The sequence below is a fragment of the Urocitellus parryii genome, chromosome 4 (genome assembly GCF_045843805.1).
Source record: "Urocitellus parryii isolate mUroPar1 chromosome 4, mUroPar1.hap1, whole genome shotgun sequence".
Taxonomy (NCBI): domain Eukaryota; kingdom Metazoa; phylum Chordata; class Mammalia; order Rodentia; family Sciuridae; genus Urocitellus; species Urocitellus parryii.
Window position 1 is genome coordinate 177,545,389 of NC_135534.1, and position 116,699 is coordinate 177,662,087.

The window sequence follows — 116,699 nt, forward strand, 5'->3', positions numbered from 1 at the left end:
TGACCAGCATCGTGCTGTGGTCCTCAATGATGGGCACAAAGCAGAAAGAATAAGATGATTACAATAAATAATAAAAGTGAATGGCTGGGAGGGAACATCTGACGGACAGACTAAGGTTTAATGTCCTTCGAGGCTGAGAGCTCATTGGAGTTTGTAACAAAAACATCAATACCTCAATATGCAAATGAGGAAAAGGTACAGACAATTCATTCCAGGGTAAGACAAATAGTGCCCACAAGGAAAGATGTGTTTTTCTTTTTAAATCAATCGTGAAAGACATCACATTAAAACAACCTGAAGATGTCTTTTATTCCCACAAAACAGGAAAAAATATTACAAAGAGAATACCTGGTGCAGGACATGTTTCTAATGGAAGCAAAATACCCTGGTAGTGGGGAGGCAGCTGCCTGGCATGGACATTTTCTAAGGCTAGCTAACAGCTTGTACCAAGACTCGAATCAAGGTAAGTGGGCCAGGCAGCTCACTATTGTGAATTTCTCCCAAGGAAAAGGCAAATGAACAAAGATGCCGTGAAGACATTTGAAAAACAGGGTAAGCCAAGTGTGATGGTGCAGGCCTGTCACCCCCGCAGCTTGGGAGGCTGAGGCAGGAGGATTGCAAGGTCAAGGTCAAGGGCAGACTCAGCAACTTAGTGAGGCCCTAGGCAATTTAGTGAGACCCTGTCTCAAAATAAAAAGTAAAATGGGCTGGGGATGTGCCCAGTGGTTAAGTGGTCTGGGTTCAGTCCCTGATACCAATAAATAAATAAAATTAAATAAAATTAAAATAAAAAGCATGTACCATCCATTAGTGGTGGGTGGTAAAGTGGTCATGGGGCTTCTACCTGAAATACTCCTGAACCACTTGGAGGGGCACACCACATGGAATCAGACTTATGGAATTTTTTGTTTTTTTTATTTAAAAAGAGAGAACAAAGGCTATTTATAACATGGTGGAGGCTGCCTGCCCGTGTGCCTTGTGTGAGACAAGGAGGGCGTCCATGCAAAGAGGAGACACGGGGAGCAGCAGAGTGCTCTGCACAGAGGGAGGCTCCCTGGAGCATGAGATTTCTGCCTCTTGGTCCCAAAAGGTCATCACAGAGCAGAAGCCCACGGCCTTCGAAGGACCCTGAAATGTGGGCCTAGGGTGTGGGGGAAACTCATCTCAGAGAAGCTTCTTCTTGTGCTCAGAGCCTTCAGGCCGTGGCAGGGCTGGCTGGTGAGGTAGTGAGCTCCCAGGGTCTGGGGGTAGGCAAGCACAGGCTGGAGTGGAACGTGGCTGGGCAGTGGGAATAGATGTCACCTAAGATGGCAAGGTGACCCTGGTCGCAGGCCTACTCACATCAGCCCCTCTAGGCAAACATCCCCCAAAGAGAAACAAGGCAAGTCTATTTATTCATGAAATTCAGAGAAAGAAAGAAGGAGGCAGAAGAGAAAGAAGGAAGGGGAGGTCAGGAAGTAGAGGATGGAAGGAGGAGGAGGGAGGAGGAAGAGAGTGGCTGGAGAGGGAGAGGGGCAGCAGGGCCTGTCACTGCTGAGCAGGGACCTAATCCCTCCGTCAACACTGGCAGGAACTTCTCTTCCTAATTGAAAAGCCCATGTGGGCTGATTAATCCAGTCCATGTTAATGAGACCAAAACACATTAAAGCAGGTATCGACTCAAGTCGTCCCTGCGCCAGGGCTGGGGACACCAGGGGGAGGTATTGACGGGAGTGCGGCTGGGGTCGATCCTGGCCCGTGGCTGGCATCTGGCTGCTCATGGGCTCAAACCCTTCCGTCCCAGTCCCAGCCACTCAGCGGGGTCTGCAGGAGTTTCATGGGGGACAGTGCACCCTCTGTCACTCCCAAGGCCAGGACCAAAGCAAGTGTGGCTGAGATCGAGTCACGCATGTTCCTTTTGCCTGTTTGATCACTTTGAGGAAATCACGACCAAACCCAAGCTGGGCCTTTTGCGGGGACAGGGGCCAGGTGCCAGGCGATGCCCAACCAATTCTTGTCTCCTGCTTGTGACTCGTAACCCCTCCTACCAAAGGGAGAGCCTCTCATCCTCAGCCTTGCTCTTGACAGAAAGTCCCTGGTCACACAAGCCACGGAGGCCCCAGAGTCACACAGACCTTGTTGGGGCCTTACTGTCGTCACTCACCTGGAGACCTCACCTGGTGCCTCAGTTTCTCTGCCCCCAGTATCACGGTGCCTCCTCGTGGGCTTCCAGATATTCCTTCTCTTTTCTTTTTTTCTTTCTTTGTTTTTGTTGAGGGGTGTACCTGGGATTGAACGCAGGGCACTGGACCACTGATCCACATCCCCAGCCCTATTTTGTGTTTTATTTAGAGACAGGGTCTATGAGACCCTGCTTCGAGCCTTGCTGTTGCTGAGGCTGGCTTTGAACTCGTGATCCTCCTGCCTCAGCCTCCCGAGCCGCTGGGATTACAGAATATTCTTTCTAATATTCAGTCCTGGTCTGGTGAAAGAGCGGAGGCCCACGTGGCCCTCCTCTGCTCTCACGGAAGAGATTTGCAGTGAGTTTGCTTTCAAGCCAGACACCTCTCCATGGCATGTTTTCAGGAGGCTGAAGGGGTGGAAATGTCTGTTTTCCCCAAGGCCAGTTGAAAGAGCCGGCCTCTGACAAGGTAGTAATACATCTGTGTTTACAAGAGAGATAAGGGGGATCTGGCAGCTCTGGGCCTCTGTGGCTGCCTCTCAAAGGTGTCACCTCCAAAGATGGTCAGAGGTGGAGTCTCAGAGGCCAGCAGCCTGCACCTGGCCACGGCCCCGGGTGCTGGGCTCTTCAGGATTCCATCTCTTGGGCCCCGACCTTGGCGTGTGTCACAGACTCTGGAAGGAGGCCTGGCCTGTTGAATGGTTGCTTCATGGATGAATCTCATTTCCTCTGGGCCTTTCTATGACGCTCAGCTGTCACAGAGACAGGACGTTTAACATGGACTTGCTGTTTCCATGTCCTGAATGACCATGTGGCCCTCCTCCTCCTCCTCCTCCTCTTCCTCCCCCTCCTCCTCCTCCTCCTCCTCCTCCTCCTCCTCTTCTTTGAGACCTTTCCCTAGGCCCAACTTGCTAGTTTCATGTGTCCTGTTCCCACCCTCCTGCATTCCATGCAGATCCCAGATCAAAGTTCCTGTTGTTCCCAAACAACAGGCTTCTTTGCTCTGAGCCTTTCCCTAGAATGTTCCTTTGGCAGAACGTCCCTCCCTGACCTCCCTGCTTGTCCTGTAAGATCCTGCCTCTTCCCTCTCTAGGCAGACAGAACTGGCACCTCCTCTCTGAGCAGCCTTTGAGGCCAGCACTTGATGCCAACGTCTTTGTACATTGGTTTGCCCTCTCGGGCTCTAAGGGCCCTGAGATGGGGCAGGGGCTCAGCCTGGTGCCCTTTGGGAGGGATGGTCAGGGAATGCTGGGTAGATCTCCAAGTCCGGCAGGGGGGAGACTTGATTCTCGCTTGCCGACGGTACAGAGGGAGAAGACAAAGCTGTCATTCTCCTGAGCGTGTCCCTTTTCCACACCACCTCCCATGCTCTCGGGTGACACCAGCCATGAGCCGTGTGGAGAGGCTCTGGCACGCAGCTGTCAGGGTGGGTTTGGAGGCCCTGTTCCCACAGTGTCATCAGCAAAGGTCCGGGGCTTGGTCCCCAGATGGCTTGTTCCAGGGCCCTGTGTGGATAAGAAGATGGGAAGGAAGGAAGAATACCAGCAGGAATCCCCAAGGCCCTGGGTTTTTATGGAAGTGGAAAAACACGGAAGGGCTCACGAGGGATTTCTTAGTCTGGATCTGTCTGTGGTTTACAGTTGGGCTCTGGGATGGCTGGTCCAGCCCCGTCCCCAGGTCTTTGGGCAGCAGGGACCCAACTCAGCCCGACATGCTGATCCCACCCCTTCCACCACCTTCCTCCAGCCCTGCTTGGGCTGCTTCTTCTGGAGGTAGGAAAGGCTGTCCACCCACACCACCTGCTGTGCAGCCATGCAGAGGGGCAGGAGAGGACATGGGGGACAGCACTTTATAAGACAAAGCCCAGAGTTTCAGGGAAGGAGTGGGCTCAGATTTAATTAAGATTGATACAGACCCTGAGGGACGACCGGGCACTTCCACAGAGCTTTTCCTTTCAGAGATGATGAAGATTTCATGAGAAAACTGAAGAACCCAAGAAGTCTGTCTCTGACGATGCCATTCTCTTCGTCCGACTGTCTCCTGAGGAGACACAAATCCAGACCAAAGCCAAACTGAACCACCTGCAACAGGAAGCTGAAAATAGAGGGGAGATGAATTTGGAATCTAACCCTTATCCCTGGATGCATCCTCCACCATAATATGGGCCGGAAAGAAGGATGCTCTGTGCCCTGTGAAACTGTCCAGTCTCAGGACTCAGGTGCCATCTCCCCATTTAGAGGATCAGGAAAGCAAGGCTCAGAGAGTTGAAGTCACCTGCCCAAGGTCACACAGCCAGTGGCTGAATTGGGATTTAAATTAAGTCCATCTGGCTGATCACTGTGCTATTCAATCTCCGGCTGGCACTGGTCTGCTTGTAAGCATGTCCCCTGTAGTGGAGTCCCCCTTTCAGGGCAAGAGCTAGGAGGACTCGGCTCTGTGGCCGAGCTCAGGCACAGGGCAGAAGCTCAGGAAATGGTGGTGGGATGGAATTAACTGCATTTCCACCAGAGCCCACACGACTCTTGAAGTTGATGGACAGGTGATCCCCATTTGGGCCCTGGTGTGTATCATCTCAGCGGTGGCTCTTGGGGAGTTGGGCAGACAGGCAGTGTTTCAGTCCCAGCAGGAGGCACCAGGGCAGACTCTTAGAAGGAATTAATAATATCCAAGGAATTCCGCTGGAACAGTGGGGGGGAATAAAGGTTCTTCAAAGAGGGCCTAATAGCAAATTTTCTGGATTTTCCAGCTAATTTGAAGGTACCTACTTGGAACATTTTCTTGTCAAAAAAGATTTTAAAATACATTCATTCAGTGTGACATGATAATTGGGCCTGGCTGCCTGATGAATGCCTTTTATCTATTCCTGAGCTATTGTTCCCTGGGATCGAGCTGATGGGCTGGAACGGGCACTTTGTTAAATGCACAAATAGAGTCACTTGCAATGATTCCGGTCACAGGAGACAGTGGGGTCTCGGAGGTGCAGCGGAGGGGTGGTGATGATGAAGTGTCAGGGAAGGAAGGAACCTGGGAGGTCAGCAAAGGCAAGTTCCTCATTGTCCACCTGGGGAGACCCAGGTCCAAGGAGGAGCGGGAACCTGCCCAGTGTCGCTGAACATGGAGGTGACAGAGGCGGGACTTGGACCTGCATGTCCTGAGTGGGCTCCATTCCTGTCCCCCGCCTCCTGAGGATTGTGAAGAGAGAGAGAGAGAGGACAGTGTAGTCCACACAAAGCCACCCACGCTCACAGGATCCTCCCGCGCCCTCTCCTCTGCTTCCTGGCAGGGCTTGGCTGGCAGACCAGGCTGCATTTCTGACATCTGACTTTTCCCAGCGATGCCGTGCTGCTATCAAATCAGCTCTTTTCATAGGCCCTTTTCTCTCTCTCTCTCTCTCTCTCTCTCTCTCTCTCTCTCTCGCCCCATTTTTTAATGTTTTCCTTTATTTTAATGCTTTTGTCTTATCAAAGGCAAATTTCCAGGGCTGGCCATCTGATAGTCATTTGCAAAGGCTCCGTCTTGCTTTATCTCCCTCTGAGAAGCAAGGACTTGTTTGGATTTATTATTCTTCAACTTTACATGATTTTTTTTTGGCTTATCTTGATTTTTCTATTGAAATTGCATCAGATTTTTTTTTTTTTAACAGATCTCTTTTAGAGTGGCTGGGAGCCTTCCATATGTTAATGAGGTGTTTGCAAAACTGTAGCTTAGGTTTTCTGCTTTGTCGGTGCAGGGCTACTGTTTTTCTCTTAAGAGACCCCGTGTATTATCTGAAATGCCGTTCATTAACATTTAACCGAATAAAACAGTTCCGTGGAGATTAAGAAGTTGACATTTCCATTGTTTTTCTTAGAAAACAACACAATGTTAATCATCCCTTCAGGGACTGCCTTTCCCACAAAAAGTGAGACAACAAAGGCCCAGGCTAGGACAACATGTACGTGCACGTGTGTCAGTTGTTATGATGTGTCTGTCTATCTTTTCACGCTTAGGTCTCTGTGTCTGAATGGGTATTTATGACACTGTACACGTGGCTGTGATCGTCTGCCAACGTGTAACTGGCCATATGCATGTCTGAGCGAATGGTCTGAGTGTGTGTGTGTGTGTGTGTGTGTGTGTGTGTGTGTGAATCTGTGTGGATCTGTGTGTGCCTCTGAAGGAATCTACTGCATATGGCCATGTGACTGTGTTCATGAGTATGTTTGCCCACATGCTAGTGTGTGTATACACAGATACACAGATGTATGTGGGTGTACATGCTATGTGGGTGATTTGTGAGTTTGTGCTTGCCCCTGTGTCTGGATGTCAGCACCGAGTGTGGCTGTGTCTTTGTCCCTGTTTCTCTGCTTGTTTGCTGGCTCTGAAGATGCTCAGGTGTCAGCAGGCAAAGCCTCCTTCATAAACATGTACACAGCACCCTCCAGTGGACATTGGTGGAAAGACTGGGGCAAACAAAACCAAACAAAAGCAGCGGGGCTCTACGTGGCATGGGGGTGAAATTCTCAGGTGGAGCAAGCAGGGAAGGGCCTCGCTTCTGCAGTCAGGCCCACGCTCACAGAGAGCTCCAGCGGCAAGCAGTTGCCTCCTCTGGTTTGGAGACAGAATCCCTGGGTTTCCACACAGCCAGGAAGGGGAGCTGCACACAATCAGACTACAGACAGGAGCCACCCCACTCAGCGCCGCGTTTCTGGGCCCCTAATTTCTCTATTGCCTCTGTTCTGTCCCATGCCCTTGTACCACACCAAGATCCCCTGGTCTGAGAACCAGGGCCCCTTCACCTGAGAAGTGGTGTTGGTCTCCTGTTCCTCTTGTAGCACAGACTGCCCTGACCTTAGTGGAAGTCTGACATCTCAAGTAGGTCTGCAGGGCTGGTGCCTCCGGAGGCTGTTTCCTGTTTCCCTCATCATTCCAACCTCTGCTGTCCCCTCACACCTCCTCCGACCCTCCTGATTCCCCCGTTCTCTTATAAGAACCCTCAGAATTATATCCGGCTCACCTGGACCATCCAGGATGATGTCCCCATCTCAAAATCCTTCCTTTGCTCCATCTGCAGCCTCTCTTGCCTTGGAGGGTAACCTGCACGGGGCTGGTTACTATGACTATATAATAAGTGAGACCAGTGCTAGAGTTTGGATCTCGAGTGTCTCCAAAGGCCCATGTGTTAAAGGTGTGGTTCCCAGCCCCTGGCACTTTGGGAGGTGGTGGGGCCTGGTGGAAGGAAGTTAGGTCATTGAGAGTGTGCCCTTAAGAGGAACATTGGGACCCTGGTCCCTTCCTTTCACTCTGTTTTGCATCTCAGTTGGCAAACAGGCCTCCTCTGCCATGTGCTCCCACCCTGATGTAGGATGCTGCCACAGACCCAAAGCAACAGTCAACTTTTCCTCCTTTTAAGTTGATTATCTCAGATATTCTGTCACAGTGACAGAAAGCTAGCCCAGCCAGTAAGGTTAAATCATGTGCCCAAATCACGCAGCTGGGAAGTGGAAAAGACAGACTTTTAACTCAGAATTTACAAACTTTGAAAACATATTCTTCTCCCCTAGAGGATATTTTTACAAGGACCAAATCCCCACTTTACAAATGGGAAAACTGAAACCTAGAGGCAGAACACTTGATGATAATTTGATATACATCCATCAATGTCTTGGGAAAAATGTGGACTTAGGAAGAACCAAGTAGTCATGGGTGATCCAGGTTATAAAAAGGTTTTAAAAGTCAGGTGTGTTGAGGTTTTCCACACCATAAAATGGGTGCCCAGTTCTGTGGCTGCCGCTACAGTTAGGAAACGGCATGTTTCCATCAGCTCCAATGCTACCTCCAGACTCTTCAAACTCCTTCCTCCACCTCCCACCTCTGCAATCTAGGCACATTTTATTCTTTTTAGTTTTGCTTTTCCTAGAATGTCAAAAATGGAAGCCTAGATGGCCTTTTAGTTCTTTTTTAATGGAGACATGATTTACATAAAATAAAACAGCCATCATTTACATATAATATTCACATATAATACGTGTGTGATAAATACATGCTTTGGGAGGGTAGAGTTCTGAGAGTCTTCACACACGATCATGTAACCTCACCAAAATCAAGACACAGAACGATCCTCGTTTTTGGGGGGTGAGTGTGGGTACTGGGGATTGAACCCAGGAGAGCTTTACCACTGACCTACATCTTCAACCCTTTTTTTGGTTTTATTTTTTGAGACAGGGTCTCACTAAGTATCTCAGGGTCTTGCTAAGGTGCCCAGGCTGGGCTTGAACTTGTGACCCTCCTGCTTCCTGAGTCACTGGAATTACAGAGATGCACCTGGATTTTTTGAATTTTTTTATTGGTCCATAATAATTACACACAAAAGTGGGATACATTGTGCCGTGTTTGTACACGGACATAAGACCCGGGACTATTCTATCGCCACAAGAAATTCTCTCTTACAGTGTTGCTCTGGGCACCCTTCTCATCCTGGCAAGCAAATGATCTGTTTTCTGTTCCTATAATTGCATCTTCCCAGGAGGCCACCTAGATAAGATCACACAGTCAGTCCCTTTTTGAGTCTGCCTTCTCTCACTCTCCATAATGTATCTGAGACTTCTCCATGTCTTTGCCTCTCTATGGGTCATTCCTTTCTCTCCCAGAACAGTGTCCCATCACTTGAAAGCCCTGCAGTTTGTGTGTCTGCTTGAAAGACTGACTACTTCCCAATGTGGCAATTATGAGCTATCTGCTGTATGCAGTGCTTTGATAATATTTTGCTAAGGATTTTTTTTTTTTGCATCTATATTCATGAGGAATTTTAGTAGTTTCCCCCTTTTTTTTCCTCTTTTGATATCAAGGAAGTATTGGGCTTCGAAAATGATTGAGAATTGTTTCCGCCTCTTCTATTTTCTGTAAAAGTTTGTGTGGAATTGGTATTATTTCTTCCTTAAATAACTTGGTATTTGAATTCACAATGCAGCCGTCAAAGTCTGGGGTTTCCTTTGTTGGAGGGTTTTCGGTTTGGAATTCAATTTATTTAACATGTATAGGGCGATTCTTGTTATTGACTTCTTGAGTGAAGCTTTGGTAGTTTGTGTCTTCCAAAGAATTTTTCTGTTTCATCTAAGCTATTAAATTCATGCTAACATTGAGGAGAAATCAGGGCTGGATTAACCAAACACATGAGTGAACAGCTCACCTAAGGAGATCACAGAGAACAAAGAACAGAAATCCTGGGTTAGAAATGGTCAAAATGTCATGCAAAACCTTACGTTTTTTTGAAAAGGTAGACCAAAAGATAGACCATAATTGAAAAGTACAATTATGCATGAAGATGTAAGGCAAATTCTTAATATAAAATATTGGAAATCACACAAATGATCAAGTAAATGCGGTATATTCACTTGATAGGATACCTATTATTTAAACAGTATAAAAATACGCATAGCAAAATCTAGGAAGAAATACAACAATAGTATAATAGTTATTTTTTGAGGCTTGAGTCTATCATATGGAGTCCTTTTCTTTTCACAATCCTTTAGCTTTCCTGTATAATATTTTTTAAAATATTTATTTATTTAGGTGTAGATGGACACAACCCAATGCCTTTATTTTTTTTATGTGGTGCTGAGGATTGAACCTGGGTCCCACCCATGCTAGGGTCTCGCTCCACCACTGAGCCGCAATCCCAGCCCCTCCTGTGTAATATTTTCAATGGGGAAAATCTATTAGGAAAAAACAGCAATTTCTTCCACCTCTAATGGGACACATTAGAGTCCCTCTAAAAAAGAAGCAATGGCCAGGCACGGTGGCACACGACTGGAATCCCAGTGACTCGGGACTCAGTATCACCTCTGGCCATTGACACTCTGCACCTTTGGTCTTTTCTGGGGCTCCAACACCCCTCCCCACAGGCCACCATGAGCACTACCACCCACAGCTCCCTTCTTCTTGGAGACACCCCCCATGGGCATCCCCCTCCTATGGATGTCAACCCCTGGAAGGAAGGCTCTGTGACACTGCATCGTCCTCACCGGTGCCACCTCTAGGACTCAGGGCCTCTCTGGGTCACTAGATTAGACCCCTGGAGCTGGAACCTTGGCCAGGCCCTGACTGATCAGTGTGAATCAAGAGGGAGGAGGGGTGTGGGGGAGGGGATAGAGGGAGGGGAAGGGAAGAGGAAGGAGAGGAAGAGGAGAAGGGATGGGAGAGGAAGGAGAGGAAGAGAAGGAGGGGAAGAGGAAGGGGAGATGAGGAAGAAAGGGAGGCGGACAGAGGAGAGAAAGAGACTAGTGGGAAGAGGAAGAGGGAGGCGGGAGAAAGGAGGTAAGGGACAGGAATGGTCCCTAGAGAGTTAGGTGACGGGGCTCCTGTCCTTTCCCTGGGGCTGCAGGAGGCCCATCCACAGGAGATGTCAGGGCCTGGACTTCCTCCTAGGATTATCCTTCCTCCAAGTGTGATGGCTGTGTCTCCAGAATCAGGCCCAGGACAGTTACATGCTCCTGAGCTCAAGTGTTCTCAGTGCCATAAAGACAGTGCTGTCTCCAGCTGAGCCTGGCCCTGCACAGCAGTGGACACGGACTGGGCTTTACCATGACCTTGCTGCCTCACCTTTCATCCCGGGACAGAGTCACTGAAAAAGGCTCCTTGTCCTTTTACCTGGGCTATTTTTGCTAGAGGCTGTTCCCCGTAGTGTGGAAACCAGAGGGTCTTGCTCACGGGGTGTCTCCTAATCCCCTGGCCTGGGCAGGGAGACCCCAACTCTGCATTCCCTGCTCCACGCTCTCCTGCTCCAGGGCCCCAGGAGAGTTGGTTATATAATTTGCAGCGTCCTGTGCAAAATGAAAATGTGGCATCCCTCATGGAAAAAGTAGGAAAAAAAATAGTTAAAGAAGCATTAAAAGCACTTTAAAAAGAGTGGAAAAGCACTATTGAAAAAGTACTAAAGTATAAAGTTTTCCTTTTAAAATATTTTATTTTGCTGGGCTGGGGTTGTGACTCAGTGGCAGAGCACTTGCCTAGCACTTGTGTGAGGCACTGGGTTCAATTCTCAGCACTGCATATAAATAAATGAATAAAGGTCCAAAAACAACTAAAAAATTTTAAAAATATTTTTAATGTGATCTTTAAATGCAACCTATATGTAGAGTGAATATAAGTATTTAAATTAAAGATGTAATTTATTTTGCATATCATAGTTATGTGTAATATTTAATTTACAATCTCCATAGAGAGAGCAGGTGTGAATAATTGTTGGATGGGTGGATTGGTAGAAAGTCGGTTTATTTTTTTGTCAGTGGTACCAGGGATTGAACCCAGGGGCACTCTACCCACTGAATTTCATCCCCAACCCTTTTTACTTTTTATTTTGAGACAGGGCCTCGCACTAAGTTGCTGAGTTTGGCCACAAACTTGTGATCCTCTTGCCTCAGTTTCCCAAGTCCCTGGGATGATTGGCATGCAACACTGCTCCACTGCCCCCTTCTAACTTGTTAATGTCCATTGGTCACCTTGAGGATGTCCTTTAGAATGCTTACCACCTTTATACCAGTGTGTGTGCTCTCTGACAACTGGGAGAACAGGGACCAACCCTATCCGTCTTGCTCACTAACCAGATCCCAGCATTTGGCACAGAGCATGGGGGACAGTAGCCCATAGCAGATATGGGTAGAGGAATTCGTAAATGAATGAATGAGTCAAATGAACCAATGCACTCCAGGCAGAGAGAAGGCTGGGCTGTCACACCTCCAGGCAGCCTCTGAGCCTCTCCTCACCCAGATGCAGCTTCCCACATTTCCCAGCAGCTGTCAGGCCATCAAAACAGACTCCAGTTTTGAAATAAGAGCAGGAAGTTGAATGTTGAAACTAAACAAAGCAGCAGTCTGAGCCAAACCTGTCTGGAGGCAAGCTGCTCTGCCCTGCCATCAGCCTGGTCCCTCAGAACCTGCAGCCAGGTCTGTCCCACAGCCAGCCTTCAGCTTCCAGAACTCACACCCAGCCAGGGGCTTCTGGACACTCACCATCCCCCTGACCCACATGGCTAGGGCAGACCACTCCACTAACACACTTGATCCTGGTCCTGAGAGTGGAGGTGGAGAGAGGTCTGCATTCAGCAGTGGAGTGAGAGGAGGGAGGAAAGGAGACCCTGCCCTAGGGGCATCCATCAGGAGTCCAGGAGCATGGCTTAGTGCCACAGCACCTTACATGTGTCATCTTCCTTACAATTTACTAGAAATCTCAGAGGAGCCAGGCACTGTGGCTCATGCCTATAATCCTAGTGTCTCAGGAGGCTGAGGCAGGAGGATCGTGAGTTCAAAGCCAGCCTCAACATCTTAGCAAGGCTCTAAGCAACTCAGTAAGACCCCTGTCTCTAAATAAAATAGAAAAAGGGGCTGGGGATGTGGCTCAGTGGTTAAGTGCCCCTGAGCTCAATCCCAGTACAGAGAGAGAGAGAGACAGAGAGAGAGGGTAAGGGTCACTATTCCTTTCTATAGGTATGGAAAGTGAGGCTCAGAGAGGTTATTAACTTGTCACAAATGTGGCCTGTGGCAGAGCTGATTTGAACCTAGCCCTGTCTGATTTCAGAGCAGAAGCCTTACCTCAAGCTGTGGAAAAGAGTCTTTCGGTCCCAACTCATCTCCCTCACATATGAGAAAAGTTCTCTCTTCTTCTTCGGTGCCCAGAGGATGCCACCAGGACAATTCACCCATTTTTTGTTTACTTGTATCTGTAAGGGTAGCATCAGTATCCAGGGAGCAGTGATGAGTTACTAGCTGTCTGCTCCTGGTGTGAACTGCTCCAGGCAGTGGGCTCCCCCTCTGCAGTTGGGCTGGCCTGCCTACAGCAGGTGGGGAGAGTGGTCATGTGGGATTCAGGGTCACTTCAGAGGCTTCCCTGAGTCACTGTGTTACTGAGCCATATCCTTAGCTCTTTTTTTGAATTAATTTAGAGACAGGATCTCCCTAAATTGCTTAGCACCTTGCTTTGAAGCTGAGGCTGGCTTTGAACTTGTGGTCCTGCCTCAGCCTCCCCAGCTCTGTTAAATACAGAGTCCTTACTGCTCAGCTTTGCTTGTGCGGATGGGGAAACTGAGTTCAAGAGCCAGAAGGGGAATGTCCAGGAGCCAGTTAGGAACGTAGCCAGAGTAACATCCGGCTTTAGGAACAAATGTGGTTCCCAGCACCACTTCGAGCACGTCTCACCAAGGTCCCCTGTGAAGTGAAGGTTAGGGCAAAGGGGAAGGCCGTGGGGGTGAGAGAGGCAGGTTTTAGAAGGAGCGGATCTTGCTAAAAGGCGCCATGGGCCACCCTGGATACAACTGACTGTCCTCATAAAGGAGGCCCCACACGCCCTTACGTCCCCAGCACCCACCCACTATCTGGAGACCCTGCTGTAAGGAGTGTGGGCAATCTGACCCTACAGCAGGTGGCAGCCTTGTGCCTTCGATAGTTCATGTGCTCTCCCTGGTTCCAACCCTTGCTCTGCCACTGAGCTTGTGGACTTGTGAGTCCTCTTTTGAAAAATGGTGGTTTCTTTGTAGAGTTCATGACTATAATGCCTGCAGTACACCTAGACACAGCTCGTGCTCATGAAAGAAGAGCCTTTGATCAGGACTGGAAATGGGCTTCTTGGTGCTCACTCCAGCCACCTCCCAGGGCTGGCTGAACTTGCCTCTGATTGGTCTGCACAGCAGAACACCCCCCAGGTGGTTCTAAAACCCAGATCTAGAACCCAGGAAACCTGGGTCAATTCCAGGTCTGTCTGACATGGGGCCCTCCAAAGAGTCTCTCCTGGAGGACCTCGGGGCAGAAGGGAGGAGGCTCATGGTGGGCACGGTGAGCCCCGGGGAGGCTTGCCAGTCTGTGACAGATTTGGGAAGGCACAGGACTGGGAAACCAAGGCGGTGGGGTGGGGGGCATGCCTCCTGACCTAGGTCCCTGCCAGGAGTGGACTAGGGGGTTGGAAGGCCCAAGGAAGGCTGCTGAAGCAATGACAGAGGGGTCCCTTTGTGAGACTGCAGGTTCTGTGGGCACAGAAGTGAGCCTTGGGCTGAAGTTGGAAGGCCTGGTTTGGATCCCTAGCTCTGTCTGGCGGGCACGGTGACCAGGGCAGATTCCTTTCTGTCTTTGGGTCTCCGTTTCCTCTTTGTAGACTGAGAGCAGATCTCGGAACTCCTCCAGGCTCTTCCCTGGGCCTGCAGCCTCCAGAGGTGGCCCATCCCACAGCAGGAGCCTGTGAAGTGCTTACAGAAAAAGAGTGAAGCCACAGCTGGAGGGTGGGGATTAGGGCCAGGCAGGGGGTCGGCTTAATGGAGTCACGCCCTGGGATCTAATGCTGATTAGGCTCCTGATTATCGTGTATTTACAGCCCTGTTTCTCTTCACTAGCAATTTGCAGACATTTATGAGTCAATCCTCCTGGTGTTCTAGGGAGGTAAATAAGGAGGGTGAGGCCTGTTTTACAAGCTTTGGGGGTGGGTATGTGGTGGGAGTGGAAACCCACAGACTGCAGTCGTCCGCCTGAGCCAATCCTGTGCTCTCCAGCCAGAGAGATGTCGAGAGTGCTCTGGGCTCATGGGCTGCTGGGTCATCTGAACTCTGTCCACTAGAGAGACTGGAAATGGATGGCCACAGAGAAACACTAAGGCCTGCAAAAGATGTTTAAAATTTTGTAGTTAATATTTAAACATGGAACAATTGGGAACAGTGAACTCGCACACAGCTTTGGGGGTGTAATGGATACACCCACCCCTGAAAGGGGTAGAAAAAGGCGAAGGAATGCTGTCCAGCACTGGGCACATCAGCCACCCATGAAAGAATCCCCCATGATGCCGAGTAAAAGATTCAAGAAACAATGCCCTGTGACTCCTGGTTGTAGACTCCCATTTATGCAAAGTGCAAAACTAGGCTTATCTAGTTCAAAGGCAGTCATAGAGCTGGGCGCTTGCTGCGCATGCCTGTAATCCCAGCACTTGGGAGGCTGAGGCAGGAGGATCGTGAGTTCAAAGCCAGACTCAGAAATTTAGTGAGGCCCTAAGTGACTTAGTGAGACTCTGTCTAAAAATAAAATACATAAAATAAAGTTAAAACGGCAGCAATGGTTGCCCTAGGTGTGTGTGAGTGGGGGAGAGGGTGACCGGAAGGGCCCTTGGGACAAACAGGGGCTTCTGGCTTCTCCATTCTGTCTCTGGACCTGGATGCTGGTCTCACTAGCGTGTTCATCGCAGAAAAATCCTTGAGCTACAGCTTATGATGCACTTTTCTCTATGTTCATTTCACTTCAATGAGAAATTTTTAAACAGCATGAGTGCTTATGGAGATACCTCAGAAAACTTGGAATGGAACCACCATTTGACCCAGCTATCCCACTCCTTGGTTTATACCCAAAGGACTTAAAAGAAATCAGCATACTACAGTGATGCAACCACATCAATGTTTATAGCAGCTCAATTCACAATACCTAAACTATTAAACCAACCTAGATGCCCTTCACAGAGGAATGGATAACAGAAATGTGATAAATGTACACAATGGAGTATTTCTCAGCCTTAAAGAAGAATGAAATGATTAGATTTGCAGGTAAATGGAGGGAACTAGAGAATATCATGCTAAGTGAAATAAGCCAATCCCCAAAACCCAAAAGCGAAATGTTTTCTCTGATAAGTGGATGCTGATCCATAATGGGGCAGGGGGACAGGGAAGAATGAATGAAATTTGGTTCGAGGGGAGTCAGAGGAGGGGTAGGGTTTTGGGATGGGAAGGAGGGTAGAAAGAGACAGACATTATTACCCTATATACATGTATGATTACACTAGTGGAGTGACTCTGATCCATGTTCAGCCAGAGGAATGAGAGGTTATGCTCCATTTGTGTACAATGTGTCAAGTGCCTTCTACTGCAAAATAAATAAATAAATAAATAGCCCTGATTTCTAACAACCCAGATGTCCTGCGTCTCTGGAGAGTAGGGAGTGCTGCCCACACTGGCCTGGCTGTCTGCAGGAAGCATTCTTCCCTCTGAGAGGTCTGTGAGCTGTCTGCCAGCACCGTCCTTGCCCCTCCTCCCCTCCTGTCACTAGGCTGGGGCTGGTGCTGTTGATCCTCCCTGTAGCACTGTTTTTCTCAGAGACGTATATCTCTGCACCATCACATCTCTCAAAAACAGGAGGAAGGGCTGGGGTGTACTTAGTGGTAGAACCCTTGCCTTGCACATGTGAGGCCCTGGTTTCCATCCTCAGCATGAAGGAAAAATAGGCCAAGAGGGCCACATTCCCCAAGAAACAACGAGAAAGATGATTCTCTTTTTTACCAGCTGGACTAGGTATCATCAACAAATAGAAGTTGTATATATCCAGGTATTGGATCCAACATGTGATGTTTTGATATATGTATGTGTTGTGGAATGATCATCTCACTTCCCTTCCTCACATTGTTGCCCCTCCCCCCCAAAAAACACTTAAGATCTCCCCTCTTAGCAAATCCCTCCCTTTGTTTTTTTTTTCCCTCCCTCCCTCCCTTCCTTTCTCCCTTCCTTTGCTTTTTGCAGTGTTAAGGATTAAACCCAGGGCCTTGTGCTTGCCATATAACACTCTACCACTGATCTACCTCCCAGACCTGTTCTTTTTAATTTTGCTAAGTTGTCCAGGCTGGACTTGACCTTGAGATCTTCCTACCTCAGCTTCCAGAGCTGCTACGATTACAGGTCTGTGCCACGGCACCTGGCTGTAGTTTCAAATATATAATACATTATTGTTAACTGCAGTCAGCTTGCTGTGCATCAGGTCTCCAGAACCTACTTATCTTTTTTGTGTGTGTGTGTGTGTGGGGGGGAGTTTGAACTCAGGGACACTTGACCACTATGCCACATCCCTACCCCTATTTTGTATTTTATTTAGAGACAGGGTCTCACTGAGTTGCTTAGCGCCTTGCTTTTGCTGAGGCTGGCTTTGAACTCATGATCCTCCTGCCTCAGCCTCCTGAGCCACTGGGATTATGGGCATGCACCACTAAGCCTGGCCAGAATTTATTCATTTTGTAACTTCAAGTTTGGACCCTTTGACCAGTATCTCCCCACTTCTCCCACCCCATCCCCTGCTAACCACCCTTCTACTCTGTTTCTGTGAGTTCAACTTTTTCCACATAGAAGGGAAATAACGCAGCATTTTTCTTTCTGTGTGATAGTGGATGAATAAAAATTGTGGGTATATATAAACACTGAAATATTATTTAGTTTTCAGGGAATTCTGGCATTTGGGACAACAGGGATGAACCAGGAGGACATTATGCCAAGTGAATTAAGCTGGAGAGAAGATCCTTATTTGCAGATGTCAAGAACAGCCCCCTGATACACAAGCCCGTGTCACGACCAGCTCACCAGCCAGCCTCTGAACACACTTTGGTTTGCAACCTCTGTTCTACAGTATCCCTGCAGATGGTTTGTCCAGCTTTATTTGCATGCTCCGAAGCCTGGGAGCTCATTCCCTCCCAAGGCAGTGTCTTCCCTCCAGGATAATTCTGCTGGTTACAAATTACTTTCTCAAGCAGATTTGAAACTGAGGGATTCCTAGATGGTCAAAGACGGACGGGGCCTGAGAGACTTCCAAGCCCAGAAGTCTCACCCTGTTTATCCCCAGAGGCGCCTGTCATTACCCATTCCTGGAGCTCCTTTCTGGAATTGATTTTGACTCTTAGGTTACATTTATTTCCTTCTCACCTGAGAGGACATATTTCGAAGTGACCGGATCTTCCAAAATGTCTCAACGGAGAACCATTGGTCTAGTCTAGTCCCCTGGCTTTAGCTGACATCTAGGGAGGAGAAGCTACACGTCCAAGGTCATATAGCAATTGTTTGGGGAAAAGCAGGTCTAGGCTGTATGAGAACCTGCAGCTGAAGGTCAAAGGTGGCAGGAGACTCAAGAAGGAGGCTGACAGACCCAGGATTGCACAAAGCACAATTTCTTGGGGACTTAAAGAGAGAACAAGTCTTAGATGGTAGCACTCCAAGGCAGGGGTTTGTGTGCTACGTTAGACAAAGGTGGGCTGCAGCCAATCAGAATATACCTAGCCTTTCTAAAAACTGTTAATAATCCATGTCAGTTAAGAAATGTTTAGTACAGTGTTCAGTACAACCCACTCAGCTGACTGTCTTAATGATTTTGTCCCACAGGGCTTGGTAGGTGCGTCAAGGCCACCCGGTGGGCACCATGACTGCTATGACCAAGATGGCTTCAGTCATGTCAAGTTAGATCCTCACAGTGACAAAACCTTAGCAGGTATGAGCCCTCTGACTGGCACATCTGACAATTCCCCTCCTCGTTTGTCTCAGGTTGTTCTCATGTCACCTAAAGTAGCTAATCACTCTTCTCTGCCTAAACCCCTCTTCCCGCCATCCCCTTCTCACCTCCAGGTCTTTTCTCCACTGTTCCTCAGGCTGCTGTTCTGTCTGCCCCACCCCCCACTGCCCCAATTCTTCTGCTACTCCTCCCATGTATCATCAGGGAACACATTCTAAGGGGGTCTGTAACCTGTAACGTGCTGGTCACTTTTTAAAGCCGGGACCTTTTCGTACTTATCATATCTCCCAAATTGACTCTTTTTATCCATGATTTGCAGACAAGGAAATGAAGGCTCAGAAAAAGTTTTAATAGATTTCAATTTTTTAAGATCACAAAATACGGTGAAGAAATGAGCCTCAGACCCCAAGTCATCAGGCTTTAAGTTCAAGGTTCTTTCAAATACACTTCAAGATCCTGCTTTTCTTTTGAAAAAAAAAAAAAATATTCCCAACCAGAGGACCTCGTATATTTGCAAGGAAAGCATAGCTGTAGGGAAAATGCACCCAAATAGGAAACCGTGGTTACCGTTGCATAATTTTTATTTTCCTCTTCACTGTAATTTTTTTTCAGTGTAATCTAATTTTTCTACAACAAGCATGAATTACTTCTATAATTAAAGTATGCAGAATACCTCATTGAAAGAACTAAAAATTACAAATACTAGAAAAAATCAGGCTGAGAATATTAATTATATTTAATCATCTGTTGCTGCATAACAAATGATTCCAACTTAGCCCCTTTAAGTAGCAGTCTCTGAGGTCAGGAATCTAGGAGTGGTTTGTCTGGGCAGAGCTGGCTGCCCCCTGGGGTTGTGAGCAAGCTGTTGGTCAATACTGTAGCCACCTGAAGTCTCACCTGGGCTGGAGGATGCACTTCTGAGTTCACGGGAATGTCAGCAGCCTGGAAGGAGGTTTCAGCTTCTTGCCATGTGCCCCTCCAAAGTTCACATGGTATCCCTCATGTAATCTCAGATAGGACATGCCCCAACACCATGAGGGACAGAGGTGCTGTTAGTCTATTGCAACTGAACTCTTCTCAGAGCAGTCTCTGATCTCTTGTAAGCTTTTCCCAATAAATCATCTCTCTCTGGTACTGTCTTCAGGCACTTTCTTTGGCTTATCTGCAACCTACTCCACTGCTCTGGCACAACTGGGCTATGGACATGACACAAGTGTCCTTATAAAAAGATGCAGAGGAGGAGTTGATGCAGGTAAAGAAAGCAATGCTAAAATCCAGCAAGACCCTGGGCTGCTGGCTTTGAAGATGGAGGAGGGAGCCAAAAGCAAAGGGATGCAAGAAAAGCAGCTCTAGACACTGAAAAAGGCAAGGAAACAGATCCTCCCCCAAGCCCTGGGAAGGGGCAAGGTCCTGCCCACACCGTGATTTTGGCCCAATGGAAACTATTTGAGGCTTCTGACTTGCAGACTATAAGGTAATAGATGTGTGTTGTTTTAAACCACAATCTGTGGTGATTTGCTACACTGGCGATTGCAACAGGATTGCAAATGAATACATTGTTGCATCTACTTGGTACCATCAGCAAAATTTAAAGCAGGAAATAAATATCTCTGGTTCCAGAGTTGGACCTGCTAGAGATTTGGGGCTTCGTAAGTTTGTTTTGGTACTGAGGATTAAAACAGTAAGCTACTTCCCAATTCTTTTTATTTTATTTTTTATTTTGAGACAGGATCTGGCCAAGTTGCTGAGGCTGGCCTTGAACTTGGATCCTCCTGTCTCAGCCTCCTGAGATGCTGGGATTACAGGCATGTACCATCATATCCAACAGAGCCCATGTTATTAAGGGAGAAAGTACGTAACAGCAGAGCTCCGGTTCTCTTGGGAGCATGATGAATTACACTGTTTCCAGTATGTTCAAGTGAGATCCAGTGGAGTTAGACCTCCTGGGGCAGAACCCACCACTTATTTGTGGTCTGAAGTGGAGCAAATTATGCAACCCCATCTTAACTCTGGCATACATCAGAATCACTGGGGCACTTTACATCATACCCACAGCCAGGTCCCAGACATTGCATTCACCACATCTGGATGGGACTTGGGGATCACTTCCCTCAGGTGATTCTAAAGTGCAGCTGGGAGAGCATCATCTGCACCTGTCTGAATCTGTTTCCTCCTCTAAGCTGAACTGCTTGGGAGGTCCACTACCCATGGGTGCAATAAGCCTTAAAAGAGGTGATCTGTACAAGCCCTTAACCCACAGTAAACCCTCAATAAACATGCATTACCGTTACATTTTAATCTGGACAAATGGATCATCTTTTCAGCAACCTCTGCTGTATGTTTTCTTAAGTTTCTCAGAATGAGTCAGATGGTTCAGTAGGTCATTGACATGGTGACATTTTCAGGCACACTGAAATCAAGCATTTCAAACCCCAGGGGAACACAAGGCAGGGTCTAGTCAAGAGTCTGTATCCCCCACAATTGACATTGTGGTTCCAGAGCCAGACTCGAAGCACAGTGCAGGCCATGAGCCAATGTCACCTTGGCAGGTATCTTGCTCTTAAGTCACCTTAAGGTGGCAAGAAATGCCCCAAGTGTATTCTGCAATGACAGGCAAACCAGCCTCTTAAAAATCCTCCCTTGGGGTTCTCACAGCTAAGAGCAGGAACTGAGTTTACTATAAACTCCACAGTTTCCTGAAGGGGTGCCCTTGAGTTATTTTAAATAATTGCTTTCCTCTTCTATGCTCAGGGGTATCTCTGCTCCTTTGCTAGAGAGAGGGAGCTGCCTTGCTTCAGAGAGCTTTGGGAAGGGAACCCAGGGGGCTTTGAGCCCAGAGAGCAGGAATCAGGGGAGTAGACAGGGCCAGACCCATGTTTTTAGGGGACTGAAGCCAGTACGATTGTGGGTGAGGCACTTTCTTCTGCACCCCATGCTTATGAAGTAGAGGATGGTAATAATAATTGTAAGAAGGTAATCATTACGCAGGTTTGCACACACCGGTGAAGGAACAGCCTAATACAGACCACTGGCTCCTTAGTCTCCCGCCAGTCATCTGCGATCGTTTTGATGCACAGGATCTGAGACACCAGCCTCCACAGGCGCAGGACTGCCTGCATCCTATCACCCCTCTTCTTTCCTTTCCCTTTTACTGGAAAACAAGATTGAATGATCTTTTCTTTTTCTCTGGGTGTTGAGATTCCGGAAGGCTGTTCAATAAACACCTCTCTTAAAGGCGTTGATCTGTCCCGCAGGCAGGAACTGCACCTCCCAGACTGCAGATACCACAGCTTCCACTGAACCCTGCCCTCTGGGTCCCTCTGCCTTCCCAGGAGCCTCTTCTGCCCTGTACCAGCAGAACCCGAGTCACTGCCACACCCAACACCAGGAGAATAATAAATAAGACAGCAGCGAAAGTGGGCTTTCCCCGTGGGTCCCCTCCTGGAGCACACCGTCCTCCCTCCTCCCTGGGGGCTGTCATTCCCCTTTTCTTGGGGGATGTTATTTTTCATATCCTTGAATAGGCATGAGCCACTGAGCCCAGCCTGAGGTCTTCTTGTAAAGGTAGCATGTTAAGGGGTGGGAGTGGGAAGGTATGTAGGAACGACATCAGTCTGGTGATTTCAAGGTGACTGCTGGTGGTCTGGTCAGTCTCTGGGTCCTCAGACTGATGTGGCTGTCATTATTTAATTCATAAATAGCACTGAAAAGTCCCCTAAATTATAGGATCCTTAAAATATCATACCTCTTCTTGCTTAATCAATTTATTGCAGGGTTGATTCACAGTTATATACAGATTTCCCAGGAACTGGGGAGGCCTAGAGAGACTGGTTAGGGAATGACAGGCCTGCAAAAGTATGCAGCACTTCTGAATTAAAAGCTCTTTCCTTGTCCTTCCTTTACGTCTCCTTTCTACCAATTTTTATCCCTTCAATCCTACCTCAGGGGAATCCTCTATAGACGGGCTGCTCACCTTGGATGACCCAGCAGGGATCTTGGGAACCTGATTTGGGGAAGAGACATGACACCACCTCAGTTTTCTCCACTAGCTTGCCTAGTACCTGAGAGCCTGGCATTGATGCCAAGTTTTGTAACCCCAGAAGCACTACAGATGAGCCAATCACAGTGTCCTTATCTGTTGATTAAAGCTGATAACCCTTGTTCTCACAGCAGAGTCCAACAGGTCAGTGGCAGAGCCTCCTAGTTATTCCCAGTGTGTTTTTCTACTGAGTCACAGAAATAGAAGCCCCAGTATTTTGGCCAGCCAAAATAAGGACTACATTTCCCAGACTTCCCTGTAGCAATTTGTACCATGTGACTGAACTCTGGCCAATGGGATAAAAGTGAGTTTGGGGGCTCTTCCTTTGAAGCAGTGAACAATCCCACTTGGCTCTTTTCTCCACCCCTCGCTGCATCCTGCTGCCTAGAAGGTGGATGTGGTAGCTGTCATTTTGAAGCATCCCACTGCTAGGGATGAAAAGGAGAAACTGGAAAGTGTGCATATCCTTGAGAATCATGGAGCTAGCTCCCTCGACTGCTAAACTCTGGGTTTCTTGTACTTATTTAGAGAAATCAACTACCTTTTGCAGTAAGCTATTGCTATTGGGGTCTTAGGATATGAACCTAATCCTCACTCTCAGCCACGAGATTTCAGTGAAACCAAATGGTTCTCACCTAACTAAGCCACCCTCCTGCCTTAATATCCCTCTGGGTCTCCTCAGGGAAACAAACAAACTTGTTAGCGTGACATACCAGGCCTTTGTGGTCTGCCCATCATGTACTACTCCAGTCCAGGCCCTCATGTTAGTCATGCCCCAGGCCCCGCCTGGAAAAGCTGCTCCCCGATTTCCAAGGCACCAAGCTTCCTCTCACTCCTGCCATCTGCACCTGCAGCTCTGTCTTCTAGAAATACCATTTCTCTCTCCCTCTTTCAGATTTCGGAATGAATTCAGTTCCAGCCTCACCTCCTCCAGGGACCTTCGCGGACTGAGTTTTTGGGTTCATTTTGCTCTTTGGTCCCACTTCCTGTTCCCCTGCTCTCTTGGCACCGCTGGGCTTTCTCAAACTGTTGGAGAGAAACTTGCCAGGTTCCACGTCTGTCTGTCTGCCTCCCCAGTCTGTGAGCCTCCTGAGGCCCGTGTCTGCCTCATCTCGGGCCTGGCGCAGGGCCTGGCCTAGGCGGGTTGTCAGTCACAGGAGCTGAGTGGAGGCAGGCACTGTGGATGGCAGACGCTTGCTAATGTGGAAACTGCTGCCTGGTGAGGGACTGCGCGATGAGGAAACTGTCTTTGAACCTGACGGATCTGGCTAAAGACAGAGTGGAAGGCAAGGGTGTCCTCAGAGGCTACTAACTACATTTTCCCCCTCTGGTCACCTTGACATCATCCCTGCTGGATCCCAGAGGCCCTGTGTGTTCCTTGGCAAATCTGCACTGCGCGTCATTAGCGGTGGGCAGCATTTCAAGCTGGCTCAATCAGCAAATGTGTGAAGATACACTGGGTCCCTGCCAACACTTTGTACTTCAACCAGCGCTTCCTAATGGCTCCTAACCAGCCGTGATAACAGGCTGGGAAAGTCAGTTAACTGAGTTTCACAAACAACGTGCATTCAGGGTCCAAAGTGTGTAGCTCAAGGTCTCTGCTAACAAAGAACATTATTTAACAGCTGGACTACAACTTTCTCGGGTCTGGTCCTCCTGTAGCTCTTTGGTCCTTTTCATATTCCCCTCTTCTTACAATGCAAAGACCCAGCTTAGAGGGAGGAGGTTGCCCAAGGTCACACAGAGGGGCTGGAGTGGGGACTAGGATCCAGATGCTCTGACATATAGCTTCCTGCCCTTTGTACTGCACCTGTCCATTGGGTCATTGCTGTTCAATAATTAACTTTGGATTTACATAATGACAAGGACCCCTTGAGCCCAATCATGATGGTTACAAAGCGGAGGAGATCCATACAGAGCCTCTGAACCAGGAGGATGCATTCTACTCATTTGGAAACATCATCTTTTCTTAAGCTTCTTATTATGAACAAGTTAAAATATACACACAAATGGGGAGAGGGTATAATGAATCCCATTGTGCCCATCAGCTGCCAGCTTCAGTAATTAACAATACCTGCTGCTCTTGGTGCCATAACTTGGATTCTTATTGCCTCTTAGGAGCTAGAAGAGACATACACTGCAACCAAGTGACCTCTTCAAATCGCAAAGTGGGTATGTCACCCTCCCCTCCTTTCCCAAAGCTCTTTAGTAGGATGCTCTGCTCTTGGCATAAAGATAGAGCAGAGCACGCCCCCTCCTGCTTGCCACCTGGACAACTTACCTCTGAACTTCTAAGTGAGATAAAAATATTTTTTTCTCTGATTTAAGTCCATAATATTTGGAATTTTCTCTTGCATTGATAATTCTCAAACCTGGCTACACATTGAAATCCAAGGAGGAGCTTCAAACAAAACAACCAAATCATAAAACCAGGTTCCACACTGGGATCCCTGTTGACCTGGAGCAAGATTAGTTAAGGTTTCGATATGAGGTGTCACCCCAATCTCATTCCTGCTTGCTTCCATCAGGAATGTTCAGAGTTGAAATGACTAGATTATGAGGGCTGTAATCTAATCACTGATTAGATTAATTAGATTAATCCATTTTATAGATCAATAACTCAAAAGGTACTGGACGGTAACTGTAGACAGGTGCAGAAGGCTGAAGGAAGTAGGTCACTGGGTGTGTGCCTGCCCTTGGGGTGGAGCTGTCTCTTGCTCTGCCTCCTGGCTGTCAATGAAGTCAGCAGCTTTCCTCCACCATCTCCTTCTGCCATGATGCCCTGCCTCACCTCCTGGGCTAGAGCTACAGAATTGGCTACCATGGACTGAACCTCTGAAACCATGAGCCAAAAGAAACTCTGCCTCCTCTAAGTTGTTCTCGTCAGGTTTATTTGTCACCGAAGGGCAAAGCTGACTAATGCCTAGAGCTCAGGCACCTGAGTTACCTTTTTTTTTTTTTTTTTTTTTGATACTGGGACTGAACTCAGGGGTCACTCTATCATTAAGTTACATCCCCATCCCTTCTTTAAAGTTGTTTTTAAACATGAGTCAGGGTCTCACTAAGTTGCTGGCCTCAAACTTGTGATCCTCCTGTCTCAGCCGCCTGAGTTGCTGGATTTCAGGGTGCACCACCACACCTGGCTCCCTGTGTTTCTAAAAGCTTCTCCAGGAGATACTAACGTGCAGTGCAGCTGAGAACCACTGCTCGATTGCATAATGTCTGAATTGATTCTGATGGATACATGGCTCAGCTGAAGGTCATCCTCTCCCAAAGGATTCAGGGAGGAACTCAGCACTTCCTCCTCTGCTTCCACAGCTTGGCGCTTGCTAACCTCTATCATTAGAAGGAGTCTGGCAGTTTATTGCATTCTTTTGGTTTGGGTCAGCTTCCCCACTGTCCTCTGAGCTCCTCCAGGGTGGAGGATTTATGCAGGGTGAGATTTATGCAGGGTGCCTGACCCACGAGTCAGAGCTCTTATCTGGCCTCTGCATGGTGTGGCCCTGCCTCTTCCATCATCCCTGGCCCCCTCATTCTTCTGGCTCCTGCCACCTTGTCTTCTTTCAGTTCCTTGCCTGTACCTCGCCCCTCCTGCCTCATGGCCTGTGCATGTGCTTATCCTTCTACCTGCCTTTTTGACCCCTACTTTTCCTTTAGATCTCGCCCTCTACTCATTTCTCAAAGCATGATCTGGACACCAGTAGCATTAGCTTCACTGGGGAATGGACTGGAAATGCAGAACATAGCCAGTTGCCGTGGGGCATACCTGTAATCCCAGCAACTCTGGAGGCTGAGGTAGGAGGATCACAGTTTCGAGGTCAGCCTCAGCAACTTAGTGAGGCTTTAAGCATCCTAGTGAGACCCTGTCTCAAAATTAAAAAATTTTTAAAAAAGGGCTGGGGATGTGGCTCGTGGTTAATCCCTGATACCAAAAAAAAAAAAAAGAAAGAAAGAAAGAAAGAAAGAAAGAAAGAAAGAAAGAAAGAAAGAAATGAAAAAGAAAAAAGCAGAACATAAGACACATAGCAAGCTTTAACAAGTTCCCCAGAATATGCAGAATATCACGATGGGAAGTTCTCCCTCAAAAGTATGACTGGGGTGGAGGTAGGAGCAGTGAAGTACTATTTGCAGGGGAAAAGAAAAGTGTGATGTTGGGCAAACAAAACAGAAGCTGTCCACTCTAATTATGGTGTGTCTACACAACAGAATGCTGCTGGCCACCCGTCCTGCCTGTGTAGACCAGGAGCTGCAAACTCAAATGTTTGCAAGGGCTATGAGTGAGTGAATTAGTGTTTTAGTTTCCTATTACTTAGTGGGACAGATGTTCACAAATTCTGACTTAAAACAATATGAATTAATTATTTTACAGTTCTGGAGTTCGGAAGTTTGAAATAGGTCTCACTTGGCTGAAATCTGGGGGTTGGCCGAGCTATGCTCCTCCTGTAGACGGGGGAGAATAGGTCCCCTAGCCTTTTCCAGATGTTCACATTCTTTGGCTTGTGGCTGCATCACTGCAACCTCATCTTCTATCGCCACATCTCCCGATTCCCGATTCCCTTTGATCAGTCCCCTTGGGACTATATTGGGCCACCCATATACTCCAGAATAACCCCCACTTCAAAATCAGTAGTTGCAAGGTCCCTTTTGCCACATAAAGTAACATATTGATAGGTATCGTGAAACCAGGTATCAGGGCTTTGGTATCTTGAGGAGGCCATTATTCTGTCTACACCAATCTTGAACGTGATGTGAAGCCAAAGGGAGAGGCCCGTGGGGAACTGGAGAGTGAAGGCCTTATCTAAACGGGGCAGCTGTTACCCACATCCCTAACTGACCAGTTCATATGGGAGTGTAGACCTAGTAGGCCAGGTCTTCCAAATTTTCATGGAAAATTAGGAATATAAAATTTTAATGTAAATATCTCGATGTTTAGCCTTAGAAAGCATAGAAGGGAAAACAGTAACGACAAAACCCCCACAACTCTGCAGGGACAAACAGAGCCTGTGAGCTGGCCAGATGCTCGGGAGGCAGCTGCAGCCTCTGATCTGGAGTTTCCTCATGGGGACAGTAGAGGCATCACTGACCTATCCTGGAGAAATGACTGGCCTACGGGAAGCCCAGGCCTCCTAGGCCCCCAGGGCAGGGTTGGCATTTCCCCTTCTGTTTACTGCCCATGGTCTTCCCTTTATAATTTCTCCCTCTGACCTCTACCCAAGTCCCCTCAAACTCCACCCTGTCCTTCCTCCAGGATGGAATGTCCCAGGCCACACGTGGCACACTCTCCCTCTAGGACTCAGTTCATGTGTGTGTAGCTTTTGTCCTTGACCCTCATGGGAAGAGGGGAGTCACCATCAGGGCAGACCTGTCATGGCTGGGACATCAGCTCTGCTAGGCCAATCTCCAGCTGTGCCGTAGGGATGGATGCTGCGTAGTATGCAAACACTCAAGCCCCTGCTGCCCCCCACCACCCCATTATGTCAGCTGGGTCTTCACAGTCTCAATGGTTGTGTGATCAGGAAAACCGAAGCTGCTGTAGGTGTTCTGAGCAGGAAGAGATTTAATACAGGGAATTAGACTTCCAGAGGGCTGGAAGGCTGGGGAGTCAAGGGCAGGAAGCCATTTTCAGGAAATCTAGAAATGCTGGGATTTATGGGGGAGCCTCCACCAGTGTTCTGTTCTGCCTATAGCCCGGAACTGGATGCTTCTTATCTGTAGAAACCCAGTTGTACAGAGGCCCACACACCTGCCATGGGCCCTGCATCCCTGCTTTGTGTGCTTGTGCAAGAAGCTGGCTCCTAATCTGAACTGGATTCTAATATCCAGTGTGAATCCCTTTCCCTTTCTGGGTCATAGTCTTGTCAGCTATAAAATGGGGTACAGAAGGAGAAAAGAGGAAGACAGGTAGAAAGGGAACAGAGTTTGTAGCCAACACGCAGGGCTGGTTTTGTGGACAACATTCAGACTTGGGTCATTTTTAGATGGTGTCGGCTTTCCTCAGGAGCTGAGGAAACAAACATACATTTAGGTTTGGTTTTAAATTCATCTTTACTTTTTGATGCCCAATTCCCTGCAAATCTAGCCAAGTGCATAGTGCTGTGTGACCTTCTTCCATCTTCAGTTCAAATAGAGAGAATGATTATACTCAGTGTACAATAAATAGGACAGTTCACATTTTTTTTTTTTAATCTGGCTGATCTGTTCATTATTCTCAGAGCTGGAATTTTCTTCAGCAATTTCCTAGACATATAAGGTTCTAAAATGCTGAGGAAGAGAAGTAGTTTCCCTTCCCCCACCAGCCTAGTGTAAACACACCCCTGCTACACTGACGGGTTATCTCACTCTTTTCCCTTCAAGCTTTCTATTTAAACACCCACAGTGGCTCCAGCCCCAATATCCATGACAGAGGTTCTGATTTTTTTTTCTCCCTAATTAAAAAGCTGAATCCAACACAGTCCTGAAAAATAGTCAACACTTTGCATCACGATGGAGTCCTAAAATCCCCAAAGACCACTTAGGCCAGCGCTTCCCAAATATGGTTGCACATCAGATGCACATAGGGAATTTTTTTTTAATCCCCAGGCTCTAACCCATACCTAATAATGGCTGAGGGTAGGGCTATTCGGATGCACAGCTAAATTTGAGAGCCACCGATATAGTCCAGTCCTTATGTGATACTCCCCTCCACAGTCTTCTGCCAAATGGTTTCCTACCCCTCTTTGTCGTCCTCCAGCGATGAAGGGCTCCTTTCCTTCCAAGGCAGCCCTCCTGTCCTTAGCCAGCTCTGCTCTGCCAGGAAGTTTTCTCTCTGCTTCACTGTAACTCCCCCTCACTGATCTGGTTTTGCCTTCTAGGATCCCACAAATCCTGTCTGGTTTTGTCCTTCAGAGAGGGTACACCTTGTCTGAACCTCTGTAATGGATATTGGAGTTGTAAAGGGCCAACACCCCAGGTTCTTCTGCTGTTCCTCACAGACACAGCCCCCAGCCTTCCACGGTGGGGGCCACTTCCTGTCTGCCACTGGCCTCTCAGGCCTGCTGCTTTCCAATGCAGTCTGACCACACCAGGATTGATGCTTGACTTGTCATGAACTCACCACCCTCCATCAATAAAGCCTGTCAATGATTGTCCAACTAATCATTAAGTCAGTTCACCCCGGAGTGCCTCGTGCCAAGTGCCCGAGGGGTGTTGACTGTCCATGTGCTATGGGGAAGAGAGAAAGGGCTTTGCAAGAGGGTGACATGATTGCTGGGGACCCTTCCCACAAAGGCATGGATATCAAGGTGACAAGATACAAAACATAGGGCCTTAATGAAGGGCTCAGTTCTGCAGCAAGCGCTGTGAATGTCCTGAGGAGGATATGGAAATAAGGATTCCATAGTGAAGTAGCTTAATGAAAGAACTGTGGGAGTTAGGTTCAGCGGGTAAATGTCCTGAGCACAGTATGTGGAGTCATGGGGATTTAAAACAGGGAATTGGTGGAAGGGCCAGAGGAAGACCAGGACTGATTTCCAGAACACCTTGGAGGAGACCTGCTAACCTCATTACTATCTGAGGCTCCCTGGGGTTATTTGAGCAAGATACACTCCTGATTCAACCCAGGGGTCAAAGAGCTGAAGCCACAGCTGCCACTCCAGAAACCCAAGGAAAAGACAGGAATTCTCCTGCAGAAAATCCTTACCTTTCTAACATTCTGTGAGTGATGACCTGAAGGGGCAGGACAATACCCTGCCTGCTCCCTATCCGGCAGTACTGATTGGCAGCCCCTGGTCCACATCCAGAACTCGGAGGAGGTGGCTGAGAAACACAGCTGTTAGCTTTCTGATCTCTCCACCCAGAAGGTGGGTGTGTGGCTGTGGAGTGAGAGGCGCTCAGGTTGCCCACCTTAGCATCCTTTACAACACTAAGATGGAGAGCAGCAGGCTTCAGAAACTTCACCCCTCCAGCAGAACTATATGCCACCTAGCAGAGGGTGGTGTCATCCGAAACAAGTGATAGGACAAAAGTTCGTGATATAGTGCTAAGATTGTTTTAAGCATTAGAATTCACTATATGATCTGATTTTTATTAAAATAATTGCTTTTAAAGATGCAGAGGGAGAAAGACTGGCAAGATGAACCCACCCAACCTCAAGAATGGCCACCTTTGGGTGAGAGGATGACAGGTGATTGGATTTCTTTCTTCTTTCATCCTTTTCTGTGTTTCCCAAGTTTTCTACAAAAACGTGTGTGTGTGTGTGTGTGTGTGTGTGTGTGTGTGTGTGTGTGGTCTTGGGACAAAGAAAATCGACGTTTAAAAAATGCGCAAATATAAAATCTTAAAGGAACCGGGGAAAGGGTAAAGAAAATGGAAGTCGCAGTCGCAGTCAGAAATCGGTGAACCCAGGGGGACGGGGGAAACAGGGGAGAGGGGAGGCAGAGGAGTGTAAGGAGAGGCTCGGGGTCGCCATCTAGCCAAGTGCACAGTGCTGGGTGACCTGGGGACGCCCCTCTCTCTCCAAGCTCTATCTTCCCTACCAGATGAGCACTTTGGGAACTGAGACGTGACAACGTGGCCGCCAACCCCCCGGAGAAGGAGCTAGGGAGCGCTGGAGTTGTGCGGGCTTCTCGGGGAAGGGAAGCTGGGAAAGGCGGGGCGCAGGCGAGCAGCAAACCGAGCAGCTCCGCTCCAGGGCGGAGCGGCCCTTGGCCAAGGCAAGCGCCTGGGGCGCAGGAGGAGCCTGTTTGCGGCGGAGCGTCATTGGCCGCCGAGCTGGGGCGCGGAGGCGGGGTCTGCAGCGCGTCCCCGAGGGGCGAGGTACCGGACTTTGGAGAGAGGTCTCATCTGAACCCGGAATTGGTCCTGAACCCGATCCCGAGCCTGTTGCAGGTAGTAAAGCCCTTCCTCCCTTAGCGCCCCGGGGCAAACCGCAGCTCCCTGCACCGGGGCTTCCCATCTTCGACCCGGCCTTCCTGCTTGGCGCTCACTGCAGGACCCTCTTCCCGCCCTCTCTCCCTCTCCCTGTTCTCTGGTTGGAGCTGAACCGGAGGACACAGACCTTCCAAACCTTCCCTGTTACTACGACCCCAACACTCCCGCCCACCAGGCTTACTCCAGCACAGGTCCTCTGGCCATAGCCCAGAAACTGGGACGCGCCCGACCCCCTTCCTCTAGAAGGGCTGAGTTAAGTGCTGCCTATATCCCAGGAAGTCTGGCCCTTAGCTCCGTGGGCGCTTAAATAGGGTGATCTATAAGAAAACCCCTGCCTGTACTCGAGGAAATGCAAAGCTAGTCCTGCTCTGTGTCCTCAGTGAGTCCCTGAACCTCTCTGATCCCCAGCCTTCTTCCAGTATGGGGATCAACATCTGCCCGGATCTCCCAGGAGGTATATAGGAAGGCTTGATGAATTTACAATGAGAAGATGGGCTGGAGACTGTAAAATGAGCTACACCTGTGAATAGTGAGCTTCCTATTTGGATCTGGAGTTAACTGGCATAGACTCCATCTAGGACCCCGGTGTGGGAATAGCCTTGGTGTGGACAAGAAGTAGTTTGCCAGCCTGCTTAGTATCTCCAAGACCCCCTAGGATGATCCCCCTTTCCTCCCCCTCCCCCTGGGATTCTCCCCTCCCACCGTTGCAAGTTTGCTTCTGTCTCAGTCTGTGGCAGAGCTCAGGGCCCAGGAACTTAGGTGCACCCCTGATAAGTGTGCTGGCTCAGCTGGCCCCCTTCCCACCCCACCAGGGAGGGCTTGCACGGGTCAGCATTGTTTTTTATGGGTTTGGAGACCTGGCTGGAGCCTTGCTTTCCTAAATGAGTACTTTGTTCCTTGCAGCTGCCAGTGGTGGAGATGGAGTGGGGTGGGGGTCAGGGGATTGCTCAATTGCTTCAACTAACCTAGGAACTTTAGACACTGTTTAATGTTTATTTAGTGACTCTTATATGCTACTTAACTTTTATTGAAGTAGTTGTTTTAATAAAGTCTCCCTTGTTTTAAGAGTCATAGCCCAAAATACCCAGATTCTTCCTCCCAGCTGCTGCTTAACTGGCAGCACCCTTGGGCAAACTGAGGCTCCCGACTGAGACCTGTGCTTGGGGGCTGGGCTAGGTTGGTTTTGGAGGCACTGACAGCTCTGATGTCCTGGGTGGAGTGTGTTGACTGTTTTATATGCAAGACCCCATTCCATATAACCTCATGGGGCATTTCACATATGAGGTGACATGCAGCAAGTCACTCCCAGAAGGCAACTGTCTCCAAGTTCCTTTAGTTTCTACTAAAGTCTGAGGTCAATTCTTCAATGGCTTTTGTGGGAATTCCCCTGTGTCCTGAGTATATCACTCAGTGACCATCTGTTGAGCAGCTGAGCTGTTCTGTAGCAAGCATAATTCTAGAGATCAGGGACCCAGCCATGAATGGAACAATGACAAGCCCAAAGCCCTGCCTCATGGTGCAAGGGAGACAAAAAAATAATAATAATAACATTACATATATAAATATAGTGTTTGGCATGTGAGATGGAGAAATGCTAAGCAGGATGCAGGTATAGTGTGGGCTGGGAAGAGTCTCGGTTTTGTAAAGGCTGATCAGGGAAGGCCTTGCTAAGCAGATGATGGTATTTGAGCAGAAGAGGTGAGGGTGTGAGTCAGAAGAGAGGTGGGACATGATGGACCTGGACCACAGTTCTCCAGGCCCTCGTCCCCCTTAGCAACCCATGTTTTCAGAGGCAGTACCCCTTTATGTTATAATCAGAATATCAGAATATGTGAATTGGTGGACCTTTGGGGTGTCCCCTTTGCCCCCTCCCACCTGCTTACCCCGGTTCCATCTGTCCCTCTGCAGAGTGGTCAGCATGCTGCGCTTCCTGGTTCCCCGGCTGCTTTGCCTCTAGGGCAGGACTGCCCGGTACTCCTCAGCAGCAGCCCTCCCAAGCCCAATCTCCAACCCAGACATCCGCTACAACCAGCTGTTCATCAACAACGAGTGGCAAGACGCAGTCAGCAAGAAGACCTTCCCCACGGTCAACCCCACCACCGGTGAGGTCATCGGGCACGTGGCTGAAGGGGACAGGGCCGATGTGGACAGGGCAGTGAAAGCAGCCCGTGAGGCCTTCCGCCTGGGGTCCCCGTGGCGCCGCATGGATGCGTCTGAGCGGGGCCGGCTGTTGAACCGCCTGGCAGACCTAGTGGAGCGGGATCGCGTCTACTTGGCCTCCCTGGAGACCTTGGACAACGGGAAGCCTTTCCAGGAGTCTTACGCCTTGGACCTGGATGAGGTCATCAAGGTGTACCGCTACTTTGCCGGCTGGGCCGACAAGTGGCATGGCAAGACCATCCCCATGGATGGCGAGCACTTCTGCTTCACCCGGCACGAGCCGGTGGGCGTCTGTGGCCAGATAATACCATGGAATTTCCCCTTGGTCATGCAAGGCTGGAAGCTGGCCCCGGCCCTGGCCACGGGCAACACCGTGGTCATGAAGGTTGCAGAGCAGACCCCCCTTTCTGCCCTGTACCTGGCCTCCCTCATCAAGGAGGCGGGCTTTCCCCCTGGGGTGGTGAACATCATCACGGGCTACGGCCCAACAGCAGGAGCCGCCATCGCCCAGCACATGGATGTTGACAAAGTTGCCTTCACCGGCTCCACGGAGGTGGAGCACCTGATCCAGAAGGCTGCCGGCGATTCCAACCTCAAGAGAGTCACCCTGGAGCTGGGTGGGAAGAGCCCCAGCATCGTGTTGGCCGATGCGGACATGGATCACGCCGTGGACCAGTGTCACGAAGCCCTCTTCTTCAACATGGGCCAGTGCTGCTGCGCGGGGTCCCGGACCTTTGTGGAAGAATCCATCTACGATGAGTTTCTCGAGAGAACCGTGGAGAAGGCCAAGCAGAGGAAGGTGGGGAACCCCTTTGAGCTGGACACCCAGCAGGGGCCCCAGGTGGACAAGGAGCAGTTTGAACCAATCCTGGGCTACATCCGGCTGGGCCAGAAGGAGGGGGCAAAACTTCTTTGCGGTGGGGAGCGTTTTGGGGAACGTGGTTTCTTCATCAAGCCTACGGTCTTCGGTGGGGTGCAGGATGACATGACGATTGCCAAGGAGGAGATCTTTGGGCCCGTGCAGCCCCTGTTCAAGTTCAAGAAGATCGAAGAGGTGATTGAGAGGGCCAACAACACCAGGTATGGCCTGGCTGCTGCCGTGTTCACCAGGGACCTGGACAAGGCCATGTACTTCACCCAGGCCCTGCAGGCCGGGACGGTGTGGGTGAACACCTACAACATCGTCACCTGCCACACACCCTTCGGAGGCTTTAAGGAATCTGGCAATGGGAGGGAGCTGGGGGAGGATGGGCTTAGAGCCTACACGGAGGTGAAGACTGTCACCATCAAGGTTCCTCAGAAAAACTCATGAGAATGGTCACCACCCAGACCCAGCCCAGCCCAGCCATGCCACAGCTGTCTAGACTGGGCGCTTGCTTGCCAATTTTTTTTTTTTTTTGGCCCTGGGTTTTTTTTTTTTATTTGTTCCAAATGAACTCTTAGAAGGGACTCCAACAAATAAAACAACTAAATCAGAGCTGTTCCTTTTAAAGCAGGCTGGAGGCTGGGTTCCATGTCCTTTGCCCTTGCTCCTCAGCCCCTGCACTCTTGGTGGCCCTTGCGTTACTTCTGTGAATCCGTAGGAGCCTCTGGAAGACATTAAAACCACTCATTGGGTGGATAGTCACTTTTGGTCATTCCTGCTGATTCCAGTAGATGAATCGGTGGATTTGAAAATGGTCTCATCTCAGAGGATTTGAAGACAATAAGAGTTTTGACCTAGGTGGACAACAAGTCTTGGCCCTGTTTTTCATTGACTTAATCTCAAAATGAGGGCTTTTTCTTTTCTAAGATCCAATCCCTGGCTGCTTTGCTTGCTCTTCATTTTATTACTGATTTTCCTTCGTGTGAGGGAAAAGCGTAGGTGAGGAATGCATTTATATAGAATCACACCTTTAAACTAAACTTGAACACCCCTAATGCCCATTAACTGATGAGTGGATAAACAAAAGGTTTCCATTCCTTTAACTATTCTCCAAACAAAGGAATGAGTGCCAGGCACGGTGGTACACTCCTGTAATCCCAGCTACTCTGGAGGCTGAGGCAGGAGGATTGCAAGTGCAAGGTCAGCCTGAGCAACTCAGTGAGACCCTGCTTCAAAGTAAAAAATAAGCAGGTTGTGGGATGTAGCTCAGCAGTAGAGCACTTGCCTCGCACATGCAAGGCCCTGGGTTCATCCCTAGTACTGCCCCCCACCCCAAATGAATTTCTGATACATGCTACAATATAAGTGAGCCTTGAAAACATCATGCTGAGTAAAAGAAGCCAGACATGCAAGATAACGTGGTATGATTCCATTTATATGAAGTGTCCAGACCAGGCAAATCCCTAGAGATAGAAAGCAGATTAGTGGTTGGATGAGGTTGCGGGAGGAGGGTTGGGGACTAATTGCTTGTGGATATGGGAATCTCTTTTTGGGAGGATTTGAAAATGTTCTGGAATTGGAAAGTGGTAATAATTGCCTAACTTTGAACATGAACTAGAAACAATTGTACACTTTTTAATTCCATTTAAAAATTAAAATAAATTACATTCTCTTTGCAAATCTTGTGTGTATTCGTGTGTGTGTGTGTGTGTGTATGTATGTGGATGGATGGATGGATGGATGGATGGATAGACAGATAGCTGTTGAATATTTTAGAGTCCTGGAGCCAGAAGGGATCCAGGTAGTTTTTTTGTCTACACCGTGTCAGGTGCCAAAATCCATTCCACAGTGTTTCTGTTCTCGTTTTCATTTTCTCTTGGCTGATGACAAATGTAAATTTGAGACCTATAAAGAAATTTCTGGTTCCTGCCCCGAGCAAGCCTATCTCATTTTGAGGCTTCACTGACATTCTCCCCCAAACCCTCTGAAGCCCCACCCACCTCAACCCAAGTGCAGCACCAGGCCTGTTCCAACATGCTGGGGGGGGGGGGTTCCAGAGCTCCGAGCCTCAGAGTTCACTGTGAGGATTGCCAGTCTTGCTGCTTTTCTTCCCAAAGTGAGGAGTCAAGGTGGACCCAGCCAGCCAGGCCAAAGTCAGAAGCAGAAGGCTGAGCCTGTGTCCCTTTCCGTCTTCCTGGACCACATTGCTCGGAGATCACCCCGTGTTGAAGTCCAGTCATTCTGTGAGCTGACACCCTGGCCCTGGCTTTAGCATCCTAGCCTCTGGGGGGCCTTTATTTTAGTATCTTCATGTGGGTTTGGCCTGAAATGGCTTCTTGAGGGCTTAAGGTCTGTTGGATTCTCTCATCTCCCTTCCTAGGACCTCTTCCTATGTCACTTTAGGGTGAGGTGACTCTGACTCTTGGAAGTGCACCTTCCATTTGTTTCTCCTGGAGGCACCTCTGCAGTACAGTATGGGGATGTGGCTGAGGGAGGTGGGTGGGCATCTCTAATGGCTAACACCAAAGATTACACTGTTTAACAAATGCTTCCCTTATTTATTACTTCTAGACCAGGGAGGAACTTTGTAGAGGGTGTCCCATGAGAGGGTGGGATTAGGAAAAGACAATCTTTAAGATCCCTAATTTCAAGCCCTGAAATTCTTTTTACTTTTTTTCTTTCTTTTTAAAGTCTTTTTATTCTTTTTAATTATACATGACTGTAGAATGTATTTGGACGTATTATACATACATGGAGTATAATTTCCCATTTTTGTGGTTGTACATGATGTGGAGTTACACTGGTCGTGTATTCATATATGAACATAGGAATGTTATGTCTGATTCATTCTACTGTCTTTTCCATTCCCATCTCCCTCCCTTTCCCCCATCAAACCTCCCCCCCCGCTTTTAATCTGGTAAAACATCCCCCCTTCCCCCATCTATTATGAGTTTGCATCCACATATCAGAACATCCACCCTTTGGTTTTTGAGGATTGGCTTATTTTGCTTAGCATGATAGTGTCCAGTTCCATCCATGTACTGGCAAATGCCATAATTCATTCTTCTTTATGGCTGAGTTTGAGGCTGAGTAATATTTCCATTGTGTATATGTACCACATTTTATTAATCCATTTATCTGTTGAAGGGCATGTAGGTGGTTCCATAGGTTAGCTATTATGAATTGAGTTGCCATAAACATCGATGTGGCTGCGTCACTGTAGTATGCTGATTTTAAGTCCTTTGGGTATATCTCTAAGAGTAGGATACCTTGGTTAACTGGTGGTTCCCTTCCAAGTTTTCTGAGGAAACTTCATCCACCTTTCCAGAGTGGTGGCACAAATTTCAGTCCCACTAGCCATGTAGGAGTGTACCCTTTTCCCCCACATCCTTGCCAACATTTATTGTTACTTATGTGCTTGATGATTGCCATTCACAGATTGCTGAGCCTGAGTCCCCTTCCGTCTTCCTGGACCACGTTGCTCGGAGATCGCCCTGTGTTGAAGTCCACTCATTCTGTGAGCTGACCCCTAGCCCTGGCTTTTAACATCCTAGCCTCTGGGGGGCTTTATTTATTTATTCTGACTAGAATGAGATAAAATCTCAGTGTAGATTTAATTTGCATTTCTCTAATTGCTAGAGATGTTGAACATTTTTTCATATTATTTATTGACCAATTGTACTTTTTTTCCTGTGAAATGTCTGTTTAGTTTCTTAGCCCATTTATTGATTAGGTTATTTGTTTTTTTGGTGCTAAAGTCTTTGAGTTCTTTATATATCCTAGAGATTAGTGTTCGGAGGTGCAGGTGGCATAGATTTTGTCCCATTCTGTAGGCTCTCTCTTCATGTTCTTGTTTCCTTTGCTGTGAAGAAACTTTTTAGTTTGATACCATCCCATTTATTGATTCTTGATTTTACTTCTTCTGCTTTAGGAGCCTTGTTGAGGAATTCAGTTTGGAAGCTGACATGATGGAGAAGTGGGCCTACGTCTTCTTCTAGCAGGTTCAGGGTCTGTGGTCTAATGCCTAGATCCTTGATCCACTTTGAGTTGAGTTTTGGGCAGGGTGAAGCATAGAGGTCTAATTTCATTTTGTTATATATGGATTTCCAGTTTACCCAGCGCCATTTGTTGAAGAGGCTATCTTTTTCTCCAATGTATGTTTATGGTGCCTTTGTCTAATATGAGATAACTGTATTTATGTGGGTTGGTCTCTGTATCTTCTATTCTGTACTATTGGTCTTCATATCTGTTTTTGGGTCAATACCATGCCATTTTTGTTACTGTAGCTTTATAGTATGGTTTAAGGTCTGGTAGTGTGATGCCTCCTGTTTCTCTTTTCTCAGTTCGGATTGCTTTCGCTATTCTGGGCTTCTTGTTTTTCTAAATGAGTTTCATGATTGTCAAGCCCTGAAATTCTTATTCTGTGGATTCACATAGATCCCCTCTTTACTCATTTTACCACTGCTCTGAATGCAGACTTGTGAACTGAACTGGGGGGTTTAACTGGGCATCATCATTCAGCAGGACATGGTTCAGCTCTGGGCCATCCATCCTTTGACACACTTTCCCCAAGCTCTCACTCGGTCCAGCACTGTGCTAGGCAATTCACTTTTATACACCATTGGGATCTTAGAGCTGTCCTGCAAAATCCTGGGTCACCTCCCCTGCTGTCCCCAGATGAGGAAATGGAAGCCGAGAGGTTTAGTAAACAGCTTGGTTGGGGCCAATCTCCCATGAGCTTGCCCTGGGATCCAGAAGCGGGGCATGCTGAGGAGCCCATTGAACCAAATGGCTAAGCCCCCAAAAATCCCAAAGACACTGAACAAGCCCAAATCACCTGGTTTCTTGCTGGATCCCTGAGGACTGCTGCTCAGTCCGATACCTTATCAGATCTGAGGCCACTTAGGAACTTTATTTTTTTTTTTTTATTGGTTGTTCAAAACATTACAAAGCTCTTGACATATGTTTCATACATTAGATTCAAGTTGGTTATGAACTCCCATTTTTACCCCAAATACAGATTGCAGAATCTCATCTGTTACACAACCACATTTTTACATAATGCCCTATTAGTAACTGTTGTATTCTGCTATCTTTCCTATCCTCTACTATCCTCCCTCCCCTCCCCTCCCATCTTCTCTCTCTACCCCATCTACTGTATTTCATTTCTCTCCTTATTTATTTACCCGTTCCCCTCGCAACCTCTTACGTGTGATTTTATATAACAACGAGGGTCTCCCTCCATTACCATGCAATTAATTTGGGTGGGCTCAATTCTGGGCATGAGGCTGACCTCTGGTGGTCACTCTGTTAATTGATTTGCTAAGATCATTTATTATTTAAGGGAAGAAAAGTAAATAAATAAATGAAAAGTCCTGGCTCTAGGTCAATTGTTGGGGGAAAGAGAATTGAATAAGAAAATCTCTGCCCTGAGGGAGCTCACAGTCCAGCAGGGGAGACGGTTCCAGAACAGGGTGAAAAGTGTAAAGCCAAGTAGAAGTACAGGGGCCAGGAGGTCATGAGAAAAAAAATACTATTCATTAAGCACCTACTTATTAGGCTACCCCGTTTAATGCCCCACTACTCTCAAGACACACAGGACTAACACTCTACACTTGGAGAACATCAAGCCCTGGAGATACTTAGCTGATAATTGGACCAGGACTCCATCCCGGGTCCTTTGCTCCTCTCTGTTGCAGCCACAGATTGTCCCCACAGACCTGGGTAGAAGCAGTCTATGTGCAGGGGCTGGGAACAGAGCCACATTGACATAGTTGAGAGTCCCAAGCCACAGGGATCTGTCCATGAGTGAGGAAGACCTTCAAAGGAGACGGAGTCATGTGATAAGCCCCTTTGAAGGCCTCTAGCATGTCCTCACCTTGCCTAACCAGAGAGGTGGACAGAGTAAGTGTCCAAGTGTCCTACAAGTCCAGATAGGACCAGAACATGGCATGAGTCACAGGCCTCTTGGCTCCTAACCAACAATTCTCCCCATGTGTAATAGGTGCCATAACAAATGAACCCCCGCCCCTTTGAGGGTTTCAACACGTCCATGGCTCTTTGTTGATACTCTAATGCAGGAATCTGTTCACACTGCAGTTTTCTTCCAGGATTAGGGACACAGCTGAACTTCCATCTTGTGGGCTGCGCCCTCTACACTGGGTCTTAACCATCAGTATGTGGCATGATCCTAGGAGAAGCTAATAAAAATGATAACTTCTTCACCAGACGAAAATGCACACGTGCACATGCACCCCCAATTTTGTACACTTTCAAGGATTTCACAGAACGTGTGAATTCACGTCTAGCATCCCAAGCAACCTCTGGGGTTAAGAGGTTAAGAACTTCTCCTCAGGGCCACAGAGACCCATGTCAGCTGGGAGATGGGGAGGAAAGCACCATGACTTCTTGGAAGGCCTGACCTCTGAACTCCAAACCTTAACTGGCATTTCAGTGGCAAAAATGACGTGACCCAATGTCCTTGGCACCTGACAGCTCGACGCTGTGTAGGGGTTCAGGTTCTGGGGGACAGCGCACTGACGGCTCTGCTGCCTGTGGCCACTCTAGGCAGGTGTGTGGGACGGTGAAGGGATTCTCTCAGGACGCATTCACAGTCAGTCCCGTGAGCCATTTGACACCCAGCCTTACCCCATCATGCTCCTTTTTCCTCCTTTTTTCATCTCCAAAATCAGTCTGTTTTCGCCTCCTCCAGGCCCTGTGTCTGATCTTCTCAATGAAGCTACCTCAGGCCTTTTGGACTCACAGTGGTCACTGGTCACCTGTCACTTGGTCTTGACCTTAGGCAGCTCTTGCTGGTTAGCATGCCATAAAATGGATCTATTATTATTTTTATATTATTATTATTATTATTATTATTATTTTGGTTTGGCCCAGTCCCCCTAGACTGTCTCTCACAGACTCCAAGCACGTCTAGTTTCTCTCCCTGCCCTCTGCCATCTCCTGCAGAATGTCAGGAGTCCTCAAAGCAGCAGGCCAGTGTAGTGCTGCTGATCTCCATGGGCTGATGGGGAAACAGAAGCTCAGAGAGTTGAGGGAAGTGACCCAGACCCATAGGTCATGACTGTGCTCCACCTTGGCTCCAGGTCCTCCAACGAATGCCCATTCTTCCCAAGCCACCCTGCCCACACCTTCCACAGTACAGAGCTGGCTCCATGCTTGGTACCACAGGCAGCTTTCTGTGCCTGGGCTGAGACTCTGGAGCATGCAGTGCCTGGGGCACAGCGGGTGCTCTGCAAATGAGTTCGAAGGGTCAGTTCATTCAGGGGAAAAGAGGCTTCTGTCCCCTCCAATTTTCACTCTGCTCAACAGTCAACCTCTCTTTAATATCATGGGTGGGGGGAGATTTAGGCACAGGAAGACTAGTGGCCGACAAGACAGGTGTCTCTGTCTCCTGGTACCAGGCACTTCTCAGCCCTGGAAGCAGTCAACTGACTCCAAGGCAGCCCTGACCATAAAGGAAAGAGAAGCTGGCCCCACTGAGCCGGCCAGCGTGGGCAAGCCAGCCATCCAGTCCTGCCCTGGGTGATGGGCTCCACATCCTGAATTCATTAAACTGCAGACACCAGAGTACTGTGATTTCCCTTAATTAATTAAAATATCACATAATAACCATTCTCTGATTTAATGTTCAAGAGGCCCAGGCAAAGGCTGGGAATGAGGAAATTCATTAGAGGAGACTCTGCTGCCGACTGATTTGCTCCTTCTTATTCATTGTCCCTGTATCACCCATCCCTGGGGGAGAGGGGAGAGCAATGGTTTTTAAAGACATAGGAATTAATTTCACCCTGAAACCTGAAGGAAAAATCCACCTTGACTAAAACACCCAGCCGTTTTTTGGTTTAAGGTAAAAAGTGGGTACATTTGGGATCAAACACTCACTTAAGAATTATTGTAGACCCTCCTATCCTTACGAGAGTGGACACCCAAAACTATGGAGTGTCCCAAAGCCTCCATATATGTGGGTTCCCTGTATGTACAATATATGCCTACAATGTTGAATATAAATTAGGCATAGTAAGGATTAAAACAATGACATAATAAAATAGAACAATAGTGATGTGCTGTAATAAATGTTACATGAATGTTTGTTTTCTCTCAAAACATCTTACTGGGCAGCCGGGCAGCCAGCTTCAAAAAGGCTCTTGGTATGTCGTGGCCCACTGGCACTTGGGCATGTGCCCTCCCTGCCTGGCATCCCACAGCCTCCAGGCTCCTGGAGAATGCTGCTCAGTGTGTGCCTGGGAGTTGACAGAGTTCAGATCAGTGAATGAGCTGGGCGCGGTGGTGCACGCCTGTGATCCCAGCGGCTCGGGAGGCTGAGGCAGGAGGATCGCAAGTTCAAAGCCAGCCTCAGCAATTGAGTGAGGCTCTAAGAAATTTAGTGAGACCCCGTCTCTAAATCAGAAAATAAAAAGGGCTGGGGATGTGGCTCAGTGGCAAGTGCCCCTGGGTTCAATCCCTGATACAAAACCATCATAATAAAATTAACTTCAGTGAGTGAATGGAATATTAGAATGCTTGTATAGCTGGACATGCAAATTCAGGGGGCCTTAGAAGAATCCATAGTGTCAGGGGTTTAGGGCTGGTGAAAAATTGCAAGTAAGGGGGGCAGGTATGAAGGGTAAGGAGGGTTGGACTGAAGTAGCTGATGTAAGCAGGGAAAAATAGGACAAGATGCAGGAGAGATGGCAGAGAAGTGTCAGTGGGACCTGGAGTAAATCTACAGCCACATCCTAGGACAGAAACCGCAAAGACCATCCTTGAAAACATTTATTTTCAGGGTGCAGGAATTGGGACATCATGGCATCTATGAAAATATGGGTAGAAAACAGGCTTGACAGGAGGGCTGGGGGAGGGGATCATGCTTCATGTTCTAGGTCTGAGAAGAGGTCTGGGGCTCTCCCAGGTGACAAGCCATTAAGCTGGATAATCATATTAATCTGCTTTTTTTGGGTCTTGGTGAAAATTTCAGACAATGCAGCATTTCTTATTTTATTTATGTTTGCACGTAGATATACTGTTAAACCCAGCCCCATGCGGTCAGGATACTCGGCACTTCCACCATGGGGTTCCAGCCGCCCGATTTTCTGGGTCTACATCCTGCTGTCTAATTTTGACAAGGCAAATTTGAGGTGATTCATCTGATTTTGCAGAATGCGCGTGTCGTTCGGTGCATGATATGGTTGGGCTACCTCTCCGGAGCCACTGTTGTCCCTATTTCTTCTGACATAATTTCACTAAGTGTCTGGCTGAGTCATCTCTCAGCCCCACAGTTCATAGGGAATCAGTGGCAGACCCTAGTCACAGTGCAAGGAGGTGAGACGGGCAGGAGGTGCCCAGTGGGGAGGGAATGTGAGCAGGTCCCTTGGCAGCTCCAACACCCCATAGCCAATAGCAGCCAATTCAATCAACTTCAAATCTGATTTCATTCAAAGAAGGGGTCCCGAAGTTTCAAAGTTTGAAAATCACTCATCTGGTTTCCAGACCCCAGGCCAGGAGCTTCCCTCCTAGGACCCGGTGTGTCTTTGTCTGTAATGGGGAGGGACCTTTCATTTCTGCCCTGCTTGCCCTCCTAGGGTCAGGATCATGGGTGGGAAGGTGTTTCATGGACTTGAAGGGCTGTCCACAGTGGGAGATCTAAATTCTCACGTTCAGAAATTGTAATCACCTAGAAACATACTGTTTTGGACCAGACAGTAAATATTCCCCTTTTTTCATCAGGAAAAAAAAAAGCTTTATCCTCGAGGGAGGTCAACACGTCTGTAAGTAAAATGTGTCGTACTTCACCGTGACCCCACAGGCCAGAGATGACCCGGCCCCCTTTCAACAAGGTGAGGTTAGAAGCCAGGCCTGCACTGCCACCTGCTTAGGGAGGGATGGGCTAACAAGTGGATGGCTTGGTCCCCAAACACCAGCCAAGGGGCTTCTGAGTCCAGAAGACTGTCCATCTAGGACTAAGTCTACTTAGAATTGGAAAAAGGCAGGAGGAGGAGAGCCGTGACAGCTGTACGTCATGCATCTGTAAGAGCACACTCTGTTATGAGGCCATGATTTGTTTTTGAAGGAACATTATCATAAAAAACATGCGAAGACTATACTTCTATATATATATATATATATATATATATTTTTTTTTTTTTTTTTTTTTTTGCCTGGGACCATCTTGCTCTAAGATGGAAGGGCTAGAAGGGGCCCTGGTGAGTAGTATCTAGTCCAAATGTCACAAGCACAGGTGGAGAGACCAAGGTCCAGAGAGGGGAAAGGACCTGTCCAGGTCATGCAGCAGGCCAAGGAGAGCCAAGGCCCTCTTCTCTCCTTCTGTATCACACACTAAGTCACAGAGTGCCCACTTACTAGTCACAGACTCATGAGGTAAAGAGTCACAGTGCGCACCTGCCTTGTTGTGAGCCCTTTAGAATGACAAATACTACGTGCTTTTCCCTGGGAGGGAACAGTTACAAAAGGATTCATTCCCAAAGTGTAAAAAAAGCTACATGCACCTCTGTTTCCCCACTGTCTGCCCTGCTAAAAACTACATCTGCATATGAATCTAGTTTGCATCCAATTTTAAAAAACATACAAAAGGGGTTATCTACAGACACAGTTTTTTCCTTAGTCTTCCCAAACAACAAGATCCGTGACTCGACTTCTCCATCATCCCGTGATCAATGTCTTGGAGACCCTGGGAAGAAAAGGGGAGTGGGGATTAGAGAAAAGAAGACTGTTCTGTTACGACCAACCCTGTGTTTATTGGGAAGTGGAGGGAAATTATCTTTAAATTCAGTATCCTCAGTACAAAAGGTGCAGATGGAGGGACTGGGAGCCTGAGAAGGGCTTCGTGGGGCTGCCTACCTATCTATTAACTATCTATTATCTGTGTATCCACCATGAATTGAACCCCAGGACACTTAACCTCTGAGCCACATCCCAGCCCTTTTCATTTTTTATTTTGAGACAAGGGTCTCGCTCCGTTGCTCAGGGCCTCACTAAGTTGCTGAGGTTGACCTCAAACTCGTGATCCTCCTGCCTTAGCCTCCTGAGTTGCTGAGATTATGGGCGTGTGCCACTGCACCTGGCTCTGCGGGGCATCTTAGACCAATGGGTGGATTTCCCAGGGAGGTGACTTCAGCCGGATATGAGAGGAGACTTTTCAGCCAATGGAAAATGCCAGGTGTTTGTCTGGTGAGAGTGAGCTCTGTGCTCCTGGAGGCCTGTGAGCAAGAGCTGCTCCATACAGCATGGTGTCAAGGAAACACAAAACCTCAAAATGAAACAATGTGTGTATTATCTATATGGCATATGTTATTACAATGTATAGAATAACCTATTTTATATAGATGGATAAAATAAAAAGTCAAGTATCAGGAAGGCCTAACTCTTTGCTGAATTCTTACTTCATGGTTACACTTGCACATCTTCTTAGCCATGTCTGGGACCTCTAACTGCCCACAGACACCTGCCCTTGAACCCTAAAGCACTTCCTTCCTTGTTTTCCCTTGTTCTGGATGTTTCTCCTGCCTCAAGCCCGCACAGCTCTCCTGTTCCCTTAGCACTCTCCCTGATACCATAATAATGTTTACTTTCCATTTTTCTTGCATCCCCTACAGACCTGATGTAAGGCCTTGCACACAGAGTGGGTGCAACAGCAGAGGCCAAAGGCATCGTGTGGCTGAGGCCACAGCCAAATCCTTCTGCTCTTGTCCGTTTGGGTTTTGTTGGTACTGGGTATTCAACTTGGGGTGCTTGACTACTGAGCTCATCCTCAGCCCTTTTTGCTTTTTATTTTGAGATGGGGTTTTGCTAAGTTTCCCCAGCCAGCTTTGAACTTGTGATCCTCCTGCCTCAGCGTCCCAAGGCGCTGGGACTATAGGCGAACACTACTGCACCCGGCAAAATCCTTCTGCTTTTAAGAAACTCTACATACTTGTTTCTAATTTTTCCTGTTCTATCCAGACCCTGTTGGTCTGTCTTAGTGACAGAAGCTGTTCATGGCTCTTCTTCCATCCCTGGGAAGGGACCGTGCATCCCTGCCCATGGATTGAAAGGAGGCAGGATGTGTATCACATCTGAGCAGAAACTTCAAACGAGACTGTGTGCTTGGCCCAGCTTCTTGCTCGTTCCTTCTGCTGCAGAGTGGACATATTACATGTTGGGGCTGCTCCTCCAGCTGGGTCCTGGGCAAGGAGACATGGGGTGGAGTCACAGCAAACCCGGATCAGTGGCATGGAACGTGAGCAAGAGCTAAATGTTTGTGGCTGTGAACCAGCCAGGTTTGGGAGTTGTTATATAGCAAAAGTGGGCTAATTAAAGTGATTCATTTCCCAAGTTCACAGTTGTCTGTAGGCAGGGGACAGATGTGACCCCAGCTGTCACCTGTGTGACTAGGAAGACTAAGCCACCTGGCCAAAAAGAGATGCAGCGATCCTGCCTCCCTTCCCCTTCCCCCTGAGAGCCGTTGCTAAGCAGCGTACAGTAAGTAGTGGGGCCAGCAAGACAAGCCTGGAGCTGGAGGGCTGTCCCACAAAGTGTCCTGGGAGGAGACAAATGAAGCCTAGCAGCCTTCTCTGCAGGAATGTTTCCACCTGGATGCCGTCACAATGACACTGTCTGCCCTCTCTCAGGGCTCAGTGGAAGTATTCCCTCCAGCCTCAGAAACTGAAACCACCATGGCTTTTCCATCTCATGGACACCCATCGTGTTCATGGCTCTGGGCATTGCACGCTGGGAAACTCAGAGAGAAACATGTGTGGTACCTAACAGAGGGTCCGCCTGCTCATCTTCACACGGCCCTGCTTTCCTCTGCTCTCCCCACTTATGTACTGTTCTCTTTCCATTACACATCTAATGACTGCCTCCGATCCCTTAGACGTGGGCGTAGGGACATTTCAATGACTGGAATGTATACATTACCCCATCACAGGAGGCCTGCTGGAGCCGGGGAGAGGGAGCTTCTGTATCTATTCAGATCCAGGACGGTCACTGTGCCGTGGGACCTGGCCTCCCCGACCATGTTGGTCGCATGACACTGGTACACTCCTTCGTCTTCCTTTTTCAGAGGGTTGATCTAGAAATACAACAGACATGTTTAGATAGTTGTATGTGGTAGACAAAAGTGACTTCCTTTTTTAGTTTTTTTTTTGGGGGGGAGGCAGGTACAGGGGATTGAACTCAGGGGTGCTTTAACACTAAGCCACATCTCCAGACCTTTTTATTATTTTGTTTTGAGACAGGATCTCACTAAGTTGCTGAGGCTGGCCTCGAAATTGCAATCCTCCTGCCTCAACCTCCCAAGGTGCAGGGATTATAGGCATGTGCTATTGCACATGGCTTCCCTTATTTAGTTCTTTTTTTTTTTTTTTTTTCTTTTTGGTACCAGGAATGACACTCAGCCACTGAGCCACATCCCCAGCCCTATTTTATGTTTTATTTAGAGACAATGACTCACTGAGTTGCTTAGTGCCTTGCTTTTGCTGAGGCTGGCTTTGAACTTGCAATCCTTCTGCCTCAGCCTCCTGAGCACCTGGGATTGCAGGCATGCGCCAATGCAACCAGCCCTTATTTAGTTCTTAATGGTATGGCCGAACACTTGCTCCTCTTTAGAATAAGACCAAGCTATTTCTCTTTTGCTTTGGCTGCTGAAGAGCACACAGTGAAATTCCTTCTTAGGAACCCTCTTGAGGAGCATGCTCCCTATTGTGACTCTCATTTTAATGATTCCTTTGCATTCCTGCCTTTATGTGTATAAGCTACTTGGCCCTTTTATTGAAGTTGACAGATACAGATTATGAGGAATATACTGCAAACAAAAAGAACAACAATCTACTGTCCAAAGAAGGACCCCATAGCATGTTCCTTATGTGGGTGACCTTTACAAAACACCACCAGATATAACCTTTCCCCATCTTTCCTTGTAAGAAAATGAGGGAATGTGCACTGCATTCTGAGTCCCTCAGCTAGGTGAAGCATCACCAAACCTCCCAGGGCTAGGGAGGATAAGACTTCCTTATGGAGTATCCCTAAGTGCTCACCACCAGATCTATAACCGGCTCTCTTCTCTTGTGCTCTCTCTCGCTTCTATCACTCGCAAACCAGGCTACGCACGCCATCCCCCTCTGAACACACCAGTTGAACATTTTCAGCAAGTGTTCGGCCATACCATTAAGAATTAAATAAGAGCTGGTCATGTTGGCGCATGCCTGCAATCCCAGGTGCTCAGGAGGCTAAGGCAGGAGGATTGCAAGTTCAAAGCCAGCCTCAGCAAAGGCAAGGCACCAAGCAACTCAGTGAGACACTGTCTCTAAATAAAACTAGTATCATTTTCAGGCCTGCTAAGGTCACAAGAAACTGAGGCTTAGAGAGGATAATTGTGACTGCTCAACATGGACCCCTAGCTCCTTGCTCCATGAGCCTTTGACACATATGACATTCCCTTATTTTGGCAAAAATGCTGCAAGTGACATAATAGAGCCCTGCAGGAGGACTTGAATGTGCCTCTTCCCTCTATCAGTCACATGGGTGTATTCGCTTCTCAGGGCTGCTGTAACAAACCGTCCTAGGCTCGATGGTTTATAGCTCCGCAAATCCATCATCTATAGTTCTGGAAGTCAGCAGGCCAAAAGAGTCTCAGTGAGCTAAAATCAAGGTGTCAGCAGAATTCCTAAGGCCCTAGGGGACAATCTGCTTCTTTGCTTTATATAGCTTCTAGAGGACAACAGTGCACCTTGGTTTGGGGCCCATCCTCCTTCTGCAGGGCCAGCACTGGTGGGTACAGTCCTGCACATCACACCACCCTGACACAGCCTCCTTCGTCCTCATTTAAAGTCTACTCCCCTCCCCTTTTTTGGGGGTTTTGGAGATTAAACCCAGAGCCTCCTGCATGCTAGGCAGGTGCTGCACCACTGAGTTATACCCACCCCCTAGCTTTTTATTTTTTATTTTGAGATAGGGTCTCACTAAATTGCCCAGACTGGCCTTGAACTTGCAGTTCTCCTGCCTTTAGCCTCTTGCATTGCTGGGATGATGGGCATGCCCACTGCCCCTGGCTCCTCACCCCATCTTAAAGTTGGCCATTCAGCAACCCCTCCCCCTCCACAGGTTCTGCACTTTAGGACAAAGACATCTTTTGAGGGCCACAGCAGCAGACCTCTTGTGCTCTCAGGAGGTACACAACCTGCCCCACCCACCTCAGGGCCACTAGATGGTCTTGTGAGCAATGGATAGAAACAGCTTTGAAAAGGGTAATGTGTTACCCAAGGATCAAGGGTGCTCCATAGGGTGAGTCAGTAGCACCCAATAATCCTAAACACTCACCAAAATCCAGGCTGTGGCCTCGTGGTTGGAAGCTCGCACCTGGACAGCTATATTGGCGTGATCCCCAGGTAACTCCTCCAGCACCTCAGTACCGTCAGGGGAGTGTGTGACCTATAGAGCACGGAGAAACCGTGAGCAGTTTAGAGAGAGGACTTCTGGATCAGGACACCTCGCAGACATCCTCACCACCCGCACGCTCTCACTGTCTAAAAGGCTGAAACCCTAACACAGCTCATTCCTAAATGTGCGTAGAGACAGCACCCCCTGCTGGACATCACCTCACATCACCACTAAGGCGGCCGCAGTGGCAGAAGGAATTCTGCTGGTCTTATTACTAAGAGGGCTGCCGAGACAAGGGGACAGAAGACAAAGTCGACTGGTCTTCAGGAAGATTTGGGTTTGGAAGGGGATTGGGGCTTCTGCCATCAGCCAAGCCTGCCAACCACTTAGCTCCACAGTGAAGCAGTCTCTTGGGTCCTAGCAGCTCATGTAGGATAGGTGACAGCAGAACTTTCTGGGCAACTGAGGGACCAAATGGCACAGGAAGGATTGCAATCCCACTCCCTTCTCCGGGGAGAGTGCTGTGGTTTAAGTTTCTGAGGCAGAAAGTGATATACCAGGTACCTTTTCCTAATCCTCTGGCCCCCACACAAAGATACGCACACAAACCACTTAAAGAAAAAATACTTCCCACCCACACCTGCCTGGCAGTTTCTGTCTCTGTCTCTCTCGCACAGACACCAACACATACACACACACACACACACACACACACACACACACACACAATGACGCACAAGTCTTGGAGACAAATACCTTCCTCCATGTGATGGCTGGGGTGGGCACGGCCCTCACCTCACAGGACAGGTATGCCTGCGCCCCGGTGACATTGTGAACACTCCGGGGTGGCAGGATGACTGCAGGAGCTGGGAGAAGAAGACAAGGGAACACACCCTTTACCCTGACTGGCCCCAAGCACCCCACCTCCACCACCACCTTGCCTGCTGAGGGCCTGGCGGGGCCTCATAGATGGGTGCTCTCTTCAGACCTGGAAGGTTCTGCTGCTCTTGTGACCTGCTCCCATTGTTTCACCACCAGGAAACTGGCAAGTTCCCAAGCTCAGTGGCAGAGCCTGGGTCTCAGCATACCCCCTCCCCGGCCCCTCCCTGGCTGCCATCTGCTTATTCAGCTACAGGATGGGGGTGGCAGACTCCAAGAGCACCAATGTCACATCACCAACGGCAGAGACTTCAAGCAGATGGGCGTTTCTGTTTCCATGTGCGGGGTGTTCCAAAGGAGAATGCCATGCCCCATGGCTGCCACACCCTGGAGCTGAGCCCTGCCGTCCACTCCAGATGCCACCGTCTACATGGGCACCACATAGACACCATGGACTCCCCAGCCCCAAGTGCAGACCTGGAAACCCAGAGGCCAAGGGAGCAGAGCCAGGGCTACTCAGAAAATGGGGCAAATGCCATTCTAGGTTGCCGGAATATTACAGGGGGGAGGGGGAGGGTGGGCTCTCTGGAGGGGACCTGGGAGCACACTGGCATCAAATTAAAAACTGTTAGTTCATGCTCCACGCCCTGCTTCCTCCTGCCCCTGGCTTCTGCCCCCACTGGGCTGTATAATACCCAGTCCAGCCTCCTCGGCCTTCAGACCCCCATCCAGCCTCCCCCCAGTGCCCTGCTTCCCTCCGATGGGATACACCCACTCCCACAGCTCCCCAGGTGGGCATCTCCCCCAGCTCACAGGGCCTGGCTGGGAACTTTACCCAGGATCAGGGGGCTGCACCTCTTGGCTCTGCTGAGTCCAGCTGGCCTGGGAGTCCAGGTGTATCTATGCAGTCTCACCTGTGCTGACGGCCAGCTCAGCACCCTGGCATCCAGCCCAGGTGTCCTGGGCAAGGAGCAAGGTGGAGGCCTGGCCAGTGACATGCTCTTGGCTCAGGCCTCCTCCTCTGTAAAACGGGGATAACAACCCTGCTCCCAGGCTGCTGAGTGGGTCTACCCATGGAATGAGTGACAGAGCGAGACACAGGGGACGGGGCTCAGGTCTGGCCAACTGAGGAGACTAGATGAAGAAATCCCTGGCAAAGAAAAGAACAAATTCGTTCACTCCAGGGCCATCGAACTACAGAGGCTTGGTGACTCTGAGACAATCCTGCTTTCCACAGGCTGCCCTAAGAGGGGAAGGTCCTTGTGCAGTAAAAAAGGAGAAGTGGGGGGGGGAGGGGGAAGCAGGCAGGAGGCTGGGCTGGTGCAGAGATCACCGGAGACCACCTGCCCTCCTCGGAGGCTCTCCTGGTAAAAAAAGCTCAGCCTTACCTGGAGCTAAACCTGCGTCTCTGTAATGGCCACCTGCTGACCCCAGGACTGCCCTCCGGAGCCCACAGCCCGCTGGGTGCCCCACAGCTCTCCAGGGAGTTGCATGCAGGGACTTCCCTCCCCACCCAGGAGGCTCCCCCGACTCCTCTGCCAGGCCCATCTGCCTGCCCTGTGAAGGACCCCCCCAGCCCACGCTTACCCAGGAGCCATGGACTTCTAACCTGCCCGCAGCCACCCAGAGCCCCACACCCAGGCTCGCTGGCAGGGACCCCATCTGCGATGACAAAGAGGCTAATTTATTCACATCCTCCTGCCAGCGCCTCCTCAGCCACACAGGCGCTGGGATGCCACCTTCACCGGAGCCCAAACCCGTCCCCAAATGTCTCACTGCGGGAACAATCAGAACCGCCTCTTATTCCAGAGCCCCCGGTAGATTCCAAGGGGACGCTGGATCACCGCGTTTCACTTCCATTCATGTAAAGTCATAAATTTTAAATGAGATTTCATCACTCCCTTTCAGGCCTAAATGAATAAACCAGCAAATGCCATTTCCTCTTCCTCTCTCCAACAACGACAATTAAGGACGACTGCCTTGGCAATCCTGGGTCTGCCTGGATTTCATGGCAGGAAACGCCATTTCTTTTTACAAAAGAGACCCCGCTCAAAGGAACATTGAACAATCATTCATTTGTGAATTTGCATGTACGGACAAGGCACTCTTCTTGGTGCGTGGTTCACAGTTTTGACAAAGGCAGGCAGTCAGGTAACTCCCAGGATCCGCAACCGTTCCATTAGCTCAAAAAGCGCCCTCATGCCGTGCTTTGCCATAATCATCTGCTTTTAATTGTAACATGGTTGGTTTTAAAACTGAAGACATTTTCATCTGTAGCAGCTCTTCATAGTCAATAATATTCTCAGTAACAATGGTAATGACTACCGGCTTAACATGGCACTTGCTGTGTGCTGAGGGTTCTTCTTTTATAACCGAGCACTGAGCTGTTCATCTTTCCAGGAATCTTCTCGGTTGCCAGATGGGGGCACTGCTCAAGCTGCCCATATATGTATTTCTTTCCTTTTTTTTTTTTGGGGGGGGTGGGTACTGGGGATTGAACCCAGGGCACTTAACCACTGAGCCATATCCCCATTTACTTTGAGATAGGGTCTCACTAAGTTGCTTAGTGCCTTTTTAAGCTATCGAGGCTGGCTTTAAATCTGAGATCCTCCTGCCTCAGCTTCCCGAGCTGCTGGGATAACAGGCTTGTCCCATGCTATCTTTTAAAGTGAAACATTTGTTATCTGTATGGACTCCATTCTACAATGAGAGATTAGTTATTTAGGGGTTGTGCTGGGGGTTCCCAAAAAAAATCCTCAGGTCCAAAGTTTTACTAGGAGGATTCCTAGGACTCAGCATATGATCCTACGGATGGCTCTGATTGATTTCAGCAAAGCATAAAAAGCAGATCACCAAAGGGCAATGTTACGACGTGGGGGACCTATGCTCCTAAGAGCTCATTCCTTGGGGTTGCACTGGACACAGCCATGGACAGAGAAAATGCGTGTGATGCACTGTGTGCCTGGAAGCGCACAAGGGACTGTGCCCTTGCTTGGACAGCCCAGTCCCCATTATTACCCTAAATATATGACACGGGGATGCTGCCAGAGGCAGGAGGGACAGTGTGCTAGCTGGGACAGAGGAACTCTGCTTTGAATTCTATCTGTACCATTCCCAGTGTCATGATTTGGCCCTTCCCCTTTTTATTTATTTATTTATTTATTTATTTATTTGTTTATTTATTTAGTAAGTACCAGGAATTGAACCCAGGGGTGTTTAACTACAGAGCCACACGCCCAGCCCTTGAATTTTTCATTTTGAGACAGGGCCTTGCTAAAAGTTGCTGAGGCTGGCCTCCAACTTGGGATTCTCCTGCCTCCGCTTCCAGAGCCACTGGGATTACAGCTTTCTTTAAAAAGGGCACAGGAGCCCCTTTATCCCCTTGCCCATTCCTCGTGGGCTGCTGTGAGAAGGAAGAGTTCCAAGACCCCCACACGTTTACAGAGGGATCCAAAGTTGTGGCCGGCTGTCTTATCTCAGGGTTAGACTCTTCCATGGTGCCTGGCCTGACTGCAACCTTCTGCTCACTTCTGGTGACGGGGCCCATCAGGGTTCTTCCTGGAGGCACCAGAGGCCATGACCCACAGCCTTCACCCTGGCACCCACACATCTTCTCACCTTACCATTGCCAAAGCCTCCATAATCCCTGAAGAACCAGGTCTTTCCTTCCCACCTGCTTTTGATAAGAATAACGTGGCTCTTAGGAGGGAGACGGCACCTGATCAGCCCAGCCTCTGTGCCAGCTTCATCTCTCTAGCTCCTCCTTGCTCAATGCTTCTGTCCTTCTGCTCGTGCTAACAATGGCCCTAGAAATAGAGAGGGCACAAATCCACCCACCCCGAAGGCTAACCAGCAGGTCACATGGCTAGCCACCAGGTGCGCATGGTCACAGGAGGCAATACCATAGTGTGGGCAAACAGAAGCGGAGGGAGACTCAAACACCTGGGGTCCAGGTACCGAGCATTCAGGACTGGGCAAGTTGGGACTGGGCAAGTTGCTAACCATTTCCTCCCTGTGTGCAAATGAAGAGAGTGTCCGCTGCCCCACCCTCTGGGGGGCAGGCAGATAATGGATGTGACCGTGGGGATCTGCAGAGATGAAAGGGATCAATATTATTATTATCGTGTGAGGTGATTGGTCTCCCTAGCCCGTCAATTAAATGGGTCCTCGATGGCTGGAATAAAAGATCTTCTCAAATGCCTCTGAGATTTCTTTAAAGTTAATGGTGCTAGGGAAAGAAAGAATATCCAAAGTCATCCCCCAGGCCTCATCTGCTTGTATTAAGAAGTGCACAACCAAAGAGTTTAATAATCAACGCACTGAGCAGCCCCGGTAATTTATGCTAATAGTCACTATATGACGTGGAACAGCTTAATCCCGCTCCCTGCAGCCCGTGCCTCAAATCCCCTCCCTTGGCAATGAAAGGCTTTTGAACATGAGGCCCCTTTCTTTGTCCCTCTCACAAAGTGGCATTCGCTGCCTCTTCTGGTTACCTGGTAACACTGCGGCGCCTTGGGTTTCTAAGTGGAGCTGGAATTTCAACCAAGGTGAATTTTCTGAGATTCAGGATCTCAAGAGCTCACTGCCGCCGCAGGGGCTTCATACACTGCAGGCAAGAGATGGATGGCAGGGAGCCACAAGGAGCCAGGCAAACCTGGGCTGCCTTCAGCTGGAGTAGCCAGGTGGCTCCAGGGAATTCCCTTCTGCGTGCCTCAGTTTTCCCTTCTATTAAATGGGAGTGAGACTTCTCGGATGAAAACAAAATTATTTGCAAAGACCCAGTAAGAAGATGGGTGCAAAAAACAATGTCCAACAGGAAAGAATTATTTATACCCGAGCCTTTAACCATTGTGTGGATCAAAGGATCACGGTCATTTTTAGGCAGTTTGGGGCATTTCAGAGCACAGAAGGAAAGAGCAGCATTTAAGTCCCCAAACTGTTTCCCACTGGCTCTCGGGGGCACGTGTCAGACACTTCTCTACACTGGGAGGAGCCTAATTAATACTTAATAACGCCTCGCTCTGGTCCAGTTAAGGGTGATTGTCTCACCAATATTAAAGCAGAACAGCTCAGCTCAGACTCCTGTTTTCCTTCAACCAGGGTCCCCAGGGGCATTGTTAAAAAGTGCTCCTGCTGTGTCTTCTGAATTAAAGATGGCTTTAGGGCAGCACAGAATGAGGTGTCACCGTGGCTAGGAAAAGGAAACATCTCCCTGTCTACACCTTCAGGCCTTACCAAGACACAGGCGGGGTGGGGGTGGGGGTGTCCCACAAGCAAGTCAGCACAGAAGGTGACAGGGCACGGGTGTCGGTGTCAGGTCTGACGGTGTATGACACAAATGCTGGTGGGAAGGACAGCTGAGCTGGGGGGCCAGGACGCCTGTCGCTGATGAGGTCATGAAAAGCAGCTTCGGAATTGCTCCCGTTTGGCCCCAAGTACATCTTTATTCCTGGGGACTGAGCCTGGGGAGGGCCTCAGAGCCCATAGATCAGAATTGAGAGGCTGTCACATTTACTTGTCATTTGGTAATTTTCAATGAATTAGGGGTCTGGGGTTTCCATCTGCCATCTGTCCTTACTCTGGTAACCATGACAACCACCATCTGCCTGACTATCAAGTCCTGTCCTGAAAGAGCACTGGATAGGGTGTCCCTGGGAGCTAGTCAGCCTTCACTGGACATCCTGGACAAGTCCCCTGCCCTTGTTGGGCCTCAGTCTCCTCTGCATAATAGAAAATTCATTCTACATGTCTTTTAAAGTGTCTTTCACTTAAGAACTGAATACCACTCTAGGGAGAAATGATTTGAGACCATCAGCACTGGGTGGATTCTGGGGGAACCAGGTCAGCATTTCTTACATCTCCTGAATGTGGACTGTTACCTGTCTGCAGACAAAGAGAACTGTCTGTGAATTTAATGCTGAGGAAAGCAGATTATTTAAAAAAAAAAAAAAAAAAAAAAAAAACCAAGTGTTAGGCAAGGACAGGACCATTTTAGTGCCGCAGGACAGAAACAAGAGTTTGAGGGAAAAGGGACCTAAACAATAGCTCCCTGGGGGCTGACCTGGCCAGAGAGGAGAAAGAAGGCCACTCAGAAAGCCCCCCAGCTCTGTCTTGCACCAGGAGCCCAAGGAGGAATAGCCATGGCCACTTCCTGTCAACTGGGACTGCACAGAGCGGCACATGGTCTTTGTTTCGCAGCCAGGAGACATCCTGCCCCATTTCCAACAAGCCCTTGAATCTCCTGGACTTGAGTACATCCACCTGGAATACGTTGGAGAGGTAGGGAATATCACAATATTAGATGCTTCTTAAGGCCTGGAAAAAGCTTCACCCAACCCTGAGGCTTCCATCTTGAAGCCTAAGTCATTACACTGACTTAGGCATTTAGCCTGTACTTGGTCTCCAGGTCCAGGCCAGAATTCCTCCCCAGAATTGAAGCTCAGGGTAAGCCACGTTCCTGTGGACTCACCAGCCACAGACTTACTCACCCTGAACTCTCCACTGCCCTCTCCAGGCAGAGTAAACATGAGCCGTTCTCCAAAACCTCATGGGTGGGTCATGTCCGCACTAAGGCAAAGTGGGCTAGCAGAGCAGGGTGCTTTGCTGGACATTCCTGTATACTAATGTTTTGGTTTATTTCTATTTGATTTTTAAAAATTACACAGAGAATTACACAGGCAATTATGGCACCCAGATATGGTTGTATGGCAATGTTAATGAAGTTTAAGTTTCTAAGTCCCTGGCAATTCATAATTTTCTATTCCTTTCCTTAAAGCAGGACTTTTCCAGTTGTATGTGTGTTAGACCCACAAAACCTGGGTCTGCCTCTGATTGTGCAATAATCTTTTCAGAGCTTAGGTCTCCAAAGGGCTCAGCTGTTCTGGGTGGCAGCTCCCTTAGGATCCTAGACTGGGCCTCCCACAAAACCAGGATCCCTGGTGTTCTGTCCTGACTACTCCCGAGTTCCTCCTAGGAGCTCCTGCTTGTCCAGCAGCCTCACCTCTTCTTCCTCTCCTTTCAAACAATCCACCTGGCACAGGACACCTGGGAAGACCCAATGAGAAACCCTCTCCTCAGTTCCCAGTTTCCCTGGGACAAAGAGGCCAGCCTGCAAATCACTGTATGAGCAGGCACCTAAGTACCAAAGAGGGCAGCAGGCTTATCAAAACTTCCTCTCTCTCCAGGGTTGGTGTCTCCAAGCACTTGATAAGCGAGCGCAGGATGTGAATTTCCACCCTGGTCTCCCTGAACACCAGCAAAATGCGAAATACTGTTCCCCAAGAGGAAACTGAGGCCCCAGGCAGCCAGATCCACGGTTGTGCAGAAGGATCCTTTGCCCCCCATCCTTGAGAATTGGGGTCCCACTTTCTCTACCCGCCAGGGCCCTGGGGCTCTAGAAGACTCACCAAACTCGCAGGGGCCGTCGCGTGCCTTATGAAGGTGGCTGGAGTGCGCGCGGAGCGCGTGCCTGGCGCGCAGACGAAGCGCGCATACACTGGGGTAGGAGCGGCCGTCGGAGCCACAGACAGGACCGCGCTGAGCACACACGCAGAGCCCGGTGCCCTCGGGCGCCGCCCCTGCGGCCCGGCTGGCGCACACCAGGCCGGGGCCGCAGCGCGCGCCTGCCCGCCCCCCGCAGCTGGCGCCCTCCGCGCCCAGGCAGCGCACGCAGCAACCGCACTCGTCGCGCGCAACGATCCCAGGCTCGGGGCAGCGCGCGGGCGCGGGGCAGTTCTCTGAGCGGCACGGACCGCACTCCGGGTGCCGACCGCCCGCGTCCCGGAGCCCGAGGCTGGGGACCAGCGGCGGCAGCATAAGCAGCAGCGGGAGTAGCGGCGACAAGCGCAGCATGGCCTGCTCCGAGACGGCAGTGGCGCCTCTGCTTCGCGCTCGGCTTCGTGCGTGCGGCGCAGCCACCCCGCCCGCCCCGCGGCCGCTGATTGGCCGGGTCTGCACCGCGGGGTGTCAGCCGGCTGCAGCCCGGACCCCGGACCCCAGCAGCGCTGTGGCCTCGCCGGCTGCCCGGGTCTCGGAGCCAAAGGCATATTGCAAGACCAGCTTTCCGACATCCGATTAGACTCTCAGGGAAACCAAGACCCAGTCGGAGCGGGAACTTTCCTGAGGCTGCTGGGGTGGAATCGGCATTGGATGCCCCGGCTTCAGCTGGCTCCAAATATTACATTACAGGAGGACGCGCTCTTTTATTTTACATTCAGTATATTTTCAGAATTTTATTTTTAATAGGGAATATGTGGTTGAATTTTTCAGATTTTACAAGAAGACGAATGATGAAAACAGGGTTTCTCTCTTATCCTGAATCCCACCCCCTATTCTGGTTTATAAAGGCCAGTCTTGCTATCAGGTTCTTAGATATATAATGTTTTGTGTCTATTAAAACATTTATGATTTATAAGCTCTCTCCTTTAAAATATTTCACAGCTTCCCCACCGTGTATCATCTCTGAAATCCAGCCTCTTGTACAATTGATGGCATGGTTTAATTGGTGGTGTGTGTTTCTTAATGCTACATAAATTCATGACATAGCTTATGGTCATGGGTGACTTCATTTAGATGAGCTCCAGTGATATATTTTGGAGTTCAAGTGAAAGGCAGTTAAGTTTTGCAGTGTTTGGTTGCACACAATCGGAGTTATTGAAACTGGTTGTTTTCTGTTCTTTTGTTACTGCAAACAATGTTCCAATGAAGTCCTGGTGCACAAGTGTCAGGGTGCCTGAGGTCCCCTGGGGAAAGCATGTTGGAGAGATGCTGCCCATAAACCTACTCTGATCTGGGCTCTGTGCACCCCCTCTGGCCTTAAGGAAGTCTTGGCTGCTGGAATTTGAGGAGCAGCCAAGTTAAGATGCTGAACGGAGAGAGGAACTTGCTGGCCAGGCTTTCTGGGAAACTAGAAAATAGGTGGCTCCATAGGTAGTGAGCTCCCTGTCAATGGAAAAGTTCAAGGATGTCTTGCTACCTCATATTTGCCCTGGGCTGTCTTTTTGTTTGTCTTTTCCTTTCTTTCCTTTGCTGAGCTCCTAGAGTGGAGAAAGCCTCTGGTGCCTGGGAAGACCAGCTATAACACTGTTGGGTGGTGTCCAGTTTGCTCCCCAAGCCCAGTTCTTTCCGGGTTTGCAGTTTTCCAGGGAGTGTTCATATTCTCAGAAAGGAGCTCCTTTGGAGGACACTTTTTGTGTTAGGCAGAGCAGAGCCACCTGGCCAGTCGACTCTAGTTCTTACCTCATAATCAGCCACCTAGAGTAGAGATGGTCAGGGGCCACAGGGGTGGGAGGAAGCAGTGATGAGGAATAAAGGTGACCATGTTGGTAAAGTGCCCGGCTCAGCTCTCAGTACTTACTAGTGGTTACTTTCCGTCACTGTCTTTATCTGGAATGGCCTTTTAACCGGTTCACATCCCTTGACTTTCTGTGCCCGTCTGTGAGTCTCTCCTTGGGAGATATTCATTCTGGGTGAAGATTTCCTCCTGGAGTTGGTCACTACAGCAAAAACTGGAGCCAGGTGTGGTGATGCATGCCTGTAATCCCAGGAGTTTGGGAGACTGAGGCAGGAGGATGACGAGTTCAAAGCCAGCCCCAGCAACAGTGAGGCGCTAAGCAACTCAGTGAGACCCTGTCTCTAAAAAAAATACAAAATAGGGTTGGGGATGTGGCTCAGTGATCAAGTGCCCCTGAGTTCAATCCCTGGTACCCCCCCCCCCAAAAAAAAAGTTGAAACAACCTACCCGCCCACTGGCAGGCAATAATTAAATAAACTATGGATTATGCAGGCATTAAGGAAGGAGAGGAAGGAGAGGTAGGTTAGTTGGAATAAAAAGATGTTTATAGTATATCGTTTAGTGAAATGGCAATTGTAAAGTGTACATCTAGTGTGGTAGCATATTTTTACATATGTGAATGTGTTTGTATGCAAAGAATTTTAAGATGGTTTAATGATGTAAAGGAAACACTTATAATGTTAGTGGAACAGAGCAGGACTGGGAAACAAAAAGATAAATCCTACGCTGTATTTCAGGGACATCCTACCTGGTATGTTCAAACTTGAAAATGATTCATGATTGTCCAAAGAGAAAATAGGTGGCTCCATAGGTAGTGAGCTCCCTGTCAATGGAAAAGTTCAAGGATGTCTTGGCTAGAAGCATGGAAAGGGGGTCAAACCTTTAGGAGCTGAGCGAGATGATTTTTAGTCTCCTCAAACTAAACCACCATTCCCATAGTACAAAGCCCGACCTGAGAAATAGACCAGACAGAACGTGGCAAATGCATAGAGCAATGATTGGCTCCCTTTTTATGCAAATATTGAGGGAGCAGTAACTGAATGATGTTATTATTAAGAAATTAATGTATGCTTAATGCGAGTTGGAATATACAATCCCACAGCGGTACATTTACATACCATCTACATTCCTTTTAAATGGTAGGGAGAACATTATGTTTGCATAATGGCGCTGAGAATTAAAGCAAGACTCATTTTCCAACACTAAGCCTGGGGCATCAAAGTCTGAGTATCTGGGTGGAGAAAACATTCCAAAGCTTTGAAGGAAGATCTGCAGTGTCTGGTTTCTTTTTTAAATCACCCACAAACCTACTGCCATCAGATAGTTCTTTCCCTCCCTGAATCCCAAGGTACCTATTAACACTGTGGGCCACACCTGCAGTGCCCTGCAGGATGATGGGAAACAGAAGGGACAATTCTCCCAGCAGGGAAGTGGGTTGAGGTGCCCTATTGTCTGGCAGGTGGTAAGATCCCAGGCATGGGGGCGGGGCAGGGGTGGGGGGTGGAGGCTACTCTGCATGGAGGGTGTGACTTCCACCTCCTCTGCTTAGGGTCTGGACACAAAGGACCCAGGGAAAACTAGTTAGAGCCCCACTTAGATGCGTGCACACCCTGTAGCTTCTGAAGCAAAAGTGAATGTCTCCATTCATTTCTCCAGTTTTGCATGGAGAGAAATGGCGGGAGCCTTTTATCCCTGTCCTTGGGGAGCTTCCAAGAGAAAGAAGACAGGAGTTCAAGTGAGCAGCCTCTCCATGAACAGGCCATGCATTTGAATCTTAAGCTGAACAGACAGGCCACTCATAGAAGGCCCTGCTCCAGGCTGAGAGGCCATAAAAATCCACGTCTTCAGGCCTCCCATGGGCCACTCCAGAGCAGGGGGAGAGGTGTGTTTCCAGCGGAAAGGCCCCTGAGTGATGGGCAGGGATTGTCAAGGGACAGATTTTGCTTCCATGCAGTGTACGAGGGACATGGCAAAATGCAGATGGGGAAGACAGGAATTCAGCTGCTGAGCAGCCAAAAAAGAATGACAGGGGACTTTCCCCCCTGCCATTAACAACTGTGAAATTGGATAAAATGAATAAATCTACATGGGCAGGCACTGGACAGGGTTCTGACACAGGGCAGTGGTCCCTGAGAGGGAGGATGGGGCCACATTTCCTTGGGGTCACCCCTGGGGATGCCTTCTAGGCCACAGTGCAGGGAGGTGGGCAAGTGGTCCTCAGGGTCTGGCTTTACAGGGGAACTGAGATTTGGGGGGTGTAAGACACAAAAGAGGGAGGAGCCACGGAGAGGCGGCACCAGAAGCTTAGACCTTCGCCATCTCTGTATCGCACAAGTACTGGGTGACCTGGTGTGGAGTGGCTGCAGGGTCTGAGAGATTCTGGGGCTCACAGACTGCTGAGGGGATGCTGACAGTCAGGTCCGCTCCAAATGGGCTGCCCCAGCCCCACAGGGTCCCTACTCCAAGTTCAAAAACACTCCCATAGGCCAAGTAGCAGACTCCTGCAAAGGTGTGTTTCAGCCCCAAGGACCCCTCCTATGGGCTTCCAAGTTTTAAAAATTTCAACCTTCCCTTTGTTCTAATCTTAGTGGTGGTGACTGTCTCTACAGTTGCTTACTAAGTTGATACTTCTTTATAAGAAGCTCTGCGTGTTACCTAACTAGGCCCTGAGTGACATCTCTATGCCTACCAGAAGTGGTCCCGGGAAAGAACCCTCAAACAGGAGTCACCGTCAAATAACTGCAGAGCTCACCTAGAAATAAGCTCCCATGGTAGTGTTAAGTCATTTATTTAAAAAATATAAGAATTATGTTTCTTGTGCTGCAGGTCAGTATTCCTGAAAATGACAAATACAATTTAAGTATGTGGGCTGCATGATTCTAGCATAAGTTGAATTTACAGCCTTGCCAATCTGTTGGGACACTGATTAATGTTACAGAGTGAGATCCACCTCAGTGACCATGGGGGTCTGCAACCACTGGTTCTTGCAATCTTCCATGAAGAATTCATGAAAGTGAGTCACACCGTAGTAACAGCAGGAGTTCATTAGAAGAGAAAGGAAAAGGGATCCTCTCAAGGCAGAAAGAGAGTGCATCCTCTCAGAGGAGAGAGGGACAGTGTGCCCCTCCTGCCCTCCTGTTTCATCGGAGGTCCCAGGTCCCACTCAGGTCCACCTCTCCACTTTTGACTAACAGCAGGATTGCATCAGACTTTCGAGTCCTCAGTGTGCATGGTGGCAGGGAGATTTTTACCATTTTAATGACATGCTAAAGATCCAAGGCCTCTCTGGGTTACTTTGTCCCATGCTGACCAGTTCTAATTGGGACTTATTCTTACAGATTTTGTGGTTGGGGGACTTTGCTTCTAGTTATCTGGTCTCCTTGAGTCTTGGATCTGGTCTATGTCAAGGTCACAAAAGTCCCCCCCCCTCTCGCCCCCCCAGAGTAACTTATATTCTTCTTATTGGTACAGAGAATTCTTTGAATCCACATTTCTCCTACAGAGAACATGTTGTTTGCTGAGGAATGTAACATCTCCTAATGACTTAAGGCCAGGTCAGGGCCAGAGTGGTCTCAGGTAAACTGATATTGAAAAGAAAGCATGTGAGGGTCAGCACAGTAGGCCCAGTCTATAGAGTTGTCCCCTTAACCTCTTGTTGCTACCTGTCGCATCTGTCTGCTGCCTGTCTTTAGGAAGGAGTGGGAGCCTGAGACTTGGAATGGGGATATCTGGGTGGATGAAGCTGAGGACCTTGAATCCTTGATTCATTCTGAGCATCCCTTGCCTTGGAAGCAGCTTGGGCATCATATCTGAGAAGATTCACTTTCCTTTGCCTAAGGATCCTGTAATAAGGTCACCCAAGCAGTTGCCTTGCAAGGAGTACCCTTTCTCCTCAACACCTACGTCTTGTGGCCACTAGCTTCTCAAAGGGCATCAGATATGCTCGAGTAGCCTGACCTGAGAAGATAGAGCTTCTATGCCAGAAAGTGTGGCTACTGTAGAAGCCCAAGGAACAGGTGCATGAATGGATTCCAACGGCCTTAGAGGGAGGAGGAGGGAATGCAACTCTGTATTACATCAGGTTTACGAATACAAGTGTCCCTTCCAGAAATTCAACATGGGAGCTCTATAATTTATTTAACTCCTGGAATAAAACTAGGACTCAGTGATGACCTCCATGTAGTGATATTGAGATGCTAGAGCTTTCTTGGTGTGTTGTACAGGAAGGAATAGTAGGGCTTAAGTAGAAGTTAGGATTGACTTACTGTGGACAATCTGCACAGCCACCCACCCACTATGTTCCCCAAGGGGCCACAGAGGATGTTCCCTTCACTGTGATACTGGGAAATCCACAAGTGAGAGGAGCACTAATATCCCTGAAAAGCTCCTGGTGGCCCCATGAGATAAGACTTCCACCGCTGGGATGGGCTCTCTGACTCCACTACAGATGATGGGCTCCCAGAATAGCAGGGGCCGAGTGGTAGCAAAAGGTGCCAAGGACAGTGGGGCATGTATCCCATAATAGGCAGCAGGATCAGGTGGGTGTCCCAGTGTTTCGACCCACAGGGACCTTTGGCATTGACTAGTCGTCACCATATCCTTAAGAATGACATAGATGAGCATCCTACTGACGTGTCCCATGCTCCACATAGCAGGAAAAACTGCAACTCGGTGTCCACAAGTCAACTGGAATCACTACAGAGGACAGTGGAGGCCTCTCTTCTGTTTTTCAGATCTAAACTAGCCCCCTTGCATGAAAGGGAATCCAGATCCCCTTAAAGACAGACTCTGTATAAATGTATTCTGTCAATCATCCTGTAAGCTCTTTCCAAGGGGACCACTGACATCTACTACAGTGAGCCTTGGTCCAAGTTGGGGCTGATGGTACCCAGGGACTGAGTTCAAATCCCAGTGACCCACCCTGTAGTTACTTCCCCAGCTCCTGAATATACAAACATACCTGGCAACCAGCAAAGTCTCAATGTGACTTTGACACACAACGTAAGGGCCATTTTGAGAGGCAGGGCCTTGTGGAAGCCCCTGGAAATTTCTCTTTCTACAGACAGTAAAATAGCTTCGACTGTTTTTGTTTTTTTCCCCCACAAATAATTGAATGAGATGTCATCTTGCCAGCAGGGGGATCCATTTTCTTAGAGGAGAGCCTTCTTTAGAGAGACCTGCCTCTTGGTGTGTTGTACAGGAAGGTAATAATGTGCCCTTGTTGTGCTAAGGAGCATCGAGTGCTCTCCCCAGTCAGGGAAAACATTAGAGGTTTTTGGTTTTGTTTTTCTTATTCTCCACACATCTCCCCTTTTGGGGAGGAGAGCAGGACTCCGTTCATATTGCTGCAGCACACCTCTTAGTTTATAGACTCACTGATTCATGAACACATTCGTTCTTCATTCCTCAAACTTTTTGAGGCCCAGCCCTGTGTGCAAGGTGTGTGTTAGGCCCCGGGGATGTAGCACAGGGATAAACAGCTCTTGGTCAAGAAGAAAGAAGAGAAACACTCCAGCTCTATGCTCAAGCTGGTGGCATGAGGAAGCAATTTCAGTGCAGTCAATGTTGCCATAGAAAAATATGGAGGCGGGGGATGTGGTGGTGCACGCCTGTGATCCTAGCAGCTTGGGAGCCTGAAGCAGGAGGATTAGAAGTTCAAAGCCAGCCTCTCAGCAACTTAGTGAGGCCCTCAGCAACTTAGTGAGACCCTGTCTCTAAATAAAATATAAAAATGGGCTGAGGACGTGGCTCAGTGGTGCAGCACCCCTAGGTTCAATCCCTGGTACCAAAAAAAAGTATGGGGGTGGGGTTGTCAAAGAAGGTCTGCAGAAGGAGATTTCTAAACGGAATCTCAAAGAGCTAAAAGGTGTTGGCTTGGAAAGAGAGTGGAGAGAGGGAACCTGGTGGAGAGCCGTGTGCGGGAAGCCATGCAGTTCAGAGAGAGCACAGTGAAGTCGGGAAGGAGGAGAAAGGCACACAGCTGCAGTGGCCCAGGGAGTGGGGAGGAGTGGGGGCCAGGCTGGAAGGGTCAGTGAAGACAGGTCCCTAGCCTGGCCCCACCTGCTGGGAAACTTGGAAATGGTGCAACCCCAATTTGGCCACAGTGCATCAGGTCTGTATTGCTGTTTGATAGACTGCCATTTTACAGGAGGGGAAAGGGGCCAGAGAGGATAGGCCTTTGCAAAAAGGTTTTCCTGCTGCTGCTTTCAGCATCTTCCTAGAACGTCAACCAAAGAGCAGTGTCAGTCGTCTGTGGCAAAGCGCCACCTTGTGGCCAATGTCAGAATTACAGATATGGGAATGGGTGTTCCTCAAACATCAATCTGGGCATATTTCCTAATTATTAACAGTCAGAGTATTGGGATAAACAGCTCTTGGTCAAGAAGAAAGAACAGAAACACATAGAGAAATCACAGAATTCTCAGAGGTATGAGTCTTTATGCAGCAGTGGAGTTGGCAGGGGAGGGGGGATGTCTGAGGTTTCAGAGATGACAACTGAGCTGGCTCAGTAGGCAGAAGGATCTTCAAGGTCACCTGCTGACATCCTCACTAGACCAAGGGGGTAACTGAATCATGGAGTAGGAATGGAGTTGCTCAAGTTTGCTCTCTTAGTTTTCTGTAGCTATAACAGAATACCTGAGGCTGGGTAATTTATAGAGAAATGAAAGTTTATTTTGGTTCATGGCTCTGGGTCCGGGAAGTCCAAAAGCACAGTGCCAGCATCTTCTTAGCTTCTGCTGAGGACCTTGTGCTGCTTCATGTATGGCAGGAAGTGAAAGTGTGAGTGAGTGTGTGTGAGAAAGGCAAATCATGAGAGGCACTTGCTTTATAACCAGCAGCTCTGACAGTAAGAAATCCAGTCCCAAGAGAGTGAAAACTCAAACGTACGAACCCCACTTAATGGTCTAATTGTCTCTTAAAGACCCCACTTCCCAACACCACCACAAAAGCTGAGTACCACACGTATATTGGAGGGGACATTTTATATGTAAACCTTAACACCACATAGCCCTTAGCAGAGTGGGGACGAGGACCTAGGTTTCTGGGAGTCCCTGTCCAGAGCTTTTCTTCCTCACATGGTTGGCCTTCCTGTTCCTGGTGTGCTAGAAGTGGCCTTTGCAGGATCTGATCTTCTGCCCCTGTCTGTCCCCATGTGGCCCCATCACAGTGATTCGTCACTACCTGCATTCCAATACAGTTATCTCTTCCCTGTTCCCTGCAAGCCACTAGGACTCTCCCCAGGGAGGACACTGCACACGCCAGGCCATTGGCCTACCTGGGAAGAAGGGGCAGGCGTGACCCCAGAGCCTCTAACCTTAGGAGCTGGCCTGGTTCTTGGTGCATAGGTGCTTCCTACAGAGCAATGAAGGAGGAGAGGGGAGATGGATGGGCCCTGAGTCCCAGTGTCTTTGTAGACTTTTCCAGAGCTGAGTATTCTCTAGAATCATCTGGAAAGACAACCTGGGGCCAGATCACAAAGACACTGAATGCCCAGCTAAGGAGCTTGGCTTTATTCTTCCAAGAGGGAGGAGCTGAGCCTGCCTGTGAACAGAGAAGAGATGGGATGGGAATATAAATTAATTTGATTCTTTTTGATGGTTGTTCCTGACATTTATTTTTCTGGTTGTAAAACTTATACAGGAAGAACAATGGATTAGGTGAGCATGTTTTGAGCCCCATCTCTGCCACACATCACCTGTGGATTCTAGAACAGTCACTCAGACAGTCCCACCCCTGACAACCACAGATATTAGTGAAGAAACTGCACCGGGTCCTCCAGGCATCTGGGCCCTGTTGTTTCTGAATTTAGTAATTGAGCCCTCTCTCTATAGGATAAATAGAGGCCATCCTGAGATAAACACCCAACATTCGGGAGACAAGCAAGGCCTTCATGAGGGGCTGTTGACTTTCCTTCTGTGGCACTGCCCACACTCTGAGCCCTGCTAAATACAGGGGTCAAATATACTAACTTCCTAAACCGGTGTAGTTTGACATCTCTGCCAGCGGGTGGCACTCTTCCCTAGCTCCTAGGAAGAGGTCTCTAGTGGAGGGCTGGAAGGCTCTGTTTTGCTCAGTGTCCTTTATCACCAAGCCAGGTGAAGTCAGAGTCTTCAAATGCCTCGGTCAAAAAATAGAATCAGTAAACATTGGCTAGAACAAGCAGGGTTCAAAAGGCTTGCATGGGTTTTCATGGGGGAGATAAATGAGATGTTGAAATGTTCTGGAGATAACAGATCAGATTCTGTTTGAATTCAACACTGAAATGCAAAAGCCTGGGAGAAGGAGGGAAATTCATCCCGTCTGGAGTTGTGCCAGGTCTCATGTGTGGAGTGCGACAGCCCCTCAGCGCTGGGTCCTTATTACCACCGACGATATTTCCTTGAATGTCAGCATCTGAGAGTAAATGTCTTAGCTCTTCTCCATTTTAAAGTGGCTGCCTTCCCAACCTCCCCGGGGAGTTTGTGACAATCAATCATGACTCTTTGTTAATGGTGGAAAGAGAGGAATTGCAGGGTGCTGAGGAAGACCACTGTGATCACCCAAGACTTGAAAACATTTTGGGCGGCGGAGCCAGGAAGCATTGGCAGAAGGGTGCTCCGGGAAGAGAGAGCATCTCCCTGTGCCTAGGAGGAGAAGAGCTTCAGATTTTTTCTTCTGAGCGACGCAGCAGAAATGCACCATCAATGGACTCTCCGGGTGAAGCCGAGGGCCTGGGCTAGAGGAAGGAGTTCTGCTGCACTCAGTCTTCATGCCTCCTTTTCACCTTTCTTGCCTCGTTTCACTTCAAGAAGAAGCATTTACAGAGCCTCTCCTGTGTCCCAGGTGTGCCGACTCACATCTGGTTGTGGCTTCCAAGTCACTAGGATCTGTCAGGGGAGCTGGGACTTGGACACTATCAGCTGTGATATGACTAAACACTTAGCATCCCAAGCTGTTCCTGGCACACAGTAGGTCCCCAAGAATAGCTAATGTTCCTGGAGTGCTTACCTTGGTGTCAGTCACACGGCTGAGCATTTTGTGTCTTAGCTTATTTCAACGTTGCATGTTGTTAGGGTTTGGATTTGGAACATCCCCCCAAAGCTCATATGTTGAAAGTGTGGTCCCCAAAACAGCAAGGTTCAGAGGTGGGGCTCTTAGGCAATGATTGGATATTGAGGGCTCTGACCTCATAATTTGGTGGATTAATCCATTAACAGCTGGATAAACTACTAGAAGGTGGAAGCAAGGGGAGGGAGTAGATCCCTGAGGTCTTGACTTCGGAGGGTCACCACGCCCTTCTGCATCCCGTCAGGCCCAGAGCAATGGAGTCAGCCAGTTGCACTGAAATCTTTGGAACCCTGAACCAAAATGAGCTTTTCTTCCTTTAAGTTGTTTATGTCAGGTATTTTGGTCACATGAAGTAGGTGTAAGTCATCCCAGTTAAAACAGGGTCATGATGTAGCTTGCATAGAGTTGCACAATTAAGAAATTGTGGAGTCTTTCCCCAAGTCCACACTCTGAACCACTGCACCATAGTGATCTCCATAAATGTGTCTAAGTGAAAAGACACGGAAGCCCTATATCCATGACACAAGAGGTGTGTAGACTGAGCCCAGATCACACTGTTATCGATCAGAAGACACTTCCAGGCAGTTACTATGTCAAGAGAGGACTCAATGAACAAAATTGGTGCTGATGATTAGGGTGGGTGGAGGTGTCTAGGCAGGGGTAAAGGAAGCAGGTGGGTGCCACAGATGGCCAGGCTTTGTCAGTTAGGGTGTCTGTTCATTGCCTCCGAGGTCCTCTCCTGCTCCTTGTAGCTGATTAGATCTGGGGTGTTATGGTCTGAATTGTGTCTGCTCCAAACTCACTTGCTGGAGTTTTAACTCCCATTACTCTAGAACATGACCATATTTGGACATAGGATCATTAAAGAGTTATCTCAGTTACCACAAGGTCTTATTCTTAACATACAGGACCTGGACCACATGATGCTCACAAGTCCCCCATACTCTGTGCCACATTAAACAGCCCCATGAGCTATTGCAACAAATAAGCCCCCACGTCGCTGGAGTATGACAAGAAGACTTTATTTCTTGCTCATGGGCTAGTCTGTAGGAGGATGGTCCCTAGAAGGCCATTTCCTCTACATGGTAAGTCAAGGATCCAGGCTCCTTCAATCTTATGATTTCACTTCCTGTACAGCCCTGGAGTCCAACCAGCAGATGGGGAAGGAGGAGGAAACAGAGAGCCTTGCTTCTTGACCACGTCGAGCACTTCCCCTCCCAGCCCATGGGTGAAACCTCGTCCTGTGTTAGCTCCTGAGTAGGGTCCAGCCTGGGAAGGTCCCACCCAGCAGCAGCCTTATTTTCTGCACAGGGAGCAGGAAGGCTGGCAGTCAGGCAGCTGGTCTGCATGCAGGTGAGGTTCAGTTTTGAACTATCTCCAGCTTCTTTTCCCAGCAAACGGGCTGCCTTGTTTCCAAGGGGAACCAGCAAGTCAGGGGGACGAGCTGCCCTGCTGTGAGGCAGATTCCTAATTTATTGCCTATAATAATTTTCAAAGCTAGTCTAAGGGGCCACAGCTGCAGGACGAAGCTCTGACAACCGAAGGGCCAGGCGAGGGGGGTTCCGTAAGGGTCAGCAGCGAGGGGAGGAGAGGCTGCAGGACAGCAGCTCCCTCTTTTGCAACATGAGAAGGAGAGGAAGAGCAGAAGGGGAGCCAGGGTGTTGTGAAACCAGGAAGAGGGCTGCTCACCTGCTTTCCTTTCTCAGGTAAATATTTGACTGGGTATTTGCCTGTTGGGTGCGGGGAAGAGACTTGGCGAGGACACCAGCCCAGAGGAAGCAGTCATAACCAGGAGCCCCAAGAACAATCCAGAGACACTTCGTCCGCTAGTGCATCGCCCACCCGGGCTTCAGGTGGCCCGTTACCAGCCAGATGTTCACTGCAAACGCAAGGTGAGTGCCGGGTAATGAGGCGGGACAACTGCGTGTCCCAGGCACCTGTCTTCTAGGTTGATTGATGGAGAAGGCAGGGGTTAGGTAATGTGCAGGCCGGCTGGCGTGGAGGAAAGAAGCAGGGGTCGGTTCCTGGGTCAATTCCTTTCATCTTTGGTTCAGAGCCATGGAGTGGGTGAACAGAGCCCAGACGTGGAATTAGAGGGTTCTGGGTTCAAATCCCAACTCTGCAGCTTCTGACCCCAGTTTGTTCATCTATTAATCAGGTGGAATAGCCCCCGTAACTGGTGCCCGTGACCACTCTCTCCATCCCTGGGCTCCTCTCCCCAGGCTCTGGCACACACTTCCTACCCTTTGCTGTGTATGAGATCAGCCTTTTTGGACTGTTCATATGAATGATAATGAGCGTTTGCCTTTAAGTGTCTGGTTCCTTTTGCTTAACATGGTATCCTCCCCCGTCTTCTATGTGGCCTCATATGACAGGACTGCCCTCTCTCTCTGTCCCGACTGTGTTGAGGAACCACATTTCTCTACCTGTTCTTTGCTGTTGGACATTTAGGTTGATTCCCTATCTTGGCTCTTGTGAATAGTGTTGCCATCGGCATTGGCTTGCTGTATCTTTTTGACATAGCAATTTCATTTCTTTCGAATATATACCCAGTAAGTAGTGGGATTGCTGAATCCTGTGGTTGTTCTATTTTTAATTTTTTGAGGAACCTTCCTATTGTTTCCATAGTGGCTGTGCTGATTTACTGGTGTGTGAGTTCCTTTTTCTCTTTATCCTTGCCAGTATTCGATTTCTGTTGTCCTTTGTTGTTATTGTTGTTGTTTTTGGTACCAGGGATTGAACTCAGAGACACTCAATCACTGAGCCACATCCCCAGCTCTATTTTGTAGTTTATTTAAAGACAGGGTCTCACTGTGTTGCTTAGGGCCTCCCTGTTGCTGAGGCTGGCTTTGAACTAGCAATCCTCCTGCCTCAGCCTCCTGAGTCACTGGGATTACAGGTGTGCGCCACCGTGCCCGGCTCCGTTGTCTTTTTGTTACTAACTGTTCTAACAGGATCGAGGTTAGCCCCTGGCTTATGAACACCAAATGGGAAAGATTGGACATCTTCGAAGTCCTGCCCAGATGGTGGGAATCAAGAATTCTTACTCTAACAGGGAAATGTTTTAGATCTAAGAAGATATAACAACAACAACAAAAAAGGACCACCACTGGTGTCATGGAATCTGCTTAGAACATTGGGGACATTTTGCCTTGTAGAGGACAAAAGAGAAAGAAGGAGCCATGGACACCCAGCCAGGCTTAAAAAAGGAGACCCCTTCAGTCCGCTGACATTTAAAAAAGAGACACCTTCCATCCAGACACAATACAGGAGGGAGAGAGCCCGAGAGGAGTGGGGGGAGAATAGCAAGGGGGTGATGCTTGAAGGACAGGTGGACAGAGAGCACTAAGTGTCAGCTGGAGGGGGGTGGGGGATGCGGAGCAGAGAGTCTGAGGGGACCTGTCCCTTTCTCCTCTCACTCCAGTGGTGCTCTGCGGCTGGGAGAGAAGGAGGAGCTGTGGGTGTTTAGAAAGGTCCCTCCGAGCCAGGTGGAGCCCAGGTGGGAGGTAGCAGGAGGGGCAGAAGGCCCCGGCGGTAGTCTCAGTGAAGAGGAAGGTGGCCTGGACTAAGGCGGAAGCTGTGAGTGAGGACAGATGGGACTGGATTTGGCAGGGAAGGAGGGGAGGTGACTCTGGGCCTCTTTTTGGACGGATGGGTGTGTAGTGTGGCCCTCATGAGGCGGGGACTCCAGAGGAGGAGCAGGCTGGTGGAGTATTTAGTTGGGACAGGTTGGGCAGGGGTACCTATGGGACACCCCAAGAGATACCCAGGAGGCAGGCAGTTGACCCTGTGATCTGAGCCCAGAGACCTTTCCAGTTGTGCCCTCTGGGCCCTCGGCAGGCCTGAGAACACAGAGCAGGTCCCCAAGAGCCTCCCTTCGTCCCTCCCAGGACCTCCTCACCATCATGGTCATTTCTCTGGACATGGTCCAGCTGGTCGAGGTCCTTCTCATGGGGCAGCCTCAGGCCTGAGCGTGTTATTCAGATGGGTCTACCAGTTAAGAGTAGGGGACCCCTGAGGATCCCAGGCACTGAGGAATTATCAGTACCTTCATGTACTTTTAGTGCTGAACAGGTTTCCTATTTCGAAACTAGAAGAAGGGTTCCGATTCCAGCTCTGTCAGTCAGTAGCTGAGTGACTTTGGGTTTTCCTCAATCTGCCCAAAGCCTCAGTTTCCTCATCTGTGCAGTGGGGGTACGTGCTGCACAGGTTGTGAGAGGGCTCCGAGGGATAATAGCTGGAAGAACCTGAGCCTAATATGCGGCACATGGCAAGCGTTATGTTTAGTCGGGGAAAAGAAATGAAAATAAGCGACACTCTATTTTACAGTTAAGGATGGTAGGGAGTATGATGGTGCTCACCTGTAATCTCAGTAATCGGGAGGCTGAGGCAGGAAGATCTCAAGTTCAAGGACAGCCTGGGCAACTTGGCAAGACCCTGTCTCAAAATAAAATAAAAAGGGCTGGGGTATAGCTGTGAAGTTATACCCAGGTTCCATTATATAAAAAGAAGAGGAGGAGGAGGAGGAGGAGGAGGAGGAGGAGGAGGAGGAGGAGGAGGAGGGGAATGGTAGGTGAAAAATGGATTTTTGCCTTTTTCAAGCACCAATATTTTCTTTCATGGCAGCGTTATCTGAACCTTTTTTGGGAGCAGGGATTGAACTCAGGGGCACTTGACCACTGAGCCCCAGCCCTATTTTGTATTTTATTTAGAGACAGGGTCTCACTGATTTGCTTAGTGCCTCACTTTTGCTGAGGCTGACTTTGAACTCATGATCCTCCTGCCTCGGCCTCCCAAGCTGCTGGGATCACAGGCATGCGCCACTGTGTCCAGCTATCTGAGCTTTTTAGACACCGAATGAAAATACCCCATGCGTGTAGTCCAGAGGAGGGGCACCAACCCAGAGCCAAACGTGCCTCAATGTGCAGTTAACATGGGTGACAAGGTCAAAGCAAGGAGAAGAGAACAGAGATCTGGACACAGGGAGGGGAAAAGGAGGGGCCCTGAGAGGAGATGGGATAAAGACAGGGGGTGTGGGGGACACTACCATTTTCTCCCTGATTCCCAGAGTCACAGCAAATGACACCCACAGGGACAAACCAAGAAACAGAGCGACAGACTGAGAGTCACACAACAACCTGGGAGACCAAGAGACAGACCTGAGGGGGAGGAAGGAACTGGAAAGAAAACAGAGAAGACAGTCTGCATTTTATGGTATTTCTGGGCTCCACTTCGTTGCATTTTAAAAACTTAAACTTTTCATTAGGGAAAATCACACACGCATTTAACAGAAGAGAGGATGGTGTGCTTGGTTACCCAGTTACACCTGGCCTGTTTGGTGACGTCCTACTCCTTTCCCACCCCACTGTCTTGGCATCAGGGGCTTCCTTATTTTTTAAATATTTCTTTTAGTTGTAGTTGGTCACAATACCTTTATTTTATTTATTATTTCACGTGGTGCTGAGGATTGAACCCAGGGCCTTGCTAGGCGAGCACTCTAGCGCTGAGCCCCAGCCCCAGCCCAGGGAATTCATTTTTGAAAGAAGGTCTGCTTTCTCCCGTGGATTCTCGCAGCTGTGTCCAGGTGACAGGGTGCACGAGTCACTCTGTTACCCCTTCTGCTGTTGTCTCATCTTTGTCCTGAGAGAGCTCAGACCACCCTGTCTACAGGAGCTAGAAACTGACGAGTCATGGAATCCGATGGCTGGAAGCCGAGGGAATGTGCAGGTTGTCGGAGCTCAAAGCCTGGCTCCCTCCCTTGCTAACTTGGACAGGGCTCTTTTCTTTGGGTGCCTCAGTTTCCTCATCTGTGAAGTGAGGAGGTGAATAGTACCTTTCTCACAGAGCTGTTGAGGGGGTGAAATTAGTTAATAAACAACCCTTAAACCATAGCTGGAATCTCAAGGGGTGTCAGCACGCCATCTATCTGTTTAAGAAATAGCAGTGAGCCCTCTTCTGTGCCCAGGGGTTGGGCACCTGGAGATGAGGAGAAGTGTCCCAGCCTTCAAGGAGCTCCTCATCCAATGTGAGACACAGACCCTCACACAGTGGACTGATTGCTGTGACAGCCTGTCCCTCTCAATTCACCAGTGACCAAGCAAACCCAGGGTTTCCTGAGCCTAAGGAGGCACTGCATTGAATAACAGAGTTAGGACCCATTCAAGGCAGTTTTCCTGGCCTGGCCTCTTTGTCAGAGGATCAGAGGAGGCCAGTGGATGGGGGCAGGGATCGGGCCATTCTGGGCAAAGGTATGGGAAGTGCGAGATTGGTCATGGGGCCAGGCGTGGGTCGTGCCTTTGGCTACTGGTTAACCAGGTGGGAGACTGCAATCCACTGCATGGTCAGGGGCCAAGAGCAGGGAGCCCCTGGCACTCCCAGCCCTGCTGGTCATGACACACACTGGGGGAGGCTGGGGAGGACAGGAAGGAAGACCGAGGAAGGGAGAGGTTGCTCAGCCTGGAGAAGGGCCCGCAGGCTCTCAGGGGACACAGGCGCAGCCAGGTCTGCAGAGGCAGAAGCATAACTAGTGGTGTCTGCTTTCAGCTTTGCAAAGGGAGAAACACTTTTTTTTTTTTGGTGAGAACTGCCCACAAGCAGGGAAGGACGGTGGGGAGAGAAGGATTGCAGATCCTGTCAAGGTCACAAAGGGACATGCGACTCTCCTTGTATCCGATCCTCCTGGCACCTTGAAGGGTGGCAGTGGACCCCTTTCCAGGAAGAGAAGAGCAAGGCCTAGAGAGGGCTCTCCTGGGGCCACACAGCTGCTGTGTGGTGGGACTTGCCTCAGGTCGGCCTAGGTCCAAAGCCAGCCCTTTCCCCACTGAGCCCCAAGGACCCAGTAAGAGGAAGTTGGCCTTGGGAGGTCAAATGGGGCTTCCTGGCTGTCCCATGGGGGATACGGGGTGCTCAGAGGCAGTCAAACTCCACATGGGGTTGGATTCCAGAGCCCTGGATTCTGATCCTGTGAGCAGGAGCGGATGGGGGTGTTTTACATCATGGTGGACGGGGGTGGCGTGGGGGCAGCTCAGCCACAGGCGTGCCATGTGCCTCTCCCTCGCCCTCCACCTTCTCCTTCCTCCTTCCCTCCCCCCCTTCCCTCCTTCTGCAAGCACCTGCCTGGATTTGTAATGTACTTTGACTCAAGTCAGAAGCCAGGGGTAGGGGTGGGTGGGGGGTGATTCAAGTCCAATTTTGAATTAACATGCTTCTAGTTTTTGAAAAATCCCATGCCCTAAAGATCAGAGATGAGACATGAAAACCCCTCACGTCACTTGAGGCAGAAGTGCTAATGCTGGAGAGGGGCTGCGGAGGGGGGTGACCCTCCAAACCCCCACTACCACCACCACCACCAGGGAAGGAGGCGGAGTGTCTCTGGTTGAGGGAGATGAGCCAGGAGGCCTTGGCTCCAGTTCCAGAGAGAAAAGATAAGGCCGAGCTGAACTTTCCAAGTGACCTCACTTACTATTTACACATCTGAGCAAGTCCTGGGGTTTGGGGACCTGCAGTGCAAAGACACGCGCTTGCTGAATGTGTCATGGAGTCAGAGGCCCTTGGGGATGATGGGCCCCTAGCAGTCATCTGACCAGTTTCTTTCTTTCTTTCTTTTTTTTTTTTTTTTCAAACAGCTGGCTGCAACCAAAAGTGGGCTGTCGGGTGAATTCAGTGGTGTAGCATTTTGCAAAATGAAATGGTCAGACCAGAAATGATTTGACTCAAATTAAAAATATCAGAGAGCACCAAGCATAGGAAGGACATTGTTTCGTGAAAGTTTATTATACACACACACATACCTGAACCGGGTCATCGCTGTAATTGTGCGTTGTGTGTCACACATACAAATGTGACTTGTAGTCAAAAAATTTCGAAAGCCTGACCTAGCCCAATCTGTTCATTTCACAGAGTGCGGACTTGTACAATAAGGAGGAGTGGCCCAAGAGGGAGGGCTGGCGCCGTGGCTTCCTCTGTCCTCCGCACCCTAAACTTGGCTTTCTCCTCATACATTCGTTAATATTGACCCCATCCTCCAGTTTTGGAAATCTCGTTCTCCTAGGCCATGCCCAAGGCCAGGATCACATCTGCCAGCAGCGTGCTGGGAAATGTGTCATATCGGACTCCCTGAAAGGAAGGTGGCATCCTTACATATAAGTTGATTGTAAGTCATATTTATACAGCAGATATGTCACACAATTCACAAATTATAATAAAATATGCCATGCTCTTTATTACATATTCCATCCCGCTGATTCATTTGCCCAGAATGCTTTCCATTGATTTTTGCTGTCCTCTCGTGCCTGTGGCCAGCCAGCCTTTGTGACCACTGATAGATGAGGGTAGTTTTGACATGATCGTTGGTTGACACTATTATTTACATTAATGAGTAAGACAAGTGTGAAACAAGGAAGACGTCAGTCGGAATTTCGCTTGTAGTTGACAGGAGCTGCTCCTTTGATGAATGGGATAAAAGTTTTTGAGTCCTGAGGAATATTAAAAAAAAAAAATAGATGCTTTTTGCTACTCACAGTGTAAAGGCCACAAACATATTTTAAAATCTGCATTATTAATGTGTCTCCATTACCCTATAGACAATCTACAAAACAACAGTCCAACCCCTGGTGGTAGTGACTGCCAGTTCTCACGGTGTAAGTCCTCCCACGTGTCTCATGGCAGGCTGCATGATGCCCCTGAGTGTGGGAGAGAGGACACAGGCAGTCACCTCCCCTGACGCTGTGCTGCTCTCCGCTCCACACATGTTGGTAAAGAGCCTCCAGTGCACAGGTGACAGGAAAAGGTAGAAAGTAATTAGGAACGGATGAATCTGGAGTCTTTAGTACTTTTGTGTTTAATATAATGGACTTAATTATGTAATTTAATTTGGGGCAGTTGTGGTGTTTAACCCCCTTGCGGAGTTCCTGATCGGGTGACAGTTGGTTCTTCCAGTCTGGCTCCAGGCAGCCTCAGCACCACTTCCCAGCTCTGAGGTGGGATTCTGCAGGCTCCTGGGATTCACAAAGACGAGGAACCCCCAACACAGGGGGTGGGTTACCAGGCATCCCACGGATGCCTCGTACACAGACATACAGGCACACACACATAGATACATGCCCACACGGACACACAGACACACACACGTGGATGCACATACACATGCAGACACACTGTACCCACCTCTTCCTCCTCCCCTGTCCCTCCTCTGTACCAAACATCCTTTCTGCTACCCATGAGGTGGTCAGCACCCTGCCCACTGAGCCTGCTGACGGGAGCCTGAACTGGTCCTGGGCTATGTGACATTCCCTGGTCACTGCCTCTTTCTGGCCTCAGCTTCCTGAGGGAGGTTTCCACAGAAACATAATAAACATTACTAAACATCTTCTCAGACTCTGCTTAATGGGCTCCGGACTAGACTCAGGGTCACTGATGGGTCAACAGCTGCCTGGACGACGGCCAGGGAACTCTGGGAACTGGGGCAGGGAGGTGGGTGACTGCAGGGACACTGGCTCTAACCTCGCCTCCTCCTGGTTTTCAGTTCCTCATTTTAAAAAGGGGCTAATACAGCCTGCCCTGCAAGATTCTTATAAAGATTAAATTAGTTAATACAGAGTGGAGTGCCTAGGACAGAGGGACACACAATAGAGTGACGTTAGTCAATGGAGGCTATCTATCATGGGTTTATCATATTACTACATGTTAGCACCGACGGAAGCAGGATTGTGGAGGACCCTCCACCCCCAGGAGACAATCCACGCTGGGGTGTTGGAGAGAGGAGATGGGAGTACAGGTGACTATGTTCTGGATGTACGAAGATACATGTCAATTCGCAGCCTGACCCCCATTTCTTTAACTTTGATGAAAGATTTGTACATTTTGCTGTGTCCTAGGGCAAACCTTGCCCATGTCACATCACTTACCACTGATTTCACGGACAGTTTCCCATCAGAATGGCCTTCCATTCTTTGGGCAGCATTCAGTCCTTCCCACTTGCAAATTCCACGCGTGTTCTTTGCTACCTACTCTGTGCTAGCCGCTGCTTTATGCCCTCGGATAGATACGCAGCCGTCGAGCCAAACATCTCTGTTGTATTTTAGGGGGAAATTCAGAAAAGCATTAAGAAAAAGAAAGCAGAACGGCCTCCAATCCCACCACCAGAGATGACCACTCTCAACCCGGGAATGTATTATTTTATAATCTTTACATTTTTTCATAAGCACTTTTTCAAGCCACTCTCAGTGTTAGGCAGATCTTGTAGAGTGGCATTTGGCCACTGCCCAGTAACTTCAATAAGCCCACTGGGGCAACCCTGGGCTCACCAGGAAGCATATGAGAAATGGACTCAGGGGCCTTCTCCCTTGTGTTGACTCCAGCACGTGTGGATTCTGTGCACCACAGTGGCTGCTGGGCTGCGAGGTGAGTCAGGGGATCAGATTCTGCAGCTCTGGACTCCTGGAGAGCTACTTGTAGACCTCTTCTGAACAAACCAGGCGCTAAGACTCCACAAGTCTAACTCCTGACTTAGCCCCTCTACGCAGGAGACAGGCCCAGCCGTAAATCTGTCCAGGCAAGGTCACCCATCAAAAAAAAAAAATTAGATGAGTCTCTACATAGTGGCATGAATGATTTCCTTTATTTATTAAATGAAAAATCAAGTTTAGTCTGATTCTGGTTTTTTGCTTAAAAAACAAAGTAGGTTAGAAACATAATTTTGGAAGGAGAAAAGATTTTCATTTACTACTTTATATACTTGCAGATATATTGAAGGTTTTGCAATGAGCCTATGTTACATTTAACATTTTATGCACACATATGAGAGAGGGAGGAAGAGAGAGCCCTTAGTCTTCCAGTTCACACCTTCAAACACTTTCTCAGATTATGTCCTTAGCTGATGTTTCTTAAAAGTAGAATTTCTGGAAATGGAATTGTTGTTTCTTAAAGATTCTTGGTACATATTGCAAAACAAATCCTCAGAATGGCTAGACCAATGTACACTCTGACCCCCAGTAAATAAATACTAATTGTCTTAACTTTCAATATTGCTGGGTAACTATTTACGATAGTTCCCAATTTCATAGATCAGGTGGCATTTCATCTTAACTTTTTATTTCATGACTAGTTGAATTCTAGATATTTATTTATTTTTCATTTTTTACTATTTAATTGACATATAATAATTGTAAGCATTTGTGGTACACAGTGGAATATTTCCATGCATGTACAATGTGTAGTGATAAATCAGGACAGATAAATCAGTCCCCTCAAACATTTATCCACTGTCTATGAAACATTTATCCTGAATGTTAGGAACATTCAAAATCTTCTCTTCTGGCAATTCTGAAATATTCAACAAGTTATTTTAGCTATAGTCACCCTTCTGTGCTATATAATACTAGAACGGATTCCTCCTATCCTACTGCACTTTTGCAGCCGTTAACCTATGTCTCTCTATCCAACTCTGCTCCTTAGACCTGAACTTCTGTAAGTTTAGCTGCTTTAGCTTTCACATACGAATGGGATCATGCGGCATTGCTCCGTCTGTGCCTGACTTCTAACGTTCCCCAGGCTCATCCATGTTGCTGCAGATGGCAGGATTTCAGTCTTTTCTGTGGCTGGATGGTACTCCATTGTGTATATGCACCCTATTTTCTTTACCCATTCATCTGCCAGTGGACACCTGGGCTGCTTCCATATCTGGCCCATTTTGAACAGCAGTGCAATGATCATGGATTGCAGATGTCTCTGCCATACACTCTGAATTTCTTTCTTTATATTTTGGTGCTGTGGTTGGGACCCAGGGCCTTGTGTGTGCTGGGCAAGTGCTCCACCACGGAGCTATATCCCCAGCCCTAAATTCCTTTCCTTTCGATGTGTCACCAGCAGTGGGGTTGCTGGGTCCCATGAGAGTTCTGTATTACTGTTTGGAGGAACCTACTACTGTTTTCCTCTCTCAGCTGTACAAATGTGCATTTCCACCAACACCGTAAAGCCTTCTCTTTCCTCCTCATCCTCGCCAGCATTTGTCATTTGTTGTCTTTTTGATCATAGCCAATCTAATGAGGGGGGCTAACACCTCACTGTGGTTTGGATTTGTGTTTCCCTGGCAATTAGTGATGTTTAGCACTTTCATGTAGCTGGTAGCCATTTATATGTCTTCTTTGGAGAAATGACAATTCAGATCATTTGCCCATTTTAAATTTTAAGTATTTAAAACTATTTGTGGTTTTTCCTCTGTTGGTGGCTTACTAGTCTTTGGATCTCTATGTCCTCATGGTGGGTCTCTTTTTATCTTCATTTTCTCCTCTTCTTGGTCATTTGTTGGGGAGATTGAATTTTTCTCTCATACATACTTTTTAATATAATGGTTCACATTCTCTATATATGTGCTGGGTATTGAACTCAGGGGTGCTTAACCACTGAGCCACATCCCCAGGCCTTTTAAAAAATATTTTATTTAGAGACAAATTATTCTATAATTTGCTTAAGGCCTCGCTAAGATCCTCCTGCATCAGCCTTCTAGCAGCTGGGATTACAGGTGTGTGCCATGATGCCCTGCTGATAATTACTTATTTAGATCTTTAACAGTGTTTTACTAACTTCTTTGATGACGGTTGCTTTTAAATCCTTCTCCTTCGGCACAGATCCATTTTGCCTTGTTACCTGGGAATCCTGACTACTGCTGTCTTCAGAAGACCCCATCCATCACTGTGCTCTGCTGCCACCCAGTTCTGCTCCCCCTCATTGCTGTGGGCATGGAGCCTTCCTGCGTGGCCCACGGTCTGTGGTCATGTTGGGTGGCGCCTTTTCTCTCTGCTAGAGTCCTAATTGCTCCCCACTGTTTTCTAGCACTTTCTGTGTCCCTGGTAGATCTCTCTCTTGCTTGGAAACCTAACTGCCTGCCTGCCTGCCTGCCTTCCGCTTTGAGGGTTCACATGGAGTGGGGAGACTGGGGCATGGGCTCAGCTCACCTTCCTAAGAGCAGAAGTCCCATGACAGTTCCATTACATTTCCGACAGCTTGAGTCTCACCCACCTCCACCCCACCATTTACTGGATGTTTTAGAATTATGGGGACTCTGTCACCTCATGGGATCCTGGAGGAGTGCTCTTCCCTGAGGCTTTGGAGGGGACAGTAGTCACTGCCTGGGAAGGAAGCCCAGGAGATGGCTGGGTGGATGCCGCAGGGATCAGGGATGGCAGGAGTAAAGATGCAATAGAGTGGGCTTTGGGGGTGTTGTGAAGTCAGAGCAGCAGAACAGAGTACAGTGGGAACCCCAGGAAGGAGGGAATCTCTCTCACAAAGAAGCCATGAAATTGAGTGTTTAGGTGCATGCCTGTAATCCCATCTGCTCAGGAGGCTGAGGTGGGAAGATCTCAAGTTCAAGGTCAGCCTGGGCAAGTTAGGGAGATCCTTTCTCAAAATAAAACATTAAAAGGGCTGGGGAAGTAACTTAGTGGTAAAGCACCTCTGGGTTCAGTCTCCAGTACCAAAAAAGAAAAAGTCATGCCACTGTGTCCGTGTATCTCAGACAGGAGCCCCACCACCCAACCTGCTGACACTGAGAACCAGAGAGGCCAGTCTGTGGTGCAGTCCAATAGCCTCTCTCCTGCCCCAACAGCCCAGCTTGTGCTTCTTGACCTTGACCATGGAAAACCATGTCCACAAACAGATTTTCTGGGAAGCTAGTGATGATTCAGTCTCAGGTCTCCTTGTTTGTACACTTCCAAGGCTCTGGGAAGGTGGAGGGACCCTAGTTAAGTTTCTACGTGGTCATATGTGAAAATGTAAGATCTTTTTGTAGTTATATTTTAAAAGAACACCCAGATTACATATTTTGGGGCTCACATAACCTGAATCTGTCCCTGTTTGTGTCATCAATAAAAGAAGGAATTCATTTCGGTTACCAGGGAAATTGGATAAATCATCAAGCTGGAGAAAGAAATATGAAAGAAAATTAATCCATTTAGGGAAGACACACCACAAAGGGGCATCCCTGACTCAGAGAAAGCAAAATTTTAAAAGATCAGGTGGTCTTCGTGGGCAACAAGCCAAACTCCTGTTGGGGACGTTCAAGGCTGAGGAGTCTGTAGCAGTGATTGACGATGTGGTTTTTGGCCCTTTTCAGGACCAGGCAGCTAAATGGCACCTGCACAAGCTCAGTGGACATGGAGCTCTTTCTCCATTACTCCCTCATCCCATCAGTAAGTAAAGCCCGGGGAGGGACGAAGAGGGGAGAGGAGTTGGGTGGCTGTGTGACACAGGCCCTCAGAGGGCTGACAGCTCAGGGGAGGGACATCAGCAGAGTTTCTTCTAAAGCCTTCATTCAGTTTCTTATGTTATGCACCAATCTCATAGAAGAAACATGTTAAGAATTCAACCGTTAGTGATACCAGCTTTTAGGGGATTAAAAAAGAGTGAGGGGCTTTTCTAAGGAAGTAGTGCCCGAGCCGAGGTCTGTTGGAAGATGCAGTAACTAATATTCCGGACAGACGAGGGAGCCCGTGCAAAGGCCCTGTGGAGGAGAGAGGAGATGGAGAGCGTGAGGAGCTGAGAAGGCCAAGAGTGGGGAGCCCAGTGGAGGAGTCTGGGGAGCAGGGCAGGGCCCAGCCAGGCACGGCTCTGTGGGGCTCTCTGTTGAGTTCTGTCGTCAATCAGAGGACAAGGGAAATAAGTGAGGGGTTTTCAGCATGAGGGTGGCATGGTCAGATCTGTGTTTTTAAAGCTCACTCTGGTTGCAGTGTGGAGAGGAGGCTGGGCTCTGTTGTGGGGCTCAGGGAGGGCAGCTTAGGTCCTCCTAGATGAGGGTGGACAACTTGAGATGTTGGGAGTAAGAGGACCTGCTCATGGGTGGGGGAGGGAGGTTAGAGTGAGCAGAGGTTGAGGATGACTCCTGGGTTTTACTTGCACACTGGAAGGGTGGTGGCAGCTGCCATTCACTAGTTATGGAAAATTAGAAGAGATCCAGGTTTGGGGCGGATGAAACCACAAGGCAGGGAGAAGAATATCATGAGTTCCATTTAAGACCCACTGAATTTGAGATGATTCTTACAAAGAAATACCGAATGTGTGATTGTTGTATAGTTATGAGCTTTGGAACATGAGAACATGTTCCATGTATGAGGACATGACCAAATCCTCAGAGCAAATCCCTGACAGTCACCACTGCCTTTTCACAGATGAAGAGACTGAGGTTCAGGGAAGTCAAGTCTCCCTTCAAGCCAGTGTGTGGGAGAAACCAGGTTGGAACCCACATCTGCTCAGGGCAACACAAAAGAAAGCTCAGTGCAAAACATCTGGTAGCTCAGGGCCACAAAGTCAGACCCTTGACTCTGCAGTGTGAGGTGACAGGGACACTCTGCATGCTGGGCTCAGCCACACACCCTCTTTCAGTGGGAACACTGAGGGCCAGCTGAAGATGAACAGGTCCCACTGACTCTCCATCTTCTCTTCTACAGCTTTTCATCATTTTGGTCTTGTCCCTCCTACAAAGACGAGAGCACTGTAGACAGACAGACGACACCTCCTATCTCCTGGGGAACCACTTTGGAATCATCGTGTGAGTTGAGTCAGAGTCAGCCCCTACAGCTGGGGGTACTCTCTAGTTGGGACCAACATCAACTTGAGGCCAGGTAGCTCCTAGGATCCATGCACCGTACTGTGTGTTCCTTCCCCAATCCAAACAACACCCTGAGAGATGAGAATCCACTTCTAAGCCATCGAAGCCCTGGGTGCTGAGATCTGCAGGGAGGAGACTAAGAGGACTCGGACCCCTGTGGAAAAGGCCTTCCCACGTGGAAGGTGTGGCCACCTTGGGGAACAGGAGGAAGAGCATTCCCTGTGACTGGGAGGGAGTCTTCCTGGCGGATGGTGCCATGAGTTGTGTGCCAGATCTTGCTGCACCGGGGAGCTTCCTTTAATTTTCCCCCTCTGTATTTTTTTTATTGGTGCATGGTGACTGTCCATAATGGCGGGGTTCATTGTTACGTATTTGTTACATGCACAAAATATAACAACATGACTTGGCCAATATCATTCCCCAGTGTTGGAAAGAGTCCACGCCCAGTGCAGGTTTTCAGATGTGCAAGTTGTTGAATTGAATTGCATCCTAATCAAGACGCCACTGGCAGTACGTACAACCCACGTGAGACTCAGTTTCCCCATCTTTAACTCAGATGGACACCCCTATTCTGCTCATCACAGTGTCAATATAGAGAGCAAATGAAGAATTGCTTTATAAGCTGTGAAGTGTTGCAGGCACAGGAAGGGTTATATTTCAGTAAATAGCCCCTTTCCGCTACTCCACTGATCCCCCTTTGGTTTCCATGTGATGCCCACCTTTGTTTTCCTGTTTCCTCTCTACCTTCCACACACCAGGGGAGCTTTCAGGTCCTTTCTAGTTCTGCCATTCTGAGTTGCTGTGTTCCTGATCATATTTTTTCTTGAGTTCTATTTGCCCCATTATCCTCAGTTATTACCATTGCCATCACCATCACATCATCATCATCACCACCACCATCATATTCACCATCACCATTATAATCACTAACACCATCACCATCATCATCATCACCATTACCAACATCACCATCACCATTGTCATCATCACCATCACCATCATCATCATCATCGTCACTACCATCATCACCATTACCATCATCACCTCCACCATCATCATCATCATCACCATCACCATCACCATCACCATCACCATCATCATCACTGTCATGCAGTTAACATTCATGGCACCCTGTTTGTGACCCGGGCCCTAAGCCACTTGCCTTGCATTAGTTTCCTAAACCCTCTTTTGCCAATATAGTGTCATGGAGGCTGTTGTCCTCATACCATGGATAAGAAAACTCAGACTCAGATTAAATGACTTGCCCAAGGCCACAGAGATACAAGTGACAGGAGCTTTAACCCAGACTGGTTTGGTATTTTTTCCTTTCTCCCAGTGTCAAGGTGAGCAGGTTCAAGCTAGAGACATCCCAAGATCTCATCGCTGGGCTCTGGAGAAGGAAGAGAAAGTCAGAATTTCAGGACTGAGGCTGAGGTTGACCTGAGATGCAGAGAGGGAAAATCCAACACCAAGTCCAAGGGCACTGCACACCAGCTCTGAGCAGCAGCTAGAGGAGTTGTGGACACTCCCTGGGACATTTGACCCCTCCCACAGCGCCAGGTGTAAGCCACACTGGTGGAGGCAAAGCTGACCCCACCCCTGGCATTTGACATGAAAGGGCTGGTGCAGGACTTGGTAAGAAATAGGAATCCCACAGTAATTGTATTAAACTTCTCTGAATTAAATTGACCAGGGCACATTTGACTTGCTCCTGGCCGCTTTCCCATCCTACTTTTTTTCATGATGTTTGCCTCCATCTTTACTGAACAGTAACTCCATGTGCAGTTGGCCCTCCACAGATTACCATTTGCTCTCCACAGTGGCACTCTAGTGAGCAGAATGGGGTGTCCATCCCTGTTTTAAAGATGGGGAAACTGATTCTCACATTGCTTATAAGTACTGTCAGTGGCATCTTGATTGGAATGCAATTCAGTTCAACAACATGCACATCTGAAAACCTGCACTGGGTATGGACCCTTCTCCAAGGTCCTGGGCTAGGTCCCGCCCCAGAGGAGTTGATAGTTTATAGCTGGAGTTGTTTTCTCTGGTCTAGACCAAACTCTCCTGGCTGGAAGAGACAGACATGCATTCAAGCTTAGTTTCAGGAAAAGAAAATAAAAAATTTGAAAATAAAAAAATTCACAGAAACCAGAGTGGCCTAATGAGAACTGGTCTCTAGAGCTGGGAACCTATAGGAGATTGACTCTTTGTCTTTCTGCCCTGTGTCACAGGGCCCCTCAGCATTATTTTGCTGTGTTCCTCTCTGGTAGCTAGGATCTCTGACTTAGGATCTCTGTGTGGCATTGACTCTGATCCCAACTTGATGTGACTTTCCAAACTAGGACTTTAACAACCTATTTGCTCATAGCCCAAGGGCCACAAATCCAAATACAAGAACAGGCATCCACCCGGCTCACCCAAAGTCAGGCGGTGACCCTGTCCACTGTGGCCAGGAAGGTATGGTCGTATAGGGAAGGCAAATTTTTCTCTTTACCCTCTTAAGGTGATTCAGCTGGGTCCCAGAATTAAGTTGACATAAAAGAGATCCACAGGACAAAAGCATGCACATTTATTCAACATAAATTTTACGTGACACAGGAGCCCTCCTAAGTAAATGAAAGTCCACAGAGACAGCTAAAGTGGAACATGGATATATTGAATTGGATCCAAAGTAACACATTGTGGAAAAGTAACTAAATGATGTGAAGATTAGAGTTATGTTAATTAGTTCCGTACAGAATTCTCCAATCTCAAATTCTCATCTTTATGATAAGAATGCTATTTTCCTCCTATAGAGAGGGAAATTTCATGTGGGAATTTCACCTCCTGTGTTGAAGTAGCAACATGAAGGTCAGAGTTAATATTCTTGTACCTTCAGGTTTAAAAGTGTATTTAACTCAAAATAATTAATGGGCTAGAGTGGTACAGGCTTAGTTCCTTCAATCACCTGGCACCAAGGTGGCCAGAGATACCCAGACCCCATCAGATACACTGAAGAGAGAATTCTCATAGGACATATTTGGGTCCAGGGAAGGTTCCCCAAAACCTGTATAAGACACGTTTATTGTTCTACCATGTAAGTCATACAGTCTGTGTCTCCTAGACCACACGTGTCTCGTTTTGCCTTATGTTGTGGCTACTAGTGTCCTTGCTGTGTCCCCTACTGAACTTGGAGCTCCTCTAGGGAAAGAATTTTGTCTTCCTCACTTCAGTCTCTGGAGTCTGTGTCTAGCTGCAGGGTGGGGGACTAGCTCTGAGGGTTGTGTTTCGGTTATAATGAAGAATTTACTCTCCAATCATCCCTCTTCCAGATGAGATGGCTACTTTGGAAACGATCTGTGGGAGTGTCTCAGAGTCATCTTCTGTCCTCATGAGCTGCTTCTGTTGTCTGCAGGCCTCTGGACTTCGTGGGGACTTTCAGTAACCGGTGGTCCTATGGAATCGCCTTTGGGGCCACAGCCAATAAGATCATGTTCTTGTTCTCAGAAGGCTACCAGCCCCTGCAGGTCCCGCAGTGGGCCCAAGGTACAGGCCGCCTCACTCCTGCTGGGACTTCACCATGGACATTCTTGCTATCGGGGGCCCCAGGGGTTCTCTGGGGACAGGGGGTTAACATTGTGAACTGCCATGTTCTTCCCGGCCTGTGACTCGCCCAGGGTCAAGACCTAACCCACAAAGCCTTAAACCTGGTTTGTGGGGCTTTCCCCTGCGAGGTTCAGAGACCCTTTAGACGTGAAGTAACAAGGGAGCAGGAAGAGGGATCGTCCCCCCCTACACCCGGCTGCTCTCCTGAGTCCCAGCCTCGCTGCCTCTGGTTATCAACAGGCCTGGGATTCCTCCTCAAAGCATAACGTTTGCTCCTTGGGCCACTGGCTCAGCTCCCCATCCACCCCTACCTCCCGCCTCCTGCTCCATCTGAAGGAGCGGGTCTAATTTACAGGTTCAGGGATTTCCTAGACAGTTCCCGAATTCTCTGCCCAGCCCATTTCCCTCTCGGGGGCTCTAACTTAAAAGATCAAATGCCTACCAGGCTCTCGTCCATCTTCAGAACTCAAACGGCATCTCACTGGACACCTGTCAGTGTACCCAATTTGAGAAGTTTTGACCAATATTTATTTATACCCATGAATCCAATGCCAAAATCAAGATAAGGGATCCCAGAAGTTTCCTTATTCCCCTTTGTGACCTCTGATTCCCTGTGGCCTCCTGTCACTGCTCCATCTCCAAGAAGCCACCTACCTGCTTAGTTTGAGTTTCCCAGGATTTTGTATAAATGGAATCATCTGGAATGCCCTTTCTTTTCTTTTTTTGACCTGGCTTCCTTCACCTAGCATAATTATTTTGCAATTCACACATGTTTAGCGTTCATCAATAGTTCATCTTTTTTTTTATTGCTGAGCATATTTCACTACCTATCACAGTCGATCCACTGACCTGTTGATGAACATCTGATTTATTTCCACTTATTGGCTATTGCAAATAAAGCTGCTAACAAAACGTTTGTGTACAAGTCTTGGAATCTGTCCATGTTTCCATTTTCCTCAGGTAAATATCTATGAATGGAAGGGCTGGGTCTTATAGATCATACAGTAGATCATGCTTTTTAAGAAAATATGTAACTGTTTTTCAAAGTCATTGTAACCATTTTTAGATGGCCACCATGGTATATTAATTGTAGAATTCCTACATCAGCTCTTGGTATGGCCAATCTTTATTTTTAGCCATTCTGCGTGGTATGTAATGGCACCTCATGGTGGTACTCCTTTGCATTTTCATAGTAATGGTGCTGAGAGTATTTTCATGTGCTTATTTGCTGTTCTTATATCCTCGTTGATAAAGGTTTAATAACAATGATTCTGTCCAAGTCACTTACCTAGTTTTGAAAATTGGGATTTCTGTTTTCTTATTGAATTCAGGGAGTTCTTCATATATTCCAGGTATAAGTCTATTATCCGATACATGAATTGAAAATGTTTTCTCCCATCTGTGGCTTGTACTCTCATCCTCCTAACAGACTTTTGAAAGGCTGACCCCTTTAATTTTGATGAAATCTAATCGACTCTGTTTTTCTTTTATGGATCATACTTATGGTGTCATTTAGGAAATTCTTGCCTAAACTAAGGTCATATAGATTTCTCCTAGTTTTTTTTTTTTTTTCACATTTGGAGCTTTGATACCTTTTCTTCTTAGGTCCTCGGAGCCTCTCCCAGGACCCAGCTCAGAGTAGACATTTAGTACAGGTCCTCCTACATGAATGGATTCTCCTAGATCCTGTTAGAACATCTCAGAGCTGGGGAGTGGCAGGCCCTGTATATAGAGGGTGTGCTGTAGTGTACACACATGTCCCTCTGTGTTGCTACTGAGCACTTGTGGTACTGTATTCTCGTAGTTTTTGTGAGTGTCTTTCTGTGGTCTGTCTCCACCTGTCATACTGTGAGCTAATCACCTGCAGGGATCGAATCTTCTCCATCTTTTTAGAAAGCCCCCTGCCTGCCCAGAGCAGGACCAGGAAGGGCCTGTTGCAGGAATGACAGGCTCTGCTCCTCCTTGGGTGTAGCCTGGAGCTTCTCCACTTACCCCAACTTGAGGTCTGTACAAGCACTGCAGCTTCCCAGGGTGAGGAGGGGAGCTCACCATCTCTGGCCTTTTCTCTGCCAGCCTTTGTGCTTCTGATCGGAGGCTTCGAGGTCGGCCTGTCCTTCTTCCCCTTCTTCGCCTGCCTCTCGTCCGAGTTCCGGCTGACCAGCTCCATCCTGGGCTTCTGCTACTCCCTGCTCTGGTAAGATGGACTCTGCTGCTCCCCTGCACCCCCTGACTCCTTAGGCTGGAGGTGATCTGAGTGCAACCCTTGAAGGACACCTTTGCCCAGAACTGGGATCCAGAGTGGGCAGGGGTGACCTGTCCAGGGTCCCATGAGACCCCCTTCTTGAGATGCACTTGAAACTTCCAAAGGTTAGAGCAGCATTCTGTCTGCCCCACCTAAGGCTGCTCATAATTAGGATATCCCTAGAAGTCGGGGACTTAAGCTGCCAAGGGTCCCCCTGGGGGAGAGGAGAACCCCATTTGATGCTTCTCTTTAACACTATCATGGCTTGTCTCAGGATCCTCAGAGAAAGCGCATGTGCCCTTGCTTGGCATTCAGGGGCACTGAAGCTGGCCTCTTCCTCCCTCTGCAGTCCCCAGCAGTGTCTAGCACACACCTCCACCCCACGAGACCACACTCCTGCACTCCTGCACCGGCTCACCCAGCAACCACTCTTACATGCCCACTCTGAGCCAGGGGAAGCAAGACAGAGCCGCGGGCCCGTGTTCTGGCCCTTGGTCCGTGTGTCTCTGTTCCTGGTGTGGGTCATCTGCCCTCCACCGGGCTCAGGGGTAGATATGAACTCCTGTCCATGCACAGTGGCTCCCGCCAGACACCCAGCTGTCTCACCTGCCTGTTGGGCTCCGTGCCCTCAGCATGGGGCACCAGACTGGCACAGAGCTGGCAACAGGGAACACTGTTGACTGAGTAACACCAAGAACGATTCTCCAGCTCCCAGGGGGAGGCTCATTTTCTTGCTTCCAAATCCCTCCAGAACCTGCTAGTGTTTTCCAGGGGGCAGGTCCTCAGGTCCATCCGCCAGGGTGGCCGGCAGGGCCTCACAGCAGCTGACACCTGCGGCCACAATCCCAAGTTTGTCAGTGACATGCTTCTTAGACATTTAAATTGAGGGCTTCCAGGGTTCAATGTGGAGCGCTATCCTCCATTAGCTGGTGACAAACCCTGGACAAGGAAACAGGAGCATGGGAATCACTCAGCAGCTTGGCTGCCATGGGGCTGGGGCCCCCGACCTTGAACGTGACCAGGGGAGTGTGTTGAGCCAGGCTCACAGCTTCAGAGGGGGTTTACAGACAAGGCCACAGAGAGGCAGAAGAGCCTCAGCTGCCCAGTCAGGAGATCTGGGTCCGAGTCCTGGCTTGCCCCCGCATCCCTGTGCCCTGGATAGACCTTGCCAACTCTGGACGTCCACGTCCCACCTGAACGATGGGGGACGGGAGGATGAGCTCCCCACATCTTCCAAACTGGGTGCCTGAGTGGGGAGGGACATGCACGGGATCCAGGCACCAGCCCTCCCTGGGGGCAAGGAGTGGGAGGCAAGTCTGGGCTGGTGGGATCTGGGCTGTTTTCACAGAAGCTACTGGTGGGGCTGGGCTCGGAGGGAACCCAGTGCCCTAAATCCTGTTTCTGTTCCTACAGGTTTGTTGTCACTGTTCTTCAAATCTCAGAGTGTCCCAATGGGCAGGTAAGTGTCTGCTGACCTTAAACTGTCACATCATCATGGCCTACCTGCTGTGTGACCTTGGACAAGCCTCTGTCACTGTCTGGGCCTCAACTTCCTCATGTGCAAAAAAGGGGAGTTGGAACCACTGGTGATGCTTCCATTTGTGCAGCACCTTGTGTTCATTCATCAAGGGGTCATCAGGGTGCCTGTTCACAGGCAGGTAGGGGTCTCACAGCAGCCCCACCTGGTGGGGAAGTTCATCACACCTATTTTACAGGTGAGGAAACTGACCCAGCATATTAAGTAACTCATAGGAAGCCTAGAGTTGGGAATTGAGGTCAGGCCTGGCTGACTCCAAACCCCATTTCTTTCCATTCCGTGCAGCCTCAGTTTCTGTCTATAAAATGGGTGGATTCCACTAGGGCATTCTTCCAGCTTGGCCATGAGTTGTCCTTCTCAGAGTTGGTGGCAGCTGGTTCATGTCTTTAGCCCTGGGGCCCAGAAATGGAGAAAGATGCAAGAGGGCTGCTAGGCCTCCCTCCCTCCTTCCCCGCCCCGGGGCTACTTCTCCCTCTCCCTCTCTTCCTTCCCACCTCCGCCGTCCACCTGGCTAGCTGCCTCTCAATCTCTCATATTTTTCAAAAAGAACATCTAATTTCCTAATCAGGAAAAATAAAAAAGCCACGGACACTGTTTTCATAAAAGAAAACGGGGGTGGAAAGACCCGCAACCCGGGCTGCGGGACTCCAAGTCCAGGGCTTCCCGGAGCATCTCGGGCGGGCGGGACCCGGACTAGACGCGGACTTCGGAGCGCGGGGCGGGCGGGCCTTGGTGGGAGCTGCTGGGCCGGCCGAGCCCTGGCCACAGCGCCCCCTGGTGGCCAGGCCCTGGCCCGCTGCAGCCCGCGCCCTGTGCTCTGCTTCCCTTGCAGTTTGTGGGGAGGTACGAGACCCTGCTCTTCTACTGGCCCTCCCTGCTGTGCCTGGCTTTCTTGCTGGGCCGCTTCCTGCACATGTTCGTCAAGGCTCTGAAGGCCCACCTGGGCTGGGAGCCCCACGCGGTGAGTGTACTGGTTGTGTGCACCACAGGTTTAATCCTCACAGCAGCCCTGGGAGGTGGGTACCCTTATAACTTCTCACTTCCTGGATTCAAAAACTTGGACCCAGAGAGGTGAGTTGAGTTGCCTAAGGTAACCCAGCCAATATATGGCAGAGCCAGAATTGGAACCCAGTCTCTTAGCCCCTGTCATACACAGCCTCTCTGGCTTGGGGTAAATGTCTGTAGCCTGGGGTCATGCTGGGGTTAGATAGGTCCTCTTCTCTCCCCACACCTTCCTGTTGAATCAGAACTTGGGGTTTCTAGTGACACCTGGGACTTATTTGCTGCAGCTTTGACCTTTTGCATCTCCTGAGTTTGAAGGAGTTGTGACTAGTTTGTTTTATTTAACTTGAAAATTTCTTGTCATTTGGTTATCTTTTCAAAAGGAATACATGGCAGTCAGGACAAGCTAGGTTATGCTGTAGTAACGAACAAGCCTGCAGATCTCAGTAGCTTAAAACTCATGTCTCACTATTGCTGCATGGCCATCAAAGGTGTGCTGGGGGCTTTCTCCCAAGTTCTCTTCGCTCTGTGACCCAGGATGATGGAAGAGCCATTACTGAGAACGCTACTGATTGGCACAGAGCAGGGAAAGAAAACATAGTGAAGAATGCACTAGCTTTTCAAGTCTCCACCATGATGTCACTTGCCATTCAGACATTTTTGGACAAAGCCACCCTTTGGTCGTGCACACCTTCAAGTAGGTGAGAAGACACAACATTATGTATTGTATCTTGAAGGATGTAGAACCAGGGTGTTGGTGGATGGCCACAAGACTCGCGCATAGAGACTTGCATCTGCCTAAAAGTAGCACAAGAAAGAAAATGACATTAAGGTGCCCTGGCTATGACAAAGAGCTTCAGAATGTTTCATATTTGAATATGGAAGTTAGGTCTTCCTGGATTCCCCTCAAATACAGTTGCCGGTAGAGTGTTTTTTTTCTAAAATATAAATTTTATCTAAATATATACTTTTTTTAATGTAGAGAAAAAAGGCCAATTTGGATGCTTTTGCTTAAAATTGGGGGGAAAAAAGGAAATTTTTTTTTTATCCTGAGAAAATAGCTGTTACTAGTTGGGGGCTTTTCCTGGACAGGCATTGTGCAAGTGCTTTATAGAGAGTGTTTCCTGAGTCCCCACCATGACCTTCTGGAAGATATTATTTTCTCCATTTGCTAGGGAGGGGCCAAGAGCAGAGACGAAGCTTGTCTGAGGCACACAAATCCCGATCTCCAGTGGGATCCTAACCAGATCTTTTGGACTCTACCCCAAATCCTGGATATAGAACATCTCCCCTCAAAGTACAGAAAACGTACACACTACTGTGGGAAGCTCACTGCCCTTGGAGAAAACATTTCAAACCAGACCACTAAAATTTCTTTTATTTAAATGCTGAAAAGGTAAGCAATGAGCCAAAGAATCTCCTCTTCATCAACAATGAGTGTTAGGATTTGGGGTGCATCTTTCTTAATTCAGGACTTGAACTATGATGGGAAATCGCCAGTGTCTCGGGAAGTCAGTGCTGTGACACAGTGACCCAGTGGCTGGCAGTCAGGGGACAGGAGGGCCGAGGACTGCAGCGAGAGCCTGATCAACAGAAATGATGGCTAAATTGCATTCCCAGAGTCCTGCCCTCAAAAGCGATAACCCCTCAGAGTCCTAAACCCGAACCAGACAGGCGCCTTCCTGTGTCCTTTCCCACAGGAGGAAAAGCCCCTGCTGGAAGCTCACCAGGCCGAGCATGTCAAACAGCTCCTGAGGAAGGCCTGCCCACGGTAAGCCGGCTTCTGCCCTTCACCCCCAGGCTCACTGAGGAGATCCCTGGGGACAGGCCCTGGGACCGGTGGGATGGCGCTATAGGAGCCAGGGCTCTTGTTGGCTAATTACAGAAAACAACCTCAAGTGAACTATCTGTAAGAAAGGAAATGAGTGGGTTCATACTGCTAAGAAATCGGGAGGGACTCAAATCTAGGGGCATATTGTTTTGTTTTGTTGGTACCAGGGATTGAACTCAGGGGCACTCGACCACTGAGCCACATCCCCAGCCCTGTTCTGTATTTTATTTAGAGACAGGGTCTCACTGAATTGCTGAGTGCCTCACTTTTGCTGAGGCTGGCTTTGAACTTGTGATCCTCCTGCCTCAGCCTTCCACTGGGGATCACAGGTGTGCACTGCTGTGTGCGGCCCTCCAGGGGCTTATTGATATCATCAGAACTAGGTCTCTTTCCCTCACTCCTCTCCCAGCTAGGCTGTCACTGTTTGGGCTTCACAGGTAGGTGGGCTTCCTCTATGTGGTGCTCCCAGACTTTTCAGTTTATATCTTCCTGACTTGAGCTCAGAAGAAAGAAAAATTTTCCTTTCCAGTTATGCAGATAAAAGTCTCAAACTAGCTGGGGATAGTGGCACACACCTGTAATCCCAGCGACTGGGCTGAGGCAGGAGGATCACAAGTTGGAGACCAGCCTCAGCAACTTAGTGAGACTTTGAGCAATTTAGCAAAATCCTGTCTTAAAATAAAAAATAAAAAGAGTTAAAAATGTTGTTCAGTGGTAAACTACCCCTGGTAGCCTCTCCAAAGCCCCCCTCCCCCATTCCCGCCACTTTTCAAATTGCATTGGCCTGAATTTAGTCTGATCACTCTTCACTGCTAAGAAGCTAGGAATTTGGTCATTTAGCTTAATAAATTACTGCCCCCCACCCAGAAAACCCCTACAGTTTTTGTAAAGATAAGGGATTATGGGGGCTGGAGTTGTGGCTCAGTGGTAGAGCACTTGTCTAGCATGTGTGAGGCCTTGGGTTCAATTTTCGGCACCACATATAAATAAATGAATAAAATAAAGGTCCACCAACATCTAAAAAAACTTAAAAAAAGATAAGGGATTATGAAAACAGTAAAAACTACTAATGCTCTTTCTGTACCCTAAATTCCAAGACAAAGAGAAGATGGTACTGTTGGAAGAATCAGGTATTTCTTTACCTACATCTCTTTTCTTGGTGTTTATTCATTCACAGAGAGAGGAAAAAGTCTTGGTTCCAAACCAGGGTATATGATTGGGACCCCTGTTTTCACTTCCCAAGCAGAATGGTTGGAACTATCGTCTTGGCTTTCATCTGCCTGTACCTTGTAAGTAGCTCTGTGAAAATCCTTTTATATTTTATAAATGGAGCAGGGCAGGGGCTGGGGTTATGGGGTCTTTGAGACATGGAATCTGTTGAGTAGGTTCCTGAAAAGCTGGGTCAAAATCAAATCTTGGTAAGTCAAGGAAGTACAGGGCTTCAGTGCTACTATTTTGCTCCCAAAGGACATGTTTACCCACAGGGTGAATATCACTAAGAAAATGAATCCACACAAAATAAAACTGATATGGTTACAACTCCACGTGGTGAAATTTATCATTAACTAAGAATTAATGGAAGAAAAAAATACATTTGAGATAATTTCATATACAATTTGACCCAGGAAAGTTGGTAGAATTAATGATCCCTAAAGAAAACTTATAATTAGGGCTCAGGTTGTAGGTCGGTGTCAGAGTGCTTGCCTGGGATGCCCAGGGTCCTGGGTTCAATCCCCTGCACCACAAAAATGAAAATAAAAGAAAACATATAATCTAGTTAGTAAACTGTGCTGTTAACAAAATTCATATCAGTTAAATAGCAAATAATTGATCCTGCCAAATTATTAGTGAATTAAAAATAAAAGTGGATAGCTGGGTGCGGTGGCACATGCCTGTAATCCCAGCAGCTTGGGAGGCTGAGGCAAGAGGATCGTGAGTTCAAAGCCAGCTTCAGCAACTGCAAGGCATGAAGCAACTCAGTGAGACCCTGTGTCTAAGTAAAATACAAAATAGGGCTGGGGATGTGACTCAGTGGCCGAGTGCCCCTGAGTTCAATCCCTGGTACCAATAAATAAATAAATATATAAAAGTGGATAAACTAGAATTGGTTTATGGTACTATATATTTTAAATGGAACGAAATTTAAAAGTCTTATTTTAATTTGCTTTCTTGCCCCCAAATACTTGTTTAGTTGGAGATGGACACAACACCTTTATTTCATTATTTATTTTTATGTAGTGCCAAGGATTGAAATAAGAGCCTCACACATGCGAGGCAAGTGCTCTACCACTGAGCCACAGCCCAGCCCCTCACCCCAAATTTTTAAATGTTGACATGATTCTGATTTCGGTGTTTATTAACTATAGAATCAAAACTGGTGTGGTCAAAAGTATCTGAAGTAAAATGACAGTCAAGAGAGTGTCAAATAGAATAAAAATGGTAAAGGCCAATCATCTTTTGCTCGTCTCTACGTATAGGGATGATCCTTATTTAAATTAATCCTGTGATTAAGTTTTCAAGTGAATGTTAGGTTATGCAGAAGTCCAGGAATCCCCTAAATCTCAGTGGATCAACACTCTACGTTATTTGCCCACACAGCAGTGCTGAGGGGGTATTCAGAGGTAATTATCCACCATGCGGTCATTGAGGAACCCAGTAATCTTCCATCCTGTGTCCCTGCTTCCTGAGGACCCCATTACATCTGCATGCTGTCAACAGAAAGGAAGGAGCATGGAGAAATGCCTATGGGAGTTTTCTCTATTTTTTTTTTCTTTTGATAGCAGAAATGGAACCCAGGCTGCTTAACCACCAGGCCACATTCCCCAGAACTTTTCTGTCCTTTAATTTTGAGACAGGGTTTTGTTAAGTTTCTGAGGCTGGCCTCTAACTTGTAATCGTCCTGCCTCGGGCTCCTGATTTGCTGGGATTACAGGTGGGTGCCACTATGTTCAGCTTATAGGAAATTTTCATGGACTGGGTGGCAAGTATCACACGTCCCTTCTAGTCCTCTTCCATTGGCTAAAATTGGCCATGTAGCCACACCTAATATAAGAAGCTAGGAGATGTGGTCTAGCTTTGTACCCAAAGAAGGGAGAATGGATTTTCAGGGACACCTAGAGTTCTCTTCAATATTGAACAACTCCCTAGGAGTTATGGCATTTCTTAAGTGTTCATTGAGCATCTATTGTATGTTCAGCACTGTGCCAAGAATCTCATGTTCTGAGTGATGGATATAAGACATGGTATGGATATATAAGACATCTTCTAGTCTAGGATAAAAAAGTGGATAAGGTGAATGTGCTCTGGAAGTTCAGTGAATTCTTTTAAATTGAGATACTGCTTGTATGTGATAGCATTTGAGCTCCACTTTCAGAGACAAACATGATTTGGTTGGCAGAGAAAAACTGCAGCAGGAGCCATAGAAACAATGTGCGATGATAGGAAGGTAGACTGGTGGGTAAGCACATTTGTATGGAAACACCTTCTCCTATTTGGCTCCTGTCAGGATCAATGAAGGCTAGAGCAATGGGACTGGTGGTTGTACCGGTCCCTAAGGCCAGCCCTTTGTCCTGCAGGGGCTCAGACCCTGGGAAACAGATTTGGCATCCATGCAGGTAAAAGAAGATGCAAGGTGCAGTTGGGATAGTAGGCATGCTCTACTTAGAGACAGTAGGAGCCTCTAGCCACCAGTCCTTCCATATGCATTTTTATATGCAGACCAAACAAAGAAGGCACATTGCCAGCAGGTTACATAAGTGCGTGCCCACAAGAAGATGTTTTTGATCTGAACAAAAGTGCTGAATTGGGGTGTTTATGACCTTGACTACACGCTAAAACATAGCTGGCTGGAAGTCTCAGCGAGGGAGCTTAACTGTAGCCATCTGGGCTTGCCCTACACCCTCACTCAAAGTTAGCCATTCACTTCACGCTGATCCCATTAATGTTTGAAGAGTTCCTTGGGGCCCAGTCTTGTGTGCTATAAGGTGAGAACAGAGTGGAAAGTTTTCTATCAGCTCCTGTTTCATTCATTTTAAAGCAGCCAGGGTCACTTTTGGAAGCTGAAATGCCTGTAAGAGGCTGATTTCAAAACCAAAGGGAGTCCATATGCTATTCCCCTGCTGATCCAAACTCAGGTGAGACCTTGAAACCTTTGCTCTGTGTCCGCAGTTCATCATCATTGAGTTCTGCATGTTCGTGTTCGTGAGAGACAAGCTGGATGTGTTTGAAGGCAAGCTGGAGAGTTATGTGGCCTTAATGAATGAGACGGGGACCCTGACCCCAGTCATCTTGCAGGTGAAGGAGCTGATCAGCGTCTCCAAAGGTAAGACCGTCTGCTACCAACATTCCCGCCACCAGCATGGGAAACCAAGGGAATTTTAAGTGTGGCAGTGCACATTTGTAGTAATATTGCTGTTAGTGTCGAGATCACCTGGCGGAGATGTGTGGCCTTGGAGCAAAATGTGCTAGAGTTTATTTGTGCCTCCCTGGGTCAACAGAAAGACACAGGGGTCGGGACACAGAACATTTTGTCAGGATCTGTTTGGGGCTGAACTGAATGTGCCCTGAGAATTTTCTTATCTTAAATAGTCTATTTTTTCAATTCCAGTGGAAAGAATTAAAATGTTCCTTTATTTTCCACTTGGAAAGTAAAATAAAACACTGAGTCTTCACTTTTCTTTAAGATAACATGAAAAGTTCATTAACATTTTTCAAAATTTGCCCGAAGGTCACTTTTTAAAATAGATCTCTTGTTATAAGTTGGAGGCCAGTGTAGGCAACTTGGTGAGACCCTGTCTCAAGATAAAATTTAAAAAGGCCCTGGATTCAATCCACAGTACCACACATGTACACACGCACACAAACAGACTTTTGAATTTATTTCTTTTGTCCCACTGAATTTTGTATCCTTAGATTAACAGCTCCCTGAGACCTTCCCTCTGCCACTGTACACCTCTGATAACCTCCATTCTCTACTTCCTGCTTCTATGAATTCAACTTTTTAAGATTCCACATGTATGTGACACTATATGGTATTTGCCTTAATGTCCTCCAGGTTCATCCATGTTGTCTCAAATGACAGGATTTTCTTTTTTTTATGGCTGAATAGTGTTCCATTGTGTACACAACTTTTTAAAAAATCCATTCATTAGCTGATGGACACTTAGATTGAGTCCATATCTTGGCTATTATATTATATTATTTATTATTATAAATAATACTGCCATGAACATGGGAGTGAAGATATCTCTTTGACATACTGATTTTATTTCCTTTGAATATATACATAGTAGTGGCATTGCTAGATCATAAAGTAGTTGTATTTTCAATTTTTTGGAAATTTTTTTGAAACGGCTTCCATACTGTTTCCCATAATAGTCGTTCTAATTTATGGACCAATGGATAGTATGCAGAATTTCCTATGTCTCCACATCCTTCCCAGCACTTAAGTTATCTTTTTGATAATATTCATTCTAACAGGTATGAGATGATATCTCACTGTGGTTTTAATTTACATTCCCTGATAACTAGTGATGAGTAGTTTTTACTATGACTATTGACCATTTATGTCTCCTTTTGAAAGTCCTTTGCCCCTTTATTGTGGGCGACAGAGAAGCCACGTCCTCTTATAAAGAAAGCTTTCTTGGAAAATGATAGATCCTAGTGACGTGTTCATTGTCTGTGGAGGAAGGAGAATTGTCTTCTATTCCCAAATGAGAAAGCACCTGGACAAGGCGTCAGGATAAACTTGTCCTTGCTGCAGAACAAGTTGGAACCCTTCTCTTGGCCTCGATTTCCTCATCTGCAGAGTGGGGCTTGTAGTGACTTGCTAAATGGTTTGCAAAAACTTTTAGGACTCTGATATTTAATGGCTAATGTTCCCTAACTCATGAAACAGATGTGGCAAGTGACTCCCCGCCCCACTTAAGACGCATGAGCTGGGAGAATATAAAACTTGGGGGAGGAGGGCCTTGATATGAATTACTCTTTTACACCCAGGTATGTCATGGACGTTACCTTCCAGGTGATGCTGAGGCAGGTACTGCTCCTTCCATAGTCCCATAGTTTACTGTTGCCCTTGAACATTTCATTCATCTTCAGTGCAGATTTATGATCAGCATGGTGAGATCCTGGGCATAACACAGAGAGCATATGCTATCCTTTAATTCAGGAATACCCATTCTAAGTCTTATTGGTGAAACTCCCCATTGTGTTGATAATAGATTGACCTATAAACTATAATGGTTTATTTTTGATACTCAATTCTATTCCATTGATCCATTTGCTTATCTTTCTGCCAGTTCTATACTAACTTTATTACTGTAGTTTTGTACTAAGTTTGAAATTAGGAACAGTGAGTCCTGTAATTTTATTCTTCCTCAAGATTATATTGACTATTCTGGGTCTCTTAATTGTAAGTGATTTTTAGGATTAGCTTTGTTAATGCAAAATGGCATATGGATTTTCATACAGATTAGTTTGAGTATGTAGATCAATTTGGAGAATATTGCTATAACAACTAATATCCTATATGTGAACAAGAAATGTCCTTTCATTAATTTAGATCTTCTTTAATTTCTTTCAAAATCTTTTGTAGTTTGCAGTATACAAGTTGTATATTCTTTCATTATGTTTGTTCTTAAGTATGTTATGCTTTTTGATACTATTATAAATGCAATAGTTTTCTTCATTTTCAGATTGTTCATTATATTATTACTTAATGTATTATTGTAATAATACTTAATGTATTATTCTTATAACCTGAAAATTTTGCAGAACTCACTTATTAGTTCTACTAATTTTTTGTGTGTATCCCCTAGGATTTCCTGTATATAAGATCATGTCATTTGTGCATAGAGATAGTTTTACTTCTTCCTTTCCAACCAGGATGCATTTTCTTTTCTTTTTTTCTTTTTTTTTTTTTTTTGAAATTTTTAATATTTATTTTTCAGTTCTCGGCAGACACAACATCTTTGTTTGTATGTGGTGCTGAGGTTCGAACCCGGGCCGTATGCATGCCAGGCGAGCGCGCTACCGCTTGAGCCACATCCCCAGCCTGCATTTTATTTTCTTTTTCTTGACTAATTGCACTGGCTACAACCTCCAGTACAATGCTGACTACAATTGACAAGAGCTGACATTGCTTATCTTGTGCCTGATGTTGAGGGAAACTTTCAGTCTTTCACCATAAAGTCTGATACTTATTGTGGGTTTTCAGGAAATGCCCTTTATCAGGCTGAGGAAGTTCCCTGCTATTACTAGGTCATTGAGTGCTTTTAATCATAAAGAGATTTGGATTTGTCAAATGCTATTTTTTCCTGCACCTATTGAGGATTAGCTTCTTCAGAACCTTTTAAACCAACAAGTCACCTTCCTCTCTTGATTCCTACATCCCTCCCTCATTAACGCATAGAATCTCTCTGAAAGCAAGTTAGATTCATTCCAAGATTATTTTTCAAGGCCTCTCATCTCCCTTTTCATATTCCAGGAGTCTGGGTGGCTACCATTTTGCCTGCATCTCTCACGAGTGTGAGCTATCTGTTCCATATTTTGGCCTGTTACAGGTAAGAGGACTCTGGGAGTCATTTGTGTGACTTTAGCCAGAATGTTATCACCGACTTCTCAGAACTCCGGAGCGGTACCTGCAATACCAATCTGTGTCTAGGAATTGAATACAATGTCCAGGGTAGCCACATCTTTTGATAGGAAGGAAGAAAAAATTCAACTATGGATTTGAACTTCTCTGATGAACAGGCATTAAGCTAAAATCCTCATTGAATGTCTCCATTTTTACGCTTTGAGAAAACTGAGACTCAGCAATTAAATAATATGCCCAAGCAATTAGCAGATGGTTCAGTCTTTCTGGCCACAAGATGTTATCTGGCATTTCCATTGAGCATCAGACCTATTGGGCTATTTGAGGTTGATAACCGTGGGCTCCCAACAGGTGAATCTAGATCAAGGGACATCAGTGGAACTTGGGTCACGCGGACCAGGAGCATCAGTCTCAAGAATGACAGTGCAGGGACAGCAGGGCACAGAGCAGGAGGAGAGGATGGCCTTAAATATGCATAAGCATTTACTTACAGGCGTCAGTTTTGGTATATGCTGCTATCTTTCTCCCCACAAACCCCACAGGCCCATAGAGAGCATCTCTGAAGCATCATATCTTAAGATTCTCCCCATTTGACAGACCATAGAGACCCAAAGGGCAGGTCTCTTGCAGATGGAGCCCACAAGAATATTCTCCTGGCCTGAAGGGACCCAGCTCTTCACCCAGCCCTGCCTTGCTCCCTCTCTCTGCTTTCTTCTCTGTGGACCTGGTGGGTGGTCTACCTGTGGCTGGAGATATTCTGTGAGACCTCTGAGTGTAACCAAGGGCAACCACACTGCAGAGGGGCTGATGGATTTGGAGGAGGGTGGCTCAAGAGGAGGGAGGAGAGGGTATCTGGAGAGAGGAGTTCAGGCGGCTCCTTGCCTTCCACCAGTCCTCCAGGAGGGACGACCTTGCCTTCTTATCAGGACAGTGGGGCAGAGGAAATTATGGGTGAGAAACCCCCCTACATCCTTCAGGGCACTAGCACTGTGCCAGCATTTTAATTGCTCTTGGCATTATCCTAAGCTACATGTAGACACTTAAAACAAAAGTACTATGAAGAACATTTAGTGTAAAAGTAAGTCTTCCTCACACTTGGGTTCCTAAGGTCTTACCACCAGATATCTACTGTTAACTGTTTTCTGTGTATCTTTCCAGAAATTTCTTATGCACAGTGCAAATATATGCTGTGTGTGTGTGTGTGTGTGTGTGTGTGTGTGTGTGTGTTGGTGGTAGTGTACAACTCCAGTGCTACCAAAAAAAAAAAAAAAAAAGAAAGAAAGAAAAGAAAAGAAAAAGAAAGTCATACATGCAAATTTGAAATTTCTGGTATCACTATTAAAAAAGTAAAAAGAGACTAGTTACATCACATATTTAATAATACAGTTTATTTATCTCAATATAGCCTAAATATTCTCATTTAAAAATGTAATAAGTATGAGAATTATTGACGAGATTCTTCTATTCTTTTTTTTATTCTAAGAATTTCAAACTTAGTGATCATGAAAAGTGAAAAAAAAAAAAAAGTCCTGGAAAAATGCTGGAGGTAAAATGTTAAGTTAAAATAAAAAGCAGCACAAACGCAAATGTGCTCTGGGACTGTGACGATGTCAGCCTGATCTCTATGTCCAGGGCCAAGGCCTAGAGAAGGACGAGGGAAAGGAAGCAGTCTGTGCGGGTGGGTGGCGCTGGCCACCGGGCTCTTGTTCCCCTCCGCATTGTTACAAGGGCAGCAGCCCCACCACCAGTCTCTGTTTTCACCTGTTCTTTGAATCTTATCACCTAAGCAATAGATATTCCTCGTTGCAAACTATGACAGCGTAGAAAATAAAAGGAAAATAAAAGCCACCCACAACGCGTTGATCAGATTCAGTTGCCATTAGGACTCAGTCATTATAAAAATCATTTTTACAAAATACATTAAACTTGTAGGTTTGGAAGGCAGATCAGGTGGTGCTGTGAGCTGGTACTGAACGGAGCAGAGTCCAGGCCTCTTGTTCCCCACGTCCTTGGGCCTTTCTGTTTCTATCCACGGAGCTCTGTCATGCAAAAGGAGCCATGGTTATGGGCATCACTTAATTATTTCACACTTTTTCTCCAGAAAACACATGAAGAGGCTGTGGGCAGGAGATAAACACTTTCTCCCTTTGCGGTTCCACAATCCTTCTCCGTCCGAGAGTGTGGTAAGTCTGAGACTGAGCCTTGAGCCCAAACCTGCCTCTTTGGGTTGTGGGGACCTCTGAGACTGGTAAGGGGGTCAGAGGGCACGAAGGTTCTCTCCTGCTCCAAGGTCACTGTTTCCTTCTGAATCTCAGGTGGCCATTGCAAGGTACTCCGGCTGGCAGATAGCTTACATCCTGTGGGGTAAGTGCCACCTGGGCCTGTCCAACCCAACACATGTTTCCTGGGAGGGAGGAGAGGGGAGTGGGACGCAGCCCTGCTTCTGCCCTCAAGGGACCTCCAGGATGGGGGAGAGACACACAGGTCCATCATCCTGTCACCCTCCCCGCCTGTCCTGAACTCACAGGCCATGAATGTTAAGGTCCGAGATCACCAGAGGAGGAAGTGACTGACCCCAGCCAGGACAGGGCTCCGAGGCTCTCTAGGGGAGTCTGCAGGTGGGAAGAAAAGAGTGGGAAGACAGGGGAGGCCATGCCAGGCAGCAGGAATAGCATCAGCAACCATGCCAGGGCCCCGGGTGGACTGCCGGGAAGACACGGGGGCAGATCATGGTGACCCCCAAGTGAGCCTTACTCCCCTGTCCCCAGGCTACCTCATCATCCATGTGATGCAGAGCCTGTGTGGCCTGATGATCATGTATGGCCTGGTGCTGCCTGTCACCCACCACAGGGGCCTGGAGATGCTCCGAAGGCTGGGACTTGGGATGTAAGTGCTGGGTGGGTGGCCTGTCCTCCCTGAGTCCTGAGAGCCAATCCCTGGGCCCCTGATCTTGGGCCCTCACCTCAACTGACCAGGAAGGGAAACTTCCAGTTTGAAAAAAGCTTTCTCTCTCACCGTTACAATGAGCCTTTATAAGTGTGTGTGTGTGTGTGTGTGTGTGTGTGTGAGAGAGAGAGAGAGAGACAGAGAGAGAGAGAGAGAGAGAGAGAGATGATGTGCATTTTCCATCTGGGAAAACTGGGTACTCAGGAGGTGAGGGAGAGACAGGACAGCATGATGGAAGGAGGCAGGGAATAATTCTGGCTAAATTTTTAGATGTGCTGTGTGACTTGGGGCAAATGCCTCCCCTTCTCTGAGCCTCAGTTTACCCATCTGGAAAACGGTGAATGCTGGTATCCTTGAGCATTTACTATGTGTCTTTCCTCATGTCAGCTCTGTGAGTTTGGTGCTTATGCACAGTCCAGAAAACAGTCACAGAGCAACCAAGTGCTCTATCCAAAGAGAGGGAGGATACAGCATCGGGGGCCAGGCAATCTGAAACCAAAGGCTTCTTACCATGACCTCACACTGTCACTCAGGAGTGTCAACATAGCACGTGACACTCTGGGGACCTCCCTACCAGAGCCCCATGAGAGTCTGGGTTGGAGCCCACCTTGTGCACTTTCCCACGGCTTCTCAGGCTCTTCCCAAGCACCTTTTCTTTCTCTCATTCTCAAACTGTCAAGCCACTCGCCGGCTGCCACTCCTGGTAAGAAGGGACATCGTTGAGAGCCATGGGTTATGATCTGGAGCCAGAAGCTCTGGCCGTGGGGCCTTGGTAAAGCCACCTCCCACGTTTGAGCCTCTGTTCCTCACCTGCGCGGTGGGCATAGGATGGCTCCCGAGCATGAAGCATGGAGCTCACACTCTGGGTGGCCAGCCTCTCTCTCCTCCTATCTCTGGACATCTGAGATGGGCCTAAAAGAGCAGGGAAGGCCACCTCAGGCTGCTTGCCCTGTGTTTCAGCCTCACCATCTCCATCATCTTGGGCCTCATGATCCTGCAGATGTGGATTGCCGCCAGCTTCTTCCTGCAGCCCAAGCTGGGCCCAGGGGACAAGCAGAAGCCCTTGGCTCTCAATAACAGGTGAGATGAAGAGGAATGGGGACATGGCTGGGCTTGGGCTGTCTCCCAGTCCTTCCCCTTCACCCTTGGCAGGTTCCAGGGCCTCTCTATACTCTGAGAGGTGATATAGTGGGCAGGGCTGAGCTCTGGAGTCAGAATGCTTGGCCCCCAATCCCGGCTCACCCCTTAGGAGCCCTGTGACCTTGTGTGAGCTTACTAAACATCTATGAACCTCAGTTTCCCCCTTATAAATCATTTTGAGTATCTTAACAACGTGTTATAAGGTTAAAATGGACCTGGAACAACAGTGCCCAGCTCCTGGTGACCCTTGCTGATTCATACATTTATTGGGGAAACCTGGGCACTGAAGGAGAAGAGAGAATCCTGACACCACCTGCCTAGAAGCTCACAGCCCATCAGAACAGACAGGCACACAGGCAACAAGGGCAGCAGACCCCAGAGGGTGCAAAATGATCTCCAGAGAAACATGGTCAATGGAGGAGAAGAGGCAGAGATGGAGGAGGAGGAGCTGGGGTGGAAGGGTGGGGAGAGGGTGGTAATTGCACTGCAGATGGGAAGTTTGAGTAGGATGGTAGAATTTCTGCACTTATAGTAGAGGGCATGGCCAGCAGCTATCACAGCATGACTGTAGGCAGGGAGACCCCAAAAGCAGGGTGTGTTAGGAAACTGAAGATCTAAAACTGTCACCATACAGGGGTCTTAGATGCTGTACAACAGGAAGGAGACACAAAATGACAAGACCAAGAGATGTCCTCTCTGAGGGGGACCTGACACTCAGAATGCAAAGTTTGGGTTTTATCTCAGAGACAACAGGAACCATGAGATCCAGTGACCCTCTGGAAATTTCCTCTGGGGGACTGGAAACAGCTCTAGCTGGGGCAGGTCCTAGTTGCAACAGATGGGGGGAAGCCCCACCAGCTGGGACAGCCCTTGCACCAGCTGTAGCACCATGAGATTTCCTCACACCCTAAGGATCACATAAATCAAATACAGTCCCCCCAACATTTGTCTTAGGTTCTGCCCTGTGCCCTCTGCACTGTCCAGGGCTGGGAAATGGGGACTCAGCTTCCCCTACAGCACAGCATGAGAGCACAAGGCTAGGAGGCAGAGTCATAGGGTTTTGAAGTGCTGGAGATTGAACCCAGGGCTTCATGCATGCGAGGCAAGCGCTCTACCCCTAAGCTATGCCCCCAGCCCTCAGGGTTTGATGCTGGCTATGGAGGACTCCAGAGCCCGCCTGCCTAACCATCTTGTTTCTGTGTGTAGGAAAGCCTTCCACAACTTCAACTATTTCCTGTTCTTCTACAACGTGCTGCTGGGCCTGGGCGCCTGCCTCTCCAGGTTGCTCATCAGTTGCATCCTGGGCACATGGCTGATTGCGCGCATCGACAGGACCATCATGCAGAGTGGCTATGAGGGAGCAGACATGGGTGAGTGACCAGCCCCTGCTGGCTACCTCCTCTGGGGAGGGCTGGACTTGCAATTTCTTGATGGCTGTCTGGAAAGACAAGACAGGTATGAGAAGCCTGGAGTGTACCTTCACTTATGCTCAGAGTTTATCCTCAGTGGAGACCGTAAAGCTGAGCAATAGAAATACATGCTGCCCCATGGTCACAGGGAGTTCAGGGCTATTCAATCCTGCCTCTTTAGCAGACATTTCCGATATAAAGAAAAGGCAATAGTCAGAGGTAAGCAAAATTCTTTCTGAAAGTGAGAAGTTAATTTATAAATATACAGTCCTGAAGATTTTGAGAAAGACCACATCTCAGAATCATTATTGTTGTTCATCGGAACTTATTTGATGAAGAAAATATTCTGTTCAGTCGGACACTCCCAAATCAAAGCCGTTCCTGAAGAAGCAAAGTTTTTGTTCTGCTTTTAGGCCACGATCACTCAGTCTCTCTGCCCTTCGGGGCCTGTAACCAAGGCTTTCTTGGTTGTTGCTAGGCTGCTGCTGGCCTCCTGGAGCTTCAAGTTCTCCATAAGGTGAAACAGATTAGGATATGATCTTAAAGCCTCCTTTCAGATCGTTATACCTCATTTTCTAAATTCTCAGCAAAGACTCAGGCACCCCTGGAGCTTATCATTAAAAGCACCAACTGGGCCATGCTAGGAGGTGTGGCCTGATCTGCGGCTGGGTTTCAGGGTTCAGCGCGTGGATCGGCATGCTCTATGTGGACCATTATCACACCAACCCCGTGCTCGTCAGCTTTTGCCACATCCTGATCACAGGCCACAGGGAGAGGAAGCTGCAGAAGGCCATCAAATACTGGTGCCTGGACCAATCAGCAGGTAATGTCTCCTGCTTAAACCTCACTGGGTTCAAGGAGCAGGAAATGAACCCCCTGAGGCTCCCGGAGGTCCCTGAGATGCTCCAGGTTTTCTCTTTCCTGTCCCTTTTTCTCTGCACTCTGTGTCCTGGGTGTCCTTCATCCAGGGAGCTTGGGAGGCTTAGCCAACTATGGGACCCACTCAAGCTTTATGTCCTTGTCCTGCTGACTGGCCTCCACCGTTGTTCCTGGAAATGAGCTCTAGTTCTGCTAGTGGAGTCTTCCAGATCCCATTTGAGATTCCAACTCATATTCCAGGCTGCATGCCAGACGCCTGCCAAGGTGGGCTTCAGTCTGGGTTATTCTGCTCTGTGGTTTCTCACGAGTGCTCTGGGCCGCCCCTGTATGTTCATTGCTATTCCAAACACTGTGGGGATCCAGGACCATGGGATGACTCATCTCCCTCATGTCCACACAAGTCCCAAACCAGCTCCTTTACCATATCTCTCACACTGAAGGCAGCTCTTCCAAAACCCTTTGAGAACGGCAGAGGCAAACTTCCAACCAACCACCCCGCCTCCCATGCTGTGGTCCATCTGCTCTGATTCTATCCTAGGTCCCCGCATCTCAGCTAGGTCCAGGACGAGGTGGCGCCTGCTGCAGACCCTGATCAACAACCCCAGACTCATCATGCTCAGAAAATCAAAATCAGGACATGGTTCCCAGGAGTTTACCCAGATTCTGTTGACGTGCTCAGAGAGCTAACACTGGCTACCCACATCTGCTCCGAGGCCAGGTCAGGTCGTCTGCTCCTGAGAGAAGGCTCAGGCTAACCAGCAGCTGTTCCCTGTGATGGGAGGGGGCGGCACAGGCACTGTCCACGCACATGGCAGACAGCATTGTGGCATGGCCACCTGGACTGAGGGTCGAAGTTTCAGGACTATTTCGCTCTTTTATGAAAAAAAAAAAAAGATAAAAAACTAAAGAGAAGTTTGTTGAGCAAACTTTATCCACGGATACTTCTACTATCCACCATTGGTAGGCGACCTTGGGAAGTTACCTGTTAAGGAGCCCAAAGCTTGACTCCGAGGCAGAACTTTGTCACTGAAGAAGGTGGTAAAATGTTTACATCATAAAACTTTGATTTCCTAGAACAGAGCGTGGTCCTCAATTCCGTGGGGTCCTCATTGCTTTCTTCTTTCCAGTCTTTAGGGTGGTGGGAGAGAAGGAAACCGAACACCTGGGAAGATGAGCAGGCACAGAGCACTCTGTCCCATGGCAGCTGGGGTGAGGAGTGGATCAGAGCTGACCTGGGCCTTGCTTGCAGAGAAGATGCTCAGACTCTCTCTGACCAGGGTGGATCACCTGGGTAAACCACCTGTCTGAGGAAGCAGAGACGGGGTAGGCAGGCATTTCGGGCAGGGGACACTAAGACCAAAGTGGTGTAAGCAGACATGTCCCAGCATGTGTGATGAGGGTGAACTTTGACGCATATGGGGGTGCAGGGTGCCATGGGTTGGTTAGGACCACTCCAACCACCCACAGATGCTGGGTCAGTAGGCTTGGACATTTGTTTTTGTGCAGAGTCCAGAACTTGCCCAAATTTTTAATGCTCAAGCATAAAGTATCTGATGACCCAAGATCTGTGTAAAGTTTGATCAACCATTCAAAGTCCCTCATGAGCCTGGGAAAGTGCCCTGAGGACCCCACCAACATTGTAGAGGAAAATCCCCATCCACCACATGAGTCCCAGAGCAACTGTAATTTGGTTACCAGTATTAAGTACGTGGTGTAAACTCCGTCCTGTGGCTAGGTCTATTTGCCAGAGTTCTCTCTTTTAGCTTGATCTCCACAACCAAGCTTTGCCATTCTGCATTTAGCAACAAAAAAACAAGGACTCCCATACCACACTTTGAAGCTGTTTGACATTGGCCAAATTATTTGCCCTTCTTCATTCACTTTTCTTATCTATAAAAAGAAACCCCGTAAGATAATACTCCTAGCGGCCAAAATTATTTTAAGGATAAAGTGAGTTAATAAATATGAACACTCTGAAGCTAGTCTCTATCTTATCCTAAACTCTTAAAAGCAAAAGACTTGACTTTGTAGGTTGCTGTGACTTGAATATGGGTTGTGTCTCCTAAAGGTTCATGTATTAAAGCCTTGTTCTCCAGGGTGTCACCTTTGGTGAGGCCTAGTGGGAGATCCTTAGGTCATCTGGGGTGTGCCTTCAAGGGGACTGTGGGACCTGGGTCTCTTCTCTCTGTTTCTTACCAGATGGAGTGGGTGTCACCATTTGCTCCCACCATTTGTGCTGCTTTCTTGGAGGCCCAAGGCAATGGGCCACTTGACTGTGGACTAGAACCTCCAAAAACATGAGCCAAAAGAAACCTCTGTTCTTTATAAGTTAATTATTTTAGATATTTTGTTACAGTGACAGGAAGATGACTTAAACAGATGTCATTTTCACAGAAAGATATCCAAGTGGCTAACAAGTACAAGAAAAGGTGCTTCACGTTATAACACATCAGAAGACACAAATTAAAACCGTGCTGTTATACCACCACATAATGGCTACCATGAAAACTGGTGACACTATCAAGTGTTGAGGAGGATTCAGAGCCACTAGCACTTTTGTGCACTGTGGTTGTGAAAACTGTTATAACCACTTTAAGAAATTCTTTAATGGTTTCTTCTAAAGATATACAGGTACAGACTCTATGACCCAACAATTCCAATCTTAAGTATATGCCCAAGAGAAATACCTACATATGTTCACCATGCAAAAGAATGGTCAAAAACATTATAGATATAGTCCCAAATTGGAAAAAAAAAAAAACCCAACAATGTGGTTCAATACTAAAAAGGATAAACAAAATGGATTATGTTTTCAAATAATGGAAAACTACACAGAAATAAAATATACTCATATTTAAAAATGTATGGAATTCAGGTTGCTTCCTGTCTGCTCCACAGGCGCCAGGGCGCGGGGCCTTGGGTTTGGGGCTCTCGGTGCGTGCGCGTGTGCGCAGCTGCGACCCTCCGCCACCTGCGACCCTCCGCCACCTGCAGCCGGCGCGCGCCCCGTGACACCGAGCGGGGGCAGGGGGCTGACCGCCATGACCCCCCGGAGCCCCGCGTGAGGGGCCAAGATGCAGCAGTCTGCCAGTATCTGCTGCAGCCTCCATCTGTGAGTTGCCCCATCTCTCCACGCCCCTTGACGCCCCTGACACCACCGCTGGGCACCAAGTGGACCTCGTCCCTAGGGCGCCAGATGAAGAACATTGTCCACAACTACTCGGAGGTGGAGATCAAGGTCCATGAGGCCACAAGCAATGATCCCTGGGGCCCATCCAGCTCTCTCAAGTCTGAGATCCCCGACCTCCCCTATAATGCTGTGGCCTTCTCGGAGATGATGAGCATGATCTGGAAGCGGCTCAATGACCAGGGCAAGAACTGGCGGCACGTTTACAAGGCCATGACCCTTATGGAGTACCTCACCAAGACCGGCTCAGAGGTGTGTCCCAGCAGTGCCAGGAGAACATGTGTGCTGTGCGAACGCTGAAGGACTCCAGCACGTGGACCGTGATGGCAAGGACCAGCGCGTGAATGTGAGTGAGAAGGCCAAGCAGCTAGCTGGTGGCCCTGCTGCTTTGAGGAGGAGCCCACCCACTCGAGACCAAGGAGAAGCTTGCACAGACTGCCGTGGCCTCCTCAGCAGCAGTGGGCTCCGGGCCCCCGCCTGAAGCCGAGCAGGCCTGGCCGCAGAGCAGAGGGGAGGAAGAGCTGCAGCTGCAGCTGGCCCTGGCCATGAGCAAGGAGGAGGCTGACCAGCCCCCGTCCTGCGCCCCGAGGATGACGTCCAGCTCCAGCTGGCCCTTAGTTTGAGCCGGGAGCACGATAAGGAAGAGAGAATCCGTCGTGGGGAACGACCTAAGGCTGCAGATGGCAATGGAGGAGAGCAAGAGGGAGACTGGAGGCAAGGAGGAGTCATCTCTCATGGATCTTGCTGATGTCTTCAGGGCCCGGCCCCTCCACCGGCTTCAGACCCATGGGGGCGCCCAGCACCCATGGCTGCCCCCATCCCCACTGCCCCCTGCCTCAGACCCCTGGGGGGACCTGTTGTCCCTCCAGCTGCTGATCCTTGGGGTGGTCCAGCCCCCACACCAGCCTCTGGGGATCCCTGGAGGCCTGCTGCCCCTGTGGGACCCTCTGTTGACCCTTGGGGTGGGACCCCAGCCCTGCAGCTGGAGAGGGCCCCATGCCTGACCCATGGGGAAGCTCTGATGGTGGATCACCAGCTTCTGATCCCTGGGCTCCTGCACCTGCATTCTCTGACCCCTGGGAGGAGGGGGAGTCACTTGCAAAACCCAGCACCAATGGCACCGCAGCAGCTGGAGGCTTTGACCCAGAGCCTGATGAATTCTTAGACTTGGACTGACTCCCACAGCCCTGCCAGCCTCTGGGAGTAGCACAGAGGAGCTGGAGCTGCTTGCAGGAGAGGTGCCCGCCAGCAGCCCTGGGCGTATGACATGAGTGGGGTTGGTGGGTCTCTGGCTGAGGCTGTGGGAAGTGCCCCACCTGCCACTGCCCCAACCCCCACACCCCCACACGGAAGACGCCAGAATCCTTCCTGGGCCCCAATGCAGCCCTCGTTGATCTGGACTCTTTGGTGAGCCCACCCAGCCCCACTCCTCCAAGAGCCAAGGCTTCCAGTCCCTTCTCGAAAAGTGGAACCTCTCAGCCCTGTGCCCCCAGCCCCTGGAGCATCACCCACCTACATCTCTCCCCTTGGTGGGGGCCCTGGTCTGCCCCCAATGATGTCCCCCGGTCCCCCAGCACCCAACACTAACCTCTTCCTCCTATAATCCAGGGCAGGAGGCCGACCTGGCCTGGCCGACTTCCCCCAACTCCTGTTCCCTGGGAGACAGTGTTGTGAGTGCTGTGAAATGGGGGCACTCCTACCCCAGCGCCCTTCCCCGTTGTGGGGTCTACTCACACTATGCCCTCTTCTCACATCTCCAACCCATTTTCCCCAGAGAAACTGGCATGGGGGATGGGACGGGGAGCCAGCCAGAGGAGGACCCCTTTCTGTGGCATTAGAAGAAGGTTCCCCCCACCATTCCCCCTCCCTCCAAATTCCTGACCCTCATCAGTGTTTGAGCCTCCTCGTTCCCCCTTTGCACCCCGTGGTGAACTCTTGGTGATGATTTGGGGAACTTTGGGAATAAATGGCAATTCTCATGGATGTGGCTCCCCTACCCCCCCAAAAAATGTATGGAATTCACAAACATAATGAAAGAAGTCCAACATAAAAGATCTAATGTGTGTGATCTCATTTAAATAAACATTTTTAAAAAGATAAACCAACTTAAGATAAACTATTTGATGGCATTGGGGAAGACAGGGAAATGACCTAAGAGGGTACTTAAGGGTGGCTGCTGGAGGGTTGGTAATGTTCTGTTTCTGAGGCTACTGGTTCTTTTTAGATAATTCACTGGAGAATACACATGAGTCCCATACTTTTAGGTATGTATGTTATGTTTGATAAGTGCAGGTTCCACCAGTTGGACAAAACCCTTTTTTTTCTGATTAGTCTCAAATCCACATGGCATGGTGGTTAGTTCAAGATTTTTGAGTTGCAGGGTCTAGATTCATATCTTGAATCCAACTTTTTGGTGGCTCGGAGATCTGAGCCAACTTGCTAATCTGAGCATCTGTTTCTTCATCTGTAAGATGGGTTAATGGTGGTACTCTCTCAGTTATTTGGGGAAATTGAATCTTCTCAATAAGTATTAGCTCTTGGAGTCCCTGTTGTTAGGTTTCTTCTATGCACTACGGAAAAGATGGACAAGGGTAGAGGAAAGAGAAGGATGGGCTTCAACTCCAGAGACATTTTAAAGAATAATTTTGTTATTTTATTTAATTGTTAATTGATACAATTTAATTGTTAATTATACAATTATATTGTTAATTATACAATTTATGGGGCACAGTGTGATTTTTTTTAAAGAGAGAGAGAGAGAGAAAATTTTTTTTAATATTTATTTTTTAGTTTTCGGCGGACGCAACATCTTTGTTTGTATGTGGTGCTGAGGATCGAACCCGGCCCACACGCATGCCAGGCGAGCGTGCTACTGCTTGAGCCATATCCCCAGCCCCACACAGTGTGATATTTTGATATGTATATACAATATGTAGTGATCAAATTAGGGTGATTAGCATATCTATCACCTCAAGCATTTTTTATTACTTTATATTGGGAACATTCTCTCCTAGCTATTTTGAAATATCCAATACTGTTTCACTATAATCGCCCTACTGTACTACATAGAACACTAGAATGTATTTTTCCTCTCTAACTATAATTTTGTACCCCGACCAACCTCAAAAGACTTTTGTAAAATGAAGATTGAGAAGGGAAAAAATCAGAGACATGGAGTGGAGGTGCAAGAGAGTCCAGAGCCTCGGACCAATTTTTCATTCCCTACCTTTCCCTGGCCCATCCCTCATCATGGGAGGAGACTAAAAAGGTGATATGTAACTGGTTAGTCTTTCTGGCTAGAACATTGTGGAGTTGGAAGGAAACAGACATGCTATCCAAAAGCCAAGCACAAGCCGGAAGTGGTGGTGCACGCCTGTAATCCTAGTGACTCAGGAGTCTGAGGTGGGAGCATCACAAGTTCAAGGCCAACCCTGGCAACTTAGCAAGACTGTCTCAAAATAAAAAATAAGATGGCTAGAGATGTAGCTCAGTGGTGTAGCACCCTTTCAATCCCCAGATCTGCAAAAAGAAACAAACAACAGCCACACACATATTTGTACATTTGATTCAAACACAAAACCAAAGGCCCAGAAATTTGGGAATAAAGTGTGCTACATTCTTAGCAGTTAGATTATGGATTACTTTTGTTTGTTTGGATTTTCCCCCATTGAATTGTTTTCCATTTTTTGCAATAAGTATATTGTTTAATCAGAGCAAAACACCACACATCATATATCCATGCCTATATATTTAAACCCATGACATTCTGTATAAAAAGGAATAAAGAAAATCCAAAATTGCAAATGTGCCAGGAACCAGAATCTAGAATGTGTCTGGGCAGGGAAGACAGTGTGTTTCTGGTGTATAAGGCTCAAGCCAGCAGTGCCTCCTTGGATGGGAAGGAGAAGAGAGACTGCAAATGATTCCTGGACGCTTTCTATTTTATATTGTGTTTTCCACCCCTTCCCTCAATCACTGACATTTTTTTCTTTTTTTTTTCAGCTCAAATGAATTCAATTTTTATTATAATATCACCTTGCTAAAATCCCAGATCAAAGAATGAGAACAAAAGGGTTTTCTACTCACTGTTTCTTGATTCCTGGTGCTGGACTGGACAGAACAATCGCTTGCCCTGGGAAGTTGGCATAGGGAATATCTATTAGCAATCTGTGAGGGATCTCTGCCAAGGGAGGGCTTCTCTAAGAAGAAGCTGGGTATCCCATTCACAGCCCAGGGGAAACTTTGACCACCCTTCGGTCCCAACCACTAATATTTTCAGTTCTGGCCAGGCAAGTTTGAGCCTTGAATTCTCTGAGCCCTGGTTTTTGGTTTTAATTTGGTTTTGTTTTTAGAAGGAGACAGATTGATCTTTCAGAATCTTTCAGATTTCTTCCCTGCAAAGATTGATTTTCAACCAAAGCAAGGAAGAAACGATGGATTTTCTTGACCATGATGGCTCAATGCCACCTCTCAGATAGTTTTCAGGACGTTTGGTGTACTGCTCAGGACAGCTCTGGGGTATTCTCTTGTACAGAAGAGAGACTGGAGTTCAAAGAAGCAATTGGTGAAGTTTCACGACTCCACTTCGGGCTCTCCGGTTGCTAAGGGCAACCCCTTTCCCCGCGGAAGGCAGCGAGCAGAGCCCGCCCTCCGCGTTGCCTTGGAGACCATGGGTGTCCCGCTGAAGTTGCGGCGGGACTCGCCCAGGCGGACCTCACAGGTGCTTTCAGCAGGTGCGGACGCGGCCAG

General features: G+C 48.3%; 3 protein-coding genes and 1 pseudogene across 3 annotated transcripts; 3 read left to right on the forward strand and 1 right to left on the reverse strand.

Moving 5' to 3' along the window:
• Positions 1 to 31,252: 31,252 nt before the first annotated feature.
• Positions 31,253 to 34,869, forward strand: Aldh1b1 (aldehyde dehydrogenase 1 family member B1). Its single transcript, XM_026379492.2, has 2 exons — positions 31,253 to 31,321; positions 33,272 to 34,869. The coding sequence occupies exon 2, from the start codon at positions 33,567 to 33,569 to the stop codon at positions 34,833 to 34,835; it is 1,269 nt and encodes a 422-aa protein (XP_026235277.2). The 5' UTR covers positions 31,253 to 31,321; positions 33,272 to 33,566; the 3' UTR covers positions 34,836 to 34,869.
• A 12,453-nt stretch (positions 34,870 to 47,322) lies between these two features.
• On the reverse strand, positions 47,323 to 58,508 carry Igfbpl1 (insulin like growth factor binding protein like 1). Its single transcript, XM_026380226.2, has 4 exons — positions 58,064 to 58,508; positions 50,535 to 50,644; positions 49,719 to 49,829; positions 47,323 to 47,472 (listed from the first exon to the last, which is right to left on the reverse strand). The coding sequence occupies exons 1-4, from the start codon at positions 58,506 to 58,508 to the stop codon at positions 47,323 to 47,325; spliced, it is 816 nt and encodes a 271-aa protein (XP_026236011.2).
• An 11,755-nt stretch (positions 58,509 to 70,263) lies between these two features.
• Positions 70,264 to 109,757, forward strand: LOC113175536 (stimulated by retinoic acid gene 6 protein-like). Its single transcript, XM_026379817.2, has 19 exons — positions 70,264 to 70,350; positions 70,704 to 70,889; positions 83,108 to 83,183; positions 84,438 to 84,538; positions 87,993 to 88,123; positions 90,257 to 90,377; positions 91,839 to 91,884; positions 92,795 to 92,923; positions 94,665 to 94,735; positions 95,973 to 96,084; positions 98,963 to 99,116; positions 102,282 to 102,357; positions 104,491 to 104,572; positions 104,705 to 104,753; positions 105,158 to 105,275; positions 106,296 to 106,415; positions 107,682 to 107,845; positions 108,561 to 108,707; positions 109,302 to 109,757. The coding sequence occupies exons 2-19, from the start codon at positions 70,870 to 70,872 to the stop codon at positions 109,448 to 109,450; spliced, it is 1,866 nt and encodes a 621-aa protein (XP_026235602.2). The 5' UTR covers positions 70,264 to 70,350; positions 70,704 to 70,869; the 3' UTR covers positions 109,451 to 109,757.
• Positions 109,758 to 111,866: 2,109 nt separating this feature from the next.
• On the forward strand, positions 111,867 to 113,553 carry LOC113175867 (epsin-1 pseudogene; annotated as a pseudogene).
• Positions 113,554 to 116,699: the final 3,146 nt, after the last annotated feature.

Excerpts from the sequence above, each read along its gene's own strand:
- Igfbpl1 (XM_026380226.2), bottom strand. The coding sequence starts at position 58,508 with ATGCTGCGCTTGTCGCCGCTACTCCCGCTGCTGCTTATGCTGCCGCCG. Across the intron at positions 49,830-50,534 it reads CAGCCATCACATGGAGGAAG|GTCACACACTCCCCTGACGG; the intron begins GTATTTGTCTCC and ends CGTGCTCTATAG. Across the intron at positions 47,473-49,718 it reads AGGCCACAGCCTGGATTTTG|ATCAACCCTCTGAAAAAGGA; the intron begins GTGAGTGTTTAG and ends TTGTATTTCTAG.
- LOC113175536 (XM_026379817.2), top strand. The coding sequence starts at position 70,870 with ATGTTCACTGCAAACGCAAG. Across the intron at positions 84,539-87,992 it reads AACCACTTTGGAATCATCGT|GCCTCTGGACTTCGTGGGGA; the intron begins GTGAGTTGAGTC and ends TGTTGTCTGCAG. Across the intron at positions 104,573-104,704 it reads CTTCTCCGTCCGAGAGTGTG|GTGGCCATTGCAAGGTACTC; the intron begins GTAAGTCTGAGA and ends TCTGAATCTCAG.
- Aldh1b1 (XM_026379492.2), top strand. The coding sequence starts at position 33,567 with ATGGATGCGTCTGAGCGGGGCCGGCTGTTGAACCGCCTGGCAGACCTA.